At 40.1% G+C, this 144,179-nt stretch overlaps 4 protein-coding genes across 11 annotated transcripts in view; 1 reads left to right on the top strand and 3 right to left on the bottom strand.

Moving 5' to 3' along the window:
• Positions 1-20,026, bottom strand: part of znf408 (zinc finger protein 408) — a 22,129-nt gene extending 2,103 nt beyond the window's left edge. The window contains exons 1-8 of the mRNA XM_042418604.1: positions 19,799-20,026; positions 17,082-17,352; positions 13,880-13,938; positions 11,981-12,201; positions 7,835-8,547; positions 6,077-6,286; positions 5,547-5,670; positions 3,053-3,286 (exon numbers count right to left, since the gene is read on the bottom strand). Of these exons, the coding sequence (XP_042274538.1) occupies positions 3,053-3,286; positions 5,547-5,670; positions 6,077-6,286; positions 7,835-8,547; positions 11,981-12,201; positions 13,880-13,938; positions 17,082-17,348 (1,828 nt within the window). The 5' untranslated portion in view covers positions 17,349-17,352; positions 19,799-20,026. The remainder of the gene's footprint in view (positions 1-3,052; positions 3,287-5,546; positions 5,671-6,076; positions 6,287-7,834; positions 8,548-11,980; positions 12,202-13,879; positions 13,939-17,081; positions 17,353-19,798) is intronic.
• Positions 20,027-26,293: 6,267 nt separating this feature from the next.
• Positions 26,294-49,201, bottom strand: LOC121901781 (aggrecan core protein-like). Its single transcript, XM_042418745.1, has 20 exons — positions 49,149-49,201; positions 45,007-45,101; positions 44,736-44,827; positions 43,453-43,744; positions 42,571-42,745; positions 41,934-42,061; positions 41,532-41,825; positions 40,344-41,192; positions 40,031-40,205; positions 39,815-39,942; positions 38,056-38,349; positions 37,871-37,969; positions 35,921-37,768; positions 34,833-34,910; positions 33,751-33,864; positions 31,339-31,497; positions 31,158-31,240; positions 29,318-29,462; positions 27,563-27,745; positions 26,294-27,445 (listed from the first exon to the last, which is right to left on the bottom strand). Exons 2-20 carry the CDS (start codon positions 45,092-45,094, stop codon positions 27,363-27,365), a joined length of 5,307 nt encoding a protein of 1,768 aa, XP_042274679.1. The 5' UTR covers positions 45,095-45,101; positions 49,149-49,201; the 3' UTR covers positions 26,294-27,362.
• A 10,273-nt stretch (positions 49,202-59,474) lies between these two features.
• ppip5k1a (diphosphoinositol pentakisphosphate kinase 1a) lies at positions 59,475-95,350 on the top strand. 7 transcript variants are annotated; one of them, XM_042406153.1, is made up of 32 exons: positions 59,475-59,577; positions 65,866-66,411; positions 67,616-67,811; positions 68,389-68,479; positions 68,956-69,041; positions 69,604-69,758; positions 71,067-71,168; positions 72,244-72,405; positions 72,511-72,632; positions 72,732-72,833; positions 73,676-73,762; positions 73,857-73,932; positions 74,035-74,144; positions 75,080-75,165; positions 75,262-75,387; positions 76,730-76,851; positions 77,896-78,078; positions 78,967-79,108; positions 79,502-79,725; positions 80,360-80,487; positions 80,595-80,709; positions 80,841-80,948; positions 81,595-81,723; positions 81,818-81,958; positions 82,822-82,915; positions 84,517-84,642; positions 86,798-86,860; positions 89,829-89,888; positions 90,642-90,821; positions 93,678-93,815; positions 93,918-94,031; positions 94,338-95,350. In XM_042406153.1, the coding sequence occupies exons 2-32, from the start codon at positions 66,268-66,270 to the stop codon at positions 94,940-94,942; spliced, it is 4,317 nt and encodes a 1,438-aa protein (XP_042262087.1). In that variant the 5' UTR covers positions 59,475-59,577; positions 65,866-66,267; the 3' UTR covers positions 94,943-95,350. The 7 variants fall into 7 exon arrangements, with proteins under 7 accessions (XP_042262087.1, XP_042262040.1, XP_042262031.1 ...); XM_042406106.1 differs by lacking the exons at positions 89,829-89,888; positions 90,642-90,821 and having other exon boundaries at positions 81,595-81,711; XM_042406097.1 differs by lacking the exons at positions 89,829-89,888; positions 90,642-90,821.
• A 6,954-nt stretch (positions 95,351-102,304) lies between these two features.
• Positions 102,305-132,251, bottom strand: map1aa (microtubule-associated protein 1Aa). 2 transcript variants are annotated; one of them, XM_042406407.1, is made up of 6 exons: positions 132,141-132,251; positions 115,755-115,837; positions 114,378-114,518; positions 107,153-114,146; positions 106,814-107,040; positions 102,305-105,726 (listed from the first exon to the last, which is right to left on the bottom strand). In XM_042406407.1, the coding sequence occupies exons 4-6, from the start codon at positions 114,021-114,023 to the stop codon at positions 105,571-105,573; spliced, it is 7,254 nt and encodes a 2,417-aa protein (XP_042262341.1). In that variant the 5' UTR covers positions 114,024-114,146; positions 114,378-114,518; positions 115,755-115,837; positions 132,141-132,251; the 3' UTR covers positions 102,305-105,570. The 2 variants fall into 2 exon arrangements, with proteins under 2 accessions (XP_042262341.1, XP_042262351.1); XM_042406417.1 differs by lacking the exon at positions 132,141-132,251 and adding an exon at positions 122,291-122,324.
• Positions 132,252-144,179: the final 11,928 nt, after the last annotated feature.

Raw genomic sequence — 144,179 nt, 5'->3', positions numbered from 1 at the left:
CCTGTTTGCTTCATTAACAGTTTTTTTTTTAACCTCATGTTTGATTTTCACTTGGTTATAGTACAAACATTCACCAACCAAAACAGTTGGTTATCATAATCTTAGAACTTGTAAGAATTTTTTAACCCTCCTGTTGTCCTCGGGTCAAATTTGACCCGTTTTCAAATGTTTTTCATATCAGAAATATGGATTTCTTTCATCTAATTGCCTGAAAATCACATGGATGGTTCTATACCAAACGCTTTGCAAGTAAAAGTAATGATCACTACTTTGCATCTGTGGACTTTTGTCCTCCTGGGTCAAAATTGACCTGGTTCGACCCGGTTATGGTCAATGAACTTTCTGAATGGTTGATTTTTGAATTTTTGAATAAATAAAGGTCACCAGATTTCTAATGAGTATTTCCAGCAGCTATGTGGGATTAAGTCAAAATAAACGGTGCGACTCTCTGATGTGTTTTTTTTAAGTTTTTGGACGACAACAGTGCCCAGAGGAGTAAGACAGACAACTATCCCAAGGGGCAATTCCGTTTTGCAGTGTACCCAGACCATGCGTAAGAAGAAACAAAAAACAAACAAACAAAAAAAAACCAAACAGACCTTTATCAGAGACAGTCAGCAAAAATATGATGAGGGTTGCATAGCACCAATGGAGAGGCGAAAACAACTCCTTTAAAGGAGATGGTTTTCCGAAGTTCTGGTTATAATCTCTGGGAAAACAAAACTTTTACCCGATCGACTTGACCTACACCGGTCATTGATCCACCCAAAAAGCGTTAGGAGGAGACATCTGGAGATATTAGGAAAAGGGGGGGAGCAAAGTACACCACACATGCGCACACGCAGCAGAAATTAAGAAATGTCCAAGTGATCATTTGGCTCACAAAAGTGCCAAAAAACATAGGCAGGAAGTCACGTCCGCTTTTGGTATAAATAGGTTTGTGTGTGAAGTCGAAGGAGAGCTGCATTGATGGTTTTCTCAGTTTTGTATGTTCGTGTGTAATGGTCTCAGCGTTTGGTGTGAACATCTTGAAACCCCTATGTCGGCACACAGGTTCTCACAGACATGTAAATAAATGATATATCAGGCTTTGGAAACACACAATACATAGTAGCTCAATTGCTTATTTTGGTCTTTTCATGGGATTTGCCAACTGCAAGAGAAATACAGAATACTGGAAGAGGTTATCTATAAGGGAAATTGTATGTAAAGCACTTTAAAATTGCCTCAGTGCATTAATTGTACTGTATAAAAAAAAATGGCTGCAACTGTAAGTGATTCAAGTCCAGAAATAATCATATTCACTCCTTTAAATACATTTCACAAAGATGAAAACATGCCATGCAGTCACGAGGGATAAAATACCACTTATTATTGAGTTCATCAATAATGCAACCGCTGAACTCAGCACACACACGAGTTTTTTTTTGCTGTCTAACGCTTCATAAAAAGTATATGCGGACAACCTTGTAATCAGCATTTGTGTGTTTTCCACTCAAGTATGCAGGGCAGAACATCTGCAGCCTACTGAGTGAGATAAACAAGGCCGGTCGGAGGGGAATTGGCCAGCGTGTGTGTGCTTCATGCCCGACTGGGTTTTTCATTGTTTTGTTTCAGTTACAAGATGTGTTTTTCACTCTGAGCCAATTCTTTGATAAAATACCAAAAAACAGATTTCAGCTACTGTTTTAAACATTTCTTATTTTAATGAGAATTGTCTAGCATGTTAAAATATTTTACTTTATCACCAGTATTACATTACAATTTCTGTAAAAATAGAGAGAATCTACTCTATTTTCTGTCATTTTTAACAGGAGAATAAATGTGAGCACAATTAGAGCCGCAGCTAACGATTATTTTCATTCTCAATTAATCATTTAATCTATAAAATATCAGTGAAAAATGAATGAATGTTATAATTTTTCCAGAGTCAAAATGACAAACAAAAGCATGAAATCCTCACATTTGTGAGGCTGAAACCAGACAAATTTTGCTTGAAAAATGACTAAAACGACTAATCAATTAGCAAAACAGCTGCCGTAAAAATGTTCTGTTTGACTCGTCGATTGATGGACTAATCATTGCAGCTTTAAACACAATAATACTTTAAAAAGTCCTATTGGCATATAGAGCTGCAACGATTCGTCCGTTAGTAGAATAAAAGAACGTTTTGATGACCGATTAATCGCTTCAGTCGTTATTCAAGCAAAAATGCTAAAAAATGTGTTGCTTCCACTTACTTAAATGTGAGTTTAACATCATTGTACATTGAATAGTTGATCTCATTTTGTCTGACTGTGGCTCAGAATAAAACAAGACATTTGAAGAAGTTACATCGGACTAAGATGGGAGTTTTTTCTTTCCTGCTTTTTTACATTTCATAGACTGATCGATAATGAAAATAATCGTTAGTTGCACCCCTGCTGGCGCGAACGCGACTGACACATACTGTAAGTCTACTAGCCATGCTAACGGCTCAGGATGCTAACTAACATGTCATGACAATGTTTATATGCTGATATTTAGCAGATATAACGTTTGCCATGTTCACATCTTTCAGTCCAGCGTTTTAGCATGAAAACATTTGCTAATTGACACAAACTAGAGGCTGATGGGAATGTTGTGTCATGATAATCCAGCCAATAGTTGTTAAGTTGTTTTAAATAAAAAAACAAAAATGTCAACCTCATGATGGTGCTAGAGGGAAAGTCAGGGGGTCGACACATGCCGGACCACTTCTCTGTGAAGATGATAGTGTGTATGTTCAATGTGTGGTTTAGTTTTTGTAAATAACCTGCAAGGATGACTTTGATTGTTGCTTACTTAATCATTAATACTTAATGTTACAGAGAAATACCCTGAAACCAATTTTTAGGTGCTTTAAATTCACTGTATGTGAATTTGAAAATGTCTGGGCTTCCAAACTGGGAGAAAATTAGTGAAAAAGTCCTAAAATATATATAAAATAAAAACCTTTTCCAAAGACTTGTCCCCTGCCTGTTTCCTCCTTTGAATTTTAATTGACTTTTAAATTTCAGTATCACGTTCTAACCTTTTCCACAGATAAAGCAGCGATGGGGTCTTTCTCCAGTGTGCAGTCTCTCGTGGGACTTCAGGGTGTGCGGGTCCCTCAAAGATTTCCCACAGTAGCTACAGAGGAAACCGCCTCCGGTGTGGGAGAGCATGTGCCGGCGGAGTTCCTGTTTCTGGGAGAAATTCTGGTCACACTCGGCGCAGGGATACGGCTTCTCTCCGTTGTGGATTCTCAGATGACTATCGAGGTTCCCTGAGAGACGCAAGTAAAGACAGTCAGACAGGAAGACAGAACTAGAGATGCTCACGCTATACTCGCTGATGGGGGAGGTTGTGGTCGCGGTGTATTTGTAATGTGTCGTTTTGACAGATGAAAACTTAAATTGGAGGAATTGATCACAGCTGAAGACGTCCTCACAGTGGTGCAAAAAACAACCGTTAAACAGTTCTCATCAACTCATCAGTGTGAACACAACAAGGTAATGTTTTCCTGTCTTCCGATATTGGACGAATACTTTGACGGTGTGTGAAATCAATTTACTTTCTTACTGGAGGTCAGACGAGAGATCGATAGTTTCATCTCTGTGTTCGGTGAGAAGAAGTAGCTCCGGGACGTAATTAGCTGGTAGCGAGAGGAAACGACAAAGCTACCGTCCTGCTTTTTAACGAGTCCAAAGCTGAATTATGTACACGTTGTAATGCCCGTCGTGGCTTAATGGGCAGTTTGTTTACAAATTGAATATATTGGACATTTATGAGCAGCAACAGCTAACTCCTCTGAGAGGTCCGGCGTCTCAGAAGAGCCGTCGTCAGGGTGATGCTGCTGGCTTTTGTAACCAGCACGTTTAGAGGTGTATTGTTAGCTCTTGAGGTGTTGGAAGGTGTATTTTTTCCTCTCCTGCGTTTAGTCTTTGTGCTAAGTGGTGCTGAGTGTTGCTAACTATTTTCAAGTCTGCTACTGTAGATCACGTGTTCAAGCTGCTGTCAGCTCTATTTTTAAAAAACATTTTAAGTAGGTTGTTGTAGAGCATCTGGAACAGAGAGAGAGAATTCAGGATTATCTTATACTGGTCTTTTGTGCAGCCCCTCAGTTCAGCCTCTGTCTGTAAACAGGCCGTTTTTAGCTCCTGACACTTTAAGGCCCCGCCTCCTGATGAGCCCACATTTCAATTTAAGCAGACAAAAATACTGATGTGAGGTTTAATTGTGATGTTTTGACAGCTAAACAAAGGCAAAAAAAGGAGTTAACACTTAATGTTATTTGAGATTTCCAAGACTTCATTTCTAGTTCTTGCACATTCTTTGTAACTTAATAAGAACTTTTTAAAATCTGATTATATCTCTTTTTAATTTAACATTTGTTTTTATTTATGTAATCTTTTTTTAATCAGGCAGTCTCATAGAGATTAAAAAGGTCTCTTTTCCCACAGAGAACAAGAAACATTCATCATTCATCAGCAGACAGAAACAACGACACAATAAACAAGGAAATTCATGAAAACAGTTACAACAATCATAAAAAAAACATCAGATTATAAAGTTCTTAAGTCTCCGAGAGGAATGTAAGACTCAAGTTTGAGGGCGGTCATTTGTCATAAAGCGTAACGTACTGTGATACACAGGGTTTAACTGCTGAAGTGTTGATGGGGGCAGCACAACAATACAGAGTATAAAGGTGTACTATGCAGGATTTGTAAATGGGTGTTTGTAAACTCACAGCATTCAAAGTTGGCCCCTCCCCCCTGGTTCAGAGAGAGAGAGAGAGCAGCACTGGTGAGAACAAAGCCATCAATCAAGTGAATAAAACGTTATTTTCTGATTGTTTCATGGTGGTTATGTTCTAAAGCACAAATAAACACACCCACACACCCACACCCCCCCCCCCCCCCCCCCCCGTGCAACCCTGTAGGAAGGATGTGGCCTCTCTGCTCTGCGTGTGTGTAGCTCAGCCCCGCCCCCTCGGTCAACAGACACACAGACCTGCTGCTCTTTATACATCCATGACACAGAGACAGAGACGCTGTTATTGGTTGGGGGGGCTACACACCCACTGCTCAAAGGTTGACGCCCAGAAACAAACACAGCAAAATAATAAGAAAATACAGACAGAGGTTAGCATCTCTGCAGATAAATGCACCCCCAAACACTTCTAGTGGGTCATAAGTGATGACTGAGAAGGATTATTTAAGTCTATACATTGTTTTTTTTTTTTTTAAAGGAAAATCCTGCATAATATACCTTTAAATAATAATAACGTCAAGAAAGGGTAAGTGGTTTCTGGTGCAGGTACATTCAGATTTTTTTATTTGAAATGTATCAAAGCCAAATTTTGAGCATCTTTCCAGACCGATTAGTTTTCAGTTACATCACACAGATGCTGGTTTGCACCATTACTTTGTTTACTCATACCAGCAAGGCGTCTGCACAATCTGCCCAGCCTTTAACATGATCTGCTGTCAGAAAAAGAAAGACTGACCGCAGCTCCACGTTCAGACTCGGACCTCTGACATTACCTTTCTGACTAAAGCACTTCCCACAGTGCTGACAGATGTGAGGTCTCTCCCCCGTGTGGAGCTTCATGTGGTTCCTCAGAGAGCCGGAGTTAGCCAGCAGCTTGGGGCAGATTGTACACTGCAGCTGAGAGAGAAAAACAAAAATCAAATGCGCCTTTTTTCTCTCTTTTTAAATGCTAAAAGTTGAAACTGCTTGTCGAGGAGGAAGAAAAGGACCAGCATGACAATTTAAAGATGTTACATGAAAGATTTTTCAAATGTGGCTGAGCGGCGCTCGGACAGAAACGCAACTTTTTTTTAGAAACCGTGTTTAAAAGTCTAGAATAGCTGAAGGGGGAAGGTGAAGCAGCAGCAGCAGCAATTTAAAAATAATCCTCCTTGGTGATTGCTGGAGAAACATTGCACTTTGTGAGTGAAAAATGAATCAATTTAGCTGCCGGCCGCTCTTATTAAAACGACGACGATTTGAAAATGTCACCACAGACGAGCGACCGAGCGCTTGACTGTGCGGAACAAAAACACGTCCCTACCTTAGGAGACTGTGTGTAAATCAATCTGCTGCAGTGAAGGAGGCGGTGGATGCGTAGGGAGGGGCGGCGTGCGAATCCTTTGCCACAGTGCTCGCAGACGTAAGGTTTCTCTCCCGTGTGCAGGACCATGTGCTCCTTCAGGTCCCGCTTCAGGCCGTAGGTCTTCTCACAGTGAGGACACGAGTACGGACGCTCCCCGCGGTGACTCAGCTGGAAATAAAACCATTTTTATTTAAGGAGAAGTCCACTGATAATGGAAAACATATGTTGAAAAGGCCGGAAATAAAGCCGTATTCAGACTTATGCTTCTTTGTGTGTCTCACTCCATTCAGGATCATCAAATTTACCTACTTACACGTTTATTATTACTACTGCTATTGTTATTATTCACTTGGGCAGGTTAATTGCTACTCTACATGATGACTAAACTCGTGGCCGTCGACAGTCTGTAAAGGAAAACTGACCCCCCGTACCCACACGACAACTGACGTATCTTGTATCCTGAGCCCGTTTAGTTGTCAAGTGGTTTCTTTTTTTTTTTTTTTTATTCCTGCAAATAACTGAGCCAAGAGGGTAACAGCTCTGATAGCAGGAAATGTTTCAGCTAAAACATCAACGCTAAGTATGAGTGTTTGATGTCAGACGGTCCGTCAGAATAAAAGAGGAAGAGAGCTGCTATCGCTGAACATACAGGAAGAAAGAAATATTATATCACAACTTTAGCTTTTCCCAGATAAACTGGTGTAAATGTCAGCCGATAAATAACAAGACACATTAGTACAAACATATGTTGGAAGTAATTTAAAAACAGTGTCTACATTACATTGATTAGTGCGGACTGGTAAGTGTATTTTTTAATTGTAGTACCAAACCCAAAATTTGTTGATGTGTATAAAATAAGAGAAACATTGGCCAATATATTGATATACTTATTGATATATTGTCACATTTCTTTACCAATCAAAGAGTGATATCAACCTCAAAAATCCAGAATCAATCAGGCTTTAATCATAAATGCACATACAGTTTACAGTATGACAACCGTTGACTTTATAGAGAAAGAAAGCAGCGTTTAAACAGGTTAAAATCAAAACTGATATCATCTTTTGATAACTTACAGTTTATTCTGACTTTTTTATCAGGTGCATTTTTTTATATTTGAAACGTATTTACTTATTTAAACTTAAATATATTTTATTTACATTTGTGTCGTTTATTTTAGCTGTTATGGAACAATATTTACGCTACACAAATTCAATTTTCTGTGACATTTCCTTTCCTTTCATTTCCTTTTAATATTATGTTACTTAGGTTTATGCATCTTGTTCATAAATATTAAATAACCAAATTTAAGGGATCCTTATTGAAATTGTTTGATTATGTAACATGTTGTAAAAAAAATTAATTAATCGTGTAAAAAAAATATATCAGCATCTATATTTCTAGACTTTTTAAAACTCTCAAATATCAATATTATATCTGCCTCAAAAACCCTTTTATTAAAATCATAAAATAAAGGAGGTTTAAAGTCATTAAAGAAAGAAAGAAAGAAAGAAACTTTTATTAAAATCATAAAATAAAGGAGGTTTAAAGTCATTAAAGAAAGAAAGAAAGAAAGAAACTTTTATTAAAATCATAAAATAAAGGAGGTTTAAAGTCATTAAAGAAAGAAAGAAAGAAAGAAACTTTTATTAAAAACATAAAATAAAGGAGGTTTAAAGTCATTAATCAGCTCAGTCGTCCTGTCGCGTCTCTTACCTCGTGTGCTTTGAAGCTTTCTGCAGAGGTGTAGTTTTTCCCGCACTCTTTGCAGGTGAAGGGTTTCTCCTCCGTGTGACTGAACTGGTGTTTCTTCAAGTGACCGATCTGGAAGAACTTTTTACCACAGCTGGAACACCTGTACCGCCTCTCTCTGATCTCCGGATGCCACGTCAGAGTCGCCCCGGCAACGTACGCTGCTGCGAGCGTCTCGGCGTCGGGGTGTAACGATGTCTTTATGGAAACCACCTTCTCTGTGGATGTGCCCTCGGTGGGGCTTCCTCTCTGTCTGTCCGTCTGTCTGGGCGGGTGAGGGTCAGAGTGGGCAGCCGGTTGCTTCACCCGGCTGCTCAGACAGTGAACCCGTCGCGGTTTAGCGGCCAGGCGGGAGCTACAGCGGACAGGAGGAGGCGCAGGTGGGCCTCTGGAAACTGTAGAGTACGAGGACGGGACGCTCTCTGTACTCTCTGTGTGAGCGTCAGTTCTGCTGTCTGGCTGTTTGTCGCCGTCTGAGTTCGGCTCAGACAGGATTTTCTCGGCTCTCTTGTTCCTCCTGAGTGTGGTTGAGTGAGTCTTCTTGATGAATCTATGCTCCTCTTCCTCCTCCTCCTCCTCCTCCTCCCGTCTGTCATCCGTCTCCTCTTCCCTTTCCCGAATGATCGATGTGTCGGCAACAACGATCTCTGGGTGTTTTATGTGTTTCACCTCGTTATCTGTCGATTTAAACAGAATACAGTTAGCAGTGTGACATGGTTCGTTGATTGACAGGAAATGTATTAACACATTTTAATAATCAATTAATCATTTAGGCCTTTTATTATGCAAAAATACCAAATATTCTGTAGTTTCAGCCTCTAAAATATGAGCATTTGTTGCTTCTCTGTTTGACATCATTGTAAACTAAACATCTTTGGGTTTTAGACTGTTGACCAGACAAAAAACTGGAAGTTCTCACGTTGGACTTTAGGAACTTGTGATGTTTTTTTGCCATTTTATACATTAAAGAGTAAAATAATTAACCAAAAAATAATTGGTAGTTTCATCATTAGTTCCAGTCCTACAGAAAAAAACACAGTAACCTGAAAAAGTATCTTCCCTCTGTCAGTTACCGTTAACCTAACGAGACACTTCCTGCACACACGGCTGTTGTTACATGGATGTATAAAGAGAACTGGATACAGGAAGAGCGCCGGGCTTTGGATCAAATTTGACATATCACCCAAATCATGTAATTACAACGTCACGTGATGCTAGACTTACATTGTGAAAGAGACGTCTGTAAACAGCAGATACATTTTTTTGAGCGTCACAACCACCGTGAACCGACTCGTCTCACTATCAGAATTTGATCCATTTGGTCCGATCACATTTCGAAAGTCTAGAAGAGACGAACGATTGGATTGTTTTATCCTCATTCAAGTTAACCGGAGGGCTAAACAGGAAGTAGCTCACTTGGACGGTGAAAGTAACTGGTGCGTTTGCTTGATGGCCACACAGATGCAGAAGAAGTTTTTGGGCCACTGAGCAACTTTCATAGGAATGAACGGAGCCTCGCTTCCAACGCTGTACCCAGTTCTCTTTATACATCCATGTGTTGTTAGACTGGTGGGTAGAAGAGGTGTTCAGATCCTTTATTCTAATAAAAGCTACAATGTAAAGATACTCCATTTACAACTAAGTCCTGCATTCAAACTTTTAAGGAATTTTGAAGGAATACCAGGAGTAAGATGGAAGATTGACATCACTCTCATCTCTTCATCTAACTCTCAGCAAGAATAAGGAAATGTCCCAAAATGCAGAAGTATTTCTTTAAGTAACAGTAAAATGTTAGTAAAGTACTCATGTCAGTGTTTTATTATCATATAGTCTAAGATTATTGATACATATCAGCTTGTCAGTCATTTATAAAGCACTTTGAACTGCAGTAACCTGTATGAAAGGTGTTACACAGATACAGTTTGGTTGATTGATATAAACATTACTGGATTATTGTATTTTAATATTTTAGCTCTTGTAAGCATTTTATGTACAGTACTGTTGGCTAGTATGTAAAATAACACAATGAACTGTGTTTATATGCTCATATTATAAAATCTTAACAACTGTTAGATACATAAGGTCCAGATAAAAGTATCATTTTAATACTATTAATTATTTCCCTCTGAATGAAGGTATGAAGTAGCATAAAATGGAAATACTCAAATAAGATGCAAGTATTTAACTGTAACACGTTATCCTCCATGATTAACACCTTGTACCTGCTTATATTCATATGTATATATACAATATCTAAAACAAACTGGTTGCTGTGTTTTTCCACTGGAAGCTTTTTCACATGTTTACATATTATTTTATTTTCTCATTATTTCACCATTTGAAAAAGCTTCAACTATTTACTTCTTCTTGCCCATATTACAGCTCCCCCTCCTGTGAAAACTAATTAATATTAGCAACCACAACAATGTAATTTCCCCCAAAGGGATCGATCGCTTCTTATCTTATTATCTTTCATTTGAGTTTTCATAATTGTTTTGAAGATGCTTTCATGATTTATAGGCTCAATCTGTTTAAATCAGCACTCTACAGAGAGAGAGAGAGAGGTTAATAAGATATCCACAGTCAAGCTACAGCCCGACGCTGCTGGGTATTCTCTGCATGAAGAGCCTCCTTAATGTCCCATCAATCACGACCCATTAATGCTCCACAACCCAGGAATAATAAAGGAACAGAGAGAGCGTTGGAGAGCCTATTATTCCCATATAACAAATGCGCTTTAATGATTTTGTTTTTCTTGCTTCGTGTTTTTCTTTTTAATTGAGGTATTTTGTGTTTGTCAGACGTGATTCATCTTCTGATTATTAATGTCCAGCCTTATTTTTTGAGTGTATTTCAGCTGACTAAGCAGATCCCTCACAAAGCTGAACATTAAACGACGTGTGTGATTTTAAATAACGTCGACGTGGAAATTCTGCTTTTATCATCCGGCCGATCAGTCAAAGTCGGCGCTCGTTCATCTACCCGGACCTCCCCGTGTTTACATACAGGCCGTTTCATTTCACTCTAAGTGAGAGTGTAATTATAACGCGGGGTGGTAAATGAGGTTTTCTGGGGTCAATAATGTGGTTATTGTTGGAAAAAAAAGGGTCCCCCTGACTTCCAGAGGTAAACGTCCCTCTGGCTCCTCCAGGTGGAGAGTATGAATGGATAGCAGCAGTCTGTTGACATTAATCAGGGCCATGTTTGGTACCACTTTTATTGATTTATCTGTCAATTATTGGTCCGTAAAATGTCAGAAAATGGTGAAAAATGCTGATCACTGTTTCCTAAAATCCAATGTGATGTCCTTAAATGTCTTGTTTTGTCCTGATCAACAGTCCGCAATCCAAAAATATACAGTTTACTGTCATAAATGACCAAAGAAACCAGAAAATATTCACATCTGAGAAGCTGGAATCAGATAATTTTGGCATTTTTTTTCTTTAAAAATGACTCATCGATTATCAAAGTAGTTGGCGATTGACTTAAAGATTAATCGATCAACTGTTGAAGCTCAACAACACTACTTATATTTTTAGGTTTAGCTGCAATGATTAGTCCATTAATTAATTAGTCGGTTGAAAGAAAAGTAATCTGCATTTATTTTGATAATCAAATAATAAGTCGTTTATTTTCGAATGCCAAACATTTGATGGTTCCAAGTTCACAAATTTACTTCTTCTTTTCCCATCTTACAATAAACCATCAAACCTGCAGTAAAGTATTGATGATCAGCTGAGTGATAGATTATATATCGACAAGGAAAAACTCAAATATGGGCTCTCGTTCACTATTTAATAAAACTCCAAAATCAGTTTTGTGTTGTTTTAGTGCAACTTTCAACAGATACTAGAAAAAAAGCATCAGATATGGGATTTGTTTGTCTTATAAATACTGCATGACAGATTTTAATACCCAAAGGTGGCGAAATGAACCTAATCTCCAACCCTCCCAGGGAATAAACGTGGTAATTAATCTTTCCTTTGACTTCAGTGTGACTACAAACCTTACGGCATCATCATCATCATCATCATCATCATCATCATCTCTTTGGCTGATGTATCTATAAGCTTCATAACTAAACTCCTCCCCGTGTAAATAATCGGTTACCTCGGCGGTGTTGTCCGGTGGGGTTGTCCCGTGTGTCAGGAGGTTCGTCTGCTGTCTGACTTTTCACCACAGTGTCTCCGTACAACAGCAGCTCTGTTCCCGGCTGGATGTCCCGACACACACGCAGACACGCGTCAGCACACTCGCCCGCACACACCTCTCCGCACGCACACTGCGCCGTCACGTTCTGCTGGGCTCTGCTCCGCGCCTGGCAGGCAAAGCTGGGGGGAAAAAAACACAATGTACTGAATCAAAATGTGTAGAAAACTAATCTAATCTTGACAGGTTCCCAATTTTTCAAGTGTGTCTTAAAGCAACAGTCAGGTGTCCACATGATGATTGAAAGATGTTTTTCAAGAGGCCAGTTTGGAGTCCAGTAGAGATTTAGAGCATAAAAACCCCCGAAAGTCCAAATACTGCAAATATGAGAAGGCAATAAGTGCTAAATGAAAATTACACCAATTAACACTTTATTAATCCCGTCTGCTCCATCACAGGTGATCGGTGGAAGCATATGATAAGATTTTCATTCTCAAAGAGAAAAAATAGGCCAGTTTTTTTTTTTTAATCAGGACACCACACAGTACACAGCCTGCAGCAGGAGAAAATATTGGCAGCCAGCAGTAGCAGAAAGTACAGATGACACACAAACCACAGTGTTGATAAAACATAACACGCTAAATATGGTAAAAAAAACTCAAATATGGAGGCGGAGAAGGAAGAACTGGTCAGAGGAAGGAAAGGATGCTCTTCAGTAAGGTCAGAGGTGTGTTTCCAACGATGAGACAGAAGCATTTCTAATATTAAGATTTTAAATGACATATTTAGTTAATTTAAGCATCCTTAAATATTTATAGATACAACACTAAGATGGATAAAGATTGTTTTCTGTACGCTGGTGTCATCATATCAAACCAACTATGTTCAGGCTATAGTTAAACAGTTGCTGCTAGCTGTCATTCCTAAATGTACTGCTTTATGTTTGACCTTTTAATAAATTATTGGATAAAAACATGTATTGAATTTCTGCTTTTATGATTCAGTTTTCTAGTTTTTAACATCAAATTTGGTACAAACATTCATGTCCCGTCACCCTCAGCTGTACTTCGTGTTTAGTGCTAACTAGCAAATGTTAGCATGCTAACATGCTAAACTAAGATAGTGAATACGGTAAACATTATACTGGCTAAACATTAGCATGCTCACGTTAGCATTTTGCTCAAAGCACTGCTGTGCTGAATTACAGCCCCACAGAGCTACTAGCATGGATGTAAACTCTCCTGTTTCCATCTTGATAAATGTTTGTTTACTGTGAAAACAGCAGAGACATCGATGGAAATCAGTCCAGGACAAAGTCTGATATGTTGTATTTTATTGTTGATAAATCTAGAGCTGCAACAATTACTTGATTTATCGATAAGTCGATCAGCAGAAAATGAATCGCCGACTATTTTGATATACAATTCGTTTTGAGTAATTTTAAGAAGAAAATTTCCAAATTCTGTATTATTTAACTGTAGAATTTCTCTTCTCAAGGTTAACTAAACTTAAGGACATTTTTAGAGCTGCAACGATTAGCTGATTTATCGATTAGTTGCCAACTATTAAATTAATCGCCAACAATTTTGATAATCTATTAATCATTTTGAGTGATTTGAAGAAGAAAATATCGAAATTATCTTATTCTAGCCCTATTTTCTGGTTTCTTTAGTCCTCTGTGACAGTAAACTGAACATCTTTGGGTTGTGGACAAAACAAATCATTTGAAGACGTCATCTTGGGTTTTGGGAAAAAGTGATCGATATGTTTCAACCCTAAATAAATCAAACCAATCCAAGTGTTAATTTGCCCCCCAAAAAAACCTGAAATATCTCAGTATGAAGCAGCGAGTCGACGTACCTGATCCAGACAGATTTCTGCAGCAGAGCTTCTTTATCTGCTGTTAAGTCCGTCAGCGCCTACAAACAAAAACACAACACAGAAGTTACATCATCACGTTTTTCTTAAGCTGCCTAATTAATAAGATGTTTAGCACCTTTTATACTTTTATATTCATTTTCAAATGAATGATTACACTTCCTGTCTGACTCAGTATCACTTAGTGTCTCTTATCTTCCACTCAGTGCAAAACAATAACGAGCCGATAGGAGGGTTTTTGCTTTGAATGTGTTTTCTTGCAGTGCCCTTGTAAAATTATCGCCGGTACATATTTTATCCGTGAAGCTGCCCTGACTCTTTCTCCTTATGTTTTTTTTTTTTCGTCTGTAGAAAGCTTGGAGGAAATTACAAGGACTGGCTCATTATCTTCTCCACGGGGTCGGCACTTAATTAAGCAGAGAGGCTCGCGTTACTGCTAACGGTTTCAAACAGAAGACGTTGCTGCAGGTGAAGGTACAAACATTATGAAGGATCTCTGAGCCGATTCAACGACGTGATTGTTTCCTGAGTCAGACAGGATGGATTCACGTCTGGGACTGTTGGATTGATACTTGATTAATAATACATTGAACTGCATTAATTTGACATTTTGACGACCTGTTTTTATAACTTTGGATTTAATATTTTGATATTTGTATTCTGCTTTGCATTTATTTCTGTGAAATGTGTAACTGTGTGTGTGTGTGTGTGTGTGTGTGTGTGTGTGTGTGTGTGTGTGTGTGTGTGTGTATTCCTGCGTGGATGTCAATAGGTTGTTAGTCCATTTGTAGTGGAGGTAATAGGATTTTCTTTGTGTTTTATTGTTTCTGTTCTTCTGCCCAGAGACGACAGATGGAAATTAACTAGCAGCAAATCTGGTACAAAGTATCTTTTCTCTTTGTTTGAGACTTTGGTTGCAGATATAATTATATATAGATATAAATATATGGAGATAGATACTTTAAAAATCATTATTGCAATGCTTCTTTCTCGTCAAGGCCTCTGTTGAGAGATTAGGGTTAGAAGGTTAAATAAATGTTAAAAAAACTAATTTTACAGTTGGAATTTACATTTCTATTTTTGTAAGGATAACATCTTAGCTGCTGTGTGTTTTACTGATCTTGGATAACTGTGCTCAGGTGCAGTTATGATTCAGGCCCAAACATATGATAACTGCAGGTTTTTATACAGGCTAAATTTCCATTTATCTTTCTGTCTCGGTTTCCTAAAGTGTCCACAGGTTTAGATGGAGAAAATCTATATTTAAGTAATGCATAATGAGAAGAGAAAATCTACAGTTAAGTAATGCATAATGTTAACTCCATTATCATATACGATTATGATGACTGCACTAAAACCAAATGATCCTTTAAGTACATGTATAAGTACATGACTCCAGAGTGTCAGCTGCACCACAGAAGAAGAAAGCAGTGGTTGAATTATAAGCTTACAGGGGAAAAAAAAAATGTAAATGTTCAGACTTGCGAGCGAGCGCAGACCTCTGAATAACCTCTTATTAGAAATAAAGCTTTGATGTGAACACTGAGGCGATATGAAAGATTCTTCCGAGGAGGATAAATGGTTTTAATGTCATACAATCTGTCCTGACCTTCACTGATTTCTCGGTGTTGGAGTTTACTGTAAATGTGTGAAACGTGGATCAATGGGTAACATTGTGAAGGTGAGTAAAATCACTGGTGATCAGCAGCTGTGTGATATTATAGAAACTTTAGTTGACAGTAGAGTCCAGTATTTGTATCTGTATTTGTTGAGACAGCAAAATTATTTGTATTTGAATAAAAGTGGAAAGAACTAAACTAAAACTTTACTCATCGCCTCATTGCAGACAGACCTCTAACTAACAAATATTTTTAAAAATATTTGTATGAAACAAATATTCGTAAAAAACCCTGTTATTTGTGCTTTGCTATTTGTATTCGGGGCACAGCCCTAATAGACATTTGACATCCTACAAGTTTCCAAACATGAGCTGCAACAGATTCAATACCAGGAGCAATAAATACACAATAAACTGTTTATTCTTATAGCTGCAGTTATTGAAGTGTTACTAATAACATATTTCTATTCAAGCTTAATATTTGTTTGCTCCGAGCAAAGGGCTGAATATATATATGGACTAAACCAAAACTGTGTATATATTTAGGATGATAAAGAATGAATATGTTGTATATAATATGTCTAAAAGGCAAAGTTCTCTATGTTCCCAGCTGAGATCTGGTATTTTACCGCTTGCTGTTGAAACTAGACAGTATGCTAAAAGAGGAAAGGTATATTTGTTATCATAGTGTTATCAAAAAAAAAATAGAAAATGAGTTCCATTTGGTTTTCTGTCGTCCTTTTTATGGGGAACTACGTGATGCTTTGTTTAGTAAGATAAAATAGGTATTGATTTGGTAAATATGGATGATGAAGTTACTTGGAGAAAGTCTGAGAGAAGAGAAAGAAGCTCTGTACTGAAATAAGCTATATGTAATAGTTCACTTGGGATTTTTTGGGTTTTGTTTGTTTGTTTTGCTTCTGTATATGCTCTGTATATGTGTTACTGGAAGATGTGTGTTATGTAAAATAGCGGTGTCTTGTCCAGATGTTTGGCATGACACAGAAATAAAAATAAAAAGTAAAAAACTCTATTTAAATAGACCCAGTAAGCCATAACAGTGACAGCCAGCATGCACAACACCAGGGATCTGATAATAAAGCAGTTAAATGCATGTTGATAAAATCCTGCTATGACATGTCAAAATTACTAATGTGGAAAAGGCCTTTTGTATTTTTTTTTTGTGTGTACAGAACCACTTTTCATGTCTTCTACTGTCTTTTATCGGGTTTTGTTGAATGTTTTATATGTTGACTTGCTGCAAAAAAAAAATCTCCTCTTCCAGGACAATAAACTGAACTGAATATAAAAGCTGTCAAAACAACAAACTTAAAGGTACAAGATTACAAAACTAAGATTACAGGTGCAAAATGGTTTAATATTCCATATTAAGCAGACTAAATTCAAAACTGAGTTAATTTCTTAAGGAAAAAAATCAAATTTACAGTCAAAATGATCAAAAATGACAATTCAAAATGTGACAAAAAGACTCTACAGACACAAAGGACCTCGTCTGTAAGCTGCACATCTGTAATAATGTTTTTTACAACTTTGTATTAAATTTACCTCCTCCACTGTGCTGTTGGTCTGATCTGTTATGGACTGAGAAGTCTCTGTAAATTCATCCTCTCGGCAGTGAGTCGGGGGGTCAGTGCGATGCTTCGAGGCCCGTCCTGCGTCCCCCTCCCTCCCCAGCAGGCATCCGGCCTCCAGAGATCGGCCGACCCACCACAGCCCCAGCCTCCCCTCGCAGAACAGAGAAGGCCCCACGGCGAAGCCACGGGGAAGCGACGCGGAGAGAAAAGAGGCGAGAGCAGACGGGAGCCCGGCCATCACCCTGTACAGACAAATAAAAAGCTGGTTATAGGTAGAAATGTTCCTTTTACAGCTGCTGTGCTGCAGAAACTTCCAGGAGGTCTGAGACACTCATCATTTTTACATGAATAAAAGTTTTTGTCATCATTGTTTATGAATGAAGGTGTTTTTACATCTGCAATGTCAAGTTTAGTCTTTCATTTTCTATATTATGTTGCTCATTGACATTTTATTCCATTATGTTTTCTGTTACTTTAGGGCCATAAAATGATGAAAAATCCTGATATTTAGTTCAGTTAATATAAAAAATATAAGAGAAAAAACTACAGTGATGTCAGTACAAAAGAGTTTCTAGGTAGTTACAGGCCAACAGCCTGTAACAGGCCAATACATACAATAACCTTCCTTTATCATACATCTAACAGGTGCAAAGTGCAGGTAATAATAAGGAGCGTCACCTGTCTGGCTACAGAAAACCTCAATAATCAGATGCGTTTTTATTCTAGATGCACCTGCATGTATGAGGCAGCAGCTGCTGCATCACTGAGGAACACAGCAGTGTTTAAGCAGGCTTCACTTCTTTCACAATGAAATATGTAGCGCTGCAACTAAAGATTATTTTCACTATAAATTAATTTGCCAAATAATTTCTCCATTGCTTGGTCATTTTGCCTATAAAATGTCAGAAGTGAAAAATGCCTGTTATAATCCCCAATAACCCAAGTTGACATCTCCAAATGTCTTGTTTTGTCCCAAACAACAGTCCAAATCCCAGAGATTCAGTTAAATATCACATAAGACAAATGAAACTATAAAAACATCACATTTGAGAAGCTGGAACCAGCAAATACTTGGCTTTTTGCCTTAAAAAAGTACTAAAATTAGGCTATTATTCAATTATTATTCAATTTTAATTTTCTGTCGGTTGACTAATGGATTAATGTTGCAGCTCTAGAAGTATCTTTAAATTTGTCCATAAAATAATTGTACAATAACGGTCATAACGTCTGAGAGCATCTTTGAACTGTAGAGGGGTTGTTGTTTTTTTTATGGTGTATTCATACTGAACACATTAAATACACTATGAGGATGCACAATGATGGTCTTGTTAATGTTAAATACAATTATTGATATTGTTTATGTTCTTTAATTTTAATTTTTCAACTAATAATGCAATTTAATTTGGCTACATTACAATAATTTACCATAATATTTAAGTCAAGTAGTAGTACTGATAACTAAGTATTCTAACACTCTTTACACCTCATATTATATTCAGTGGTGGGAAGTAACTAAGTACATTTACTCAAGTACTGTACTTAAGTACAATTTTGAGGTACTTGTACTTCCCTTGAGTATTTCCATGTGACGCTACTTTATACTTCCACTCCACTACATTTCAGAGGGAAATATTGTACTTTCTACTCCACTACATTTATTTGACAGCTTTAGTTACTTTTCAGATGAAGATTTGACACAATGGATAATATAACAAACTTTTAAAATACAACACATTGTTAAAGATGAAACCAGTGGTTTCCAACCTTTTTGGCTTTTGACGTCTTACAAAAAGCAGTGTGTAGTCGGGGTCACATTTCACATGTCTATGAGTTGTTAACAGCTCCACCAAATAGTGATTTTTCCCTCTAAACTTCTCACATGCTTTCATTTCAATAAATGTTCAAATGATCCAATATTTCGGCAAAAATCAAAGATTAGAGAAAAAGTCCAAAAACTGAAAACAGATTTGTGTATCAGAACTTTGTTTTTTCTTCTTTCCTCTCCCATTAATCATCTCACCACCCCTCAGATTTATCTGCTGACCCTTTGGAGGGGCCCCGACCCCTAGGTTGGGAACCACTGGACTAAACCAGCTAACTGTATATAAAGTAGTTGAAACTAGCTGCACCTCCAGCAGCTACAACAGTAACATGCTGCTCTAACACTGATGCTTCACTATTAATAATCTAATGATGTCATATATAATAATATATCAGTCAGAGGAACCAAACCACTACTTTCACTGCAATACTTTAACTACATCAAGCTCATAATACTTATGTACTTTTACTTAAGTAAAGGCTTTGAATACTTCTTCCATCACTGATTATATTAATATATATATATATTATTTCCAGTCAGTTTGACTTCCAGCTAACGCAGGGAAAATGCATTTCTGGCCAACAACAAACAACACAGCCTCGCTAGTATGTTAGCTGAAAGCTGAATAGATTCATTTAAACTGAAGGACCTTCCCATTTACAAAACCTTGGATGATGTCCTTCGTGTTAATTAATAACAAAATGATGCTAACTGTCAGCTAAATGCACCAGAGCTAACGGTTTCCCAGCAACCAACTTTCACGGTGTGTTAGCACTGGTGAGCTAACTAGCTGTTTTTAACAAAGGTCCGTGTTACACAAACGATTTTATGAGTCAGTTTGATACTGAATGTAACCGTGTACATACTTGGGGTGTGCACGCTGTCTTGGGTTGATTATTTATTACAATACCAGTTATTTTATTCCGTAATAAACTCTGGGAAAGCCATCGTTATCCAGCGAGAAAACACAAGCGGAAGTCCTCGTCATTGATGGTCCGACTGGAAAATGGAGTTATAGTGTATTTAGTTCTGCAGTCACATATCTGAAAACACGCACAACAAATGACACAGTATCTTTAAATTGAGAATGCTGAAGTGATAGCACCCTTATACTTATACTTATGCACCTGATATGTGTGTCTATATCGAATAGCAGCCGTATTTCATCCTGTTATATATATTTAATTTCAAAATTGAGACGAGTCAACTCGTTTCTGTGGTGGTGCGACAGACAGACAATGACAATAAAAAGAATAAACCAACAATAACATAAAAGTACAAAAAAAGGAGCAAAATTTAAATAAAATATAAAGAAAAATACAACCAAAAGAAAAAACTGTTACAACTGTTACAACTGTTACAACTATTACAAAGTATTGAAGTCTGGAGACTTTTATCCAGGTTCAAAGCACCGTCATGAACACCATGCTTGTCCAGGTCATCCTATTTTTGCACATTTTTTGAGATGGACATGAGACCTGTTTGACAGTAAAATATCAAATGACAGTAACATAGATTTAAAATAATGTGCTAAATGTAAAAACAAACAAACAAACAAAACAAATATGGGCAAGATTTACACATTTAAGAATGACTTATTGGTCCATCCAGTCCCGACAAGAGTCCTGAATAGTTCCACTGTATCAGTGCTACAATGGAAATAAATGATCAACCTAACTCATGTAAAAATAAACAAATATCTCCAGTTAAGTGTGATACATTTACATTTTTGTAGTTGAAAGGGAAATAAGATTATCTTTACTTTACTAAAAATCGGTACAATAGACTACCAAAATGATATTAAAATCATGTAGATCAGTTTCAGCTATTCAGTATCACTACAAAATAAATGTAAATGTCTTGCAAAAAAATTTAAAAAGTAATGCCTGAAATTTTAAATCCTTCATGACAAGAAAAGAGGATATAAAAGAAGATATGATGCCACTATTTTCTAACGAAAAGAGTGATGACTGAATCTGGTTCATGGGAAATATTTTATCTGGTTGAATGACAGCCAACATATCCATTATACAACAGTTTTAAAATATAAATGGGACTCATGGTGTACATGTTCTGAAAGTAAGACTGTGCGCTTGTTTATTTAATGGTATCCAGCACTACAAGGACCTGCAGGGTAAACAGCATGTTCTGCACCGCTTCTCTGCGCTTGGAGATTTCTCTCTTATGAAAAACTCAGCAGTTAGTTGTTGTAGTTGTCACAGACAATAACTGATAAATATATAAAATAACTGAGGAAGGAAACAGGTCTTATTGTGCTCCGGTATGAAGAAGGGAAATGTTTACCATGATCAGCTCACTGCACGGAAACTCTTCAGCTCACTCAGAGGTGGACAGAACGTTTCTTCAGTCCATGTGTGGAGTTTGTTCATTTTTACGGTTTTATTTTATTTAAAACTTGTTCAACAGTCACAGCTCCTCCGTGTGGTTATGCATGAAGGATATATTTGTGATATTTAATGTTTGTCAATAAAATGTTTGTTTCCATTGAAAAATTGCTGTATGCTGGTCTGATTTACTGTAAGTGGCAGAATCCATGAGTGCAGTTTTGGGTGATCATGCAGCAGAACCTTTCAGATTCGTTTATCAGTAACAGTTTACTGAACATTAATACATTTAAGTGTTTGAGTGGAAACAAACAATACAGATGTAGAGATGACCTGTGATCAAACAGGCATGTCGCTGTGTCACTTAGCATCAGACTTAGCTGCTGTTATTATCAACTTCAGCTAAACCGGACGTTGCTGATTTATTCACTAGCAAGAACCACACCATCGACAAAATGCGTTTGAACGATTTATTAAGGAAAACCATTGATGTGCATAGTTCTTGTGGTTGCTGACTGCGTCGTGGGGAATCCGCCGCAGCACCCGGGCAACAGCAGGTGGGTTAGCGGAAAGGGTTAGGTGGTATTTATGGGAATGCCGGAAGTGGCGTAGTTGAGGTGTGGTCCTGCTCCTGAAACTTCGTTGAATAGCTTCAATTAAAACTCAGATGTTGAACCTGATTGTTTTGTCAAAAGAAGCAAAGGTTCAGCTGATAAACTGGTGTGAAAAGGTTGCTCCTCTCCCTCTTCACTGGTTCCCAACATTATCATTAGTGTTCTGTGTGTTAAATCACTCATTTCAGTCCAATGTTTCTGTTCATTTATCAGTCATGTTATACAAATAAAGGAGTACAGGTTTCAGTTGAGAAGTTTATGTTTGACAATGTTATATTTTGTTGACAGGCTTCAGTCCTGCTGTCAATCAGATCATCAGTGATAGTGACAACAGGTGTGCATCATTAGCTGCACTAAGCAGTGAGTCACTATCGTCAAGTTGAAGAAGGAAGGATAAAACATTCTGTAGGAAATTATGATTGTCAGCAGTAACGGTGAAATTCTACATCGATGTCGTTCTGTACGTTTTGAAAGCTTTGTATGAGTCACCCTGTGGTGGTCAGGTGGTCCGTCCCACTTAGGTGAGACAGAGAAGGTAAAAGATCAGTCACTGGTTGGTTGAGATGGAGCAGAGAAGAAACGAGGAGGCAGCAGATTTTATTTGTTTGTTCTTTGCTTCAGCTCAAATTATTTCTGTTAAATTTCCAGGGGTTCATTTTTTCCTCTGTTCCATTAATATTTTTGTTAATAAACGTCACTTTTTTTTTTTGCACATCCTCCTGCCTGACAAACTGCTTCAATAACATCCCTGAAAAAGTTTCCAGGTCCAAATAAAAATCTTCTGCCCTTTTTATATGAGGTGGCGGCACCACAGCTGGATGTTCCACACGTCCAGTCAGACGAACGCCACAGAATAGCGCTCTGTTTACTCCGAAAAGGTGAATTAAAGAAATTAGTTTCAGCTTTCAAACTTCCAATTTTCCACCTCAGCTGCCTCTGATCACTGACACTTTTTTTTTTAAATTTAATAACAGTTAAATTAATTATTTTCTACAGGGTGCAGCAGCAGCTGGGTTTAAACCACAGGTGCAGTTTTAAACCATAGCTCGAGGGCACAGACGTGTACTTTCAGAGACTACATGATTTTATTCCAAACAACAGAGATTTGAACCCATCTTAACCCTTAAATTGCAGCTAAACTAATGAAACAGCAGCAGCCTCACAAGTCTGTGATTCAAGTTACTTTTAGAGTAAAAACAGACAATAAATAGTTGCATATAAACAAGAACGATGAGTCTAAATTTATTCTTAAATTTGTTGAGGTTCCTTAAAATTCCACAGCTTTGACTTTATTTAAATAGTTTCTTATTCTGTTATTTGTTTGGTCTTTTTATAGATATTCTTTTTATATTTATGGTTCATGTTTAAGTTCAAACCTTAAACAGCAATAACACCAACTCTGACGCAGAGTTCGACAATGACGTTAGTGTTTCTGAAATGGTTACAGCTCGCTCGTGAAGTAATTAAGTGTATATTTTAAGTTATTGTGACATAAACATTGTAATTGTAATCTGTTTTCTACTAATTAACGAGTGCAAAATATCATCAGAGCAGAGAGAGACGATTCATCCAGAGGGCCCCCGGGAGGCAGAGAGGTGAGCCGCTGTGTGTGGAGGGTGGGGTGCAGAGGATCCTTAAAAGGACTCTATTCAGTCACAAGGCAGCGCTGACGCCATGTACAACCCACCCAGTTGGGCAAATACAAATTTACCGTAATTTTATTATTCCTGTGAGTCAGCACTGTATGCTATTTACCTCAGCTACTGCCAGAACAACACTGAGCTCACTGAGACTCAGACACCAAGGTGAAAGACGCGTTTGTTGTCTGTACCTGGAATATCTGGGTGTTGACCCTCCAGGAATGACTGATCTCTGCAGTTTGTTGATTATGTAACTTTCAAACATCTTTATGTAGCTTTTCTGTATGAGCAGCATGTGTCATAAGGGAAACCTGAACCCATTACATAAGGTAACAACCAAAGAGTTTTTTATTTGGCATTGATTGATTCGTTTTCAGAGTAGAAACATTCAGACATTCTGCAACATGAACAGTAAGGTTCACAGTTTTTCAAGTCTGTCTTAAAACATCAGTCAGGTGTCCGTATGAGCAGTGAAAGAGGTTTTCCTCCTGTTCATACTGGCTATTAAAAGATCCTTCAAATGTGCTTTCAATGAAAGTGATGGAGGCTAAAATCCACAGTGTGTCTGCACAGTCATTTAAAAGTTGATGTGAAGCTTATATGAGGCTTCAGCAGTCTGAGTTAGTCATATCAAGTGGATATCTGACACATTTACAGTCTTTTTAGCATCAAATTCCCTCTTTGTGTTTCCCTGTTGAGCTGCAGGTGGAAGTATAGTAACAAAAAGAGGGACTTTGACACTAAAAAGACTGTAACATTGAAAGATATCTACTTGATTTGACTCATTTGGACGCTGAAGCTTCATAATAGCTTCAGATAAACTTTTAAATAGATTTTTGCACAGAAGGAGGACTGTGGATTTTGTCCCCCATCACTTCCATTGTAAGTGCATTATGAAGGGATCTTCTAATGGTCAGTATGAACAGGAGGAATGATTACAGCAAGAAAAACATGTTTCAATGTTCATTTGAACACCTGACAGACTTGAAAAACCGAGAACCCGTCCTTTAAAGTAGAAATTGAAAGACATTCTTATGTGAGGATGATGAGGCAAAAATGTGTTTTTCCTTACATGATATTTTGTGTATCTTTTTTCTGTTTATCACTTCCTTGTTTTTAATCTGTCCCATCTCAAGAGCGTTTAGTGTTTTATTGATGAATTTATAAACCATAGCGTTGTCCTCACATTGACATGATGTTTGAATTTGCATTTGAACTGACACATTTAAGGATGAGGCTGGCTTTATACCACATTTTTCTTATCGTCTCATGAAAAGACCAAAACCAGAAATGTGTCAGTCCGTCTCTCAATACTTTCTACTTTGACTTCCTTGTCTGTGGTATTCAATCTACTGAAGATATATATATCTTTTAAAATGGGTCACAAATATATAGTTTTGTTTTGTTTTTAAAAAGGCTCAGAAGTTTCCTAAAGTAGCTGGGCACTGTAGTTTTTAGCAAACGTTACTAAAACAGGAGAAAATTGTGTATTTGTTGGGGACTATTTTCAGCGGCGGATTAATACACATTTGGCGGTCTAGAGAGCTAGTACAGCAGTATTTCTGGCAGCAGGATGGTGTATAAAATAAACTACAGTATGTGTGTTTATGATAATGAAGGAACATGTCACTCAGTGCAGCGGTGCGGCTCACTGGTGTGTTTTTAATATATTTTGGACGACAACGGAGGTCTACGACACAGAGGAAAAAAGATATATCAGACTTTGGATACACACATAATACTTGTAAGCAGATCAATTTATTGTAGGTTTTGGTCTTTTCATGGATTTGTTGACAATATGAAAAATATAGACTATTGCCAGACTTTAATGAGTGAATAAAATGTGGCTACAGCAGACACACACGTACAACTCGGAAATTGAATTCTCAGTCTTTGGTTTATCATGCAGCAGGTGACAGTATGTTGGAAGAAGGCACAGCCCCCCCCCAAAATACAGCAACAATGACACAAAACAAGTGCACAAATGAAAGCAAAGTTGGAAAAAAAGAAACAATAATAGTAACACACTGCAATGGTTACGGCGAGGTTATTTCCTCTGAAGCTACACACATGAAACTGATAACAGGTTCATTATACCGACACCTGCTCCACAGAAACGCCGTGCACTGCACAGCCTCGTGGAAGATGATAAGAGACTAAACACACAGAAAACGAAAGACTCAAACCAGCCGACATGACAAACTGTGAGGTCATGAACAGTACCACTTCATCCTCTACACATTAACTATGAAACATGGAGTTTATTCGCCCCGGCCGTGTGTTGCTGATGCTGCTGTAGTCTAATACAACAGTACTGAATCTCTCTCTTTTATATAACAATCACCGGCTCAGTCCAGCAGAGACTCTCTGTCACTGTGTGAAATCAATAAATAAAAGGTTGTATGTAGACAAAAGTTTCTGCTTAAACCAGACACTTGTGGTCAAAGCTTGATCGAGTTTGTTTGATTTCTTCCTACGACTTAGTTTTGCTTAAATATTAACTTTGCACTCATCTAGGAAGGTTCTTGTTTATTTTTTTAAGATATATTTTTAGGCATTTTTGCCTTTAACCGAGAGCTGATAATGGAGACGGGAAACATGGTGGCGAGAGATTTGGCTAGCACAGCGCTACCGTCAGAATCTATGTACACAATTGCCGGATGATGTCATATTGCGTTGCAGCAAAAGTTGCACCAACTTTTAATCCAGGTAAAAAGTTTTCTCCAGGTAAACCCAATTTATTTTACCCCCCCCCCCCCCCGCTTTCATTCTTTATGCTAAACTAAGCTAACGTTAACCACCTGCTTCATATTTAGCGTGCAGACATGATATGAGACGGTGGCATCAATCTTTCCCAAAGTTTCCCAAAATGTCAAAGTTTTCCTTTTGACAGTTAAATTTAGAGTTGCATCAGGTTTACTTCTACCTAACTTTTGCAATAAGTCTTCCACATTCAAAATCCAAACTTGTCAAACTGAAGTCGGAATGAATCAGCCGCTCCAGATGCTCAAAATGACTCGGCCACAGTTCCCGCTCCACATCGTATTTATATAAAGAGCGTTTGTTAAAATCAATTGAAATTGAACTCAACCATTAATACTGGGGTTTCCATCTTCATGTATTCATATACTAAACTTAAAACAGCGCTCTAATGTGCTTAATGACAACATTCACCTCCGGGTGACGTTAGACGGATTGTTTCCTGTGATGAGTCATCGTTTTTTTCCACGTCGTATAACAGGAACGAACAGCAGGAAACTGACACTGACACCTTCAACTTCACCGACTGTAATGATTGACGTGAAAACACTTTAACACACATTTTAAAGCAGAACCCCCCCCCCGCTGTGTTTTAACTCCTACAGAAATTATAGTGAGTTTAATGGGTACACAAATACATTTCTTCCTGGAACCTGACATCATCATCAGCTCATTCGACCAACATCTAAATGCCGATCAGGATATGTGGACTGTTTTCTGTGGTAAAGATCTACAGCAGACTACAGTGAACCAGACAGATGTTGCCGTCTATAAATGTAAAACTTGTATAGAACAAAGTATTTCATCAATAATTTCACCAAACAAAATTATATTACAATACACACAATGAAAATAAACTCAGAGCAATAAAATTATTACATATAATTAAAATATATTATGAAGGGGCAGGGAACACAACAGACAAAAAAATCACATTACCATGATGTAGCACCCTGCGGGATGTAGAAATTTCAATAATTCAACCTTTCAAATCATCTTCACTAAAATGGAAAATGGATTTTTGTGTGGAGCAAATGTTCTTTTAAATAATTAATTCCTCTTTGTTCTTTCTTAGTGAAGCTTGCTGCTGCTGCTGCTGGCTGGTTCTGCCGGACTCCTGCTGATCCTCTCCTGTATTCTTTTTCTGGATTTTACTGCAGCGAAGAAGAAGACACAACAAAAAGTGAGTTATTGTTAGAAATGAACACACCCGTCCTTCGTTATCAGTGAGGTTTCTCTACAAACTATATCCCGAGAAAGAGTGAACTCACCATCAGTACATTCCACCTGGGGTCTCTCCCACTGTCCCTCTGCCTTACAGCGAACTACCGGTGGGTGGCGCTGTGTAAACCCTGGGTTGCACTGATACCGGATGATGGAGTTGACAGGGTACTCCTCCCTCCTGTTACCGAACATGTGAGCGTTCTCCACCTCCGGCGGGGCGCCGCAGGACACTGAGGACAGAGGTCAACATATCAAACCATGTCTCCTAGAAATATGTTTATATACTATTAAACTGCAACAGGAAACGTAATTCCAGACGAATAATGTTTTCTGCCAACACAACAAGGTTGTTCAGTCAAGTGTTTGGCAAGTCACAAAAATATTAATACTGAACGTATGAGTAAAACGTTCAGTGGCAACGTATTTCCTGTTTTTCACGGCCAAAATATCTGAGTTTGCAGTACAATGTCTGGTAAAGTTTAGGTACTGGCAGCACTTAGTTAAGGTTAGACCATCTTTTATCTTGTTGTTTTGGTTTTAATCCCATTTCAAGCAACAGTAGACAGCTGTTTCCTGAAAACAAGCTCTGCTAAAACAGTATGCTACTTGCTAGAGGTATTCACTAGGGGATGTGCAGAGGGCCCAGTATTTGTATTTGTATTTGTTGAGGCAGCAAAATTATTTGTATTTGTATTCGAATGAAAGTGGGAAGAGGCCTAAAAAAATACTGTTTTTGTTTTTATTACGCTTTTAATTAGAAAATTAAAGTGTCAGTAGCTCCAGGAGTGATGTCCAAATTAGGAAATGTGCGTCATGTAGCAGGTGGATGTGACTCCCCTCGTTGAGACCTGCTGATAGACGTAACAGCGGAGCAGAGGAGAGACACTGAGATAGAGATGTAACCGACCTGCATGCTGGTATTTGACTTTTTTTTTCTTCCCGAAAACAAATAATTTTTAAAATATTTGTATGAAACAAATATTTGTAAGAAACCCCACTATTTGTGCTTTTTCGAATAACGTATTTGTATTCTGACACACCCCTAGTATTCACAGTTCCACTTGGTTCCTATAGTCACTGAGACCCGACCCAGGACTCGAGTCGGTCCTGATTATTCTCAGTCTGATCGGGTGGGTGGGGTACCGGTTTTGTTGGGTCTTGGGTTTGTGTGTCAGACTCTCTATTAGCTCTGCTCATGTGATGTGTCATTATCACCGCAGGGGAAAATGTGTGTTTACAGGCAAGACGGAGAGTGTGAGCTGTGGAGCGCAGGGAAAAAATGACATGTTTTGCTCTTTTCGACTGCTGCAGCTTGTTAATTGCTGGAGCATCAGACTGCTGCTGTTGCTGTTTTCTCTCATTTGGGTCTGTTTGTTGGTCTAATTACTGCATCCACTGCACTTTTCTTTCCTGATCTGAATGTTTGCAGGTTGGGTTCGGGCAGGTCTTCCATGGGTCCATTTCAGTTCAGCTCACCAAAATTTTAGACCCATGAGACCTGTAATACCTGCTCTGCAGCCAACGGCAGATATGCAATGTTAGCAACTATGTAGTGAACAAAGTGGAGCAGTTAGCTACAGTAAAAAAACATGTTTTTTCAGGAGCTGGTGACGGTCAGAATAGAGCTAAAAGGAGAGTCAATGTCAGACTGGATGTGCAAGCATTTAAACGTTTGCCAATACATTTACCATAGCAACCACATCAGGCAATAATATCTGCTCTCTAGTGACTGAATATCAATCGATGCAGCTTTAAAGGCTTTGCTACAGACCGGAGCAGATGTGAAGCCTGAGCCGGCGTACCTGGGCCTTTCTTGCAGGTGAATGGCAGGTGGTAGTTGCAGGGCACGTCGTTCCACTGGCCACTCTCTTGCCAGATCATCACCACACAGTCTTCTCCGGCTTTAAAGTAACTATCAGGCTGGTTCGGCCTCCAGTTTTCATATTGCTGAAGAAGAAAAAGGAAATAGAAACATTCTTTACTACAAAGCAAACCTCAGCACAGAGTAGAGGGACCTCACAGCTTTACCTTTGAATTTTGAATTTTACTGTTTTTATCATTTTGTATTAGCTAAATTATACTATATTATCTTATACCATGCAACACTACTGTTTTTGTTGTTTGTTTTTCCCTTCATGTTTGTCCACAGCAAGAAATATCAACATCTAACTGCCAGATTGCCATGAAATGTAGTTTTTGTATGTTGTAGAGCTGAATGGATTAGTAGATCAATCAATCAGTTGAGCAACAAAACATTACTTTGCTACTATTTTAATAAGCGGTTAATAGTTTCAGTCGTTTTTAAAGTAAGAATGCCAAACAGTTGTTGGTTCAAGCTCCTCAAATGTTTGGATTTGATGCTTTTCCTTGTTCTATATGATAATAGATTAAATGTCTTTGGATTTTGCACCGTTGGTTGGATAAACAAACTATTTCAACATGTTACCTTGGATGTAATAATGTGTCTAAAATAGGGATTTTTCACTATTTTCCAGCAGTTTATGTGCAAAATGATTAAGAGAAAATAACTGGAAGATTAATAAATGATGAGAATTAATGTTATTTGCAGCACCAGTGTGTTGAGCCCCTGAGCTTTCCTCTAGCATTACAATCAAAAATAAATGTCCTCTTACACACAGGAATATCAAATGTAATGCAATACATTATTTACTTTGGTAGCTCCACTGCTGGTAAAGCTCTGAGAGTAGAATAATCATCAGTACTGTGTGTGTGTTTTTGAGTGTGTAATGAACATTTCAGCGTCAAGCGTCCGCTAGCAGGGTGTGTTTAAACTTTTAGGTCTCTTGCTGCAAAGGTGGCAGAAGTACAGATGATATATGTCTTTCGTTCTTGCACCTGTGCGCTGAGGAAGGTGCAGCGATGCAGCTGAGGTCGTGTTTATGCAGATCAGGTGGTGCAGAGCTATTTTGGTGATTGAGTTTTCACCTGCTCAGAGAACCTCTTATCACAAGTGTAAACAGCAATTTTCACAGCTTTTCACACATCAAAACCTTTTTATCTTTTACTGGTCGAGAGTAGTGGAAAACATACACTGCAGGTAACAGCTTCTCATTTTTAGCTGACTGTCATTGTCTGTATAATAACAGATGTCACCTGTGGCAGATTAGATCAGCTGTAGCTAATTAACTTTAATTGTGTAACGGGTACAATGAAAAGTTCTCTGGTGAATGTGCTCTCAGCAGCAGGAGTTGGTATTCACACTTAGATTGTTTGTCAGTGAAGATGCATCACTCTGTAACAACACTGTGGACTGTGTGTTTTTGTAGTTTGATAGAGACATAATCAGCTGATCACCTCACCTCACTTCAAGAATCTTAAACTCTGGTTCACATCAAATCAATATTTTAGTCTGATTAATTTAATAGTTCTGAATCAGGACCTTCAGTACTTGTATTAAGTAGCTCCTGAAGTACAGAAGGCTGCAGCATATAATTTGAATGTGTCAGATAATTCAATTCACATTTCATATATTATGCTTTTCATCTCATTTTTAGGTTATGAACATTAATTTGGCTGCTACTGGAAACCGTTTCTGCCAACCTAGAAGATTCAGTAAGGGATTTGAAAAGGTTTGGATTCAATAAGTGGATAAAATGCTATGAAACACCGTCCTTCACCCACCAGTGGAGTGCCATCTGTCCAGCGGAAGTCATTCTCTACTGTCTTGTCGTTCAGTCCGATCCACTGGTAGTCCTTTCCGTTCACTGCGGGCGGAAAAACATGTCGACAGAACTTTACTTTTCATTTTCTCTATGTCTCTACAGACACAAACACGCACACATACACCACGTTAAGCACTCACAGTTGACAAAGTGTTGCTCCTCCGGTGTGATGATGCTGACCAGATGTGCGTTCAGGTCCCTGCAGCGCTGCTCCGCGTCCAGCCACTCCTCCCTCTCGAAGAAGTGCAGGTAGCAGTTCCCCTGAAACTTAGTCCAACCTTTTTCACACTGCTGCTCATCTGCAGCCACAACACCAAGGAGGAAACATTGTGAAATATGTCACTTCATTCAATGTATGAACTTTCACTTAAATATGTCCCCTTTTTCAATTTGATGCTCTGAGACAAAGATAATATCTACAACTACAGATGGGTTGAAATACTAAAGCACTGAATCTGATGATGAGAAGCCTCTCATCATCAGATGCAGCTGTCTGTTAGTGCTTCAGCAGCTGGAACAGTGCTTGATGTTCTTCACAACCCATGTAGTGTTTCTGTTTAACATGTTCAGTTGTTGTCTTGTAAGTCAGTGAGGAACATATTATGCCACTGCGATGCCCGCAGTCAGTCCTGCATCCAGTACAAACTTGATGATGGATGGTATTTCCTTCCTGACGTGCTAATGTCCCAATACAGAAGGGAAAATTACACATAATTTCACTCTCAACAGGAAGGGCCATGCCCAACAGTAACGTGATTGTAAATTTCCACTTTTTTTTTTTCTTTTACTCAAACATTGAAAGGCTTCATTCTCTCCCATGCTCCACTTTAATGAGTTGGTTCAGCCAAACATTTCCACTTAGCCTTAGTAGCATTTAGCCGTGCAGAAAGCATTGGTTTTTATTTGCCCCAGAGTTTGAGATGTCCACCTCTGAGATTTCTGTTACCATCCCAATTTTCTGTCTGGTCACATCAGCATTTAAAACAGAGAAATTTCATGGCAAATTCAGTTACTTTGAATTAGTTTTCTAACTAACCGTTAGCAAGCTCGTTAGCTGTGATTTCCCTCTTCAATAAGATGTTATTAAAGAAAATGGTTTGCTATGCTGAACAAAATGCCAGAGGGATATAAACAGATCAGTAGAGAGAACATAGAGAAACTGCGAGCGATATCATGACTGGCCGTATGTCACATGGACCAGCCAATGTACTTTGTGGTGTGACCGCCAGTTTGCTCAGGGTAATCCGCAGACCCCACTGTGAACACGAGCATGGAAGGTCATTGTTGACCTTTGGATCAGTATGTGTGACAACATGATCTCAACTCAAGATCCACTCACTAGCCTTTTTCTGAGCTTTCAAGTGCCTCTCACAGTCTTCATCCACTAATGGAACTGGTTCAGGTGTCATCATACAACATCAAAGATCAGTGGTGAGGACCCTCCAACACGGAGCAGAACATCTTGTCAGTAAAGAGGAGGATAGAGAGATTGTCGCTTTGGGCCAGCGTGGGTACAAAAAGTGAATGACGAGAATGCGGCCCCAAGCATAATGAAGCTGGTGTCAATCACATGATCTCCGAGTGTAACTGTGGTCATGTGATGACACCTGAGCCAGTTCCATTTTCTGATGAAGACTCTGATATGCGGTTTAAAGCCCTGAATAAGCTAATATCTTGGACCTTATTTTGTCTCACTATGAACAACGTTCTGCCAAAGAAACCTTTGTTTGTTTTCTAAGTCCCTCCTCCCTTAGTTACTGTTGCTACACCAGTCTGGCGTTTAATAGTAACATGGCACATATGCAGTTTTTATTGATAATGGTGGCAGATTTACCACTCAAAATTGGCAGTAATTATTGGAATATTGGGATGTGTCAACGTGGCATCCAATACCAGGTCCTGAACAGGGATATTCTGAATGGAACCTGAAATCCTGTAAATGAATGTAGTTATCTAATAATATGCTGCCCTTTAATCTTGGAAGTAATGCTAGGATACAACGTTAGCATCTTAGAGGAGCAAATACTTTATTTAATCCATTCCTTAAAATTGTTCTGTTGTGTTTTGGATTTTGGACAAAAGAAAAATCTCTTTCTTTAGATACTTACTACTAGTAGTACTCTATGCTCATCACTTCGGCAACTTGGGAGGTCTCCAAACAGACCTGCTGAGTCATTTAGGTTGTTTAACTATGACTGGACAATTGCTGTTCAATAAAGGGGTATAAAAAAGGGTTAATTGTTCAGTGTTTTGAGCTGTAAAAAACTGAACAATTACTGCATTACTAGACGCTGCTTGTGGTAAGTGAAATATTTTTTTCTGTGATTTGGATGAACTGACCCTTTAGCTACTTTTACAGCCTTTTGCAGACCAGGGACATCACAGTTACACGTTTTGCATCTTCAACTGTTGGGCCACCAGCTACTACACATGACTTTGTATTTTCACAGAGCCACAGTGAGTAATGATGGTGATGTTTAGCATCTCTCTTTCGCTTCAGTTGTTTTTGAGAGGCTTTTGTTAGTATTTATTAGCTGAAGCTGATCTCGTACCGATCTCACAGCGTTCCCCTCCGTAGCTGGGCAGGCATAAGCATTTGTAAGAGTCTGCACTCTCCACACAGGTGGCTCCATTGGCACAAGGGTTGGAATGGCACACATCTACCTCTGCAAAAAAGGGGGCGGGTGACACTACTGTTTGAGCGAGGGGTGGGGATGGGAGGTGGTTAGGTTGGCAAACAAGAAGGGATGGGGGGTGGGGGTGGGGCTGTGATAGCAGGACTATCACACCTCAGGACTGATGGAGTTAGTGAACAATACTATCACTGCTGGAACTTCTGATCCAGATTAGACTTACAGCAAACTATGTTTTGTTTTTGATACATCTTATGATTTGAGGTCTTCCAGGTTACCTAATATATATGATATATAATGAAATGCATATTTATTTCGTTTTGCAAAGGCAATAACTAAAAATCACAATATTTGCAGTAAGTTTATGTTTGAATCTGTGGTTAGTTTCAGCAGGAGATCAGTATTCAATTTCCAGCAGGATTAGAGCACCCATATAATGCCAGAAAGCACATATGTTGCCCATGTTTAGCATGCATGCAGTGGAGCGGAGGTGGCGAATTGGCACAGCAGACCAAAAACAACATGTAGGCTGACGACACTTATGATAAACGTGTGACACAGATGCTGTGTAACGTCAGAGCAGAGCCGATACGTATTTGACAAACACCATAACATTCAAATCTGCCACACAAACACAGAGACCCATAACCAGGCACAGACAAAATGAACGAAAAGGAACACACAAAACAAAGAGCAAAAATATGATGCAAAACAGGACAGAACAGCAGGGAGAGAAAAAGGATTTTTGTTATGTCTGGTAATGCTGATTCACAAACAGTAAATATAATCAAGTGTTTATCTGAAAATATAACTTTAGGTCACAAGCTGATTAATAAACAGAATGCAGTCCAAAAATATAAAACATGCAAACTGCTCAACAACAAAGACATACGGAGAAACGTTACTGACGAGGTTTGTTAAACCAAAACATCATCACACAATTTTTAATGCAGTAGTTTTCATAGAAAGAAAGGAGAAGGATGAACAGCGTTGGGACTTACCATGGCAGAGAGCGACCCCGTCCTCTACTGTACATGAAGCACTGCCGCAGGGGTTGGGTTCACATGGGTTAAGGCCACCTAGAAACATAGGTAAAATGATTAAAATGTGATGCTCTGAATCTACAAGTGTAAATTCAGCAGTGGAGCTGTGATGCCTTTTTTTCTTTTGTTAAAGTTACAGTATTGTTGTGTTGAAACGGAGTTACCGGGGGTTTTGATTTTGTTGGTTAGATGAGTCTTAAACTCTTCCAGCACAGGACCATGTTCTGTTTCTTCATTGCTTATAGACTTACAAAGTTGTGTCATCAGCAAACTTTATCAAAGATTTAGGGCTGCAACTAACGATTCATTTTATTATTAATTTCCTAGAGTCCAAAGTGACGTCTTCAAATGTCTTGTTTTGTCTGACCAACAGTCTAAAACCCAAAAATATTATAATAATATTTACTATAATTTAAGACAAGGCAGCAAAAGCAGCAAATTAAACAATTATCAAAATTGTTGTTGATTATTTTTTTGTCTGATTAATTAATCAACTAGTCATAGCAGCTCCGCAAACATTTGTTGCTAATGCTTACTGACACAGCTGTTATTTTCTCAGTTCACTGATTAATCCTTGAGTCCATAAAATGTCAGACAACAGTAAAGTGTCCACAACAACTTCACAAAGCACAAGTTGACTTCTTTAAATTGTTTGCTTGTTTTGTCCGATCAACAGTCCAAAACCCAGAGATGTGCAGTTTACTGACATAGACTAACTAGAAGTATTTTGCATTTGAGAGGTTTAAGTTTTGCATAAAAAATGACCCAAACCGTTAACTGATCCTTTTCTTTCCATTAAAGATTCAACTAATCATTTCAGCTCTTGACCAAAACATGTAAAACCCGCAGTAAACTCTGTTAAACATTATATCATGAGGGTGCAAAATCCCTATAAGTTTGAACAAACCCTGCTTTCCGTACCATCCACACACTCTATCCCTTGGTTTTACAGAATACAAGACAACAAATTGTAAAATATGTAATATTACCTAACAACCAAAGACACAAAGTACAAAATTGTCATGTGAAAGAATAGGTAGACTTACCCTCCACAGAATCAGTTTCTGCCACAATGCCTGGTGCCTGCACAGAGACTGGTGTAGCTGCAGTGGCAGGGGCAGCCAGTCCTGCAGGGGCGAATGCATGGCCGGGGGTCTGATAGACATTATTAGGAGTCTGTGCTAGTTCAACTCCACTCAGCATCTGCTCTGCTCCTGTGGTGCTCTCTGTCAGTACCCACTCACTGGACGGAGAGGGCAGCACCACTTGTGGCAGATCTCCAGAGGGAGCTCCTGAAGAAACGCCACTGGCTGTGGATGAGTGGGTATCTCCGCTGCCGGAGTAGATGCCACTGCCGCTGCTGCCGCTTCCTTCTCCACTGTACTCCGCTGACCCCTGTCCAAGCTCCATAGCCACTGTATTGCCTCCAGATACCTCTGTCATAAAATCCTCAGTCAAGAATGTAACACTGCCTTCTTCCCCGCTGGTAGAGGACTCCAATCCAGACATTCCTGATCCAGACCCAGAGTGGAAGCCTGAGCTTCCAGATCCTGACATATGTCCACCACTTCCCTGTCCGGAGCTGTAGAGTAAAAACCCAGAGGCCTCCTGCTCTACAGAAGATGACTCTGTAAGGTCAGTGAAGCCTGACCCCACAAAGGTAACACCTGAGAAGAGCCCAGAGCCACTTCCAGAGGCCGAGCCACTGAGATCACCACTGAGAACCCCAGATCCTGAGCCACTGAATGCCAGAGAGCCTCCACCAAGCTCATACTCCTTGTGGGTGATATGTGTGGATGCATCAACCAGTTCATCATCTACAAGTAGTATCTGAGCATCTCCTGGCTGTCCACTGGCACTTCCAGAGGCTCCTGATGGGAAACCACTGAACCCAGAAAAGTCCCGGCTAGTGATGAAACTGGACGACATGCCAGAGAATTGTCCACTTTGTCCACTTTCCATGGAAGAGCCACTCTCTGCAGAGCCAGATCCACTGCCAGATCCGGACAGGTCCCCACTACCACTGACCACTCCAGAGCCTGTTTCAGATAAAGGGAAGATAAGGATCCCCACGCTCCCCTCTTCGGCTTCTTGGAGTCTTCCTGAAACTGAACCTCCTTCAGCCAGAGTGCTGTCGATGCCTGAAAAAATGACAGTGATGTCGGATCTTTCTCCACTGAGACCTGATCCAGAAGCATCTGTACTGGTAAGACCCAATGTTCCGCTGGGCAGCTCTGCACTCACACTACCAACCAGGTCCCCTGAGCCAGACTGATCTCCTGAGCCAAACAAGTCTCCAGAACCATATAAGTCTCCAGAGATGACCTGATCTCCAGAACCAGACAAGTCTCCAGAGATGACACGGTCTCCAGAACCAGACAAGTCTCCAGAAATGACCCCATCTCTAGAACCAGACAAGTCTCCTGAGATGACCCGGTCTTCAGAACCAGACAGGTCTCCAGAGATGACACGGTCTCCAGAACCAGACAAGTCTCCAGAGATGGCCCCGTCTCTAGAACCAGACAAGTCTTCTGAGATAACCCGGTCTTCAGAACCAGACAAGTCTCCAGAGATGACACGGTCTCCAGAACCAGACAAGTCTCCAGAGATGGCCCCATCTCTAGTACCAGACAAGTCTCCTGAGATGACCCGGTCTTCAGTGCCAGACAAGTCTCCAGAGATGACCCCGTCTCCAGAACCAGACAAGTCTCCAGAGATGACCCGGTCTTCAGAACCAGACAAGTCTGAAGATCCAGACCCGTCTCCAGAGCCAGACAAGTCTCCAGAGTGACCCCCAGAGCCGCTATCAACCGCAGACCCTGAGCCAAAGTCTCCTGAGCCTGAACCAGAACCTGAAGACTCCACAGGGATGGGTTGGACGATGGAGGGAACAGCTAAAGAGACATATAAGAAGAGAGTGAGTTGCATGGGAAGTAAAAGAAATGTTTGGGCAGGTAAATAAAGCATTCAGTGTTCAGGACTGAAATATAGCTTACCAGGCCTCAATAAATCAGTAACTGTTGTTAGGTTCAGGAGAGCCTCCTGGATATCTGTGATGTTCAGTCCAGTTTCATTTGCAATAAGTAGAATATCAGCTGCAAGAATTAAACAGAGGAAAATTATATGCATTAATGAATGAATTCAGAACGAGCCCTTTAGATAGTTATAATTAAGTGTTTACCTCTAAAACAATATGCATCATATCTGGCGTGAAGGTCAGGGTAGCCTGCCCGGTTGGGGTCAGCGTACACAGTGTGTACTCCTCTCCTCCCCGCTCCACACCCAGCACGAGGGTTGGTGATGGGATAACGGACGCTACGATCCAAGAGCCAGCCAGCACGGCACTTGTCGAAACCCATTTTCCAGGCTGCATAGAGTTCTCCTGTGGAGGCCAGGATGGCATTCTGCGCTTGACAGCTAGAAACAGCCTCGTCATAGGTGAAACCCTCCGCAGAGCCCAAGTGGAATACCTCGCCTGTGGAGCAGATGACGAAGAGATGTAAAGATGGTGAAGAAGTGAAAAAAGTTGAAAATGGAGACATAAAGTCAGAGACAAACTGAAATTCTGATTAACCTGTCTTACATATGTTATACTCATATCATTCTAAGTCTGGTACATTTTGGTTAATTGTGATTCAAGTTTTTATGACTCCTATAGTTCATTTAAAAAGCTTACTGCTTGTTTACTGACAAGCATTTGGCTAACTAATTGATGTTAAATATAGCAAAAAAATTTTCATTACTTGTTAAAACTAAATTAAACGTGGATGCTAGCTTTTTAGCATAGACTTGTAAAAACCTTAAAGGAACAGTTTCAACATTTAGGACAATATGCTTACAGTATTTGCTTTCTTGTTAAGTCTTAGATGAGAGGATCAATACCATTTTTGTGTTTCTCCGTCAAGTATGGAGCTGGAGCCAGGAGGCAATTAGCATAAAGATTGGAAGCAGGGGGAAACAGCAAGCTTGTTTCTCCACCTCCCAACACCCCTAGAACTTGTATCTAGTCGGTTTAATCTGTACAGATTTAGAAAGAGTATCATTGTACTATTTCTTGACAAACAACCACACTTCTGTGTAGTGTCTCCTTGTTGCCTGGAAACCTCAAAGCAACGAAAAGGCTCTTGAAAGTCAGTGCTCTTGGATGCTGTTTGCCAAAAAATAGCTATAGCACATATCGTAACTCTCCTTAAAAACCACAAATTGTTGTATTTTTTACATTTCTGTTTGTGTACGAGTTAAACAAATGACATATATCACATTAACTGGTAAGCCAATGGCGGGTGGAGTTTTGAGCTTCAGCCAGAGCCAGGACAGCTGTTTCCCACTATTTCCAGTCTTTACGCTAAGCTATGCTAACTGCCTTCAGATTCAAGTTCAATTCTTCATGTACAGACAGTAGAGTGGCATCGATCTTCTTACAGCACGATGCATTAATTGGTTTTTTGGCCTTGTTTTCAGCAGAAACAAGAAGTGAACACAACACTGACATATTATCAGCTTTTAAGTTGATATGTTGATCTTGTTAGCAAACAGTTGCTTATTTCCACATCCAGCAGTTACAGAACAACATTATCATTCATTTGGAGTCATGTTTCTGTCCACCTGGTGAATGTAAGTCCAATATTCACTCTCTTTATTTTGTTTTTGCTCTCTACCAACTCCTGGGGGAAATATCTGTCTCTTTAGCTGCTAAATGTTCCACTATGTTCAGCAGCTAGTCGCTAACTGTTTGCCATTTGGTGCTGAGCAGGTAGTGTACAGTGAGTTTTTAGAGGTTTTTCTTTGAAAAGTGCTGCAGCCGAAAGCGACACTATGAGAGCACTGTGAGTGAAACAAAACAGTAAAGTTGCAGTTGGACAGCTAAACAATGAGCTGAAACTTGCTATAAAGCTAAGGGGAGCTGCAGAGTTTCTGATAATTCTCTGTAGGTTTCTCACCTTTGAGCCCATCAGCGTAGCAGTACACATCATATCTCTCATCTGCTGGCCTCAGACCATAGGACCGAACTCCAGGTTGATCTCCCAGATCTCCAGTACACTTATCTCGAGGGGAAACAATGGGATACCTAGAAAAGAGCAGATGTGAAGGCTTATTAAATGTCTTTTTAGAACAATAATCTCTCTGCCTCGTCTGAAAATACATGTCAGATTTACCTGACAGTCTGGTCCATCAGCCATCCTGCAGCACACTGGTGATATCCAGCCTCATATGCCGCCTGCAGCTGCTCTGGGGTGGCGATGGAGGCTCCAACACTCTGGCAGGCCAGCTGGGCCTCAATGAAGGTGAGGACATAGCGACCAGATCCTGGGCGGTAATGGAAGACCACACCTGCGTACAGAAAGAAGAAGAAAAGAAAGAATCTCATGTGGTGGAGCCTTTTTATTCAATATTAGGAGTTGGACCACACTAGACTGTCTTTGTGACGTTACAGTTACTATAACATGCACCAGCAGTTCCATCACTGACCAGTTGAAGGCATCACAAAGCTTTCACTGGGCTCCCTGGCCACCTCAGGCCTGGCAGTGACTGGCTGTATCCACTCGGTGATGACTTCAGTGACGCTGGGCGGCTGAGGCTCCCTGGACACGTCAGGCTCGGCGGTGGCTGGCTGTATCCACTCAGTGATGTGCTCAGTGGCGCTGGGCGGCTGAGGCTCCCTGGACACGTCAGGCTCGGCGGTGGCTGGCTGTATCCACTCAGTGATGTGCTCAGTGGCGCTGGGCGGCTGAGGCTCCCTGGACACGTCAGGCTCGGCGGTGGCTGGCTGTATCCACTCAGTGATGTGCTCAGTGGCGCTGGGCGGCTGAGGCTCCCTGGACACGTCAGGCTCGGCGGTGGCTGGCTGTATCCACTCAGTGATGTGCTCAGTGGCGCTGGGCGGCTGAGGCACCCTGTCCACATCAGGCTGGGCGGTGACTGGCTGTATCCACTCAGTGATGTGCTCAGTGGCGCTGGGCGGCTGAAGCTCCCTGTCCACATCAGGCTGGGCAGTGGCTGGCTGTATCCACTCAGTGATGTGCTCAGTGGCGCTGGGCGGCTGAGGCTCCCTGTCCACATCAGGCTTGGCGGTGGCTGGCTGTATCCACTCAGTGATGAGCTCAGTGACGCTGGGCGGCTGAGGCAGCGGCAGCTCGGTGGGGCTCTCTGTGAAGGTGAAGTCCACAACGGTGGGCTGCTGAGTCTCCACCTCTCCAACCGCTTCGCTCTCTGTAGTCGTCCTCCTGAAGAACACCTCCGGGCTCCGTGTCTCCGTGCTAACACTCAACACATCACTTCCTTCTCTTATGATACCTGAACCATCTTCATCAGTTAAGTCTGAAGGTGAGGGAGGAGAAGAACAACTATGTTAATTCACTGCAACAGGTTGTAAATGGTGCATAATTGGCATTAGCTGATTGGCTGCTTCATTCATGCTTCGCCATCGGCTGCTTAGCTACCAGCTGACTAGTTACATCCATCAATATAATACAGGTGTATAGGGTGTGCTTTATAACATGACACATTTCACTAATACTCTATTATATGTTACACACTATTATTTTTGTTTTTTTGATATGCTTCTGAATGAAATTGAATATTGGAGTATTGGTGAACATGATAATGGGCAGAATAGCACTCTCAGTATCTCCACTCTTTGAGTAAACGAGGACTTACCCGTGTAGCAGAAGGCGTCATAGCGAGACTCAGGAAGTGGGTATCCTGTCTGGTTTGTGTGGAGGTAAACAGTTCGCACCCCCAGCAGACCTCCTCCGCACTGCGGTCGTCGAATGTTGATGGGGTAGCGGACGCTCCTGTCTCCCAGCCAGCCAGCGTTACAGACATCCATCCCACCCTGCCAGGCCAGGTACAGCTGACCTGTAGTGGCCAGCTGAGCGCCATGCTTAGAGCATTCCACCACAGCCTCAGAGAAGGTGAACTTTTCTGCAGAGGCGGTGTAGAAAACTTTGCCTGTATCGTATAAGGGAGGTTATATTATTAAAATTAAAAAATGACCTTTAAATACACAAAGAACATCTAAAAATGTATGAAAATTCCCACAACAGATTCATTGTGTACCTGTCATCCTCTCGCTAAAGCAGTAGACATCATAAGTCTCATTGAGTTCTCTCACTCCATAAGTCCTGACCCCAGGAAGTTCCTCTTTGTCACCGTAGCAGTTCACACGAGGATCACGGATTGGGTACCTTCAGTCAAAGACAAATGAGCTTTGGTTTCTTAAGTATGAAATAGTTAACGTATTGCTGCTTTTCTGCAGACAACTATGAATTCTCTGATGTTGGAGCATTCATGAACGCACCACTAAGGAGTGTTTAAAAATCGTCCCTTCTAGAAACTGTGCAACACATCACAATTCTGACAGAAAATGAATTTAATAATTAAACAAAAGTGACAAACTGTTCAATGCAGGGAATGATTTAAAGCACATTTTTACTCATAATTAAGCTGTTATACAAACATATACATAACATAAACATATACAGCCTTAAACCTATACTAGTTATAGTATATATAATAATATAATATAAATATTTTAAATGTATGTAATGTTAGAAAGTACATAGACTGTGCATTTGTCAGTTGGATAGCTTGTATTTGTTAAGACACTTATATATAATATGTTTATAACTGTCATCAACACATGAATCTTCATTAATCGGCAGTCATTGTCCGTCATGTTACAGCACAGACTGACCTGACTGTCTGGTCAGAGAGCCAGCCAGCGTCACACTGGTGGAATCCATCATCATAAGCTGCTTGAAGCTGTTCAGGTGAAGCCAGGACGGCGCTGTTCTGGGTACACGCAGCCTTCGCCTTCTCGAAGGTCAAACTGTAGCGGCCCATGATGGCCCGGTAGTGGAAGACGATACCTACAGAGATAAAGAATAGTTTAAAGTGTAGCTTCACTGATACTGGAGTTCTTATCTGTATCTATTTACAAATCTGATATCAGCTGATAGTAATTTTTAAAAACATAAACACATAATATAACCAAACAATTTTTTGTTACTTATGGGTCGACATATAAACAGATACTGATATGTCTGCCATGAACTAATATCGGCCGATATATCAGTCCAGCTCTTGTTTAAAGGTGAATTCAGTAAAATGTTTTCAAGACCACAAAACTAAAAAAACACTCACAAAGTCTCTACAAAAGGTTAAGTAAAGAACAATTATCCAATTTTATTTTAATAATAAAACATGTTTAGAAATTTTTAAACCTAATCTGGATTTGCATCAAAGTATCACAGCGACAGATGATGATTTGGTGACGGTGGTAACTTGATTTTACTTAAAACCTGTCTGAGAATATTATGGCTTTGTAATGAAATCAATTTGTGCAAAACGTCAAGTCTGGTTCATGACCACTGAGTTATTTCTGTAATACCACGGCAACACATTTTGCAGCATGTTGCACTTCTAAATCTGGTCACAGCTTATGTCAAACAGGCCACACCCACGTGAATTTGGCAACCAATTAAAGGAACTTTTTCAGGGATATTCAGATCTGTTGTATCCACCGCATTTGTCTCTCTGACTTTATGAGACACTGATCTGACACTCCTTAGCGTACCTTGAACCTGCACATTGATATCGTCGTGGTTGTCCTCGATGTCGTGTTGAACCTCGCAGCGGTAGACTCCCGTGTCGCTGGACCGCAGTTCAGATATCTTGATGGTAGCGTCTGTCGGGGTTGTCGGGTAGCCCGTCAGTTGAACCCTGTCCAGGTAGCTCTCGCCGATACGCACCTGTCCTTCCAAGGCCACTAAGATGGTCGTGACTTTTTCCTTGGTGATGAGGCTCCATTTGATGCGGTGAGCGAAGGGGGCGATGGTGGGAGCTCCTGGGTCTGGGACAGTGTGGTCCTACATGGAAAACAACAACATTCACCAATTTACTTCATACTTCCTTACAGGGTGTGATGCAGCTCCTTTAAAATGTATCCTTATGAAATGGGTGACAGCGAGCTCTCTTCATTATCCCGAGTTATGTGGAAATAGTTTCTGAAAATACACATTACTGTTAATTTTTTAAATGTATTTTATTGATGCTATGAGCACCAAAAACTAATTTACATTTATATATTAGAGTGGAGGAAGAAGTTTTTATTTAGTTACCATTAAGCTGAAACTGCACGACTGCCAGAGGTTAGTAGGAAAATCTGCTTTTTTTGAAATTACAATAAAAAACAAATTGAATTTGGGAGCAACAGTGTTTTTTTCTCGTTTTATACCTCTGTGTTTTGCAAGATAAGTCTTCAATTATCTGTCTCTTGATTTTTTCTTTTTTTAAAAAAATCTGTACACCTTTAAAGCTGTATTCATTTTTGGCCACTAGGGGGCAGAGAAACTCTGAAACAATCTGGCAGACACACAGTCATGACATTGGTTTATTACATAGCTGTTAGCTAACAATTCCCAGATATGGAGCAGAAATAGTACTCATCTCTCTGTCAAATATTCCCTCTCCTTTTAGCTCTTTTTTTTACAATAACCCCTGAGAAAAATATCTGACTCTTTAGCTCCAAGATCTTCCACTTTCCTCTCCAGCTAGTTGCTTTTGTCTGCTGGGCAGGTAGCGATGGTGGATTTATTGGATTTTTTTTGTTGAAAACAAATGTGCTATAAAATCAAAATTAGGTCATGAGCTAAAAGAGGCTCAGAAAAGCTGCAGAGCGTTCTTACATTTAATGTGGCGATTTGAGTCATTATTATAAAATATATTAAAAAGAAATAATTTAAGAGCTTCAAGCTATGTGAACAGTCCGCCATTTAAGCGTATGATAAATTTTTGTTGTTTTGTCCAGAAAATGTTTTTTTCTGGACTGATATTTAGCAAAAGCTCGTATTCACACACCTCAAAGTAACACGGTAATGTTAACGTTCCTCCCAGTAGAGGGCGCTGTGGTTTCTCCAGAGGAATGCCCACACTCAGCACATCCTCTGGATCTGTGAGAGAAAAACACAGAAAATAGGAAGAAAGACGACAACATATAAACTCTATCTGACTAAAAATGACAGATGTTTGAGATCTGTATCGAGAGAGATATAAGCATATTTCATACAGCCTTGATTTACGGTCATGATGTTTTCAGGTGCACTTCATGAAGATCAGAATGCTTTCTTACCCAGAAGTGAACGCTCTTCATAAACGTAGTCAAATGTTGCAGAGATGACATTCAGACACACAGTCAGAAGCACAGTCCACCTGATCATATTTTATCTGAAATAAGGAAAGGAAGGAAAATTAGCAAAATGCAAGTAAAACAATTATGAGTCATAATAAGAATTTCATTAATCCCCAGAAAGTTTTCTTTTAGGAACCGTCATCATGTCACCTTATCTCACTAATGATGGGATATAAAAGCATCGCTCTCATTTTTGTCACTGCTACATATAAAACAGCATTTATTGCTGTTTCTGTTTTGAAAATTAAATTAATTAATTTAATGTAATTGATATTTTTTCATTCAAATAAGTGCAGTACTGCATGAGAAAATACTGAAAACGATCAGAAATTAATTTTTTGTTAGTTAAGTTATGAATAAAACCAGACTTTTCACTACATTTCAAAGACATCTGTTCACTGATTTTGGAGATATATTATATCTATACATATATATAGTTATATATTAACTATGACACAGATGAATGAGATGGAAAACGACCTTCTCGGTGGAGGTGAGAAACTGTGCCACTGAATTTAACAATTAGATATCAAATAGTGCAAACAAAAGTGAAAATGTCTCATATAATAGAACATTTTTTCAGTCAAAGAGGGATCGATACAAGCTCTCATTCCACAGTTATGTTGTTAGCAGACCCCATTTCTCTACAGATACACGCAAAATACAAAGAAATCCTGCAATAAAGTCACATGCATTCATTCAAAACACATGTAGTAGTCCTACAGTTTAAACACTGCTCTGTCTGTGAATACGCTGCCGGTCCAGCCGAGTCATATCCAAATTAAAACACAAGTCGCTGATGTTCAAAGTCAAGTTAACAAATGATCTCTGAAGTCCAAGTCATTTGATGTACACCTCCAGACTCCTAAAACCAAACTGACATGATTCCAATTGAATGAATCCACAAAAGTCACACAGCAGCTACATTTCCGGGAGGAATGACACACGACCGCACGACCGGTTCATGTGAGCAATTACTCACTCTTTAACAACCGCCTCTTATTTTCTACAAGGAGGAAAACAAGGAGCTGCAGTTATTTCAAAAAGTAAATGTTTGCTGTTATTACATCTGAGCAACACTTCCTGCTCCTCCCTCCTCCTCCCAGTGAGGGACTTGTGAAGAGTGAAGAGACTTTTCCTAAATTCGGTTCGTATGTTCCAGTCTCAACACAATAATAATACAAAATTAACTCCATTACTTAATATGTGAAGAATCTAAAAGAAGTGCATGAGGAATATTTGCTCATTAAACCACAAGTTATAAGTAGTTTTTGAGGTATTCGGACTTTGATTCTCATTTTATACAATTTCACTTTCACCATTTGATCCTTGAGTATGCTACATGCTAATACTTGTTTACTTAAGTACAATTTTAAATGCAGGACTTTTACTTGCAATTAAGTATTTTTCCACCATGACATTTCTACTCTTACAGAACTTAAATTCATCGACAACATGGTTTAAAACCCTTGATAATTCTCATGAAGATTGAACCTGCCATAACTGATTTTTTTAGCTATATCATGACCTTCTAAGTTGATTTGTTGGACTTGTTAGCAAACAGTTGCTTATTTCCACATCCAGCAGTTATGGAGCAACAACATCTGGTGAATATAAGTCCAATATTCACTCTCTTTAAGCTCTGTTTTTGCTCTCTACCAACACCTGAGAGAAATATCTGGCTCTTTAGCTGCTAAATGCTCCACAACGTTCACCAGCTAGTCTACAGCTAACTATGTCTGTTTGCCATTTGGTGCTGAGCAGCAGTACAGTGGCTTTTTAGAGCTTTTTCTCTGAAAACAGCTGCCTGCTGCGGCCCAAAATGACACTATGAGAGCGCTGAGAGTGAACTAAAACAGTAAAGTTGCAAAGTCGCAGCTAAAAAATGAGCTAAAACTCACTATAAAGCCGAGAGGAGCTGCAGAGTCGCTGATAATCTCTGTAGGTTCATCACTACGAGCCGCAACCAACACATTTGGCTACACATGGTGATTTCATACATTCATACGTCATTATAAATATTGATTATAGCCGCTTCAGAGATTCATGACTAAATAGACAGAAGAGTTTATCACTCAAAAACTGATGTACTTCATCTGGGCTGTGTAGGTGTGGCAACGGCCTGACACCATAAACGAACAAAACCTACAACTTTCATCCTGATTTTGACTCAAATATTACTAAACTCTGACTGGTGCACGGAAATATGTGACATCACCGTTTCCCAACTGAGACCTGCCCACTTCAAACCAGTGAGAAGAGCTCACACAGATATACAAATACAGAAGTCTCTCATGGGAAATAACCAAAACTTTTCCTTCAGGGTCTCTCAGTAAAAGGATTGGAATACAAATAATAAAATGTCACTCCTAGATTTTACAGTTGGTCAGCAGCACCGAAAGCACAGAGAGTTCACGTAAACAGCTCAGAAACCCTGGGACAAATTGTCACTGGGGCATCAGACCAGGTGTGGATGCAGCTCTGGCACTCAGCACAGATTCAACAAGCTCCTGCAAACTGCTCTGAGCTGCGGAAATCTAACACACTTTCTACAACCTGAACAAATTGCTCACTTATCGCCAGAGATGCAGTGAAGCAAAGGCGAACACTCCTGTCTGCTTTTATTTGCCAAATAGAGTTTATGTAACTCGTAAGGCTGATGTGAAACTTCATGTGGAGAAGTTTCTTTGGTTTCACGTCTATGTAGGACCCAAAACTCAACTCAGCTGCTCCCAGATGTACATCTGATCTGTTAAAAGTTGCCTTTCTTCAGAACCTGGAGGGAGTGTCTCCTCAGGACTGAGACGTGGTGTTTGGACTTAGTGACAGTTCATTAGCAGCTGAGTTGTGTGTGTGTGTGTGTGTGTGAGTCGTACCGGTGGCCGGCCCCCACACTGAGCTCATTGAGCTGCTGTGGTGAGCTCCACTCCCAGAGAGACCAAGGGCCCATAAGACCAGATCTGTTCCCCCACTTGAAGCCTGTATTATGGGAGCTCTGACGACACCGGGGCCTATGTAAACAGCACGGTGTATATATTCCAGAGTCTGCCCTTTTTCCATCACGTCTCAACACTGCAAACATTCAGGAAGGAGACTCGGAAAAATGTGAGACATGATGGGAGGAGCTGAGGCCATGACAGGACAACTCCTCACCTGTACATCTATTTTTTCTCCCTACATGAGGCACTTTTCTCATGTGAACAATCAGGTTTGAACAACCAGTTTGTCAAATACAATCAATAGATTCTCTACATTATATTAAACACACTTTTGAAACAGAAAAAAATCACTTTAATATTCCTCTACTACTATTTAAAGTTTATTTTATAGATATATTAACATTCTGCAGTACTTTCATCAACATAAGCTGTTTTTAAATCTGATTAAAAATATAATTAACTCAAATATAAGTGTGTGTGTGTGATACACAAGAGTGATTAAACTGACATTCTCATACTTTGAGGTACTTTATCACTTGTGGAAGACCAAACAAATAAAGTTTATAGTTTTGACATGTTTGTCTTCTATGTAGTAAAAGTAATGACAGATTTGGTTTTAGTTTGTTTCATTTATTTCATTTCATTTTTGTCAAATTTATTCTGATGTTTTTTATTTTATTTTATGTTATTTGTCAAGGCCGTTCAGATATTAAACCGATATGATGCTGACATATTAATTGTCTAATAGACAGACATGTTTTTCAAGTTTTAGGTGAAAAACACAAATCTAATCTGTTGATTTCCTACATATCTTCTTTTTGAAATAATTTTTTCCTTCTTCAGAAATAAAATTTCATATTGAATATTTGAAGACAAAAAGAAGACAAGACTGAATATGAATCCACGTGTCGATTCAGGAGGTACAGCAGAGTTTAAACTCATCTGAAATTCACTTTATCCGTCTTTTCAGACTTGAATATGTCTTCACAATGAATGATATTCTGTGTTAAGTTCAATCACAGGGATGTGAGTTAATGTAGATGAGAACAGAGTATCTTAAGGTAAAAGAGAGCATACATGTTCATGTTTCTTCATAAAAGGAAACTTTGTATAAAACTTTTTTATAAAAAGAATATTACCCACCTGTTGCAGAACTTCTTCTTCAGTGGTGTATTTTTTGGCTCAGTGGAGTTCCAGTTTGCCAGGTTGTGAGTTTAAAAGTTCCAGTGAGCAGAAGCAACAGCTCAGGATGCTTGGCTGTGTGCAGAGGAAAGAAACTGGGACCAGGTCTGGCTGTCAAACCTCAGAGGAAACACCGGCGTCAAGCTGTTCACAGTGAAACGTGAGGAAGCCACGTTACCGCTTTCAAAATAAAACCAGGCTGCTGGGTAAAACCCTTGCCGCTAAGGAGGTGAGTGAGTTCAACACTGTAACATTTTTTTCAGACAAAGTAACATGTTTCATTGTCATTTTCACTTTATTTGTATTTTTATTTAAGAAGGAAAAACAGTGGAGCAATGAAACATTACCAGCTGTGAGCCTGACTCAGTTTAGAAACAGATAAAAACAAAAGAAACAGAGAAACAATTGTCAAGATATGGCAAGAAAAATATATATGGCAAGTTTATTTGTACAGCACATTTCATACACAAGAGCAATTTAAAGTGCTTTACATAATGCATTAGAAAAACAATATAAGAACATTAAAATGCCAATTAAGAGAATAGAAACCTTTTTAAAAGGAAATTTGAAAAGTTAAGAACAGAGTCATAAATACTGGAAATACAGTTCAGAGTGCAGAAACAAATTGCAAGTTACCCCAAATGTAAAAAGGAAAAAGGAAACACAATTGCAGTAGAGAAACCAATCAATTAATCGATCAAAGATGCAGGAAAACAACAGTTTTTAAGTTAGATTTGAAAGTCGTTAGAGTGATGAATCATCAATAAAAGAATACAGGATGAGGCAGAAAATAGCAAGAAACACAACCGATGTTTCAAACCAGACCAAATATCTCATTAGACCAAGCTGATCCCCCAATTTAAGTTATGCTTTTATTTTGAAGGAAATGTATCTGGGGATATCTGGCATACTTGATTTATCTGAAGGTGGTGAGAGAGGGAGGGGGGTTGAGGAGGTGGAAGGTGTGTGCTCGTCCCACTGCAGCTTGTTAGAAATGAGGTAATGATCCTTATACAGTCAGGGAGTCAGCTAGTGTTGTCTCTTGTATTTTAAGGCTTTTCAATTCAAATCAGTGGCCCCCCAAGTAAAATATTCTTATGCATTGACTCTAATGACTTAACTGCTCTGCATAGTGTTTTTTTTATCCATCATCACCTCTTAAGGGAACCCAAACTACAAAAAAGTGACTGAATTCATCAAAAGATTAAATTTATGATAAAATAATTGAATCCAATTAGGTAATTAATGAATTCTTGGACCAGACTAAGACAGATTTCATATGATTCCCTGCTCTTTCGCTGTCATCTCTGGGCTCATTAAGCTGCTCCTAAAACATTTGAGAGTATCACACCTCGCCCCCTTTAACTTTCTCTCCGCCTGCTTGCTTTCACTCCTCAAAAAAGAAAAGAAAAAAACTGGAGACAAAGCCGCTCTTTCAAACAGGTACCAGTGAGCGCTTATTGGGCAGGAGACGGCAACAGTTCACACACCTAATAATGTTGTTGCCACGGATACAAATGAACCCCACTTAACTTATAAAGGGAGTCTAGGTCGAGTTTTAAGTGCTGTTCCACCAGCAGCACTCAAAGTTTTTATTCTATGATGCTACAACAAATTCCTCTTCAATCTTTTGTACTTTTTTTTTTATTATTAAAATGAGATTATTTTACTGCTCCCTGACTCCTCTGTGAACTCTCCTCTCGCTTCATCTCCATATGAACGCTGCGATGAGAGGCTGAAGAGACGCAGGAATGGAGAGAATGTTAGATCTGAGAACTTGAACTCTCTGCGTCGGCCTCGCTGGATTTAAATCTAAATAGAGTACAGAAATTGAACCGCCTGGACCGAACTTCAAAGAGGAGGAGGACGAGTGGGTGGGGGGTGGGTGGGGGGGGGGGGGGACTCTGTTCCTGTATGGTGTGATTGTGTCACCAGTTGTCCCGTTTTCTTCTAGTATGTTTAGATTTTTCCACTTTTAGAATATTTGTCCAGAGATTTTTAGGACAAGGTGTGTCTGCAGACGGGGGCTATTTATACTGGAGGCAGGGTCGGGTGAAATGACTAAATTGTTAGACTAACTGAAGAAATTTTCACTCAAGCCCCACCTCGGCAACCTGTCAAAAAAGCAAAGCTGTTTTTTTTTTTTTTGCGATGACATAAGAATAACGGTAAACTGGGCGTCATTCGTGCCCGTTGGAGCGGTGTCTGTCTGGTTCTAGCAGGTGGAACCGAAGTGACCCACGGTGATGTATCGATGACAGAGTTTCGGTTAAATCCTCGGGGGTTTAGCTTTATTCATAAGCTCCTTTCACAATAAAGGCCGCTTTCTCAATAGGACTGCTGTCTGAGAGCTGTAAGACAGAGAGTACACAAACGAATACTGCTGCCTCTCTCTCTCTCTCTCTCTCTGTGTGTGTGGCGGTTTGTTCTGTCGGTTGGTCCAGACTGAAATATCTTAACAACTGGGATGAATCCTACTGACTTTACTGAGCCTTTGACTTTTCATCTAGCTCCACCAGCAGGTCAAAGCTTTCACTTATCCAGTGAAATATCTACAATCTGTGCAAAGACTCCATATCGTACCCAAACTTAGAGCGTACCTCTTGCCGTTGCTGTACAAAAGCATAATTCAACCCATCCTGTTGTACTGTTCCCTGTGTTTCTTTACCTTGTCAACTATCTCTAACAGAAATAAACTCATCAGGATTACACATACTGCCTCCAGCTGCCTCCCTTAGAGCTCGTTTTCTTCCATCGCAGCCTTGTATGGATCCAGACTCATCTGTGTGTGTGTGTATCTGTGTACATGTGTTGGTATATGGGGCATGAATGTTATATGTTTATGTATTGTGTATATTGGTTTATTGTTGTGTGGATATCTGTATGTTTCTGTGTGGAATATGCACAGGCTGTGAAAATAAATCTCCCTCGTGACAATAAAGACTATATCCATCTATCTATTGGCACAACATTTTATAAAGACCTTCATGGTTCTTCAATGATTTAATGACTTTTCCTCTAGTGCCACCATGAGGGCCACAGACATTCATGCCCCCCTCAAAGAAATACCAATAACTTTTCTGTCATCATCAGGTCAAAATTTTAATTTGTCAAATACTAAGTTTGGATACACTTTCTCATTCATGGAAAGGTGAGTCCAGACTTTTAACCGGTACTGTATGACATTTATTTTTAATCAGCTAATCTGTGATATCAACATTTCTTTTGAGACTTGAGGACAGCAGAGAGAAAGAAAGCGAGCACAGCCAGGCAGAACAAATAAAATGTGATGTTTATGAGCAAAAACCTACAAAACAAATGACATTCTGTGTTTAGTGCTAATTAGACTAAATTAGGGACATCACCATGTTAGCATGCTGATGCTAGCATGGCTGTAAACTCTGTTCTGTCTGTTTCACTCTATATTTCTCTATATATTTCTTTATTTCTCCACCTCAGCCTGACTTTTATATATATCTCTTTTTCCTCAGCACCTGTTTGTCTGTTGACATTAAGCACAATTGAATATACTGTATATTTCCAAGGCCTTCAGCATTTTGTGTGTGACTGTGTTTTCTTTCCTCAGTCACAGAAATAAACTTGTATTCTGCAGTTTGAACTTTGGAAAAGTTCATTATCCGAACAGTTGGGCAAATTTCCTTCCACCTACTTCAAAATCAATATGGCCTCCCAGACTATTGTTTCTTAGTAAATGTACAGATTGCATCAATTATAAATAAAGACATATAGAATGGCAAGGTGCTTTTGCAGTAACCGGGGGAGTGTGCCCAATAGGGTTCATTGTCTTAGACCTTCCATAATCAATAGTCTGCTGTACAGCTTGCATAGAAGCATCATATTATTTATCCATATCTGAGTCTCAGGGGACATTAAGTGGAAGCTCATTTATATCTGTGAGAATGTAAACTAACCTGTTTTCAAGAGACTTGTGGTTAGAACAGTGTAGACATTTTAAACATGAAGAACATCTGGTTTTCCAGAAGGTCATCACAGGATGAAGATTTGCACTTAAAGGGGACATATTCTGCACATTTCCAGGTCTATATTTTTTTAATTCTAGGGCTCAAGTGGAATATCTTTGCATGATTAACAGTTCAAAAAACTCCTTATTTATCTTTTACTGACACTATATGCAGCCCCTCAGTTCAGCCTCTGTCTGAAACAGGCCGTTTTAGCTCCTGTCTCTTTAAGTGTCCATTCTGTTCTGATTGGTCAGCTTCGTCAAACTGCACTCCAAAGGCTACACAGACAAACATAGTTGGATTTCACTTTTTTTCTCATTCTTTAAGAAAAATATAAGCTTCTCAAATACATCCGTACATGTTCGAGCCCAAATCCGACTACTCGTGGAACAATCTTAGCAACAAATATTACAAACGGATGTTTGTGGGTAAACGTGAACAATCTGATGTCATCATGAGGAGGAAGTAGAGGTAACTTTGCAAACGAAGCGTTTAGAGCATGTTGAAGCCCTGGCTTTGTCTTTCAGGGAGCATTTTTACGTAGGTTCACCTCAAGTTTTGGAACTGCATCCATGTTTAACATCTGACATCATAAAAGTATATAAATGACAGAAAATCACAAAAAGCATGCCCCCTTTAATCACCGCACTTCTGTCAGTGTATTGAATGTAATTGCAACTAAAACAAAGAACTGCAAAGAAACTCACTCTCCTGAATCTGTTGGGGTGGTTTCACCAGGACACATAGGCTCAGTTGTTTGTCATTGTTCATTGTTCTGCCTGATGGACCAGCAGGGGTTTCCAATCTGATGGACTTGTAGCAAACTTCCATTTGAACTTTTTCAGACCCGAGAAGCTTCCCTGCAGTCAAGAAGTCTGCTCTCTACTGCTGAAAGGATTTTGTTAGGAACCTCTCAGGAGAACATTTGTTGAAAGCAGAGTGTGTTTATTTTTTCATGCCTTGTACGTATGAATGGCTGCTGTGTGCAGCTCTCTCTCTCTCTGTACCTACAGAGCAGAACTGAGTCTGCAGCTTCACCGTGTACTAGAGATCAGAAACAAGCAGCTGATTCCTGCTGCACAGGAGACTCACAGTAACTACACCATGTCTGTTGTCGGAGTCTAAATATTACAACAGGTCAAACTTGTTTCGTGGTGTTTGCGTTGGGAGGAAATTTTGTAGGATTTGAGGCGTCTTTGGATTTGAAAGAATTGGGTTTAAGAGAAAAAATAAATATTCAAGTTGATTTTAGTCCACAGGAATGCAAACTTTAAGCTGTAATCAAGAAATAAAAATGTTCCATCAGTGTGAGGCTGTTCAGTGAAAAACACAAGGTGCATGGTCACATCAAGAGACAGAGAAGTTTGAAATTACAGACTGTAAAATATTATTTCAGCAATTTGTTAAGTGTCCGAGAAAAGCAAAAATCTTTAGCCACACTAGCGCGGCTTTATGGATGGAAATGTTGGTTGCTTGGCTCAGAGTGAAATTTCTTGATGGCTACTGAATGAATTAATGAGTTGCAGATATTCAAAGTCTCCAGAAGATTAATTGTAATCAATTACTTTTTAAATGACAGTTTTAGTTTAGAGTGAAATGTCTCATCAACTAAGTAAAATCTGATAAAAATCTCCATTGAGCTCTCTGCTTGCACCATCCTGACACAAAGAATCTATTTTAAACTGCTGCACATTTATCTTAAAGCTGCTCTAAGTGATATTTTTACTGATCAAATGACTACATGTAGTGTGAAAGGTTTCGCTTGTAGTGATGAAACCACAGAGACTTATCACCCAAACTGCAGTTTCCCTGAACTTTATGGAGCATTTTAGTGTCTATTAACTTATTGTTTTGGTTTTACAGCCCACACCTTTAATATTTTGATTTACTCTTACCGCTTTGTTAACACGTTCACCATTATCAACTTTGTTAGGTAATAATCATAGACTGTATAAAAATATGGACGTTGTTACCGTGACGTCACCCGTTGGTTTCTGAGGAGCGGTTTTTGAAGTGCAAAGTGAACCGCTCCGGCCGTCGCCATCTTCGCAGTACGTGACTCTGCCTAACTCCCAGACAATCAAAAATGGGCAGAGAGGCGGGCCGAATGGCTGAAACAAGCCACCTAGCGGCTGGCGGACCTGTCACTCAAAGCAGCCATGTCCTTCATTATGCATAACTTTACGGCTTAATAAAATTTAAACGGGTGAGTTATAAAAAAATTCACCCCTGTACAGTTGTCATGAAAGAGGAAATTAGCTTTAGAGACCAGAACCGTTGTTTGTACCAGGCTGTAAACATGTTTATTTCTGCTGTAAAGTTGGGCATTTTAACATGGAAGTCTATGGGGATTGACTCGCTTTTGGAGCCTCAAGTGGCCATTCAAGGAACTGCGGTTTTTAGCACTTCTGCATTGGCTTCATGTTACAGCCCCAGAGGTTGCTGCTTGGTAATAATAAGTAAATATAGTGTATACAGTTTGTTGTACTGCTCCTAAGTACAACATAAGCTTTTTCTTCGTTCATACAGTTGGATGTTTGAGCTTTGCTGCAGAATGATGTCTGTGCAGTTTGCTGAAGGGTAAAAGTTTCTCTTTGCTCACCTTAAATCTGAGTTCAAGACGTACACCTACAGCCATGATTTGTGAATTTACAACTAGTTTGGAGCCAATTGTTGTCCAATATGCAACGTACACAAGTGTGATATGGAAACTTGAAGTCTCCAGTGTACTTTTATATGTCTTAAAACACGACTGGAGAGGAAAAATGGGAAAAATGCCCATGATGAGTTGACATAGTCTATTTTTCACATGCGTGTCCATTATAAATATTGAACATTCCTTTTTGTGCAATTAAGTAAGAGTTTACAGTCTTTGCTGTTGGTTCCATCGAATGTTTGCAAAAATGAAAAACCGTCTTGTTTCTAACTTCATGACCAAGCATTTTCAGTTTTTTCCAGCGGGTTTTCTAAGTGTTTTTATTATCCCGGTGGTCACTGGCTCCATGTCACGTCATCAATCAGTGAAAACATGAAAGTCCCTGAAATTACAGTTACAGTTTTTCCCAACCGCGATGAACTTGAACGCACATCTGCGCGTGTTCGTGCGTGTCTACTTTTCTCTGCGAAAATGAGAATGAATACTTAATCTGTGGACTTGTTCGGAGTGTTTCTGACAGAACACTGTTTCCTTCTGGCTGAGTACAGAACAGACTCTCTTCTCACTGAGCAGAGCTGGAAAACACAGCTGATAACCGGGAGCCAGACCGCAACCAGCCTGCGTTTACTCAACACCCTGAGTCATTAACCGCTGCGTTACTCGCATAACTGCACGGGTGTTGTGACACGTGCCTTCACTTTTCTGAAAGACGTCTTGTACGTGTTTTATATGGCTTTCTGACACCATAAGTACTGAGCCGGGTCAAACAGGACATGTTCAAATGTGTTAAAACAACTTAAAGCCACTGTAGCTCCTTGATAGGGTTTCTTAAGTGACTGTAATTAGAGGGACACTTAAAGAGGAGAAAAGAGTTTGTAGATTTATTATTATTATGGCTGACTTATTATTAATTCTTACAGGTTATTGTTATTTTATTTTAGTTTTTGGTAACTCAAAGACTGAAATAAAGAAATATGTGTTTAATATTGATACAGTATTCAGAGTCAGGGTGCAGGATGAATGATGTGCAGTTTTATTCCCGCATGAAATTGAGAAGATGTAAGATTTGTGATTGTATAAACAGGTTTCTGTTGCCTGTATTTCTGTCTCTGATTGTTTATTTAGTGTTTCAGTACATCCAGCCTCACAGGTATTGTCACTGACATTTCAGTCTCTTTCTGTTTTCACATGATTGCAAAACTATATAAAAAGTGACTCAGATGAGAAGAGAGGTGTATCCTGTTGTGACAAAAGTCCATTTATAATGTGTTCATTGTTCAAAAGCATTTCACAGTGATGATAACAATATAGATAAAGATAAATGTTCTTATTGTAACACAAGCAGGTTACTGTTGACCATTTAAACTCTTTAATCAAACATTAACATTTAATATGAACGTCTGATATGTTCAAATTGAGAAGCAGCTTCCTGATCAGAAGGTTGTTGGTTCAATCCCTGGACTGGCAGGAGAGATCTGGGTAAGGAAGTGAAAGAGCGGAGCAGAGCCCTTGAGCAAGGCACTTAACCCCCTAACTGCTCCAATGTATTATGGTAGTCAGCCTTTTCAAGACACCACAAACAACAATGAAGCTCTATGACACGGAGGAATAAGATATATCAGGTTTTGGATTCATTAAAAAGAGAAATATAGAACATCATCAGCTGTATCCTTTCATTTCAAAACCACCTCTGGGCTGGTCTACTCAAGCACACATGTTATAAAGAATGATGAAGTGCTTACTTAACCTTTGGTGGAAATTTCCACATGCCACACCTTAATCTAAGGGTTGCATCACCCACATGGCTTCCCTCTGCATCCACCTGTTGTGCAGTTTAAGGAACAACCCGGCGGTATGAACAGCCAGTTAAAGGTGGGATAAGCTGATAGGGTTCCTCCAGGGGCCCAGAGACCGAGGCAACCAGCAGCAGCAGCAGCATCAGCAGCCCAGAGGTACAGAGACTGAAACTGCATTCATAATGAGACTCCTTGTCCTGGTCTGACCTGTTGCTGTAAGTCGCCGGGAGTGAAACACCCCTGAATTTGGCAAATAGAAGCCATATGAGGGCACTGAGCAGCAGAGGGTCTGCTTTACAGAGGGTCTTTGTGAGAGGAGCCGGAGGCAGTGAAGGCAAGGATCATTTAGGTAAATCTGAGTGAAAATCTGAGAAAAGCTGCCTCTTGACCGCTACCTAAAGATACTCTGTTCCAACTATATACAGTGGGTGACGCAGCACAAACACCATATGTGAGTTTTAGTGTTAATTGTAGCTGATTATGAAAAAAAAAGAATCTTACGCCAGGAGGACAAACATATTTTTATGTTGCATACAGACAATATTTGTGCAAGTGGGTACACCCTCTCTTCTCCATGTTCAGTTTGATTTGAGAAGAGCCTTGTTTGCATGCCTGCTGTTTATAAAATGCTCTTTTCATAAGTAGTATAGCGGCCCACTGTGACTCAGAGAAGTTCACAGCAGCAGCAGCAGCAGCAGCAGCAGCAGCCCCAGCTGGCCTGCACACAGGTATGTAATCGACTGGGTGGTGCGTTGGTCAAACAGGCTCCGGTCTGCACAGGGAAGCTCAGAGACACACTTGCGTCAATGTTGGCAGCAGCTGCAGCAGGCAGGCGGTTCGCTCTGCTGACTCTATATTGAAAGAGGGCAGGGTCACCTTTAAAAATGCTGAGTTTGAGTCAGAGAAGCCTTCAGAACATTTCCTGTTGTTGGATTCATGTAATACAGTACAATCATTGAAGTGTAATGGCAGTAGTGGGACTAGTAATTTAGTGATAGTAAATTATAGTGGAACTAGTAGCAGAAACACATGTAGTATATTGGTTTGTGCATATTCTGTCATTTAAAAAAAAGAAAAATATAAAGATTACAGTGGCCCTGAGGTACAAAACACACATTTCACAAAACACAAGTCAATAAAGAGTTCAATGAAGATTGGTCAGTGATACTATTGGAAGTAAACTCCCACAGATGCACCAACTGGCCATGAATGTATAAAAAAGTACAAAATAATAATATTAATAATAAAACTATTGTAGGCTATAGTCAGCTATAAATAGCATTAGACACAAACATATGTAGTCAAAAAATTTAAGCATTACACCGGAAACAAACACCGGAAGTAACATGAATTATTTCCATAGCTGTCCAATGGTGGGACACAAGTATTCAGACCCATTACTCCACATTACTCCATTACAACGTAAAGTCCTGCATTGAAAATCTCAGTCTTATTCTTCAAAGTAACTAGTAAATATGTCAAATAAATGTATTGGAGTAGAGGACAATAAATAATAATACGTATTGTTTTTAAAATGATAAAAACAATATTTCCCTCTGAAACGTAGTGGAATAGACCTACAAAGTTGCATAAACGGAACTTATAATTCGAGGTAGGAAGACTACAAATAGTGAAATGTTAATTCTTTTGGGCTAAAGTTGCTCTTTTAAAATGAATTAAAAGGTAATTTAGGATATTTAGACGGATAGACGCCTCTCTAACACTAGAGGCCGCTGGCGCTCTTCTCCTCTCTATGCTCGGCAACAGACTGTGGTCGTTGCTTATTGGCTCGTGTGTTTTTTGCGTCACGCCTCCTCGAAGTCATTCTCCTTTCCCATTGGTCGGTTTATGCGTTGATCATCCGTGCGTCAAACTGAAAAACATAAGGTTAGTTTCACTGTCAAGAGTAAAAGGAAGCGGACTGATGGCAGCGACACAAACCCTCCTGCCACACTGTGAGTTCATTAATTTGTTACTCGCTGGTGACGGAAATATCATCGACATGCTCTCAGTCTTAAAGGCGTTAACATAAATAAACGCACAGACGTTTAATATTTGCTTCAAAATGCAGACAAAATGGCTCTGGAAGACTTGTTTACGTTACATTGCCGAACCAGCCGGGGGTGCTAAGCTAAGCTGAATGCTAACATTAGCTGAATGTGCTGCTAAATTTAACGGGAGCTCACCTTAATTTCGTCGCCAAATGACGTTTTGTAGAAGTAAGCCTACTGTATGTATGTATGGGCTGTCGAGAACGAGGTTCGTTTTACATGCTAATGCTACCCTTTAGTAGTGTTATTATCCAATGTACCAGCGCCTTGGTATTGCTAACATCTCTTTACAATAACGTACATTTGCACACAGCTTTAATGGACTTGATGCAGTAACGTAACGTTAGTTATTAACTAACGGTCGCAACATCCATCAGTCCCAGGTGGTTTAGTTACTTAACCTTCCTGCTAACGCTAGTTGCTGCAAGATTATTTTTTGGTTCAGGATGGGTTCACAATTTTTCAAGCCTTTCTTTAAACAACAGGTGCTCAAATGAAGTAAAAAGTAATTTTTATTTCTTGTAGATTTGTATGGGATTTTGCACCACAAGAGTCCAATAACAAGTGGGTGCTGCATATTGCATACTCTTGTGGAAGGTTCCTGTTTTAGAATCAATCAATCAATCAAATTGCGTCTGTATGCCACCTCTCCTACAGGTCAGTGCAGTTCACAGTGCTTTACAGATGACTGTCAAGACAAGACAAGACAGAACAAGTGTCGAAAGCAATTTGAGACTAATGCACATGTGATAAATCCATTAAAATAGATAAACAAAATAAAAATCCATCTATAACACCCTTATTATTCTGTCTTCACTGTGCTTGCACATTGCATTTTCCTAATTAAAGTTGTGTTTTATCAAATTACCACAAACACACGTTTAAGACATACTTAAAAATCTGTGACCCTACCCTTTAACATCCGGCCTTGTGTCTTAAGAATACATACAGTTAAACCTGGCAGGGCCTTTACAAAGGGAGACAGGAGCTATAACATTAGTGCTTTTTCTGCAGTACATAAACTATTTTTATTAACAGTCGCTGTGATAGGAAATGCACATACTGACTGCACTGAAATGCTGCCTTGGTTGCCAGGTCCAAAGCCAGGATTTTAGATTTACTGAGGTCATTAGTCCAAGCCTCCTTATTAAAAAAAAAAAACCCAACAAAAAACCCGTTCTCTGTCCTGCTTAACATCTTGAAGGGACACAGTTTAGCTATTGATTTAGATTCAAAAACAGCTGAAACAATTACACGATTAAATGATTAGATTGTCAGAAAATTAAACATGAAGTATTCATAAAATCCAAAAAGTCTTTTCCAAACAAAAAGTTCCAGCTTCTCAGTTGTGTGGATTTCTTGCTCATCTTTGTATTGTGTGACAGCAAACTGAATGTCTTTGCCTTTTGGACTGTTTTGGCAAAACAAGAAATCGATTTAAACATGAAACTAATCTGCAAATTAATTGATAATGTAAAAAAAAATTATTTATTTTATTTTCTATTTGAAGGGATTCATTTCTCCCAGAGTTCCCATAAGAATAAATAAAGGATCAGCATTTCCCCACCAGAACTTAACTTCTTGCAGTGTGCAAAAGGTTATTAGGAAGCACAGTTTGGACTCTCTATTAGTCCATACAGAGTAGAGTTCCGGTGGGGAAATGCTCGATCCTTTATGGGTCTAAAAATAGTCAAATGTGAAGACCCTTAGGCTAGAAATGATTGGTATCTGACTTTAGAAAGTAGAAAGGAGGCTATGCACATAACCACAGGCACGTGGCTTTTAGAAATCTAGATCTGGTAATAAATTAAACCCCCACACACCCTGTTCAGTCTGCAAGTTCATTCGGTCCTAACTGTCAGGTAAAAGATATTTAAAACTTTCTCCTGTCAATAAACGTCAAGTAAACGAGGCAGGGACAAAATAGTTTTAATGAAACAAGTTCTGGTGCAGACTCAGGCTCCACTGCTCACTAGATTAAAGGTTGGAACAGATCCTGGCAGACTCAAGCTCTGCAGGAGGCAGTTGAGCCTGCCCAAGCAAGAAGTCCTGAGTCATCCGGTTCAAGGTGAGGTAGAGGTGAAGGTTTGTGTGACAAGAAACACGGAAAATGAGGAATAGGGCAAGTTTAGGAATGGAAAGAGATCCAGAACCTCAGACATGTATGATATGAAGTTAGGAGGTCAAAGGGCAAGATTAATAAGAAGCTGGACTAGAGTTGAATGGTGCAAATGCAGCCTTGGCTCTGTCATATCATTGACCTTCAGTAAACTTTCACTTGCAAATTTGAGTTTGTGATCAGGCTTTACTACGAACACTTTACCAATACTTTGTCAAATCAGCCTTTAAAAACCCACCATGTTGTTACAGTCCATTGGGTTGAGAAAATTTCCAAGTTTCTAGCTTTATTAAAACCCTCTGAAAACCAACAGGATTCTGTTGAAAATGCATTTTTATCAAGGTTAAAACAAGACTGTTTTTCTATGCAGATACAGGAGTTTCATCCCAAAGCTCTCATTTGTAGCATGAAATTGTAGAATGTAAACTTTACCCCGGGTCACCTGAACCCCTAAAGTCCCATAAAACATAAAACACACATGACCTCAGTGTCCTTAGTGGTAGCTGTGGTAGCCTGAGTAAGCAGGTGTAATAGAAGAGATTAACTGTTATGCTCAAGCTCTGAAACACTAATCCACTTAGGCACGGAAGGAGTTTATTTTAAATTAACTGAGTGCCAAAATGGGAGTAAGAATGAATTTCTCTACTTGTGTACCAGGCAGGAGTAAAACATTTATAAAGTAGTAAAACTTTCCAGCCACACACTTGACCAGAATGAATCCCTGTTTGCGTATTTGCACTGCTCTAAATGTATATGCATGTATTCTACTGTATGTGTGAATCTGTTTAGTAGACTAGTAACAAAAGATGAATGAATCATCACCCTTGACCAACCAATCAACCAACATAAAAGCATTATACTTTAGTAATAATTATGTTTAAATGGAAAGATAATTTCCTCAAAAATACATCTACTCCATTTCTTTCCCCCTTTTTAAATTAGATTTTCTCAAGAACATTTAATTGGTGGAAGACAGCAGTAGGCTTTTCCTGCAGTCACACAAAGCTTTCCTTGATCTGCTATTTGCTAAATGTTTTAAACAATTTTATTATCAACTAATCTGTGGATTATTTTCTTGACTAACCATCTGTAAAATGTCCAGAAATGGTGAAAAGTGCCCATCACAATTTCCTGAAGTGTAAGTTGACATTCACATTGCTTGTTTTTTCTGGTCAAGAGTCCAAAAAACTAATTTACTATCATAGAAAACAAAGAAAACATCGAATGCTCTAATTTTAGAAGCTGGAGCCAGTGAATGTTTAGCCCTCTTTCCCCCCCCAAAAAAAGACTTTGCAGATTAATTTTCTCTAGATTGATTAATTGACTAATAAAGATTAAAAATGTTGCCTACATGGGTTACTGTTATCTGTGGATCTTAGGAAGATTAAAGAGCTTTTTTTTAGGTCACAGGACCTTTTAAATAAACAACCAAATTCTTTGGAGAGAACTTGTCCTTTTTTGCAGCTTTATTTGTGTTCCCTCAGTTTGAGATCCCCAAGGCTTTGGACAGTTCTGTGTTTTGTTTATTGTCTCATGTGGACCCCTTCTAGGCTGCTTATTGCTAATAACACTGTTTTCAACTACAAACAGTCAGTTTTGACCTTGTACCACACGCAAATGTCTGTCAAAAAAACTGCCGTAAAATATTATATATTAATATTTTCCACTTTCACGGAGTTAAATCTTTTAACCAACTTCAGTCCTGATCATCACTACAAAATATTTGTTCATTTTCAGAATTTTAACCCTTTAAATGCCAGCTTACATAATGCCACTGTTTTTTATGGAAACAACACAAAAAATTAATAATTTTGTATATTCTAAATGCTTGGGGGAATTTTTTTATTTTTATTTTTTCACAGTCTGGGATATGTCAATGATTAGCAACAACACTGACATAATAATACTATATATTAATATTATTTTCCGCTTTCATTGAGTTAAATTATTTAACCAACTTCAGTTCTGATTATCATTACAAAATATTCATTCAGTTTCAGAATTTTAACCCTTTAAATTCCAGTTTTTGAGGGAGAGAGACCTTCAGTACCATATAATTTCTCTTCCTCCAGCTGCACACACCACTCTCCAACATCCATATCAACACACACGCATCATTTTAGTTGCATACATTTGCTACATGTGCTCCATAATACAGCAGCGCTTCCCTTAATGGAAACCAGGAAAATAACATGTATTTGCCCCAAAGGACAAACATGAGAAAATGGCTCAGTCTGGTGGAAAATAGTAAAAACTACAATTTTGAAGTTGGGGCTCTAGATTGAAAGCCTTATATAATAGAATGCATGATTTTATGCTGTAATGGCCGTGGGATCAAAAATTACAGTTTAAATGGGTTCATTTATGTCCATAAAGATCTGAGTGTCTTTATTTTGGCTACACAGTTTATTATAGATTTATTATATGAATGGAGGTTGAATCCACACCCTTGTTGAAATTTATGCTGCATACTGTAGCAGCTGTAAAACACTAGATAAACTGTTTTGAGTGAAATGACTCCTTTCTACATCAGAATTTGGTCCATTTGGTCCGATAATATTTGGAAAGTCTAGAAGAGCCGCACGATTGAATTATTTAAGCCCCGTTCAAGTTAGCAGAGGGCTAACCGGAAATTAGCCACCCGGCTGGCAGATGTCTCTGGTGTGCAGGATGCTTTGTCCATAGAGCATGCGCAGTATGCATTAATCTGGCCAGCGCGGGAATGTCGCCACTGACATCAGATTTAAAAACTCTGTATACTGTGAAATACAGAGAGATTTACCTGGCGGTGATAGACTTAATCAGCACTGTGTGAACCTGTTTAGTGTTCATTTATATGTAAAAGTTCCGCACTGCAGGTTTAACACAGCCAAAATAATCAAAAATTTGCAATTTAAAAAGCCAAAAATGTCCCTAGTGAGACACAAGGGCTAGAGTGACTGTGCCTGATGGTGAAGTGGTTTGTTGTTCACATGGGTGTCTTATAGCGTGCCAGAGAGTCTCCATGACTGCCTTATGTTTAGTGGTGATGGAAATGCAGATCAGAGCTTGTGCTCCTGCTGTTTTGCAGCACCAGACTGCAGCGTCAGGGCTAAATGTTCAACAGTAGAGTAAGCACTGGAGGTAATTATTGCTCAAGCACTCAACCATTTCTTTTTGAAAGTGACAGTATATCAGCCATGATTTGCGGTGCCAGACACTGTGTTTTACTGTGCAGAGGCCAAAATTACCTATATAACCTGGCATAATGGGACTGTACTGGAAAAAACAAAAACATTGCATGCTTTTTAACAAGGATAAGCACTGAAAGGATTTTATTAATTTTATATTTAATTCTGTTTATAATGGTGTATGACACAGAAACGCTTTAAAACCTCACATTCAAGAAGCTGCAACCAGCTAATTTTTTTTAGCATTTTTTCTTTAAAAAAATTATTTGATTATAAAAATTGCTGCCAATTAATTTTGTGTCGATCAATTAATTGACTAATTTCCTTTTTGAGAAATTATTGAGTGGAATAAGAATACATACACATTTTTTATTTAATTATTTGTTGCTTAATATTTTACACACAACTCACACTAACAGAACAAACTGAACAGTATATACAGGAAATGTAACATTTTATTAAAATCACAAGAAAACCATAGAGTAACATTTGTTGAGTTGACAGTAATTCAGCGTATTTCTGGACCTTTGTTGCAGTTGACGAACATTATCCAAAATAGAAGCAGTTTTCTAGTTTACGTAAAATATCGTATAAGGTGTTTCAATTCACAGAAAATTTTCCTGCTTATGTGTGACTTTTACGTTAACATTAGATGCTAATGTTAGATATATTTGATGACCAGTTTGGTAAAATGCACAAACATGTGAGCACATTATTTTCTTTCCACGTGAAAACAAACATCCATGAGGGGTTTATGTTTTATAATATATCATTGAGCGGAGTGACTGAAGAGACTGTAACTGTGATTAGTTGGCACCCAGATGAATAATACTCAACACTATGAAGCACATTGCATATGAAACAATTGCAAAAATAATATCCGATGTTTTGTTTCTCTTGCAGGACTGTCAGTCTTATATACAAATGGAGGAAAGGACTGTCACCAGATAATTGGAGCTGTAGCCTCCAGGTTGCTGAAGACTCTGGAGAAACCAAAGCCAGACATATGAGATGGGAATTTACTAAATGAAGAATGAGAAACTTCAGCAAAGACGTCGTTACAGAGGACTGACCAACACCGTCGTTTCTCACATAACCTTTTACGTTTGAGTCCCGCTCGTTCAGTGTTGTTCTGCTCCTCTGCCTTCATCCACACCTTCGTCTTCAAGCTCTGCTGTCCAGCCCAGGCAGAGTGGACCCGTCCCTCTCCCCAGGCCTCGTGCCCTTCCATCGGCGGCCCGCTCCGGCGGTGTGTTGGTGTACGATGGCGCGGTGGGACGCTGAGGGCTGCCGCGGGGGACTGTGATGTCAGAGCCCAACAGCCCGGGCGAGAGCCGGCGTGGCGCTCCCAGATTCTTCGTGGGCTGCGAGGACGATGAGAGCGAGGTCCTGGAGGATAGCATGAGGACAGACATGGAGCTGTATGAGGACGACGAAGACACAGACTCGGTGGGAGACTTCTGTCAAACCACATAATCTTTTTTTACTATAATCTGTTCCTTTCCTGAGCTATCTGTGCTGGCTTCAAAAGCATCAGATTATCTGTGAAAATCACAGATGAGTCATCAGCAGATGGCTTTCAGGGTGCTTTCACACCGAATCTTAAGAGTTTTAAAATGATTTGTTTTGGCTGGAGTGAAGCCAGTCGACGCGGGCTGAACTACTGGAGTGGGTCTCGATCCACCACCAGGCCGACTCTGGTGCAGCGTAGTTGTAGCGTGAAAGCAAAACAGACAAACAGCAGGATTGTAATTAATTCCAAAGTTAAAATACTATTAAATCTGCTGCTCGTTACTGTGAAGTAAGCCAAGTCTCATAAACAAATGTAAACGCAACATATATATTGTAACGATGGTAACAGGTATGCACATAGTTACCTCCTCCCAGGGTAATATTATGGTAAAATACGTCTCTTTTTATCCATTATATTTATTAGTTTATTTGTCAGGGACGATGCAAAAAACATTGTCACAGGTTAAAATAACATGAAACAGATGTGTTGCATATAGGATTTCTAGCCAAGGCTAATCTGCGACCCCTGTTCCCCTTTTTCTACTTAAAAATAGTCCTAACATATCATTACCAGAAATACATTTAGTTAAATAGAGTTCATAATAAATAATGACATTCTCATTTGTCCAGTTCCTCCCTGGATGTCACTGTTCATAAAATAACGTCGGAGTTACAGTCTTGAGCGATGACGCTCATTAATTTCTTTGTGAGCTCTTGTGTCACAATGTTCAGTAAAAAGTCTGCATAACTTTTTCAATCAATTTGATTTCCCCACCAAAACTGACTCGGTCGTTTGTAAAATGTTGGTGTGTCCTCTAAGCAGACCAGAACTAAAAAGGAAGGAAATAACTTTATTATGACTGGTTCCAACCGAACCACAGGTGTGAAAGTGCCCTAAATTAACATTCAGCACCCTTGACAGCCATAGTGGAGTTCTTCATCTTTTCTATTTTCTGCTTTCATAAAGTAGCAGACACTACAGCCATCTCTCTCTGTTGTTGACATGTGTAGCTATTTCTATGCACAGTCAGTTCTTTGCTGTGAGATTTTTTGGGAGATTTGCGGGACAAAGCTGCCATTGTATTTCTCGTGCCCTTCAACGGTTCACTACAACATCGCTCTCTTTCTCCTCCTTACTCAGCCCCCGGAGCAACAGATCATGGTGGGGATCTGCTGCATGATGAAGAAGTCCAAGTCCAAGCCGATGACCCAGATCCTGGAGAGGCTGTGCAGGTTTGAGTACATCACCGTGGTCATCTTCCCAGAGGACGTCATCCTCAACGAGCCCGTGGACAAATGGCCTCTGTGTGACTGCCTCATCTCCTTCCACTCCAAGGGTACGACTGTCTTTGACACACACAAAGATAGACAGAGTAGTGATCACCTGCATTCAGAAGATAAACAGGTTTCCTCTATTCACCCTAAAGGGCCTATAGTCAACTAGACGACTCTATAGGATTTCTAAACATGCATTTTTTTGTGTTTTCATGCATTGAGTGATCACATGGGCTCCTTATCAGCTGTTCAACCATTTACACATTAAACAGAGTGTCTGTCTTGTAACACAATGTCAGCATTATGTTTTTAGTCCGACACACGGAGAATCCGCAGGTCCGGAAAATTCTTTTCAAAAGCGTTCAGTTTCCTCAACAAAAAAAAGCTTCATAGAAGATATTAAAAAGTCTTAAATTCAATTTACAAATAACGATGAGATTATGAAACAAGTATGTGTGTTTAAAAATATCTTAAAATGTCTTAAATTCAACTTGGTGAACCCTGAACAGAGTCATTCTGTGCCATGTGAGTCTGTTTTCTCCAACGATGTTTCAGTATTTTTTTGAATCTTGTAAAATCTGTAACTTTTAACAGGATGTTTTCTATAATTATTGAATAAATTCTTTGCATATCAACCAGGATTCCCGCTGGATAAGGCAGTGAGCTATGCCAAACTGAGAAACCCTCTGCTCCTCAATGACCTGAACATGCAGTACTACATACAGGACAGGTAAATCCACATAGCTCCAAGTCCCCTTCCTCCTCTTAAAAAATGTTTTTTTTGTCATTTTGGATGTTTGAGCTTCACTGTGCATAGTATATGTCCAGAGACTGACACTAGAAGGCCCTTTCTCACATTCATCCGCTGCTTTTGCGCTCAGCTCAAGTTGCAGTTTAACACGTGCGCCTACCTACGAGCATGATTTGTGACATCACAACTAGCTGGGAGCCATTGTGCAGTATGCAGCTCACACAAACGTGATGTGGAAACGTGACGCCTCCAGTGCACAAACACTGAGAATGGACTTTGAAGTGAAGCAGGAGACATATTGTGTCCAGCAGTTAAACCTTTGACATGAAAAACGTTTGCATATTCATAGATTAGGAATTTTTCAATGATTAAAACATGTCTATATATCTCCAGTATTGTTTGAAAGACAACAATGATAATAGTTTTTTAATTAACATTTGTTCATGTTTTTCCAGGAGGGAGGTGTACCGCATCCTGCAGGAGGAAGGGATAGATCTACCACGCTATGCTGTGCTGAACCGTGACCCAGATAAACCAGATGGTCAGTCTGCTATTGATAATCAATATATCTTTTTTTTTTTTTTTTACTTTACAGTTACAGCAAATGGGAGTAAAGACAATACAAAGTTAACTACATTCCCTCCACCTCTTGATTTAATTCTGGAAGATTTTTTTTTTTTTCCTCCTCAAGAAAAATCTGTCAGAAAAACAGCCCCCCCAGCCCCTGTTCATGCCGTTAATTTTAAGACTGCATTGGTTTTATTTCAGCTTGAGGATAAATATAGTATCAAATGTGAAGCAGTTGCAAGTGTCCCATACTTGAGTGCTGTGATATGTTGTGTCTGGCATTTAAATCCTGTTTTTACACAGTGACGTAGAGGCAGTCCCTGAACCGATGAGCGATCAGTTATGTCTGGTGCCTTTCCTTGAAAGTAACGACTGTTTTTAACAACAACCGATGAACGTCACATGGTTCAGAGCGCAGAGCTGCTCCACAGGGGGGCTCAGGAATAAAACACCGATGGGGCGAGCAACATCTGTGTGTATTATAAGGGTAGTGAAATGGGGACTTAACATCTGCTTTGTATGTGTGTGTCTCTCAGAGTGCAACCTGGTGGAAGGAGAGGACCACGTGGAGGTGAACGGAGAAATATTCCAGAAGCCTTTCGTTGAGAAGCCCGTCTGTGCCGAGGACCACAACGTCTACATCTACTACCCCACGTCTGCTGGTGGTGGCAGCCAGCGCCTCTTCAGAAAGGTCCTTCATTTCATGCTAAAGTCATAAATTATAACCTTTAATGCTACTAGTGGGATGAAACTGACAAGTAATTACAAAAAAAAATCACCAAATTTGTGACCATCCTGTAACCGTCCTGTCAACACTGGTGTTTATTTGCCGCAGTGAGCATCATACAGGGTATCTGCAGGTCTTGAAAAGTCTTAAAAAGCATTGAATTCACTTAACTAAAAAAAGTGCACGAGAAGGTTTTGTTTACAAAGGTCTTTTATATTGTTTTTCTTGTCTGCAGTAGACAGCAGTGTCATCACAGGCCATCAGAAGAAAACTACAAGTCAGACTTTTTGTTGAGTTTCAGTCATCCTGACTAGACCTGCAGCAAACTAAGCTAATGCTAGCTACAGTAGCTAGGAAGCTCATCCACTCATAATAGACAAGTGTCAGTTTTAACTAAAACTTAAATCAACTAATTAATTGTTGTGTAATTAGTTAATCCATCCATCATTTACTGCCACCTAGAGGGGTCCAGGTCACATTAATTGATTTTTTTTTACTAAGAATTATTGTTATATACAGCTGGAAAGTACTGCAAAAATGTGATATAATTGTCTAATATAAATAAATAATTGTAGGCCATATTCTCCCCTTTGGTTTTCTTTTCTTTGGCCAGTGTGTCTATAAAAAAAAATATTAAATTGCTTTCTTTGTGGTGTTGAAAAGGTCTTAATTTAATTATGTAAATGCTGCAGAAACCTTGGTTATCCTAACACTTGTACATGTAGCAGGAACAAACTGATGTGTTTCACAGACTGTGAGTTGGAGTTCCACACTACTGAAACTTTTCCCTGTAATTGTAGTGCTTTGGACTCGTCGTTTGGCTTCAGTCTGATTTGGCTTTTAGACTCTAGCCACCCCTCACCTCCATCCAAGTGCACTTGTGCGCCTGAAGTAACAGCACTCGTGTTATATTTGGAAAAGCGTTACAGGCCCCGGGGCTGGTCTTGACATTTTGAATGTACACCCCTGCTTTTATCTGTTAAGTAATAATGGCAACTGTTAATCAAGTGAACAGAGTAGAACACAACAGGTATTAATCTGCACCACTTAGTAGCCTCTCATAAAACACTTGAAACAGTACATGAGTCTTTTGCTCTGCCAGAGACGGATCATTATCATAAATCAGTTGCCAAACATGGAGCTGCAGCCCTTTTTGTTCTGATCGTGATGGATCTTAAAGAGACTGTGCACAGAGAACAGCTGAACTAATGGCTTTGTCATTTCACAATACTTTTTTTTTTACTCACTCAACTCACTCTGTGACTTGTGTAGATCGGGAGCCGGAGCAGCGTGTACTCACCGGAGAGCAGCGTGAGGAAGACTGGCTCTTACATCTATGAAGAGTTCATGCCAACAGATGGCACTGACGTGAAGGTAGAGTATCCGGTGATTACTGGCAGCAACGAACCGTGAACCGTCCACCAGCAAGCAGCTGGTTAATAAATCCAAACGTCTCCCTGAAGTATTTATTGTAAAAAAACTACCCTTTAAAACACAGACATGATCTGTGGGCTGATAGAATCCTTAAAAAAATGTGTTAAAGGGATAGTTCGCATTTTTCAGAGTGGGGTTATATGGATGGTATAGATGGCAGTCCGCATCCCCCCAGGTAGGAGAAGCAGGCAGAAGCTAAACAATGTACTGCTGTGGATGGGGCCAGCAGCAAAACATATTTTAACCACTTAAAAAAATCAATATCAGAATATTTTCACTGCTTTACCTTTACCTTTCCTTTAGCACTACATTTTCTCAACCGTAGCACCTTCATATCCCTACGCATGCAGCAGCACACTTTATGTCGCAACAGCACTTTCTGACCCAAAGAGCTGCTGTGTAATACAGTGTGCAGCATGAAATTATTCTAAAAATATAGCGTACACTTAAACTGTTTTGTTTTGTTTTTTCTTTTTTCTTTTTTTTGACATTATGCTGCCGGCCTTGTCCACAGCAGTACATTACTTAGCTTCTGTGTCTGCTTCTCCAAACTGGCGTAGTGCAGACCGCCATCTACTGCGAGTGATACACTGACTATGGATAAGTACCTCATACAACCCCGCTTCTTCAAGTTCAGTCATGAAAACAGTGTTAGCAACAAGCTAGCATTAGCAACACTAACCAATCACACTGCACTCTTAAAAGTGCAGTGTGATTGGTTAGTCTTAATGTCACTCCAGATTGTGGTTTCCTTGTTTTTATATTGGCAAGACTGTCCAATCACAGAGCTCCCTGACATATTGTTTTTTTACCCAGTAACTGATTATTCCAATAAAGATTAATTGTAGAGTTAATTTTAATCTTAGGCCCAAAATTAATTCGTGTTTTTTTTAGTGTCATATTACTTTTTTGTGCTGTGGAACAATAATAATTTCAGTCAGTGCATTACTTTAAAATTTAAAAATAATGACTGAGAGGATGTCTGTTGGTTGTGGGTGTTTCCTGTCCCCTTCAGGTTTACACTGTGGGGCCGGACTACGCTCACGCTGAGGCCCGAAAGTCTCCCGCTTTGGACGGGAAGGTGGAGAGAGACAGCGAAGGCAAGGAGGTCCGTTACCCGGTCATGCTCTCAGCCATGGAGAAACTGGTGGCGCGTAAAGTCTGTCTAGCGTTCAAGGTAAGCAAAAAGAGAATGATATTGATACAGTCTGGTTTGTTGTACTTAAACTTCCTTCTTACATCGCTGATTTTCCGCTTTTCGCATCTCAAAACATTTTTGCAGCAAACGGTGTGCGGCTTCGACCTTCTCCGAGCCAACGGACACTCCTACGTGTGTGACGTCAACGGTTTCAGTTTTGTGAAGAACTCGATGAAGTACTACGACGACTGTGCCAAGATCCTCGGGTACCTTTTTTTTAAATTTATCTGTCGTTCGTGCTTGACGTTGGTTGTTTCTCATTCAGATCTGTGGATTGAATTTGTGTCTCTTCGTGACTCTTTTAGGAACATCGTGATGCGAGAGCTGGCTCCTCAGTTTCAGATTCCCTGGTCCATCCCTACTGAGGCAGAAGATATCCCCATCGTTCCCACCACGTCAGGGACCATGTGAGTCATAACACCAGAAAAACCAGTTTAGCAATATGTTTGCAGCGGAGATGTGTTCAGTGTACTTCAAATTAATTTGGATAGAAGTTATCATCATGTGTATTATTATAATTTACCTACCTACATATTATATATATGTTTTCCTTTTGTACAGCACTTTGGTCAGCTGAGGCTGTGTTTAAATGTGCACTAGAAATAAACTTTACTTACTTTGAGTTCATCAGCTACACCTGGATTGAAAACTGAGACAACACTATGACTGTATGTACTTTAAATAAGGATGAACAGTATCAATAAGCAGACTTGAAGTTACCTGATAGAAACACTGCAGACATAAATATTAAGTTGTGTTCTTAAATGGTTTTCTAATTGTTTTATAAAATTGCTGTTGGTCAAACAGACACAATCAAACATTTCTCAAGTTATGAAATGTATCTTTAATGTTTAAACCCATTCACATCTGCTAAAGCTGGGTGGTTGTCACGGTAACTGATCTACACATTTGAGACTTCAAGTGCTTGAGTTTTAAATTAGAACCCACCTCTCAAAGTTTGAGCTGCTGTTTAACTTCAAACCTTACACAAAGAGTCTGACCTGTGTGTGTGTGAGCTTAATATTGTTGTTACAGTCTTGCATCTTATATGTGTTGTTCTAATTAATTAGAATGGTTTAAAGTATTTTTTATCGTCCTCTTACAAGAGTTTAGAAAGGAACAACGTAACAACATGACTATTAGTAAATGTTTGTAGTTGTAAGATTTTATCAACACAAGTTAAACAACATAGTGTTCATTTTCGAGTCCCATTGATGAGATTGATGAGATTTACATGTGCACTTTTCAGGATGGAGCTACGCTGTGTCATCGCCGTCATCCGACATGGAGACAGAACGCCCAAACAAAAGATGAAGATGGAGGTTCGCAACCCCATGTAGGTTATCTCCTCTTTACAACTTTACTTCTGTGACTGATTTTTAAATATTAAAACTTTTGATTAATTTGAAGTTTGTTTTTCATTCATCCAGGTTCTTTGATCTATTTGAAAAATACGGAGGATACAAAACTGGGAAATTAAAGCTGAAGAAACCAAAACAACTGCAGGTAACAAAGCATGACTTTATACGTTTTAAACTTGTAATATTTAACGCTCATATGTCCCAGCCTGTGTGTGGTGAACATCTGTATCGTCTCTAACGGCAACAGGAGGTGCTGGACATCACAAGGCAGTTGTTAGCAGAACTAGGACAGCACAACGACTGCGAAATAGAGGAGAAGAAATCCAAACTGGAGCAGCTGAAGACTGTCCTGGAAATGTAAGCGATAAGTGAACCGGGCCACTTCTGTAACCACCAGTCCCCCCCCCCCCCCCGAATCTCATATCCATCATTTTCTGGGTCATTTCAGCAAATTGTTTCGAACCACGACAGGCAGCGGAAAAAAGAAAATACAGATTTCTGACGTAGACCGGTTGTTAAGAAAAGCTTGAAACCTTGCATTAACCCAAAGTTCACCTAAATATACCGTCAGAACCAGGAAGTGATTTTGGTATTTTTGTGTTAAATGATATGAACAACCTCACTAAGTAAACTTTTAGAAGGTCAGTTTCCCAGACGCGGTCGGGACAGAGTTTCCCAACTTTGCTTTTGGCTTCCTCTCTCTCTCTCTCTCTGTGCTCTCTGTGCTTATGACACATGAGTCACTATCTGCCATACGGAGCTGAATAAACAGTCTGTACACAGAGAGAAGAAGGCCATTGTCTCTCAGACCTTTTTACATGTCTGCAAATTGTAACAGCAAATAGTTTTCTGACCTTCACACATATCGGCATGATAACTTAGAGACACTAATGCTGTTTCAGAGAATATAAAAAATGAACCGGACAATTCTTACCTGTTTCTACTGGAGCAACTAATGATTATTTTCATCATCAATTAATCTATTATTTACTCGATTGATCATTTGGTCTTTAAAATGTCAGAAAATGGTAAAAAAAAATGGCTGTTATAACTTGCCAGAGTCCAACACCCAAATATATTCAGTTTGTTATCATGTATGACAAGGAAAAGAAGCAAATCTGCAAATTTGAGAGCAAATTTTTGCTTGTATAATGACAATGATTCATTTTTCAATTGATTAATCAGCTAATTAACTAGCTCTAGTTTCTACAGTAGTAACAACACATCATTAGTAGTCTGTTAGCTTTGGCTTTTAATGATTCCAGATGTGTTATGTTTCCTACTGATTAAAGGTACGGCCACTTCTCGGGGATCAACAGAAAAGTGCAACTAACCTACCTGCCCCATGGGCAGCCCAAAACCTCGAGTGAGGAAGAAGGTAAGAAGGAATCAGTCTCTCAACGTACATATACTGGTGTTGGTATATAAACACTGGAGCGACTGTTAACTGACTTCCTCTGGATTGTGTTTGCAGACACGCGTAAGGAAGGTCCGTCTCTGCTTCTGGTGCTGAAGTGGGGAGGAGAGCTGACTCCTGCTGGCAGAGTGCAGGCTGAGGAGCTTGGAAGGGCCTTTCGCTGTATGTACCCCGGAGGACAAGGTGAGACACACACACACACACAGCAGGGTTTCTAGACTCAAAAGTCAGAAATTGTCAGAAATTTGTAATCGGTGTTTGTTGGGGAGATGTTATAACAGTTCAGTTAAAGCATCAGATATATGGAAACAAATCAGAGTTCTTAAGTGTATATATATACAAACCACCATCACTTATGTTGTTTGACTGTAAATTAATCTGCAACTAATTTGATAACTAATAAATCGTTTTGAGTCTTTATTTTTAAGAAAGAATGTCTGAATTCTGTGGCGTCGGCTTCTCTAATATGAGGATTTACTGCTGTTTTATATCACTGTAAATTTGAACTGTCGGTCAGACAAAACAAGACGTCTGACAACATCATTGTGGACTCTTGGAAACTGGAATGGACATTTTTAAAATCGGCTAAATGATTAATCAATAATGAAAATAATCGTTAATCGCTGCCCTACTAAGAGGCTGAGTCGGAGTTGCTCATGTGCCACCACACTGAGCAGCCTCTGATCCATATAAGGTCAGAACAAGAGGCGGGAAGAGGTGCATGAAAAGTGGGTCAAAAGACCATTATCCTTCTGTTTTGTATCTATAAGACACAGTGGAAGACCCTCAGAAAGAGAATATTGTATAAATAGTTTATTATAATCCATAAACAATGATGCTTAAGCAACAATCTACTATGTAGATCCTGTTATTAGTTTTATTCATATAATTAAACTGTTTCTGTTATGTCAAATCCCAAAAAATAGTTTGTATTTTAAAGCTGTTCTGCCTGCAAATAATCTCTCTTCTTTTTCCTCTGCTGTTCTCATTACTTCCTTACATAACTCTGCTGTAAACAAGATAATCTGGGTTAACGCAGCGAGGTGCTTCCAGGACAGTGTTTGTGCTCGTATCACAGATCAAAGACATGACTCTAACCAAAGGAAATGAGATACAGCGGTGACAAAGAAGCAAAGAAAGGTGGAACACATAAAGGTTGTTTAGGATCTTTAGAATATGAGATGTTAGGACATGACAAAAGAAAAACTGGACGAGGAAAGCGACACTCTTCAATAAGGAAGAGAAAACAAATCACAAGATATTTTAGCCCAGTTGCAGATGGACATGTGGGGCACAGTTAGTGTGTCTTAAGTCACACATGAGCTTGTTTTTAAGTTGGTATGAATTCCTCTGCCCGTCCCAAAAAAACACCTTCCTGCTGGCGTTTCATTGTCACTCAGTTAAAGTCAGAATTCATCCTGGCAGAGATCCAGAGTGTCTTTTAAACCAGCATGGGCAGTATATATATATATATATATATGTGTGTGATCACAAATGCTGTTGTTTTGTCTCTGTGTCCTTGTAGGAGACTATGCTGGATTTCCAGGCTGTGGGTTGCTACGGTTACACAGCACCTACAGACATGACCTGAAGATATACGCGTCTGATGAAGGCAGGGTGCAGATGACGGCCGCAGCTTTCGCAAAGGTAATAATTATTGTTATTGTATTTATGTACAGTTTTAAACATATAAATGTTAACATTTGATGTTCTGTACCAGAGTTAGCTTTGAAGCTAATTTTCATCTACAGTCCGTTACAAATAAAAACAAAGCTACACACAATAACACATTATTCATTTCTAGTTGACATTGTGCGTATATGTGATGTAAGTAGCGTCCAGAGAATAGTAATATTTTTATTTTCTTGTTATTTATGCAATTAAAACATATAACAGCACAATAACAAACATTACAAAGCAAAAAACACACAGGACACATTATGCAAAATACAAAGCTACACCCCCAATGTCAACGAGAAATGAATAATGTAAGCAGCGTCCAGAGAGTAGGGTCTTATATTTTTGTTTTTTTGTTTTCTTGTTATTTATTTGCTTTGTATCACAATTAAAACATTTGATTCAACCTACAGCCAGTTAATTAAAGTGTTTTACTTTATTATAAAGCAGTTAACTCTTTCTGGATAAAATACAGAAGGTGATGGATTTTATGTTTACAGAAATGTCTACACCTGTTGGTTTTGATTTAATAGAAAAACTGTAGTTAAAACAAGCAGGAATCTACATTTTGTTTGAACAGAAAGAAAAGAGCGCCACCTGTAGTCGTAAATGACACTAAAAGACACATTTTCAGGAGAAAGCAAAGGGTTGTGAAAGGAAAGCAGCCTTCTCTGAGCCAAAACTAATCTTTTAGCCTTTTAGAGATAAACAGCAGCTTTACATGTAAGGGAGTCCTGACTGATATGTAATAACTGTAACTGTGAAAATAATCTTTTACTGTATTATTTTATAAAAGTTGTTTGATATATTTACATTGTGTAGATCACTGTCATGTCAGGAACATATTGTCATATCAAAATACTTTCCACACTGCTGATAAATGATCTCTGCACTGTTGTAAAAACACAGGAATGCATCACTATCACTTTACATCAAATATGTTGCCAAAACAAATCACAGACTACACTTCATTTGGTTTGTTTTGTGTGTCCGTGTGTGTGTGTGTGTGAGCAGGGCTTGCTGGCTCTGGAGGGTGAGCTGACCCCCATCCTGGTGCAGATGGTGAAGAGCGCCAACATGAACGGCCTGCTGGACAACGACAGCGACTCGCTGAGCAGCTGCCAGCACCGCGTCAAGGCCCGACTCCACGAGATTCTGCAGAAGGACAGGGACTTCACCGACGAAGACTACGACAGGGTGATTAGCTTATTCATCTGTTCTGAGAGGGAAGGAGGAGAGAAATGACATTGAGAAACAAAGCTGTAAATCAGTAGACGGTGGTTTTGACACAGGAAGCACATGTGATGTCATGCATCATGTGTCGTGACTTGTTTTTGTTTTTAAAGTCTGGTTGCAGCATCTGGATCAGCTGCAGTAAAAGTATAATAATTTACAGATTAACTGCAACTCAGAGATCAGTCTGTAGTTCATGGGGAGGGATTGAGATTTAGTTTGTGGTTAAAGATGTTAAATCTTTGCAAGGAACAAGTTCTTGGGACAGACAATACTGAACCAGAACATAGAGGATTAAAAACATATTCCTCATGATTTACGTTTGTGGTTTAAATGAGAAATTCACTCATCCCTAAATGCATAAGTTGAGCTGCTTACAGGCCAACAAGTTCTGTTTTGTGGTTATCATTAGCCGTGTGCACGTCTGTATGCGTGTTCAAAATCTAAAACCACTACAGCCACTCCTCCCAAACTGTAGAAGTAAGTTTTTTTTTTTTTGACAAATGTTTCCCACAGTAGATGTTAGACCGGGAGGATGATATGTAGAGACATATTAACCTGTCTGTCTACTTGATCGCCCGACGATATCTCCTTTGATCATGCACAGGATTACTAACTGCTTGTAATGAAAGCAGAAAGGATTACATTTCATGTGCTGTTTGCAGATTAATTATTAAATCAAATTACAAAGTGGCACACACACGTAGCGGCCTTTTGAAGTCTTTGTGCTGTGAAAATAGTCAGAATTAATTTGTTCTGTGTTATTTTTAATTGGCTTTTTAATGAAAGTGCTGTGGGGTTTTTCTCTTGTGTGTGTGTGTGTGTGTGTGTGTGTGTGTGTGTGTGTGACAGCTGGCCCCAACCTGTAGCGCCTCTTTGGTGAATTCAATGAAGATAGTCCAGAACCCAGTGGCCACATGCGACCAGGTCTACGCCCTCATTCAGAGCCTCACCTCCCAGATCCGCAAAAGAATGGAGGACCCCAAGTCAGCTGGTGAGCCGAATCCCTCCATCAGTCGTCAGATGATTTCAACGTTTCCTTTTTATTATCCAAAGTCTTTTTATTATCACTGGTGGTATATCGCTATGAGAATAGTTTTGGTTTAATTTGGCAAAGTGTAGAGATAATCCGGCTCAGACATTTCTGTTTCCAGCCAATACGATGGAGATGAACAGAATTTGTAGCGCTCAAAATATTGAAAAATGACATTTGAGAAAGTCAGCAACATGTCTTTCCATAAATAATGTTGTTAATTTAATCACATTTCTATCAAAATCCATATCAAATATATCTTTGATTTATCAGTAATGGGGTGGAAAACCTCGATATAGTGTCTTTAGATATTCTCACAGTCTTCCTCGTCTCGTCTTCGTCTGTCCTCCTCAGACCTGCAGCTGTACCACAGCGAGACGCTGGAGCTGATGCTGCAGCGCTGGTCCAAACTGGAGAGAGACTTCCGCATGAAGAACGGCCGCTACGACATCAGTAAAATACCCGACATTTACGACTGCGTGAAGTACGATGTCATCCACAACGCCACTCTGGGTCTGGAGGACACGCTGGAGCTGTTCAGACTGTCTCACGCTTTGGCCGACATCGTCATCCCACAGGTGAGAGACAGAGAGACAGAGAGAGGAGGAAAGGACACATGTTGCATCTGGACTCCTGCAAAGAACTATAGTCTTGACCTGTTTGAGTTTAAAGATATGTTTAGAGAACAAGAAGGAGAACAAGAAGGAATGCACAGTTGCTAAATTTGGCAGATAATTAAGAAATGTTGTGATTTACTCACTTTTAATTCTGCACGAAAGCTAGTTTGGTCTGAATGTTTCATATTTAAAGGAAAAAATCAGAAACAGATTAAAATGTAATAACAATGCTGAAGCAAGAATGTGTTTTTGTGTTTTCATCATTCACAGTTAAAGGCCTGGAAATAAAATATATATATATATATTTTTTAAATGTTTTGTCAACAATTTAACTTCATTTTCCATGATTAATTAATGCATGTCTTTGTTGTGTTTTTAACATTAGAAAATCTAAACATTTACTTTAGCGTCACCGTGTAATTAAGACTCATTTGAGAGCAGTGAGCTGCTGTTATTGGTATTACCAGTTCAGCAGTTAAATAGCTGTTTGAGCAAAATTTTATTTGTTTTTCATGTGTTGTGCAACAAAGAAATAACACCCAAAAGTTGTCAGAGGTATTACCAGTTCAGCAGTTAATTTTATTTGTTTTTACAGGAATACGGAATAAATAAAGTTGAAAAATTGGACATCGCCTACGCCTACTGCCTCCCGTTGGTCAGAAAGATCCAGCTCGACCTGCAGAGGACGCACGAGGACGAGTCTGTCAACAAACTTCACCCTCTGTGAGTCTGAGATGAAATATATACAAGGCTGCTTATATAGAGAGACATGAAAAGTTTTGGACTGACAGAATATTTTGAAGCATCTAACACAGTTTTTTTATTTGCAGGTATTCTCGTGGAGTGATGTCTCCCGGCCGCCACGTCAGGACACGTTTATATTTCACCAGCGAGAGTCACGTCCACTCTCTGCTCAGCATTTTCCGTTACGGAGGTTTGCTTGATGTAAGCAGTCAAACCTTAATCTAACCATTCATAGTTCAGCGGGACTATTAATGCTTTTATTATATTTCTAATGATGAATGCTTCTCATAGAGGGAGGTTAACATTGAAACTGCTGTGTTTGTGTGCAACAGGAAGAGAAAGACCAGCAGTGGAAGCGAGCCATGGATTACCTCAGTGCTGTCTCTGAACTCAACTACATGACTCAGATTGTCATCATGCTGTATGAGGACAACAATAAGGTAACATTTTGTTTTTTGTGTGTTTAAATTTCTGTTAGTATGTGAAGCTTCTGTGGCTTCTATGGTGTCTGGGACATTGTATCATGTAGGTTGTGTGTAAAGTGTAACATAAGTGGGGGTTTTGTTCCTCAGTGTGTTAATAAAGCTGTGATTGAAGTGTTGAATGAATTAAACTTAAAGAGAACATAAAAGTTTCATCTTTGCTTGTAGGTAATTGAGATTTTGAAGCACTTTGACAATTAATGAATGTATAAAAACAGTATATTTGTGATAAGTTTTAACAGATTAAATCTTGTCTATTAAATTTTATATAGTGCCTTGTTAAGCTGTATCTCTTTTTATCAATAATGTATATTTTACAACAAACAATTTAACAGTTTTTAAGATGTCTTTAGGCTATATTTTGCAGGAGCCGTGACTGTTTTATGTGATTCTTTCAGGTACTTTTAAATGTATGTGATTTTGATTATTTATCAGGTCCGATAATGATATTTTGGGAGCTAAAACCCAGTGTGCAGATAATCTACTTTTTCCTCCAGGTTGTATCATGATGTCAAGGGACAGCGGCTCAGGTGGCTCTTGTGTTTGTGATGTTGCAGTTACTTTGCAAGTGTGATGACAAGTATCTGCTTTGTTCCCCATAAAGGATCTCACCTCGGAGGAACGGTTCCACGTAGAGCTTCACTTCAGCCCAGGGGTCAAAGGCGTTGAGGAGGAGGAGAACGCACCGACCGGTTTTGGCTTCAGGCCGGCTTCTGCAGAGGTAGCACGACAGGTAGAATCACATTCAAACGTTTTCACAGTGTGTTATTGTTCTGCAGATGGCAGCATGCGTCCTCTATTTTTTTTCTCTCTCTCTGCTCATTCAGAACGGGCAGAAACAAACCGACCCCGGCAGCCTGGAGGACCTCTCACGGGATGAAACGGACCGCGCTGTGCCACTGTCTGAGCCAATCACCATTCAGAGGAGGTCCCCACTCATACGCAATCATAAGACTGGATCCATGGAGGTGAGACGCAAAGACTGATGCACCTAATCAAGGAAAACAGCAGACACTTTACAAATATCTCAGTTTCAAAGCCCCTTTAATTGTGGACCTTAAAACACTATCAAACATCAAATCGTTAGGCTGCATTCACACCAAATCAGGCGGTACAGCGAAAACGCCATTCATTTCAATGGGGGTAGTGCGGCCGGAGAGTTGAGCCAGAGTCAACATTTGGAGAAACACAACCCGACATCACTGTGGCTAAAGGCTGCAGCGGCCAAACACAACAGGAGATCCGACTGATAAGAGTTGTAAAGTCTGCCATGAGGGAGGACAAAGACGTTGCTAGGACGAGGGGAGGACATTCCTCTTCACTTGATAATGTTAGTAAAGTTAAACTTTGCTGTTGGCTTCCCGACTCATCTTAAAAAAGACGAGAGAAAAAGAGAGAGAGAGCAGCTGTGGTCGAGCGAGCTAGAGAGTGAATGAAGAGAGGGAGCGCTGGTAGCGAGAAAGCTGGTTAATCAGATCAATAAAACATTATTTTCTGATTGTTTCACAGCGGTTACATTGTAAAGCACAAATAAACACACCCACACCCCCCAGCACACCTCCGCTCCACCCTGCAGCTGATTCAGTGTGAATGCAGCCGAATCTGTTGAGTCATTAACCTCCACAGACACGGTGTATTTTTTCAGTCACTTATATAATCAGTGTGATTTATAGACCAGGAGTTTCTCCTCTGTGGTTTTGGCCTCTCCTCTCGTCCAAGGTCATATTTCACACTGCAAACCGGCAGCCAACAGTGCAGACCGGCGTATGATATCGAATATGCTCGAGCTACCGTGTTACCACCGTCTGACGGTCGTCTTGTTTTCCACCAGGTTCTGTCGGAGACATCGTCCTCCAAAGTGGGCAGTTATCGCCTCTTCTCGCTCTGCTCGCGTCAGTCCCCTGAGATGAAACAAAGTGGATTAGGTAGGTGTCATAATGCTCTGTTGTCGTGGCAACTGTGTGTATTCATTACAGTGTGAAATGGCTGTGGGAGTGGGAGGGATGATCAGGTTTCATAGATGACTTTTGATCTGGGAGGACATCATCATAAATGGAAATAATATATTTTGAGTGCTGTTTTCACTGTGTGTGGGGGAAATGCATGCAGTCAGATGGTCTTTTATGTCATTTCTACAGATTTTATAAATGTGTTTGTTGATACATTTGCTTGTTTTGTAAGAAAACTAGCCTCCAATTACAGTAGTTTAATGACAATCATTAGTCTTTAAGAACATTTTACTTGTGAGAATATTCCAGTCTTGATGTGCACTTACATGGAATAGTGAGAGGTAACTTAACACTGTTGAAGTTAACGTTTTTGTCACTTCATTCTTGCAATAGATGTCTGATAAACATGTGGAGTTTAAATACTTGCCTTTAGAGAACAGTGTCAGTAACTGATATTCAGTTTGAGATTGTTGATGTAAAGTGATGATGAGAACTTTAGCTTCACCATACGTGCTTTTATAACTCAACTCAGTTTACAAAGAGATTATCCTGGTCCTGAAAAATCTCTTTTTGCATGAAGAATCTCCAAATGTAGTTAAATCCAACAATGTGTTTAATCTTTATCTGGGAAACCAGCCCAGTTTTTACATCAATTAGTTATTTGAGATCAATTGTTGGTGCCAGTAGCGTCTTCAGACATGCTACTGAGGTGTTAAATTCTGTTCACATCCAAAGTGTTAACCGTCATGCAGGTCCATACATACTGCCTCCTCTCTCCATCGCAGTAAGACTCAGATCTTTTCCCTCCTTCATTTTAAGCCTGATAGACCGACTCTGCAGCTTTTAAGCTCTGATGTAGTGCTCTTTAAAAAAAAAAAAAAAAAAAGATACGCCCCAATTTGGATTTCTAGGTCAGTTTTGTTTGGTAGCAAGTTCGTGGTGGTGATGAAAGTGTCTAAAACATCAGAGATAAACATCACGTCCCTCAGAATTAAAGTGTGAAGCCTCATTTTACACTGATGTTCCTTCAGGAAGAGGCTCATCAGATCAGAGAAAAGTCACCACCATTGATCTCATTTTGTCTCTTTTTATCTCTGTTTTCTCTTACTGTTGTGCTCTATTGAGCTCTCTATTTGCACTAATGTTGAAAGGCTTCCTGGGAAACGTAGGAAATCTATAACTGCAGATGAAAGCATAATAATAATTACAAAATTACACTTAATGCATTGTAGGTGTCACAAATCAATAAGAAACACTGTGAAATGATTTCAGGGTGGATATTTTCTTTTTTTTTAGCTCCATAACCTGACTTATTGGCTAAAACTTTAAATCTGTCTCCAGCCTATCGTGAGGAGTGCAGAGATGTTGGAGTTGCATGGTCTCCTCTGGGTCTTTGTGTCTGCCTGTCTCTCTTTTTTTTTTCTGTTTCTTTCTGTCTTTCCTTCTCTTTCTTTCTCTGTCTCTCTCTTTGGACAGATGTTTGAGTAACAGCATGTTATGTAGTGGTGACTAACCCCCCAACCCCCCCCCCCCCCCCCCCCCCCCCTCGACCCCCCAACCCTCCCCCCCCCTCGCAGGCTCTCAGTGCGCCGGGCTCTTCAGCACCACTGTCCTAGGTGGGTCCTCTAGCGCCCCTAACCTGCAGGACTACGCACGCGCACACCGCAAAAAATTCTCCACCGGCAGTCTGTCCTACAAAGACGGTACGTGTTTGAGACCGCGCTCCTTCACTTACCTCACACAGGGCAACAGCAGATCAGTGTCTGACACATTTCACTCAGTCCTCAAATGTAAAATACTGTAAGTTTGACATCCTGAGCGATGCCCTGTGGGGGAAACCGGGCACTTAAACATATAGAGCAGTTCTGTAAGTTTAGTGTGGTAAAAAGTATTTTATCACAGTAGTTGGATGATGTGAAAAATAACAGCAGTTATTGGGACAGGAAATATATGTGCCCATACATGTATATTACAGTATTTTATAGTCATGTTTTTTGTAGTTTCTGTATTTATTAGATTCCATATTCATTCTAGTCTCCAAAACCACTGTGGTTCCATCTTTTTTTTTTTTTTTTCACACCACTTTGAGTAAAATTGCTGTATTTCTTTTTTAGCGGTTCATATATGCTGCCTCAGGCCCAATTAAACCCTCCAATCAGAATATAGACTATATATAACAGCTTCACAGAGAATAGCGAATGTAACAACAACTTCTAGATGTATTTTTTTTTATAGTGTATTAGATAATTATACATTAGTTAGTGGAGTCTATTAGTTGAATTATATAAGATATTGTTTCATATGTTTTTAAACTGCAACATTAAGCGTGCAGCGGCTATTTCTGCTTCCAATCAGTCCACATTTGTCATTTTTAGACAAGTTTGGGGTTCAGTCAACAATGAGTGTTTTTTATTTTTCATTCTGATCAGCACACAATATTTTTTTTTTATTTTAGGGCCAGTGCATGTATGAAGCAACAGTTCATCAGTACATATCTCTTAACTTCCCCTCGCTCTCAAAATCATTATCCTCCCATGTTTATTTATTGATTTATTGATTTATTGCATGATCCATAGCTGCAATGACTTCCTATTACAGTTGATATTAGCACTGAACCCAAAATCTAAAACACTATTTAGTAAAAAAAAAAAAACTACTAGTAGCCAATGTCATTTAAGAAATAAAACAATCTGATGACATTTAAATTGGATAATAAATTATGATTCAATAGCAGAAGTCATTCAGCAGTTTTACATCATCCACTCTTAATATTTTTTATTTTTTTTTGCACATTATTCTGATTTTCTCGGCCCTCTGCTGATTGAGTGTGGAAGCCAGGGCTGTAACTGTGCAAATATTATTCAAACCTTTTTTTTTTTTTTTCTTTTTATTTGAAAATAATCTGTCAAACATATTAAAATTCAGGGCTTTAATAAAGATGCATCAAAAAACATGGCCACCATGCCCCACCCCCTCCCCCTCCCCCGGCCATGGTTGTGTGTGTTTAGCTGACATCGATGTCTGTCGTCATGTCGTCCAGTAGATGTCACTGTGGTATCATACAGACTCTCGTCTCGTCTCAGCTGCCATCCTCCTGGTCGTCTCTCTCTCACATGTGTACACAGCCTCTGCTGTCGGTCTTTGTCATCCATCTTGTTACACCTCATTTTCAAGAACCAAAGGAAGCGTTCTGGTCTGGACGCAGTCAGTACGCCCCCCCCAAATTATTGTGACGTTTCAGTGCATGCTCCTCTGTGAGTGTAGTGTGTCATATATATATATATCTTCATTTGTTTTCATGCTGAAGCATCTTAGCGTAGAAGAGGTCCAGCTTTAATCCGGTCCAGGCGAACTCAGTGGACATTTTTTCATTGTTGTCTCAGTGTACGACAGAGAGGCTGAACGGCTTTAAACTGTTCACCGGGATTGTTGCTCATCGCCACGATTAGAGGAAAAGGAAAGAGGAAATAAGACGTGAATATTGGGCTTGCTTTTCCGCTGTCTTTTTTTTTAAATTTTATTTTATTTTTTTGTATCTTACCTGTCGTGTCTTCACCTCCTAAGTTGAATTTCATTTCATCTTCACCTCGACATCAGAAGATGCTCCACCCATGTGTTGCCCTGCAAACATCTTCAAACATCTATGTTTTACCAGTAAACCTCAGTTTAGAGCTTCCTCATCAACTGGAAACCAGAGATCAGATTCTAAAAAAAACATTTGTTTAGAAGCTGTTGGTTGATCTTTCCACTTTTGCGTTTTGACATTAGAAAAGAACAGGGCATGATACAACATGATATATATATATAAAAGTTACTGTGGCTCATGGTAACACTAGTGAATTTTTTTTTTTTCCTCAGAGTTGTTGTCTATGCCGGCAGTAAAACGATTTTCTGTGTCGTTTGCAAAGCATCCGACTAATGGTACGTCTGCTTCTTTCAAGTATATTTCCACTTCACCTCCCTTTGTCTTGCATGTCTTCAAACTTTTGTTTTTTGACCTTGGGTTTTTTGTTGTTTTTTTTTCCACATGGCCCTCCAGCATTCCAGGTTTCCGTTATTTTTTTTCTAATTAATTTTTTTTTTGTTTATCCATATAAACGCTTTGGACTCTTACTTTTCTAACACTACCTGACATTCTCTTTCTAACCAGGGTTCCCACTGGTCATTGAATTTGTGAAATATAAAAAGAAATTTGGAGACAGGGAATGTCAGCGACTTTTACGAAGGCTTCATAGTAGCGTAGCAGAAAAAAAAATAGCCATCTTCACACTGCTTATACATTTAAAACACACACTGGATATCAGCAGGGATAAAGGCAGCTAACCACAGTCAACATCTCAGACATTCACTGCAAAATCTACATCCACAGTTTCCATTTTAATAATGTAGTTCAGCGTCTGTCGGTTTCTTAATTCCTACATGAGTCCGTTTTAAATCGGAGACTCAGCATCGGTCGACTTCCCCTTGTTATGGCTGTAGTTGGTAGGTTGATTTTTACAGATGTCAATGAGTGGTTGACGTGCATTTAAGTAATCTGTTTACAGGTTTCTATCTGCAGTGATCTGATTTCTGCAGGGGAGGGGATTAAACAAGCCCCGGTTCAGATTTAGCTAGTTTAGCTTTTATATGTAGAATCATACAAGTGTTCAACAGTAGCTGTTTGTTGGATCTCCTGCAGTCACTACTTGACATATAATACATATAATAGTGAGCAGCAAACGGAGATTTCGGACATTTACTAATCCTTGTCATTTTGTGTCATCGCACAACGTCACACAACGGAAATTTTTGCATCTAAAAAGTGTGGAGCATTGCATTGTGGGATGGTAAGCAGAAAGTAGTGCACATGCCATGCACATAACTTTTTTTTGTTTTGTTTTGAGGGCCTTTTATATAGCCGAGAAATTTACACTCAGAATTCAGACCCTCAAATTAAATTGTAGAGGGTCATTATAGTGCACTATATAGTAAACCAGCAACGGATTACAAAGCAATTTATTTGGACATAAAATGGAACATGGTGCATAGTGGTTGCCATGGTTACCATGGCATCGCCCCCTCCATTTGTCTGTCCTGTTCTGGTTCTGCTGCTAGAGGAGACGTGGGTCAGAACCAAGCAGCTGAAACCTCCGGCGGCTGAAACCTCGGCCTTTTAATGTCAGTGTTTTTCTGTTTGAAGTCATCACAGATGTCGACTAACAGTTTTGTCGTTTTTATTATTGTCGTTCATTTTTAAATGGCTCCATACGAACCGACACTGAATCAGGATGATCAGGATCAGCGAGAGTCAACGAGGGCCGGTTGAAAAAATCTCTGAAGGTCAAAGATTTTTAAAATATCAGCTCTGATTTATTAAAGGGCTACTTTAATTAAAGTTTGAAGACTTGCAAGAGACAAATTTATAAAAAAGGTTAAAAGAATGGATGCAGCAGAGTCTGAGATATCTTTTTGTCCCTGGTTTGACTACAAAAACACAGGATCCTACATTTCCCATAATGCAGCTCCCTGACTAGTAATTGTTTTTTCAAGCTCAGCACCGTTAGTTTGTTCTGCAGTCTCTCTAGTGAACAATAGTCTGTAAACTGAGATAACTCTGGTCCTCCTGAGCCACAGAAGACAAATAAAACTGTAAACGACTTTAACTTTCCCTTTAACTTAAAACTAAAAACACGGTAACAAGTGAATCCCGGCTGTCTCTCTTTTTTTTGGGACCTTAACAATTCCATTTTAAAATGTATAAATCTTCATCCCTCCCTCACTGTCTTCATGTTTAAATAGCAGCTTAACAGCGTAAAGAGCCTCATGAGGACAGGTGGTACTGAGCCGAGGGTGGGAACCCTGTTTAACATCCTGCATACAATTTGCAAATTGGTCACCATTATCCAATAATTCAGTATTTTTTTTTTTTTTTGTTTCCAATGGATAGATGTGAGTGTGTGTGTGTGTGTGTGTGTGTGTGTGTGTGGGTGTATATACACACACTCGTATGCATGTGTACACAGTAATGACATAAACTACATACCTGTTATCATCATGTAGAAGATGTGAATTGAGCCCATTTGTTAAAAACGCCACCAACAGCACCTCAATGTTTAACCCTTCTCCTGTTTCCTCTGACCTGAGCTTCAGGACTCTCCTTCAGTCACGTTAACCTCTGATTTATTTATCTTTCTTTTTTTTAAATCAAGGCTGCTCGTTATCATGTGGATTAAAGGATGAATACGGTTCAATAACAGCTGACTGAACCAGGATCAGCTCTTATTGAGAAACCGGGGGTAGGGTTAAAGCATTGTTCATCACATCTCAACTGTGTCTGTCGTGACAAGAATCTTCAGTCAGTTTTTGTTTTTTTAATCCATAAGCATACACATGCGTTTCAGTGTTGCATAGATGTAGTCGTCCTGTGTGTGCAAGACTTGAAAAAAGGCAAATATTCAATTATTATTGAAGAAGTGTTGTATTTTTATTGATTTTTTTTTTTTTGGATCATTTCATGGGTATGGGCTTTGTTCAGAGAGAAGGGGAGCGTCGACAGTTAGAGTTGTTTTGTTGTGAGCCAGTTTCTTTAAAATATGGACTGTTTTTAACTGGATTAAAGAGGCAAGTAATGGTCAGACTGGGTTTTGTAAATGTGCTCTTCTGTTGGGATGAATAAGGCGGATTACTTTATTTGCATATGGAGAGTTTTTGGTTGTGAAACTGGTGCGATCGTCATTCGCCAAGAGTTTGGGTTGCAAGTATCTTGAGAGTGGAGCTATCGGGCAGAGTGGTGTGTCAGAAAACCAACACTAAATAAACACTTCCTGTAAAGATAAACACAAACTTTCATTCAGTACAACTTCCACACGCTATATCCGTCTATTTCTCTTACATATATCATTCGCCGCAGGAACACAGGATGACTCATCCACCATAGCAGTGGATCCACCTCCATGGTGTTCTGCGACAGGTACGACGACCACACCCCCCCGCCCCCCTCGCCCGCCCCCCCCCACACACAGCGATGCAGTTTATGTGTTGTTGTCACCAAATGTCAAGCTGCAGCTTTTGTAGAAACACTGTGAGACGAGAAGAAATTCTCTGTAAATGTGGACACGAGACGTATCTGCACATTTACCAGCTGCTGTGGTGTCTCCGCGGAGACGTGGCTGCCAGACCGCTCTTAATTTTGGGCTCTACTGCTTCCTGTAAGTGTGTTTCACCCCTTGCTCCTCTGCGTGTTCTCGTTATTAATTGGGTTTTGTTTTTTTTTTAACAGTATACCGAATTTTAAACTTCAAGACGCCGCAGAGGAGCAACGTGACGTCTTTTTATTTTTCAGCGTCTTTGCTTGAAGCTTTGCTTGTGCCGTTACTGAAAGCAACGGCGTTCTGCAGACGTGTGCTGGATGACTTTTAGTGAGATGATTTGCTGCTCTTTCTGTTGTTTTGGTGGCCAGGATCAGCTGTTGTTGGCTGCCTCTTTTTGTTTTTTTTTTCAGCTCTACCTTCATACACACACACTCCCACTTCTCCTCCCTCCTCCTCTCCTCCTCTCCTGTATCCCTCCTCTCATCTGTATCGTACTTCGGTCCTTATCTTCTATCCTTTCCTCCCTAGCTTACATCCTATCATTTCATGTCTTTTGTACTGCTCCTCCTCCTCCTCCTCCTCCTCTTCCCTCCACTGCTCTGTCCTTCCTCGCTCTCCCTCTTCTTCCTCAGAGCCCTTGGAGGAGCACCATGTGGCCCAGTTGTTGAGGCGTTTCTCCACCGACCTCAGCCTGGGCCGCTACCTCTCTCTGGACAGGGCTCTCGCCCACCACCTCCACCAGTGCTCCTACCACCTCCGCCTCTTCCGAAACTGGCTCATCTCCGGCCAGGACCCCCTAGAGTACTTCTACGGTCAGCCACTGACCCCGCCCTCCATACCCCAGCCTCACGCACTGTCCAACCACTGCTCACGGTTTAGTAGGGACTGTGCTTGTTCTGTGGTTGACTTCTCATGCTGTGTCTCTTGATGTTTCTGCATGCTTGCCTGTTTCTGTGGTTATGCAGATTGCAAGCTGGAGTGGTGTGAGCTGTTTCTTCTTCTTCTCGTTGTTATTCTGGGATTTCTGGGCCATTTGTTGTAGTAACTTTCTCTCCTTCCCCTCTGCGGTGGTAGTAGCTCCCCTCTGGAAACCCTCAGAGTTCGTAATTCTTTATTTGTTTTTAAGATCAGACAGTTTATGAAATAAGATCGAAGTCACATCTTTCAGAATTTAACTGTAACAAGATATCAAAGGTATTATCAATTAGATTATTGTCTTGATTAATCGATACATCAGTAATTAAGGAAAAATACCCACCGTACCTACAGCACAAGTTGACATCTTCAAATGTCTGGTTTTTGTCCAACCAACAGTCTAAAGATATTGTGTTTACTGTTACAGAATACGGAGAAAATCAGTAAATACAACGATTAGAGCTGTAAGAACCTGTAAATCTTTGGCATTTTTATTTAAAAATGGCTTTAATTGTTATTATTATTATCAAAATACAGTAGTTACTGATTTATTTTCTGTTGATCGACTCCATTAATCATCATCATTAAGTACAATTAAACATTTTTAAAAGACATTTTGAAGCTTTGGTTTAAAGTTTGAGAACTACAACACCAACAGCTGTAATGTGAACAGGCAGAGTGACTGTTACTGCCTGCAAAACACACATTTTACCAGAATTTTACAGCTTCTGATTCCAGACATTGTGGTGTTTTACCGCTTTTTTTTCTCCTTTCAGTCACTGAAAGGAGCCAAACAACCATATATATACATATACGTCTATAACAATAGCTTGTGCATTCACTAAACACAGTTCTCTCTAATATACCAGTACAAGAAAACTCTCATTTTGGTAGCACACATTATGCACACAGTGAAACGAGCCACACGAGATATTTTATCTTCCGTGAATAAAGGCGGCTGCTTTGAGATTGACGCCACATAGATAGAAAAATGAACACTTTATTTATCCCCGCAGGAAATTTAATCATCGCAGCAGCAACAAACACGGGACGCAATAATTAGTTTAAGAAAATGACAAACGGGCAACAATCACCCACCGATGTGTCGACACACTGCGGTGATCACGAGGCACATCGGCACAGAGAGAGAGGGCCGAACACCAAACACTGATAGTGTTTTTAGTGCAGACTGACATTTAGTCTGTTGCAGTAAATATCAAACTGTCATCGTCAAATACTCGGTCAGATTCTGAGTCTTGTTCACATATTGTTTGATTGGATGTAAATCAGGAAACGACAAGTTTTATACTGTAAGTTCAAAATTATTGTACAGCTGCTCGTGTTGATGGATTTATTTATTTATTTATTTATTTATTTATTTATTGAATGGGACAGTATGCAGCTTGAAACATTAAAGGTGTACTGCACCAGAGTTAGCTTGAAGCTAATTAGCATCTGTAGTCCCAGACAAAAAAACATACAACAATTCATAAAAAGAAAAAAAAAAAACAAACAAAAAAAAATACAAAGCCACACACAGCACATCACATCCACCAATAATGTCAATTAGAAATAAAACTAAATTAAAAGTACAGTGATTGTTGAGACATTAAACACTGATGCAAGAACATTTTCTTTACATTCCTCAAACTATTGATATTACATCAGTATCAAACCTCTCAGGTCTTCCAAACCCTGCAGTATATACAGCGTATTATACATTATATAATATATTATCTCCACAAACTGTATACAAATCAACATATTGCACATATCTGGTTTTTCACAACATGATATATGAATATTTACATGTTGAGACACCAGTCTGACATCACGCTGTCTCAGTTGAGGATTACATTTTTTTTTTTATATACTTCCATCTTTAAGCAGACATCTTCGTATCATCGTGTGTCATAAAGACATCTGGTATCTCTATGAATCCACATGACGTTCAGCTCATTTGGAATCAGCTGCTCTTGTTTGAGTCCAGTTTGAATGCCAGTGGCTCCTCCTACCTGAACCTTTAACCAGCATGTGATTCCTGCTTGTTTGCTGTACACGTGGCGTACTCACACCTGTGCAGATGAACACACAGTAGAAAAAAAAAACAACAAAATCCTCTTCTGAGGTTTTTTTTAAGGCGATCGAAGCAAGCTGTGGTTTGACGCTTTGTGATTGTGAACGGCTCTGGTGAAATGCGGCTTGGTTGTGAACTAACAGCGGATGATTTGATAACATTTGTTTGGACCTGAGCTACAGTCTGGGACGACTCCAACCGCTGCGTGCCGCTGGTTAGAGCTGCAGCAGCGTGTGCGTGCGTGCGTGTGTGTGTGCGTGCGTGTGTGTGTGTGTCGGGACCGACTTAAAACGGCAGACGTCACGGTTGTAGATCTGCTTGCTTCTTCAAATAGAGCGAGACGTGTTAGTCGACTCGTTAGTGTCTGATATGGTGTCATGTTGTCTTGATGTCCAGCATGGTTTTTTTGCAACTTGCCTGCGTGGAAATGAAACCGTAGAGGCTGGCAGGAGTTAAGGCGCGTTGGGTTTGGGGGGGGGGGAAACAAGACCAGGATTTTTAGAGCACCGTGTTGAGGTGTAGTATGGGTGGCGTTGTGGGGATGGGGGGTGGGAGGGGGGGGGGCGGTGGTATCGGGTGGTCAGCTGAAGTGGTTCTGCCTGCTCCTCTTCCGACTGCCCCCGTCTAACTGAAGCCTTGATGTGCCCGCGGGCTTCATGTCTCTCCTCTGCCACAGGCTTCGAAGGCTGCTCCATGGTGCCCTCCATCTATCCTCTGGAAACGCTGCACAACTCGCTGTCGCTCAAACAGGTCAACGAATTCCTCACCGGCGTGTGCGAGAGCGCCGGGGACCCGCACACCAGGACAACCAGAGGTCAGAAACACACACAAATCTCATGCAACTAACAATTGTTTTCATCTCTGTATTTGTGGTCATCATCACAACTTCACCTGTGGTCTTTTATCCCCGCTGCAGCGCTGTCGGCCATGTTTGACACACACAACCAGCCGTCGGTGGACTCGTACATCCCCCAGAGAGTCCTCTCTTCCTCCATCTCTCTCAGATCTCGCTCTGACAGACCTCCTTGGTGTGAGTATCACAGCGTTTCCTGTGTTCGCACCGGGGTTTGACATTTCTAGGTTGGCCTCCCCCCCGGCTGTTTCAGCTTCAGACGTCTGTGGATTATTTATGGAACACAAGTCGTCCGTTACACAGTTTAGTCTCCGTTACCGCCGCCTGTCAGCTTTTCAGACTCACTAAACCCAACGAACACACACACAAACACTTTTACATCTTTGCACAGTTTTTTTTTTTTGTCAGGTGTCGACATGTTGAGCAAATGAATCATAATAATTCGGTTCTGTCTGTGTCGTCTTCCTCTTCTCGTCTTCGCAGACAGCAGCGGTCCATCCAGCACAGTATCCAGCGCCGGGCCGTCTTCTCCCACCACAGCCGACACTTCCCCGCGCTTCAGCTTCAGCGACAAGATCTCCCTCACTCCTCAGAGCAGCGAGGAAACCCACTCCTCTCAAAACATTTCCACTCAGCCGGCGCCGGCAGTCGGGTCACAAGTCCTCGACCCGACCTGCCCCGCTGTTTCAAACCCCTCCGAGGTCCCTCTGACTCCAAATAACTCTCCAGAGGACGACGCCGAGCACCAAGCTGATCATCCCGATCAGGAGGGGTCGGAGGCGGCCGTGGATCCCTCCGGCGATGAAATTCTAGATCCTAGTTTGAGGCCGCCGTGCGCCGCGCTGGGTGAGCTCACTCTGGGTCGGATGGAGGGTTACTGCCTCCCGGGTTCTCTGCCCGTGCTGTTGGAGCTCAGAGAGAGCAGCAGCGAGGCGGGCTCCAGCTCCCAGACGCCACAGTCTCCCGAGGGGCCCGACGAGTTCTTCGACACCCAGGAGTCGATGGAGTTGTGGATGGACAGTCCGGAAAACCCGCCTCCTCCTGAGACGCCTCTGGAGGTCGGAGCCACTCACACAGCAGAGCCGTAGACGCCGAGACACTCAATGCTACAGATCTGTCAGAAACTACTGGTGACGCCTGTAACTTTAAGAGCATCGTCTTCGTCGTCCAATCACGAGCGGCGGGGCATTGTACTGCAGCCCGCTGGGCCTCCCCCCCCCCCTCCCCCTTTCTCCAGCTACATGACTGTATGTCGAGTAATTACGAAAGGGCAGCTGATCCTCACGCTCGGCTCTGTGCTGGAGAATCATATGACAATGCCATACATGCTGTTCAACGCCTTTTTTTTTGAAAAGCACACTGGTTACACACCAGTGACACCACTGAGCCTCCTCTGACAGTCGACTGGTTCTGTCCATCAGTCTGTAAAGATGTGGGAAGCCACTTGTTGTAAGGTGAAGCTTAAATTAAACAGCTCTCTGCTACTGTCGCTTATATGCTGTTGCACAAGCCCTTTCCTCAAAGCTGCATTAATCCATTTCTGACATATAACTAAAATATAAGATTGTCTGTGTGTTAGAAATCAGACGCCGAGTTACATATGTGTCCAGCAGACTCAGAGCAACGTTATCATCCTGTTTGAGTGGCGTTTGCGTCCATCTGGTGAACGTTAGTCCGACGTCGATTCTCCTTTTAACAACTCTAAAATATCTGAACCTTTTTAGATGTCCCGCTTTCTTCACCAGTTAAGTCTCTTAACTTTGTATGTCGGCCATTTTTTGCTGAGCAGGCGGCGTACGGTGGGTTCGTCAATGGTTGATGGAAGCGGTGAGACTGAACTTTCAGAGTAAATGTGCTGCAAAACAAAAAAGCTAAAAGAGGCTAAAAAAATGGTGATTTATTTCCTGGTGGTTCATCACTGAGAGCAAAACCTTCGGTTAATTAATTTTTTACCATAAAGATATTGATTAATGAAGCTTTAAATCGTGTTATATCTGCGCTGACGCTTTATTTTATAGGTCTCTTAATTTTATACAAATTTCCTGGGTAAATTGCAGGTATTTAGATTTTTCTGACATTTTACAGAGAGAGTTGGTGCAGTCTGTTACAAATTATAAGAAAAGACTTAATAAAGTGTCACGTTATTCATTATATTTGGGTTCATACATAGTTTATTTGACTCTTTACAATTCTTTAACTGACAGAAAATACTTCAGTGTGTAGTTTTGTGTGTCAAACAATATATTAGCATATTAGGCTTTTTCAGTAATTTCCTGAAAGTCGCTGCTGTGTAAATGTTAAATCTTTAGACTTTTTATTTGAACGAGTTCTGTAATATGGTCGTAAACGAGAAATGTGCTCATCAACCTGATCTGCTAATATCTTAGTTTGACACCAAACTACACTGAAAAATAAGAGTCTAATTTATTAAGACTTTTTACAAATTAACAATATAATGAATCAGCACTTACCAACTAAACCAATTTAACACTTTTTCTGTTTTTTTCTTATAATTTGTACCACATTGCATCAACCTTTCTGTAAAACGTCTCTAAAAATGAACTGTTACACATCTGCAGATTACTCAGAAAATCAGTATAAATTTGAAGCACCTGTAAAATAAAACGTTACCGGATCTGCTTCACGTCTTTCTCACCATCATCACTTTCTTCTCACATCATCCATCCATCACGATCAGGTGACAGGTATCAGGTGTTGCCGGGGCAACCGTGCTCAATCATCGCTGTAAGAGCACAAGCTTTTTTTTGTTGTTGTTGTTGTTGTTTTCTTCGTTTGTTACAGGATTCAGCGACTTATCGACTCACAGCTTTTTTTTTTAAGGAGAATCACAGGAAACGACTGAAAAGAGACGAAAATACAATCAGCAGCTCTTCTTCTTCTGTTCTTTATTACACGCCAGCGTCCGTCCTGTGCTGAGATTCTGCGGCGCTGCATGTTCACAAACTGCGTCGGTGATTTTTTTTTTTAAAAGCTGAACTGTTTGCAGCTGAATCTTCATCACTGCCAGCGAAATAGAAACGATTGATCTCCAGGAGAAACCGTGTGTGTGCACTGCTTACTGCCAAAGTCCTTAAGCCTCATTGAAGATTTAATATAATCAGTAGGAAAATGATAGAAAGAGAAAATATTTATTTTGAAATTGCATCTTGAAAGAAGAAAAAAAAAAAGTCAGGTATTTTGAATACCCACACATCAGATATTTAATTGTACCATAGTTATTGTATATTTTTTTGTAAAATCACCTCATTATGTGGGAGAAATCTAAAAGCTAAATCTCATTTTATCACTGAACAAACAAAGAGGGGCATTTTACATTCAATGTGCTTTTATTGTGGCTAGCGGTTATGTAGCAGGTGTGTATGTGTGTGTGTGTGTGGGAGGGGGGGGATGATGTACGCTGACGTGCAACTGTGTGTTTAATCGGTGGGATTTCATGTGACACTGCGATGTACTGTAGAGGTGAAACTCTGAACCGTCATCCTGTCTGTCTGTGTGTGTGTACAGATTAAAAAAAAAAAACAAACGGCACCGATATGATTGTGTGTGTGTCGTCTTCTTGAGCTCGTTGTGATTATCGCTTAAAGGGTCAATTCACCTAAAATAACCCTCATTCACCTCTAGTGGTTTTCAGCCACGCAGATAGTTTTGTTGGTTTTATTTGTCCAGGTGTGTTTGAGGTTTCTTTTAAATCAGTTTTGTTTATTAGTATTTGAGCATCATTATATCGACGGCCGAAGAGCAAAACCTCCCATCTGAAAAATGCACTTTTTTGAGAAAACTAAAAAAAACTTGTTTTCTTGCAGAATGCTATTTGTTAAGGACACCGAATACATAAAACACTGTTTTTAGACTATATTATTATATTATGTGTTAACAATATCGACCAGATATTAATGCCTCACAAAGTGCAGATGGGAGCTTTTGCACTTGGCGCAAGTTGGAAGAGGTTCTACAAAACGATGCTCTAAATTAAGTTAATAATTAAAATTAAATTAAAAATAAAATTAAGTTTGTTCTCAGGTAAAAAGATGTAGTGAATGTAATAGTTACTACATTGTAGTATACTCGGGTCAGAACTCCTTAAATTCAGTGTATTTGCTTCCTCCTCCGCTGGAAATGAATGTTCAGTGATTCGTGCTGCAGCCTCTCTACACATCCAGGGACTCTGCGTTGTGTTTTTGTTTTGTTGTGTGACTTTTCTGTCACAACGAAGGGCGGGATTATCTCACAGACAGACTGAATATGAGCAAAACCTTCCTTGTTCTCATCATCCAAAGTGAAATCTGACAATGAGAAAATTCTGCAGATAGGAGGTTTTGCACTTTGGCCATCGATATAAAGCTGCAGTTATAAGTTGATAGACTATAAAGAAAGTAAATGAATGTAATCAGAAATGTCCAAGCATTAACCAAAACAAGATGATGAAGAAGATGAAAAACTAGAAATAAGAGCACCTGTTCTGTAACTCCCTCTCTGGAAACCTTCACCTCCTGGACTCTCTGGGACAAAGATGAGCTCAACACAAATGAATGACCCACTAAATAACTAATAAGATATTGTTCTGCCAGATGAGGCTCTGATTTGTGTTGGTCTTAAAGATTTCTGTCTGTAACTGTGACTTTTAAAAAAAATCAACAGCAGCTTGTCTTTCCAGAACTCATCAATCTGTTAAAAAAAGATTAAATTCTTAAGTAGTGGCTGCAGCCTTTAGAGAGAACCAGGCCTTAATTGGGTCATTATACATAGTTCCAATTGGGAAATTATAACTCAAAACTTCCTCCATCATTAACTCCATCAGTGCAGCAAGAATCATGTTTACTTTAAAATAAAAATCTTTGAAGTGAGATAAAGGCTTCTGGAGGAAAATACAGCAAAAGATGTGAAATATTTCAGGCTTGATTATCTTGAATATGACAGATTGAAGCTAAATATAACAGCAGAGGAGGATATGAGGCCTTCCTGTTCATTCAGAGGTGATGGATGAGGTTGAGGTCAGAGCTCTCGGGGAAATCTTTATGCAGCTGGTGTCATGTACTCAACGGAGCCCTCGCTGAACTGTTGTTGGAAGCTCACGATCATTTAAAACTTTATTGTACGCTGTAGCATGAAGATTTCCCTTCACTGGAACTAGAGCTGCAAAGATTAGTTGATTGACAGAAAAATATTTTTTAAAAGCAATTAATCGTTTGAATTATTTTTCAGGCTAAATGCAGAATATTCTCTCTCTGATAAACTGAATATATTTGGGTTTTGTCAGAGATTATGAAGTGTTTATTAATTGAGAGAATAATCTGCAGATTAATCAATAATGAAAGTTGCAACCCTAACTGGAATTAAGACACCCAGACTAGGGATGTGCAGAGAGTCTAGTATTTGTATTTGTATCTGTATTTGTTGAGGCAGCAAAATTATTTGTATTTGTATCCGAATAAAAGTGTAAAGAGGCTTAAAAATCCTATTTTTGCTTTTATTACGCTTTTAATTCTAGAAAATTCAAGTGTTACAATAAGTGTTCATGAATAAACTACCTTACGAAGAATACAAATATTTTTGAATGAAACAAATATTCGTAAACCTATTATTTGTGCTTTGCTGAATAATGTATTTGTATTTGTACTAACCCAGACTATCAGTACACTAGACGATGTGCGACAGGCGTGTATTTCTTGCTGCTGATGATATGACTCAGACCTCAGCAGGTAAATTTACCTCTGAAGTCAGACAGTGTGACTCTGTTGAGTAAATCTGTCAGAGGTAAGTGTGTCCGGATGTCTGGAGTCAGCAGCATCGCAGTGTGTGCTGTCAAAGTGAAGGTCAGTGTGCAGTGAGAGCGATGTTGAGAAGGAGAGAACATTAAGAAGATATAACAGATATTTTTCTAGTAGTGGTTCTCAACCTTTTCGGTGTCAAGGACCCTCAAATTAATACACATCAGGCCGCAGACTCATATTTTTAAGATGGGAGTCTCAGGGATCCCCATCTGATAAGATTTAATTATTCCATAACTGTCTATACTGTAGATTAGCAGATTAATGTTCTCTCATTGGGTTAATTTCTAGTCAATGACATAATAGTGAAATTAAAATATACCCTATTTTTCTGGGGACCCCCTCTAGGATCCCTAGAGTCCCCGAACCCCAGGTTGAGAACCACTGCCCACACAGTGTGTTAAATGTAAAATCTGTCTGCAAAGTAAGTAGTAACTGGATTAAGTGTCAGATGATTGCAGTCAAGTAAAAAGTAGAATGTTTACTTCTGAAAAGTAGAAAATACCACCTCACAACAGTACAGTAGTTAATTAAATGTACTTTAGTAGTTATTCTCCTCTGAAGAAAAGGGAAACTGTCTTGTGTTCACATCTGTTGTTCCTGCTGTACTCCATCCTGATCATGTGACTTTGGAGGTGATGTCATTGCTGCATCTATTCAGCAGCTTCTCACAGCGGGGATTGTTCTCCGGACGGCTCCTTCCTCCGACACACTATCAGCTTTACAAAGACCGAACAGTGTCCGGGCTTCTCCACCTGACAACAAAAAACGGGGATTTGACGCTCCGTGAATCACTGCCGTCTCTGTCTGGTTTTGCATGACAAACAGCTCATATCAGCCCCGCGGGGCCTCGACGCTCCCATCCTGCAGATCTCTGGACTCTCAGACTGTTGAAAAAGGGTTTAACACAGCCAGAACAAAGACCACACTGTTCGTCTGTCTGGACCCCTCTATGGGCTTCAGCCCCCACTGGATTACATCATCCTTACACCCCAAAGCAGTGAGGAAGAAAACTGCTGTGTACAAGGCTGAGATCAGTGGTTCCCAACCTGTGGCTCTGGGCCCTCTAATGGTAGGATGATTCATCTGAGGGAACGTGAGACGATTAACAAGATAGGAAAGAAGAAGAGAAATAGTTTCTGACACACAAAATGAAGTTCTTCTCATTCTTCTCTTTTTATTTTAGTCACACTAACAGTGTTGGAGGCAATGTGAGTCTGTCAGACGTTCATGGTTCCAAGAGGATGAAGCTTACAGACTTATAATCTCCTGACTTTAACTGGCACTAAGCCAGCAGAAGGTTGGCATTTTGGGTTTTTAGTGAAGCAGATATTCATGGTGCCCAGAAGATGAATCCTAATGACTTAATTGATTCTCTGAGTTTTCCTCTAGCAAGTCAAAGTTTTCATTTTGTGAAATATTTCAACACATGGATAGGAAGTAATTTTATACAGGCAGATATCTGTTGTCCCCAGAGGATATACTGACATTAATGATCCCCTGACTTTTCCTTTAAAAGACATGCCTGGTGATTTTCTCTGTTTTTACCTTTGCTAGCTTGTTGCGCTACATATCAATACCTCTTGACTTTGTACTGAAGTTCTTTGAAAAATTTACAATGTAGTACAAAATCGAGAGGTTGTGATAGGTAGCACAACAAGCTAATGAAGCTGTAAACAGAACCGTGTTCCCGCACATGCTCAGTAGCGTCTTACACAGAACTACTCTCCAGAGACTGAAAACGTGATCGCTGTTATTAGTCTTTGGAGCCGTTTCTAAACAAACTAATGTGACCAAACTCTTCATAATGAAGGAACATGTGACAGAGTACAGCGTAATAGTTTTTGGACAACAACGGAGGTCTACGGAACAGAGGAATAAGATATCAGGCTTTGGATACACACACAATACTTGTTAGTAGATCAATTCATTGTAGGTTTGGCTCTGCACATGAGATTTGTTGACAAGAAAAATATAGAAAATCGCCAGCTTTATCCTTTAAACCCAACATAAGTCACATCTGAATGAAATGTCTCAACTATTAAACGCATGAACATTGGTACACACATTCATGTTCCCCCGTGGATGAATTTTAGTAACTTTAAAGATACCTCAACAATTTCTCTGGCACCATCAGGTTAGTTTACCTTATAAACTAATGACATTCTCATCAAACTCAGCTGTACTTTTGTGTTTGGTGCCAATTAGCAATGTTAGCATGCTAACCTGAGACAGTCAACATGATAAACATTATAACTGCTAAACTCAGTACATTAATATTGTGTGCATGTTAGCATGCTAACGTTAGCGTGTAGCTCAAAGCTCACAGATTTGCTAGCAGGGCTGTAGACTCTTAGTTTCTTTTGAAATGCTGGAGAGTTTTACCTCTTTAGTTTTCTTAAACCTATTAAAATAACTCATCATCAAAGTGCAGAGACATAATATGAACTGTAAGTAGGCATTGCTTAGCTACAAAAGGTCACAAGCTAAAGAGGTTGGGAACCAACAGTCTATACATCACCTGATCAGTTTGATAAATAAGCTAAAACTCATAATTTCCATCACTTTTCAGAAGGAAAATATTTACCTGATGTAATATAAAAAGACAAGAAGATGGAGACATTTTTCTTCAGTAAATGATGTTTTATTGGTCTTCACCACACTTTTTTCCCTTTTTAACAATAAATCTGTTTTCTATTTTGACCTTTTTAAGCATTTAAAGAGAGATAAAGAGAATATTGCACTTAAAACAAGAGATGAAAGTAGAACCATGAAGCAGAAAGGAGGAAAAAACGATCACAAGGCTTTCTTTACAGCACAACACGGCCAGGTTACATGTGCCTCCTCGGTACCGGACAGCCTAGCTATTTAAATATACATCTTTTAAAATAGCACTTCTATGTTAAGTCAGTTTTTCTTCAGCTATTACAATACAAGGGAACTCAAAAGGTACACATGCACGTACAAGCAGGGCTCACTGGAAACCAACAGTCTTTATGATGATTTGTTTCACGGCAGGATTCAGACGAGTCTGAACACCAGATTTTTTTTTTTTTTTTTTTTTGCACAATACGAAAATGTAGCAGTTATGTGTGAGTGTGTGTGTGTGTGTGTTTATTACGCTTTACCTGGAAAAAGTGTGAATAATAGGAAATCTTCTATAGATAAAAATGTACTGACACGAGTGAACCGAGTCTCTCATGTCTGGCAGTCTGGGTTTTGAGTGATCTGCTCATATGTGAGTAGTGTTGCTATTTTAATTATTAGCCTTTATAGTGATGCAGTATGTAATAGTAATGCAGATTACATTGTCATTAACTTGTTAACGAGCCCACACGGGCAGCACAGTAGGTTAACAGCGAAAAAACACCGGCATAAAGGTTAACCCTGTTTCATCGAAGAAGCCATTAATGGATCTTTTTTTTTTTAATTAGGCAGGAATTAGGAACTTCAACTCAACATCAATATCGCCTCAATGTGGCAGACAACGTTACTTGTTTATCATTTTTGACAACATCTGCAGACAGAAATGTTTAAAACTGTATCCTGTCGTCCAAAGAAAGAGAGGAATGGTCGTGTTTTTTATAACCCGCACATTTAAGTTTAGTTAAAACTGCCCTGCACTGAGTTGTGGTGTATCGCAGGCAAACAGTGAGGACAGCGTGACCGATGAGTCAGATGTACCATATGATGCACGGTAACCAAGGCAACCAGGAGATCAGAGTCCTCCATGGAGAAGGTAAAGGTAATCTGCATCTTCACATTCAAATCATCTGGAGCCGCTGGGCTCCGCTCCCTGCAGCCCTACGCCTTTTTCTTTTCTTTTTTATTTTAAAGAGCCATCGCCTTTATGTGCATGCATCTGTCGTACATGCATCATTAGATGAGTCGAGGAAATAAAATAATATACAGAGAAATATCTGGATCTTTTTTTTTTATTGTAGATCATAAAATAGCAACCCTGGTGAGGCTTGTTGGTCCGCTAATTTTGTTAAGATAGTTGGTTTTGTTCCTGGTTAAAATCTATCAAATTACTTAAAACTTATCAAAATATAAAATCATCAATATCAAATTAAAACACATCTACACATAATATTAAGTTAATAAAGTGTTACTTAAACACATCCACTTAAATATCAGAAAGAAAACTGATACTGGAAATAACCAGTTAAATGAAGCGATTTAAAAATGCAAGAAGTTGAGGTGATTGTGGCTTTAAACTATTTTGCAAACTAAAGACCATGATGAAAAAAAAAAATAGCACGAGATTCAAGTGCAAATAGTGAATTGCTAAATTTGAAAAACAGCAAAAACCACAGTTTTGCACACTGGTTGCTGTTTGTGCTTCTTCGAGTGGCAGCTCCAGGAAAAAAAATAAAAAGACTGAAATACTGAATTGGTGCTTTGAAAAGTGCCGTTTTATGCTCAAATATGTACAACTCCAACCTTTGCTTTTTTTTTTTTTTGTGCGCTGACCTCACCGACAGAAAAACTCACAACCACAGAGGAGACCAGCTCGCCGAAAAAGCCTCCGCCACAGAGCCGTGGATGCACCGCACGCCGGCATACCTCAAAAACCTCTAAGGACGAATTTTCACAATTTCACTTCCCTTCCAGCACAGCGGGACAGAAAGGCACATGTGGGTGACAGTCTAACCTCTAACCACCAGTCGAACCAGCCCCACATCTTTTGTTCACCAAGCAAACACAATCTCTCCTCGCGCAGCCACATGTTCCTATATTATTTGTTGTAGCGGAATACATTCTTCGTTCTTTAACACAGCTTTTTTTTTGTATAAAGATCATATTGACACAGCAACTGATGCAAGGTTTGTCCTTCTAACGAGCTCTGAACACAAAGTGCTGTTCCGTATGTAAAGATATAAACAGGTAGAATCCAAAGATCGGATGACGATTCCCTTTTTTTTTGTTGTTTTGTTTTGTTTTTTTTTAAGCGGCATCATCGCCTCTGCCTGCAGTTCTCCTCATGATTCTCTGCAACGATATGTTAACCGGAAACACTGAAAAATACATCAAAGACTACAGAAAACAATTATAGTAGAACTTAACCGTCAAATTCACTGTAGGAAATAACAGCCACTGAGAAATTCTTACTGTAAAGAAGTTGAGTTTCACTTTGAGATAACCGTAGAAATATCATAATTCACTACAATACAGAGTTTTGAATATGGTCTTCCCTATGCTACGGTAAATATATTCTCAAAAGACATCTTGAAAAGGACCGCTGGGATCCGCTTGAACGTTTTTCTATCTCACTATGTCAGTAGGAGGCACAAAGTTCAACACCGGGTCATTGTCGTAGAAGAGAGACGGAAAGGGAAAGTAAAGTAAAACTGATCAGGACTAATGATTTTCTATCAGTAATGTGTTGTGAGAGGCTTGATGTTTGGGATCCGGTGGAGAGAAACAATGTTGTAGTTTGTTGCTGGCTTTAAGGTGCGTGAACTTGTGCTTTGATTTAAGCCAATTAGAAGACGAGCGACCAAGCATCAGCATTTAAATTTTTTTTTTTTTACAATACAACGGGCATGTTGTCTCAGCCAATCAATAGAGAAGTTAATGTCTCACAAGGTTTGGAAAAAAAAAAGTTAAAAAACAGAAAGAAAACTGTCCCTTTCACAGGACTGAGTATTAATAATGTAGTGGAGGACATAGCTGTCAGAAACTTGCAATATAAATGGTGATAGCCACGACAAGCTTATAAATGAATAAAAATCTAGAAAAGAAAAATAGACAGTTATCCAGATCTGTCTCTGCTGCTTTTCATACGACTTCAACACAAGCGCCCAAAGCTGAGACAGATTTGCATAATCAGGCTATCGAGAAGAGCAATTAAAAACAGGTCTACACCGGGGGGAGGCCAGAGGAGGAGAGAGAGAGAGAGAGAGAAAGGAGGAAAGGAGGTCTTAAAACTCGATCTTGCAGGCGGGGAAAGACTCGTCCTGCATGACGACGGTGCTGCTTGAGGCCAGGACCATGATGTTGAGCTCCTGCTGCTTCTCGTGCGTCTGCTGGTACCACTCACGGGTCACCTCCGTGTCGTGGGTGGGGATCAGCGTCACCTGATGGGGGGGGGAGAGACAAGAGATCTGGATGTGTCACAGCTGATGAGGGTGACAACAAAATAGACTAGGGAACCTAAATTTCCTGTGAGCGTCAGATTCTCTTAAAATGAACATTAACACTCTTTTGTAGTGCAAGTAAACCAGATCTAATCTAAAGCATTTTTTAATTTTAAGCCTTCATATGAAAGTAAAATCGCTCACTCATTCACGCCCACCTCCATCCTCTGGGAAATAACAAATATCAGACTTCGCCCACATAGTTTTTTGCTTTGCTGTCGAGGGGAGGATTTCAGATTCGGTATTCGAGTCCTTTCTCTCTCTCATGGAAGTACAGCAAAGCTCAGGTTCATATCCAGCTGTTGATGTCATTATAACGCACAGATATCTCTTTAGTTTAGTGAAATCTAACAAAGTGTGGATTAGGGGTTAGGATTATTTTAAAGATTACACTGCACATAGAGCCGAAATGAAACTAGAACTTCCAGTTTCTGCTGCAGAAGTAAGAAAACCTCATTTATAATAAGGCAAATAACAAAAATACACTCTTTCTCAACAGTACGTCATGTTGTTCGTACCATATATTTAGATTAGGGTCGTCTTATTTTGTAACACAATCCAATACTGTTGTTTATGCAATATTTCTGTTGATGGTCTGCAGCTATGTCTGTTATAACAGCAGGACAGAGAGGACTGAATGGAGGAGACATTTCTAAACAGCAGAGATTGCAGTTAAAAAGTTGGAAAAACCATTTTGAAGAGTGAGTGTCAGCAAATTTTATGAATATGAAGGAAACCAAATTATGTTGGGAGCTGTATTTTTTCAATTTCTAATTGCAAGTGCTAGAAAATAAAAGCCACGAACATGTTTAATTTCACTACCTTTGTGTGAGAGTTTATGTTGACCTACATGACCAAACACTACAATCAAAGTTGTAAATGTCAGTCAGTGTGATTTACATACCACAGACAACATTTTTGCCAAATTAGGCAAGGCAATTTAAAATCCTGAGACTCATCATGAATAAGAAAGATCATTTTAGAATACAGGTTAGCCTTTGTGCAAAACTAAGTAGAGAAATGTTACCTGAAGGTTTGATCCCCACTGAGCTTTGCCATCCAACAGCGCGTCAAGGACTCCTCGGCTCGGTTCACCGCTCGCTCCGTCGTTCCCGCTCACCACGTAGTACGCAGAGCGAACGCGTTTGAAAAACTCTTGGTCCACGTTCTTGGCACTGCAGTGGTTGGGAATGTAGGCCAAGTCCACATAAATGGGAAGACCAGGAGCAGCCGCAGAGCCGGACTTCTGAGAACCTGAGCGGGAGAACGAAAGCAAACTGTCACTATCGTATGCAAAAAGATTTATCTTACAAAACATCCCGTGTTAAAAGCTTTCATGATTATTTTTTAAATTAATTCTGCTCACTTGAACTGCTCTTGACACCGTTGGTCAGCCCCTTGCCAGGGTTGTAGCTCGACCTGGAGAGGTCATCGTCTTTGGAGCCTTGTCCATCTGACAGACGAGACATACGTGAGCTCTTGTCCGCCTCCTTCTTCTTCATCGAGGCGCTGCGAGGAGACGGCGTCTGTTTGACGGGCATGGGAGACCTCTTGCGCCTGGCTGGGGAAGATGATTTGGTTTTCCCGGAGGTCTTCTTCAGGCCTTTGGTTTTTGTCTCTTTCTTAACCGAGCTGTTATCCAAAGAATCAGGATCCACCATGCAAACATCTGGGCGTGGAGGGTGAGGGTAGGGGTCCATGAGGGGTGCGGGAGGAGGGTCGTGGCTCCTCCTAGTAGTAGAGTGATGGCTGCCTCCTCCTGTGGCAGATAATTTATCAACAGGCATGTAGTCTGCATCCTCATCTGAGTCCATGTTGCCTTCACCAGTGACAGAGGGGTATTCCTCGGTTCCTGGAGGCACATCAGAGTCTGACTGAGAGGCGAGAGACTCGCTGACGGAGGTGGGCGGTGTGTCCTCCGTGGCCAGACCCAGCCCTGCCGATATGCCGCCGGCTTGGTGCAGAGAGCTGCTGTGAGACTGGTGATGGTGAGGCTGTTTGTGAGCCCTTCTCTTCACTGACAAGTCGTGCTCATCTCCCTCCTGCGATTGGTCGCTTCTTTGTCCGTCCTCTTCGTCGTCGTCGTCGCTGCATAGCTGCCGCATGCTGGGGTTGATGAAGGAAGGTGAGAGGTCTTCTTTGCGCTGTTTGAACTCAGAGGAGGAATATCCCGGAGAGGTGCGGCTGGCGTAAGAGGAGGTGGCTCCCATGGGTACGTCACCGACGAGATCCTGATCGCTGTCATCATCGTCGTCGTCGTCATGCCCTCCTCGGCTGCACTCTTCAGCATAGAATGGCGAGCGGAAAGGCTTATCGGTTGAAGAGAGTGAAAGAGGGCGGGCCGGGTGCTCTGGCTCCATCTCACACTCCTCTTCAAACTCATCATCGTGACGATAATGGGGAGGAGAGTCTCCGGGCATCATTCCTATCTGTGGCTTTGGTATCTCCCACTCGTAAGTGCTCCTGTATCCTCCTGCTGCCTCTTTGGGCTCCACCTTGGCGAGGCCTGAAGCTGCACCGCTGGCTGCTGCTCCAGCGAGGAGGGCGGAGCTTGTGCTGACCTCCGTGGGGCCGTTGGCTGTGTCTGGCTTGCTGGCCTGGAGAGGTGAGGACATGTAGGAGCCAAGAACATCAGGGAGTGCACCGCCTGTCTTTTCACTGGCAGCTGGAGCAGCAGGTTTGTCAGAAAATGAAAGGCTTCCAGCCAGACCACTAGAGGGCGACCGCCGAGTCATCTCACGCATGTAAACCTCCTCATCCTCTTCTTCGCTGCTGTCAGTCTCCTCAAAGTAATGTTTGCCTTCTATGTCTGGACGTGGTGAAGAAGTGACACCAAACAGAGCGGCGCTGGCTGCCTCTTTATCCTTGGAGAGTTTAGCGGGTTGAGAGAACAGTCCTGCTGAGGCCCCAAACCCACCAGCTGAGTCCAGCTTGGACCCTTCAGACCACTCAGGCTTATAGAAGCAATCTGATTGAGGGCCTTTGTCCATAAGTCCACCTAATGAAGTGGTATGCTCCTTCTTCTCCTCAGCAAAGGCAGCGGATGATAGTGAAGGGAAGGATTTAACCTCCTCGAACGGGCTGAGGGGTGAGAAGCGGGCTAAACTGGAGGTAGACTCAGCCGTGGTTGTCGTGGTGATTTGTTTCTCAGACACTTCCAGATAGTCGTCTTTGGCACCAGCTGAGCTGGAGAATGGAGAATCCATAACCAGTGAGTGTTCCTCTTTAAATGAGGAGTATTCAAAGGGAGGCTCGGCAGAGGCAGGCGTCTCCAGCTCCTCTCCGAACTGACGGCTGGTGGAGAGGGAGCCCGAGGTGGAGGAAGAGTAGCTGTAGGCCGAAGAGGAGGAGTATCCGGGGGCAGCCGTGGTCGTATACTGGAAGCTTGTGTCCAGTGACTTCTTGCTCAGAAGGTCTGGTGTCTTCTGTTTCTCAAAATCAGGATCAGCTCTGTCAGTCTGGTAGAAACTGTCCTCTGTTGATTTCAAAGTGAAATCCCCTTTAGCTTTGTCTGCGGTCTGACTGGATAAAAACGAGTCTTTCTCTCCACCTCCATACGAGTATTCAAACCCGGACGAGTAGCCGGAGAAACCCGTAGCTCCTAAATCCATTGGCTTTCCACTGAGGGATGAGGAGTCAATCTTAGCATCTTTGTCGTCAGCTTTTGTGAGAGAGCTAGAGATGCTTTCTTTCACGCTCGGCTTCCCCTGACTGTTATAACCGTATCCAGCCATGGAAATCATAAACTCAGGTCTGTTTGAGCCGAACATTTCACTGATTGGACTTTTTACTTCCTTCTCAGACTTCTCTTTGGCACCTTTCTCCATACCGGAATCAACAGTGCTTTCATCCTCCTCCTCCTCCTCCTCCTCCTCCTCCTCTTCGTATTCCTCCTCATCATCCTCATCAACGACTTCGTCATCATCATAATCTTCCTCATCCCTCGCTGTTAGTTTTCGCATATCAACCTCCAAACAGGCTCCTTTCTCGCTGTAGCCTGCGGCAGCGGCTTTGTCGACATCAAATGCTGTCATTGAGGAGTATGTCGGGGGCTTAGCGCTGTCAGTCTGGCTTTTAAAGGAGAAGGAGTCTTTTTCTGCAGATAAGGAAGTGGATGAGGCTTCAGGTCTATCAGCCACTGACGGGAATCGGCTACCTGCGCTGTATTCAAACGTCTCCTTTTCTTTGACCTCTTTTTCAAATGGAGGAATAGCAGGAGTGCTCTTAGAGTCCAACCATGATGGGATGGAGGACTCTTTTCCATAAGAGGTGGTAAATCCATCCTTCTCTGACATCTTGTCCGCGTCTTGAACCGGTGATGGGGACTTGTGTTTCTGCGAATCCACTTCACCCTTTGCTACGTCCTTCTCCGTCTTATCTAAGGACTCGTGACGATATAAATCAGAGTCCACTGAGCTTGTTTTGCTGTCATAAAAGTCACCGTATGAGAATGTTTTGCCGTGCACATAAGGCGTGTCTTGTCTTATGTATAAGGCCTTTTCTTTGCTCTCCTTCTCTGGGAAATTATAGAGATCAAAATGAACGCTTTTCTCAGACTCTTTAGAAGCGACATCTGTTTTCTCCGCGCTGTCCTTTTCTAAGTCTGCTTTGCTTTGATCTGTTGATAACGATTTAGACCCTACCTCACCCGGGAAATAATCTTTAACATCGTCAACCTCGTCTTCATCTTCATCTTCGTCTTCATCTGAGTACATCACTTGAACCTTTGGTTTCTCATCTGTGCTGAAGGACACCTGTGTCTTGTCTGAGGTCTTGACTTCTGTTTCTATCTTTGCAGATTTGGCCACAAAGGTGGAGTCGTCATCCAGGAAACAACCTTCTTTTGCCTCCATAAGCTTAGCCTTAACGGTAGGCTGTAGATCCTTTTTGGCGAAAAAATCAGCTTCGTCCTCATCCTCATTTTCTTCATCGGATTCTTCAGAAGCTTCAAACGCTGTCTTATCGCCTGGCTGACCAATGAAAGAGGTATTGTCAGACACAGTGACTGATTTTTCTGTTTTCTGGGTGTCGGCTTTCACTGCCTCGTCTTTATCTTCTGACTTAAAGGGTTTGTCTTCTGTTGGAGAGTAGCCGCTGCTGGTAGGCACAGACTGTGTGGGCGAGGCCAGTCTCATTGTGCTATCATCTGGACTTAGACATCTTTCCTCACTCTCCTGCCTGGAGTGGGACTCTAACCCGGGGGAGAAAGATGGAGGGGGTGAAACAGTCTTTATCTCAGCACCAGTCTTAAATCCCTCTGTGCTAAAGAGAGCCTGGTTGTCTTTGACAGCCTGCGTGGGAGAAAACTGCGTGGTAGAGAAGGGAGAAGGAGAAATAGCGGCAGAGGGGGATTTCTCTTTCTCCTGGAGCATCATGGAGGTTGCATGTTCGTAGCCCTCTTGAAGTTTCCCCAGAGGGATGTCAACATTTGGAGTCTGGTCCTCGTCCTCGTCTTCCTCGTCGTCTTCTTCTTCGTGGACCGCTGTGATCTTTGCGTCGCCCTCCATCTCAGGAATGTGGGGCTGGTACTCATCAGAGGACGGAGACTTAAAGCATTTGTCGTCCTCCAGAGAGGAGGTGGGTGAGATGGTTCCTGCTGAGTGGAGATAGTCCTTCCCATGGGCGGCCTCTGCACGCAAGGGGATACTGTTGATGGTGTCGAGCATGAGAGAGTTCCTCCCGACTTCCTCGGTCTGAGGTGCCGTCACCGAGGTTATGGACTGGTCCTCGGCTACAGATGTGGCGAAGGAGGACAGTTTGTCATATTCTGTGATGGATGTTGCTGAGGAGATGTGCTCCTCCTCCGCAAGAGGAGCAGCGATGATGGCAGGGTACGGTGCAAGTTCGGGCTCCTGAGCTCCCATGAAGGCTTTTGGTTTGACATCCGCGACATCAGCCACGACGGAGCTCTTCATCTCTTTTATACCCTGCATGGAGTCAAAGGTACCGGGGACATCGGGGACGGAGACGTCATAGGAGCCCACATCATATCGGAGCTGTGGGATCCTATCTTCTGTTTCCTCGTGGATCTCCTCATCAGAGAGGGTCTGTTCAGTCTCGGAGTAACCGGGGATGGTCTCATCTTGGATGAAGGAGAACTGCTCAGAGGCCGAAGCTGCGGCTTGTCCAGACAGGGCTGCGGTTGGTTTTTGCTCAGTTGGCTTGGTGTCCCACTCCTTTCCAGTTTTGTCTTTCTTTGTCTCGTCTGTTTTGTACTTCAGAACCTCGTCGTCTTCTGTTCCTTCGAACTCGGCTTTTTCAATCACATCCCCCTCCTCCTCTGAGCTGTCACTCTTCTTTGATCTGTCTTTTATGTCGTCCTTTACAGGATATTTGTCATATTTCTCCATTTTCTCCTCTTCATATTTCTTGTCAAAGCCATCACTTGAATCCTTCTTTTCAGTGGCTGCACCTTTGCCATCGTTATCTTCTTGTTTGACAGGAGATATGGGTGAAGCGGGTTTTATCTCAGTGGTTGGGGGTATAATTTTTTCATCAGGGAAAATTATGGAAGAAACTTTAGTATCTGTGTACATTGAACGCCCAGATATCACATCATTCTGTATTGGCTCACTAATAAGTTTGGACAGTTCTTCTTGCTTCAGAGCCTCGAAGTCCTCGGTGAGGTCCTCGGGGGAGGACACGATGGACCTGTCTGCCAGAGCCGCTGCCGCGACCTCTTCAGGGATGTTCTTCGGGACTGGCTTTTTCTCATTTGCTTCTTCTTTAACTGCTTTATTTTTGTCTGTCTTGGGCTTTGCCTGAGTCTTGGCCTTGTGCAGAGTTTTTCTCACTTCAGGGGTCAGCGGCTTCAGGTCAGGTTTAGTGATTTTTCTCAGCTCCGGTTTACTCGGGTCCTTCTTTTTATCCTCCTTGGCTTTACTCTCTTTTTTCTCTTCCTTTCTTATGTTTTCATCTTTCTTTACTTCACGTTTCTCTTTCTTGATTTCTTTCTTTTCTTTGTCTTTCTTTTCATCCATCTTGGAGGCTTTCTCCTGCTTGGCGGTTTTGTCCTTGGATATTTTCTTTTTCTCTGTCTTCACTCCCACAGGGGCCACCTCGCTGTTTTTCTGTTGTTTGGTCGCTTTTAGACTTTCGCTTTTGACTTTCTTCTCTTCTTTCTTTTCTACTTTGTTCTCTTTAACGATCTCAGCCTTGGACTCTTCCTCCTGCCCGCTGGCTTCCTTCTTGGTTGTTTTAGAGTGTGGTTTGGGTGAAGATTTGAGACTCTCTTTGCTGTCAGTTCTTGATCTCATTTTGGTCTGTTTGATGATGGGAGGCGGTGCACCGGAGGATATGTCTTTTTGGGTAGCCACTGGGTATCGCAGGAAGTCCAGGTGTTTCAGTTTCTCAAGACCCTCGAAGATTTTATTCTGTGGTGCGTTTCCTGGGAAGAGCACCCTGACTATCTTTTCTGTGGGACGGTGAGGAATCCAGACAATGAGAGCAGTAACTGATGTCAAATAGGGGACAGATATTTCTCCTTCTTTTCCATTTGGCATCATAATCCCGGTCTTGGCTTTGCTGTTTCCAGCCCATTTTTGCATTAGAAACTGCATCTCCTTGCTCTCTTTTACAGGGTTTAACACATACATCTCTAACTTTCCGACACCGAGTTTGTGGAACAGTGTGATGGGTTCAATGGTGTTGCTGACGACCCTGTGAAGAGGCTCTGGTGTGATACCGAGCTTGTTGAGGTACTGCAATGTAAGAGATGCTTCTTCAATGCTTCGCTTTACTTTCAGAGTTGACTCCGGCATCCGAAGCTTCTCTGGGACGTTGAAAAACACGATCCCGAGCTCAGGAGAGATCAGGTTCTTCATCCAGTCACCGTTGCTGCTGGAGCCAGATCCTTGGTTACGCTCCTCCTCCTGCTCTGCAATCTTTCTCTGGAACAACCCGTTGATGCCAGGAAGGTTGTCTGCCCCGATATGGGTGAGCAGAACAGAGTCAATCCTGTCCAGGTGGCGAACCAGCTTCCAGAAGCAAGACTTGTGATCAGACCCTCCATCCACCAGGATGTTAAATCCATTAACGGCGAACAGAGCAGAGTCTCCTCTGCCTCCAGGGAAGATGTAGCAGCAGGGTTTGGACAGCTTCAGAAAACCTCCGGAGGTCGGTGGCTCCAAGAGGTCAAAGGGCGATGGCACATCCACTGTCTCTGAGACATACTCGGTGAACTCTGTGACTCCGTCCATGTCGGGCAGGTGGGGTTCAGGGTTCAGGCGGTATTCCATAAGATTTTGGAGTGGCTGCTGCTCCTGGCTTTGGCCCAGGGAGCTCCAGCCCCCGTCTCCCTGACAGGAAACAGTAAGTCTGGACGGCTGCTCTGAAGAGGCCCTGGACAGGAGTTCAATCACCTGTGAATACAGACGCAGGGAAACAAGAAGAGTCAAACTAAAATAGATGTGCTTATGTTATCTTTCATAAATGTACACTGTTAAGTATTTGGAGAGAAGTGCACCTTGTTAAGGGTTTTTCCTTATCTGAATCAAGGATCTAAGGATAAAAGATGTTGTATTGCTGTATAGATTGTAAAACTCCCTGAGCCTGTACAAATAAAACTTGACTTGACTTGACACTTGGCTTACTTGAGGGTCGGAGACGATGTTGGAGAAGTGTTGCCAGGTGAAGGCTCCACCTTGCAGCAGGATGTCACCTCCCTGCTCAGAGTTCTGGCCGCTGAGTATCAGCAACTTATGTCCAGCAAGGTCAGTGATCAGAGAGTGGATCTGGGTAGAGAGTAGTACAGAATAACCACTATAAACACTGCTGATATCAATGCTTCATAATAATAAAAAAATCTTCCATTAATCATTAAAACAAAAAGTACAACTGAGCTGAACTGATGACAGTCTTTTTGGAGAAAAATACAAGCAATTGAATTGAGATCAGGGTTATTTTGACTTTTACTCAACAGTAAAACTATCTATCTATATCTACAACTATGACAGTAACCACATGTCTGTTCTGTAAAGTTTGAGTTTTCTAGGATCTTCAAAGAACAAAACTAACTAACTAATTTTTATTTTTGGTTTGAGAGCTGCTTTATTTGTCCCCTAATATATGTCATCCAGGCAACAGTGAGCCACTGAGTGATAATAATAAGAGTAATGGCACTTCAAAGAGACATACTCAAAGAAAGAAGACATTTTTAAAGATTTCATATCAAAGTAGATATTGCAACACAATGAGTATGAGATGAAAGGTTGAGCATTCATTTTGAAGAACAGTCTAAAATTACTTGTAATAGTTGAACAGTTTCTGTCCCTGCCACTCACAAATGAATTATTTAGACATGTCAATCTCAGCAAAAGGAGCAAAAATAGATATTTTAGACAAAATTTGATTGTAAAATCTCTGTTCAGCGTCAATTCATTGAGTCTTTAAAGTAGCTGAAGTTGCTGAAGCATTAAGAATAAAGGTTAAATGTAGAATAAATGAATGGTACACTGTATTTCCCAACAAACACACCTTTCCATTCACTTGGATGAGAAAGTGTGTCCAAACTTTTGACTAGTACCTCAGGTTTAATCATTAATTGACTTTCCATTATACTACATTAGACAAAAACAATAGCAAAAACTAAAAGGTTAGCTTATTATTTTAAGCGTTCGAAAGCCAAACACCTGACAAATATTCACACTGAGGCAGTGGGTTTATTTATAGGCAGAATATTAAAGAGTGTCTCACACTGTGGGGCTTCAGCTGAGAGTGAAAAAGTGTTTCCTGTTAATCAAACGAGTAATGATCACTAGCAGGAAAGACATCAACCTCCCATTGGGGATAAATGATGAACAGCAGATGCTGCTGTGTTCTTCACACTTGAAACCGAGCTCAACCCAGACTGAACACTTTGGTCTGAAACTCCTCATTGTGATTTTGATAAATAATAACCACTAATACCAGAGCATCTGGTCATCGTCACCCAGTGGTTGTTTAGTCAGTGTCGTCCGGTTGTGACTCACCTCTGAACAAGTGGTCTCCTCTGACGGGTTCACCAACACCACTGTCTCGAGGACATCACTCTGATACTGGAGAATCCGCTGGCCTACATGAAACAGAGACAAAAAACCTTATGACTACAATACTAAACTTTAAAGAGCGACGACCAAACCAGCATCTAATGGGTCCGAAGTGACATTTGCAGGTATGTTTAGATGCTACTTAGCTAATTAGCTGTCTGGCTGCTAACTGACATTAGCGGTGAATGTTTGTTTGGTGGCTCGTTCAACAAGCTAAGGCGCAGGACAAGACGTGTGTTCATGTGTGTAAGTTAGATTAGAAGGAGACTTTAGCAGCAAAGCTCATGTGGGTTGTTGTTCAGAGTCTGTGGCTATTGTGTTGTGTAGCAGGATGCAATCAGGCTCAGTGTGACCATCTGCTCTACTCTACGTTCTATGATAGTACGACACATTATCACTTTATGTAAATGTAATTTTTTATGTAATTTGACTGGCTGTATCATAATAAGACCTCCAGATACATGATGGAACAGTATTTAATCGAAATAATCTGAAACTAGGGGGCTCCATAATGAAATAAGAGAATTTAAAACATAAAATTCTCCCTTTTGGTTTCTGATTTTTTTTTCTTAAAGGTGAATACAGGATGAGTTACAGAGCAGATATGTTGCTGTAGTAGACAAAAAAATTTCAGTTGGACTTTAAAACTGTTTTGGGGGGAAATTTGGCCTCCTTTATAAAGTGACTGCATGCTAATACTGTATTTACGCTGCTTAGGATGTGTGCTTTAATGAACAGTGTATAGGATTTGTGATAGAACTCTAAAGAAAAACAGTTTTGTCTGCTGATTGGTTAAATAAGAAGAGAAACACCAATGTTGCTCAGAATGAAAAATATGATCAGGATCAATCACTGACAACACAACACCCTGTCTTACAGTATTTTCTCACTGTAATTACCCTCCACATATGGCTGTGCACAAACATCCTCAACCCCGCCCCGTCTCCTCTCTTGCTCACTTGCCATCTTATTTCTCCAGTGGTGTTAACTAAACCCCTCCCTCCCCCCCCCCCTCCCCACCACAGATGAGCTTAATCCTGCAAATATGCTCTTTTCATATACAATCACAACAATAATGCAAAAAAAAAAAAAAAAAATCCCTCAGCCACAAGCCTCATTGGCTGTTGCTATGGGGACGCTTCTCTCTGGCTGTTGCTGCTAGCCGAGTTACACTGACCCAGTCCTGGCTGAGGGAGACGCATTGCAGCATTTCTGTCTGTGAGAGGGGAGGGGAGGCTCGTACTGCATGAGAGTATGCACGCAGCATCGCATGGTACAGGAGGTGAAGGCAAGTGCCAAAGCAGCAGCAGCAGCATTATAGGCATGCAAGCGCTTCATCAGGGTTGATCTATATTTAGCATGAAAGATGTTGTTTAGCTGTTCCTCCACCTTGAAAATCTGAAGGAGCTGTCACACGGTGTTTATCTCACCTTTCCCTACTGAAAAAGAGAGAGGCAAGGGCGATGACAGGTGAAATACATAAATTAAGTGCTCAGGAAGGAAATGACATGCCTTAATATAATAGGGGTTGCGTGTTAGGTCAGAGAACTTTACATTCATTAAACAAGTCACAGATAACACGAGGCACTGGAAGAGCTGCCCCTTTATAACAGTTTCACAAGCATCTGGGGGGGAACGACGGAGCCAATTTATGCAAGCGAACGGCCAACGTCGGATCAGCCGGCTGTTTAGTGAGTAAACACGCAGTGGCCCAGTTTAGAGTTGCTGTTGTTTTTACTGCCACATTCTCTGAAAATACACCAACAATCTGAATTTGCTCAGCTGCTGATCAAACAAGCAAGTAGAGTGGAAATGGTGGTTCAGTTTCCTTTTTGAAACCCAGGAGACGGTTTGAATGTGAGAGTAACAACACCAGAGCGAAGGCATGTATGTATGTATGTATGTATGCAGCATGGAGGTTGTATTTTTAATGAATTAATGAGTGCTGCTGAAAAGACTGGAAGCTCATTGATTACTATGAGATCCTGGAGTATGCATGTTTTATTGATGTGGATGAAACGACCACCGAACTATAAAACATTTAGTGTCAGTTTCAGCACTTTCTCGGCCACTTTTACATGTATTTATTCCAATCGGCAGAGATGTTCTTAAACCCAAAGATGCAGCTTATTGGCTCTCACAGGCAGCTGCTTTCACTCAACATCAGTACACAGAGTGACAGAAACTGTTTAAACTGTGGCTGTGTTTTTCTAATATTGCTGCCAACAGTGGATCGAGCAATAATTGGAGTAAACAGCTGTCGAGTATGTCAACAATTCAAACACCCATCCCACTTTTGAGGACGGTCCCAAAGGAAAAAATCGTTGGACTCCTGCAATGAATTTCGACATGATGTTTTCGAGGATGGATTGTGAGATGATTGACAGGATAGAAAAGAAGATAATTATTCTTTTTAAATTTTCACCATTCACAGGTGTACACACCTTGTAGCAAGAGGTCCCAACAACTTTATTTTAAGGTGTCACAAGCCATAAAGGATGGGATCCACCATTTAAAGGAGGTTTCAATAGTTATAAAAATGTCTCCTGTGTCATAGATTTGATTTTCTCGATACTGTAAAATCATCAGTACTACTTTAATCATAAAGGTTGTTTAAGCTGTTAAAGAGAAACAACCAAAGTGTGTTTCCAGGTGTTGGGCAGTAAAAAAAAGAAGTTAAAAAAGAAGTATAAATCATTTTGTGTCTCCAGAGGGGAAATCTGATAAAGAGCATCAAGTGATGTCACTTGAGTCAGCGTCAGTTGGGGTTGAAGACTACAAATTTGAAAATGAAAGAAATCTGAGGGTTTGGAGTTAGAAAGAAGTGAGGTTATCAGACCTCTCTACTGGAGGCTAGCAGCTCCATGCTACATTAGCCGCTACTAGTGTAACACACCTGAACCTCTGGCTGAACTGTCAGCGGCCGAGTTGCATAGTGGGTGATGTAGGCACCGGATTTTGACAAGGTAGAAGAATATGTGGAATAAAAAAGACGATATCTCTGGTTTTGCTGCATTGATTTTGATTTTTTTTTTTGTTTAAACTGTACATCGTGAGTCCGACAATGTTACAGAAGTGCAATAGTAAATTGGTGGGGTGCTCCTTTAAAGAAATATATATAGCATTATTATGTTAAATCTTATTATCTGATCTTTTAATGGCAAAAAATGTGAATGGCAACAATTATTTTGATTTATAATAACATTTGGATATTAAAAGTATATCTTGGTATCAGATTCAGAGCTCTAGCCTCCTCAGTACAGTATCTGATATGATAACTATGATAACTTTATTCCAGGGAGGGCTGAATGACCACAGAGATGTTCTTTATATTAGCAGTGTAACATTATCTCATCTCTTTTAGTGCCTTTAACTGTTACGACATCACATTAATCTGAGCGCCGTCCTGACACCAGAGGAGATATCTGAAAGACAAAATGTGCTTTACCGGAATCAAGATAAAACGACCTCGACATCGTCTCATAAAACGGAGAGCTGATAGGAACGTTTTCTCTCCGCTGCTAATGATGAGAACAAACCCTCATTTGTCCACTGGAGTCATAACAGAATATATCACGTATATGTCATGACAGAAATGTCTCAGCAGGAGGAACATGGCTGTGAGCTGAGAGACGGCTCCTAAACATCTGGACTAAAACACTTTTTTATAATATTCAAGTTTAAGGTTTGCTTAAAAACTGCAAACGAAGCTTTCTCACATAAGACAACAGCTGCTGCTATGTCCACCTCAACCAAACATACAAACTTCTTTTTGCAACATTTTGGTGTTTTTTTTAGAATTTTTCAACATTTCAATTTTTTATGCACAAACTGAAAATGCAAATAAAAGCAGGTGGATGTACAGTAATGTTAGTGAGGCAATAAAATGACCAACAGAAGGGGGGGGGGGGGGGGGGGGGGATAGGCTCTCTAATCCATATCCTCTCTGTTGTGCCAAAACACGACCACTCGAACCATCCGATATAAACGCTTTGCATGTCTGAGAAGCTTATTAACCGCCTCGCTCCTCTCGTTCCTATTTCTAGTTATTAACATGTCCAAGGACAATCTCCTGCGAAACCACTTCAGTGCCCACAAATCATTCAGACTGTTATCATGGAAACAAATGTTCGACAAAATGCAGTCTGGGCCTCTGTGGCTCGAGCCTCTCATCTGGCTGAATACCAAGGACTAATAATGGGAGGATAAGCGGGGCAGCGTGGATGCTGGTAGAACTGTGACCCTCTGTTTGTCTTGTTGGCTCTGAGGGGATAAAGTGGCAGCGGCAAAACACAGAAAAACACACACACACACATTATGGTTGGTGTGTAAGACTGTCTCCTTAACAACTGGATGATGAATGAATGGTCAGTGTTGCCTGTAGCTAAGAAATGATATATGTACGCTGTAAAAGATGCAGTGTAATACATCCTGAACATTATATACTAGGAAATAATAAACCTCAAAGAATTACATGAGTCACAAAACAGGATGAGATGATTCACACACAAGATGTTCTCTGTACACCAGTATAGATGAGGATTTTATAGGATATAATGTAGTTTTCCTTTGTAGCAAAATCTCACACAGTATAGACAATAAAGTTATAATTCTTTGGAAACTGTTAGTCATTTGTTTTTACAAAAACATTCTTTCTTGTTTGCTTTCTTTGTGTTCATTGTCTTTTTTGTCTGTGATAAAGACCTCAGATCATTTATTTTTCCATTTTGAGTTGAGATATTTTGATACTGGGAGCTGAAATAAGCTTAATTGATTAGTCGTTCAACAGAATATTAATGGGCATAAATTCTGAGAACAGATTAAATTGTTGTTGATCATTTTTATGTAAAAATACCCAACATTCACTGGTTCCATCATCTGTTCTTTGCCAGTTTTCTTTGTCTTCTATGATAATAAATTTAATATCTTTGCGTTTGGGACTGTTGGTCTGACAAAACAGGATGTTGCTTCAGGCTCTGGGAAGATGTGATGGATATTTTCCACAATTTTCTCCCATTTTATGCATAGATTAACTTCAACAGCAACATTAAACAGACTTCTTACTGCATTCTGTCAATTCTGTCTAAGATTAACAATATTTTTATTAGTATTAGTAGAAACACATATAAACACAAACCTCTTGCACATGTATTCTGTCTTGTTTCCCTGAGCTTTAAGGAGCGAGAAGCTTCTCTCTACACTTGAATATGGAAGTGAGATGTCTAATAGTGAGGGGGTGTTTGCAGCATTAAGGAATAAATCCAAAGCAGAGCGAGAGCCTACACACTTGTACCTCCGGTGCATGATGGGAGGCGAATTGCAGCCGCTATCATCCTTAACTGGCAGCGACACATTTTTTTTTTCTGCCCACTCACAGTCAAGCGGAGGCCACGGCTTCACGTGCCGAGATGCCACCTGAGGCCGAGGCGGATGTCAACTGCGAGTGTGTGTTTATTTGTGAACCTCACCACAGTAAAAGTAGACCATGTTCCATATATGTCACTTCACAATGGCACCATCCTCCTACTGCTCAACCACCGCAGTTAAAAATAAAACAGGGAAAATGTTGCCTGCGGTGTTTCAGTGCTACATTAGAGAGAAGATACATACGGACCATATTCTACTGTGAAAATATTCAAATATAACTCAGTTTAAAGGTATAATATGTAATTATTCCACATTAAAATGTCTAAAAACAACTAGACCTATGTTATATATGTTGTTGAGTTGTGTACTTACATTATCCCAAATGTTTCCAACAATTTTCAAACCCAGAGAAATCTGTAATTTAATCAAAGTAACGGACCGTTTCATTTGGTTGCACGTCAATGGCGTCATACCTCCTCTACCAAAGAGTAAACACGCACAAGATGCATACGGCGGCGCTGTGTTTGTCCGCTACAATGGCGTCTACCAAAGAGTAACTTACACACATGCAAGATAATACATCGGCGTTGTGGTTGTTCCACACAAACTGTTATTAATGGACTTTTATTCAGTTTTAAGCCACATTTTCATGATAAATTTAGGTCGTTTTTAACTATATCTTTTAGCCGGAAGAAGGATTTTAGAGAGAAGAATCCAGACGTCACTGGACGTCTGGATCTTAAGTTATCAGAGAAATAAACTGGACAAACGTTAGCAGCAGCTCAGCTAACAGCCCCTCCAGGAAGTCTGGTGGTCGCCGAACATCATCGGAGAAATATAGATTTTTTTTAGGTGAAACAGCTTTAATTAGTATTTTTAACGATTTTAATCTGTGTGTACGTTTGTTTCTGGTGAGTAGGAGACCTCTGCGGATAATTCGGCTCCCGGTAGAAACCAGCCGAACGTCTGGATCTAAAGTTATAAGAGAAATAAACCGAACAAGTGTTAGCAGCAGCTCAGCTAACAGCCCGTATCAGACGTCCGGTGGTCGCCGTACATCGTCAGAGAAACACTGATTTTTTAGGTGAAACAGCTTTATTCAGTGTTTTTACCTGTAATCTCCAGGTCCGTTTGTTCTGGAGAGGAGGAGACCTCTGCGGGTAATTCGGCTCCCAGTAAAAACATCCTGAACGATTAACACTGGAGTAATCCTATCCCGGTGAACGAAGACAACAACTCCCATGATCCCTTGCTACTACACACCGTCATCACACTCCATCTTTTGTTATTGTTTTGATTGAGACCCCTAGCGGCTGAAATTACATATATTTTGACTCTTAGTTTCATTACAAACACTTCAACTTCAACATATTTTTCAGTTTATCCAGCAAGGATTCGGGAGGATTTCATAAGCGAAAGTGTTGTAAACTATAAGTTTTAACTAAGATGAACAAATGCAAATGGGGCTGAGTCTATAAAAGCATAATTGGCCACAGAAGCTTTGAAGAACAAACTAATTAATGTTGTCTGGCAGGTTGCTGCTCATTCACTGTCCAGCTGGCAGCGGGTTTTGTTTATAACCTGTAAGCTGGTTCATTTTGGCAGCATGATAACCGATTCTGTTCCTTTATTATAAAAGCAATAAGCTGCCCTCGTTACGACAGGTCAGAGTCATTCAGAAGGCCATTAAGCTCAGTGGGGAAAGCTGAATGTGAATATAATGAGTGGAGGTTATTAACGGTGTTTGCTCACGCTGGAGTGTACAACGTATAAAGAGTGGTGATAATTACTGTCTGTTCAGGCACCAGCAGCAGGTTTCAGCTGGTTTCAGTTTAACATTCGGTTGCTATAGCAACCCCTACTGGCACAGATCTACAGCAGTTTAACTGACATTGTTACGTCCACCATTTTGTCAGATCTGTGACTCAGCAAATATTTACAGACGACTGCTGGAGCATTAAAGTATCTGTAGGTGTTCTTTTTATTACAGCTGATTTATGATGGTTGATTTATGATTAAAGGACGTGTTCACAGTTTTTCAAGTCTGTCTCAAAGGAGCCCAAATGAACAGTGAAACATGTTTTTCTTGCTGTATCCCTTCATAATGCACTTACAATGGAAGTTATGGGGGACAAAATCCACAGTCCTCCTTCTGTGCAAAAATGTATTTAAAAGTTTATCTGAAGCTAATATGAAGTTGTTCAAATGAGTCAAATCAAGTAGATATCTTTCAACGTTACAGTCTTTTTAGTGCCAAAGTCCCTCTTTTTGTTACTATACTTCCACCGCAGCTCAACAGGGAAACACTGTCCGAGGAAACACAAAGATGCTAAAAAGACTGTAAATGTGTCAGATATCCACTTGATATGACTAACACAGACTGCTGAAGCTGAATATAAGCTTCACATCAACTTTTAAATGACTGAGGACACACTGTGGATTTTAGCCTCCATCACTTACATTGAAGGATCTTTTAATATCCAGTATGAACCGGAGGAATGATTACAGCGAGGAAAACCTCTTTCACTGTTCATATGGACACCTGACTGTTGTTTTAAGACAGATTTGAAAAATTGTGAAACTGTCCTTTAAGTAGAATTTAGTTTTTCTTTGACTAGCTTGCTGCTAATTAAGCTAGCTACTTCACTATGTATCTGGAGCTAATGTTTGGCTAATGCTACATTCTAAGTAATTGTTGAACTACTGTTGGGCTACTGTTCAGTATTTTACTCTATTTAATTTTACTCTTGTGGACTCTGTGTTTACTAGAGTAATTACAAGAGCTAGTCGATCAAACATTTTTTAAGATAAAATGCTAAAATGCTCTGTTTCCAGGTTCTCAAATGTGAATAGTTTCTGGCTTCTTAAATCCTTTGTGATGCTAAACTGAATATCTTTGGTTTTTCGGACTGTTTGTCGGGAACAAAACGAGACATTTTAGGTTGCATCTTGGGAAACAGTGATCAACATTTTATACCAGATACCTTTTTCTGCTCTGCCATCGCTACTCTCGTTTCTTTAGATAGTTATTACAACCTGTTTCACATCAACTAATACAGTATTATTTAGTTACTAATACATCACAATTTAATTCCCATACATGATGAACATTGTTGTTAATTTGCAATACCACACACACTTTATCTTTATGAATATTGTTTGTCTTTTATATAATCTGTAGATTGTTTATATATTGTGTATTGTCTGTTAATAATATGTATATTGTCTGTATTGCTTGAGAGACTCTAACGTACCAAATTCCTTGTGTGTGTGTTAACATATTTGGCCAATGAATCTGATATTTTATATCTTATTTCTTCTTTTGGTTGAAAGGTTATATTTTTTAAGCAGCATTTTTTATGTAACTAGTTACTATTTTGTACAGGAAGTAAAGGACGATGTCAGTTTGGAAAATAACCAACAAAAATCCAACAATGATAACAGAATGGTTACGTCATCCCTGTGTAACTGAGGCAGAGGTGATGTTTCTTCTTTAGGAAGAGCGTGATTGATAAGTACTTTAGTAAATCACTGTTCCGCCCTGATTGATCAGTTAACTCCTCTTCCATCAGCCTGTACAGAACATATAAACCAGTGTCGCACACAGACCCAACACTGTAACTGCATGATATTAAACATAAAAGTGAATCATGACTTCGAGCAACAGGGACATACAGAGAGATAAAAATGTACATTTCCTCGGAGGAACATAACGGTGACATGCAGGTGATTTGTACCTGCTGCTTTCGCTGTCAGAGGTTTTAACAGTGACGCAGTGTTCAGGTGAACCTTCAGGGAAATAATCAAAGGGCTGAATTAAAGTCTGTAGAGCAGCAGGAGTCTTCATGACATTAAGTGCTTCCTGACATAAAAGTTCTTTATTACAGGAAGTCATTTTTATATTTATAAAGATACTGTATATAAGCAAAGAGGTTTAATGAATTGTTCAATTATATTTTGTTAGGCTGAATAAGCTGGTGCTCAGACCCAAAACAGTATTATGTGTTTAAAAAGTAGCTGCATTAGCTTGTTGCTTCTGTTGAAACAATGAAATATGATCCAGGAATTTCAGTTTTAGTACTTTGTACATTTAATTTATATAACTCACATGAGTTTGAAGTCTTATAAGACCGTTTATCATAACATGAGACAGGATTTCTGTCCCTAGAAGAGACTGTCCTCCCATAAAAACAACAGAATATGTCAAGTCATTTGCCCAAAACAACTTGTACTGATGTCCAAGTGACAGATACCATCTATCAGCCGTTTAATTACGACCAGAGCAAAGAAGGAAATCAGATGATGTCAATTTATAGCCACAAATTATGTGAGGAGGTCACCGGACTTTGCCACAGGAGACTGTTGTTCATTTCCTGTTTCCAACCCTGAGTTAAGACCATGACTATGATTGTCCCCTAACCTTAACCTCACGGTTATTATTATTGTAGCCATGACGATGAGGGCCGCCTACCTTTAAGGAAGTAATAACTTTAACCCCCGCCATGTGTCTCTAACCTTAACAAAGTGATCTTTTTAACCCAAACTATGATCTCTCCCAAAACCAAACCAAGTGGTTTTTGTGCCTAAACATAATCAGACATAAACCACAGAGTTGTCACATCATAAAACATCATTATTTTTTAACAGTGATGTGTAACAGTTTTGGAAAACAGACAAATGATGTTGTCCTGCCAATTACAGCTGAAAGGGGCTCCAGATTAGAAAATGTGTTGTTCTGGATTATGTGGACAAAAGACATGTTTGGTTATTTAATTTGGAGGATTTGTTGCTCTTGTTAGACAGACTTGTTGTTTATCTCAATGATCATGAGGTTAAGATGAATTGCCAGAAGGACTTTGGATTGTGTTGCAGCAAAAGTCAGTTTGAACACGTTTGCAGGAGAAACCTGCATTTTTCATCAGAGTCGTCTGCATCTCCATCCTCTCACTGACATGGATTAGGAGGCTGTGTTGTTTGATTAGTTCTAGTGTTGGTCTGAACGTGACCCCCTTCAGGAAAGACTTCAAACTGGACTCGGTCCTGACTCAGACTAATCCTTTTCCCCATGATGTTAGCTGTCCGTTAGAGAATTTAGCTTGAAAAAGTTCTGAAAACAGTTTAAAGGCAACAATTTCTCATACCTACACATCAAAATATGTCCTGTCGATCCATTTTGGATGAATCCAGCAACTGTTTTTTAATGGTTTTGGTTGGTTTTATTTTAAACTGATGTATAATAAAACTCCAGTTTCATGCAGCAGACACTGAGGTCCATATTTGCTGTAGTTTTTCATGACATTTGACACAAAAAACTGAAAATAGTTTGTCAGGATGAAACATTGAAACATAAAAACCTTCTGATTAAAGTGTGAATTGGATCAAAAGTTAATGTTTCTTTAATGAGTAACACTGAGTTTATCTTTAAAAGTAATATTTCAATACTTGTAGAATCACTTATTTGTCCATTTTAATTAAATTCAACTCTTAATAAGTATCTATATTAACTTATCATTACAAAAACCTTGTCTTCTCTTAAGCCGTAGACGATGTTAAGTGTATAAACGTGTGACGTCATTAATTAGTCTGAATGCTTTGGGAACTTGACAGCAAACAGGCTTAATTAAATGAGCACTCGGGGTGGAGAGGTGCACTCGGGACAATTTGAAGGTGATCCATCAACCGGTGGTCTGTGTGAGATGGGAACATGCAAAGCTCCGGTGTGAACAGATACAGATCAGAGTGTAATTGCATCTCGCAGCATGAGCGAGCGCAAAACTGAGCTGGACTCTCCGAGAGCTGCTTTCACCCCCGATTATAGACTCGCAACACTGAACACGAGGCTGGAAGACGGAACTTCAATAAATGCGTTTATTTATTTATTTATTTCCACCTGTTTTTAGTGCACATTTTCAATTTAGCCACAAAAAAATCTGAGTGGAAGTATGTTCCCAAAAAAATTGGTGGATTGATAAAGTGCAATAGAAACAGATTTAGTGAATAAATAAACATCAGATCTGTGTGGAGCGACGAGGAGACTGTAACGTTCCTCAAATTCATACATAAAGCTAACAGAAATGTCATATTTCTATCACATTTTCCACAATTTTCCATCATTTGAGCTTTGACTGTCGTGCTTTTAATATGGTTGTCTTCTTCTTCTGCAATGATTTAATGGCACCAACTGGAGAAGTCGCGCCACCTACTGTTTATCTTGATGAACTCCTAATATTCACATGCATTAATTACCATTTTCTTTTGCGGATTTTCTGGCAATTTGGATAAAAATTTGTGCTACATTTGGATGGAAACATGGCCAGTAAATGTCACCTAACCTGCATGTATATGGACTGTGGGAGGAAACCCAGTCGGCCTGCAGATTCAAACCAGTGCAAACCTCTACACCGCTGTGTTGCTTACTTCATTTTGTTATATCTGAAAATGTCACACAACGGAGCTATAAGACGAGTATATTTCATTTCTTCCATTTACCACCTGCTGCAAAAAAAGGTCTTGCCTCACGTAACCAGGAAGCAGAGCTTGTTAGCAGCAACAGAAACCAATTTGCACTGTAGAACCTTCTCCTGTAGAGATAAACAGCCTGTGGATTTATATAACAGTAACATGTTTAAAATAGTCCTCCGTTTCATCCCAACGACCTATTACTCACCACACCATGTGTTGTACATACTGTATTTACTTACAGTGCTGTAAGAGCATCTTAAAGAATAAGACTGGTGATGGTTTGTGTTTTTCTTATTGTCAACTAATTCAATGAAAAAACCAACAATGTGTCGATACTTTCTGACTGACTCTCAACCTAAAGCCCATCGGTTCCACTGAAGAGATAAATCTTTAAAAATGGGTCACAAATATATAGTTCCTCAAGACTCATCAAAGAGCTGGACGCTGTAGTTTTTAGTTATTCAATAGTGCATTCATTGGGGACTATTTTCAGGTGCGGATTAATACACATTTGGTGCAATTTTTGCTGTTAATCAATTTTCTTGCGACTAATCATTTCATTACTACTTTATAGTCCCAGCTTTCCCTCAGCTGGTCTCATCTACCTATAATATTGTTAAAGGATAAGGCTGTTGATGTTTTTATATTTTACTTATTATCAACAAATCTCTTGTTTGGAGCCAAACAAAGTATTTTGTGTGTATCAAAGCCTGATATATCTCATTCCTCTGTGCTGTAGACCTCCATCGTTGTCCAAAAAGCTATTAAAAACACATCAATGAGTCACACTGCCACACTGGGAGACATGTTCCTTCATCCCTGAAGATTATGGTCACATTAGTTTGGTTAGAAATGGCTCCAAAGACTAATAACAGTGATCAGATTTTCAGTCTCCAGAGAGTAGTTCTGTGTAAAGCAGATGCCGCTGCACATGTGTGGGAACGCGGTTCTGTTTACAGAGTTTCACTTGCTTGTTGTGCTACATATCACAACCTCTTGACTTTGTACTGAAGTTCTTTAACCCTCCTGTTGTCCACAGATGCTATGAATTTTAATAAAACACCTAAAATTCAATGAAAGTAGTGATCATTACTTTTACTTGCAAAGTGTGTGGTATGGAACCATCCATGTGATTTTCAGGCAATTAGATGAAAGAAATCCATATTTCTGATATAAAAACATTTGAAAATGGGTCAAATTTGACCCGAGGACAACAGGAGGGTTAAAAAATCTAAAAAGTACAATGTACAAACATGTCCAAGAACATGTTCTTTCCTTCGTGGTGAAGGAACAAGTCTCATTGATGAGCTTTTAACATTATTTGGACGACAACGGAGGTTTACAGCACAGGAATAAGATGAATCAGGCTTTGGATACACATACAATACTTGTTAGATTGTTAGTTTGGCTCTGCACATGAGATTTATTGTAAGAAAAATATAGAAAATTGCAGCCTTATCCTTTAATAATTCCCTGCATTTCCCATAATTCCTCAGATCCTAGAGAACAGACCTTGTGCTGTCGGTTACATGAAGGCAGCAGCAGTTAGTACAAGTGAGAAAGCAGGTTTTTGTACTTCTCTTCCTCAAAGCACTTGTCTTTTGAGGCGATACTGCGGGTGTAGAAATCAATCTCTGTGCTTCTAGTTCGATGGATTTCTGCGGTATAGTTGTTGGATATAAAGGCAGCTCTGGAAGGACGTCCTTGCTTTTTGATTATCAAACGCCGAAGGTACACGACGAGCACAAAGCGGAGTATTTCAGGGTGGATTTTTTTGCTTTAAGAATTAGAAAGCCTGTGCTGATTTCGAGTATCAGCACACACAACTGTCTCTGTTGCAGGGAAGCCAGTGTAACCACGCTCCACCCTGCCTGATCCCGCTGAGCTAAGCACTCTGCCTCACCCGCCCTGAGGCATTGTGGGAGTTCACCGAGCGCACTATGTGGGGGTTACTGAGGAGGAGCAGGTGGATGGGTTTGTCTACGGGAGATTCTGATAATAGAAAGAAAACAATCTGATCTCATTCGGTCGACGTCATGAAACGAGTTCCGTCACAGAATCTGGAAACATTATTACAAGATGGCCGACGACCTGAGCCGCTCCTCTCTGTCCTCCTGCCCCGACCTGCACGTCCAAATCCTTCAGTCTGTGTGAAAGATGAAGCCTGTTCAAGGACGTTTCAATGACAGCCTCCAGTTAGGGGCAGTAATAATAAACCGCCTGCTTAGAGCTGCAACGATTAGTCGATTAATTGATCGGTCGCTTGAAAGAAAATGAATCGGCAACCGTTTAGATAACCAAATAATCAATCAAGTCACTTTTAAAACAACAGTTCTAAACGTTTGATGGATCCAGGTCCTTAAATGTGAGTATTTGCTCATTTATATTATAGTTAATTAATAGTTTTGGGACTGAATGTCAGACAAAACAAGACATTTAAAGATGCGTCACCTTGTGCTCCAGGATGTTTTCATCGACATTTTTCAGTTCTACAGACCAAATGATTAATCAATTAATTGAGAAAATAACCTGCAGATTAATCAATAATGTCAACAATCATTAGTTGCAGCTCTAGTTACAACGTAGGTGGAGCTACAACTAACTATTATTGATGTTCTGTCCATTAGTCGATTAATATTTTTAGTCTTGTCAAAATTATTTCTCGGACCCTAATCTGATAAACCTGAAACGATGAATCAATTAGTTGATTGACAGAAAATTAATCAGCAGTAATTTTTCAAGTAAAAATGACAAACATTCTCCTGTTAAAGCTCCTCAAATTTGAGCGATTTCTGTTTTTCTTTCTTATGTGATAGTTAAATAAATATCATTGGATTAGGGACAAAACAAACAATCTGAAGATGTCACCTCCGGTTTCTGAAATATTTTAATATTTTTCACAGTTTTCTGACATTTTATAGATAAAAATAATCAGAATAAGCAGGTTAAAGGAAATAATTGTTGTCCAAAACCCGATGATATTGAATTAAAATGATATAAAACAGGAAAAAGCTAGTTTGAAGAACGGTTTGATAAATAAATGTAACACTAAGTCAATTATCAAAACTGTCGTCCCTTATTTGAATCGACTTATCAATTAATCGACTAATTCTTTCAGCACTGAATATCAGCTAAATATAACATTTCCATCATGTCAATAAAACTCAAAATTTTTATTTTTTTTTCGCCTGATTTGATAACAGCTGTCAGTCAAGTTTCTATTTTTAGACGTTTTTTTTGTCTAGTCAGTTGCATAAGTTTGGGGTTATTTGGGGAGTGCAATCTAATCCACATCCCTGAACAGTTTACACTCGAGTGAATCCGCTGCTGTAAACCAGAAACTCAGCTTCACTGTCACTGAGTCTCAGCTGTTGCCTTCAGGTCAGAAGATGCACTGTGTTGTGTTGTGTTGTGTTGTGTTTTTTTTTCCACCACCTTATAAATCAGGTCACCTAAATTTACTGAAGTGAATTGAGAGCAGCTCGTGCCCTGACAAATGAACATTAACTGCGGGTTAAAATGTGAACATGAGTCAGACAGGCTGTTTACACTGGTAGCTGATAAGAAGAGAGGCTTCAGGCCTTCACACCACAACTGCATCATCATCCTCTGCTATAATATAAAATATAATTAACCTTTAGCCGTAGGAAGCTGTAGCTACAGTAAAGGACAACGAGGTCATGTCTTAAGTCTTGTTTTTAAGTATTTTGCATGTTTTAACAACCTAAAAGGCGGAGAAATATTCAACAAATGCACATAAATTATACATGATGAGTTTATTTTAAGGCAGATCTTCTATTTTCAGGGGTTTTATTCGTAGATTTGACTGTTTTTAAGCCAGAAATACATACAAAATAAAGAGATTCCACTCTAATTACATTCCTAGCATTTGAAACCATTGTGTAGGGTGATGACATGTGCAAAAAATACACATTTAAATGTAATTTTATGTGTTTGTGCTGAGGGGGAGTTAGGACTGATGACCTCAGTAGGATAGCTCTGATACAGGAAAGTACATAATCATGTAAAATGCGTCATAAATCCATGTTTCCTATCTGAAAATTGTTGTAATAAATGAGAGAGAACAGGCTTCTCATATCAAAGTAACAGCATATGTAAACAAGTGCAGCATCCAGTGAAAAGATTTAGCCATAATTTTACTCACATCATATGTAGTCCACGGCCTCAGAAAAAAAAGTCTACAACGAATATGGTTTTTGAATCCTCACATTTACTGTCAATACAGATTCATAGAGGCAGATTCCTCCAGTGATTTCGACCATCTGCCTGCAGTGAGACGCTCCAGATTAACGATGTATAAAAAAAAAACAAGCAGCGGAGCCTGATCACACCACCAGTCCAGCAGTCATCCTCCGAGTCACTCTCCGCCTGCCTTTTTTTTTTTTTTTTTTTAACGCGTCTTTAACCAGAAAAAAGAAGCAGGTTTTCCGCCGTTTTGTGAAGCTGTTTTAACGGAGAATAAACGGAGAGGTGTCTTACCGTCCGTCAGAGGTGCGGATGGAGCTGAGGGAGGGGCGGTGCTGATGCTGCTGCTGCTGCTGCTGCTCTTCCTGCTGCTGCTGCGGGGCTGCGGATGAGGATGAAGATGAAGGAAGGATCGGCCTTACAGCTCAACACCTACACTCATCTGGTGGCTCATGCTGCATTCAGGAACCCGTCGGACAATCCGGTGTCCGATGTTGCAAAAGTCGTAAATGAACGAATCTCAGTAGCGTTCGAATGATTTTCTCGATTAATCGATTTGTCGGCTTTAAAATGTCAGAAAGTACCGAGATACAACCTCAAATGTCTTGTTTAGTTCATTACCCAGTTTACCCACAGGAAATGTTGACATTTAAGAAGCTGGAGCAACAGAATGTATCACTTTTTCTTTAAAAAATGACTAAAACGATGAATCAATTAACAAAACTTGTGTCAGTCGACTAATCATTTAATTTATTAATGGCTGCAGCTCTTATTGAAATAATTATTAGTCTATATTATGATATACAGCTAGAAATAGAAAGAACTGGGCATGAAATATAACCCATTTATCAATCTCAGATCTCAAATTTTGACTAGAAAGCAAAAAGAAAGTCTTTAAATTTGTCTTTTAATTAGCTGCATTGTTCATGTTTTTATTATTAAGTCTTCAGTTAGGACACAGTTTGTATTAATTGTATTTTCCAACGTGAAAGTCTAAATAATGTTTCAAAGACCTGTCCAGAAATGCTGATGTGTTTATTTTTTACCATTTTGCTGGTCTAAAGGTAATCCGATCTATATATTGAGTCTAAAAATAGCCTAAATAATAAAACTATGTACGTTTTTAATTGTAAAAGGAACTCCTGTCATGGTTCCTAATTCGTCTTCGTCTCCTCGAAACTCTCTTGGATAGTTTTGATTTAAAACAGTCTGAGATAAGTAGACATATACAAGGTCTCAGAGGTGAATGACGGGCTATAAATGTAGTTTAGCGAGACAAAAACAGCAAGATATTCTTATTTAGAGGGAAGCGAGTGGATTGTTCTGGGAAGGGACTTTTCAAACAGCTGTGACTCAAACAGCTGCTGCTAAGTGGGACAGAAACAAACTAAAATAGACTCTAAGCTCTGCCAAGCCGGACCGTCTATAAACCATGAATCACAACATTTGACTCACAGAGAAACGCTATTGCTAATGCAGAGAGGTGGATGTCAACGTTTCAGTTAAAATGTCTAGACAAAAGTTTTTCTATCGCTTTTGTCCCTTAAATAACATCTCTACCTTTTTTGGATCACACATTAAATTATTTTTCTTTTGATACAGAAATAGCTCATAAAGGTTGGTAGAGAAATATGCACAAAGTTAAACATGATAAGACTGTCAGTTATTGGAAATCTTCACCCTCCAGGTCTCCTGCTGATTATAAAAAGGTTGTTTGAAGTTTGACTTTTTTCAGTCAGAAGCAGGTAAAACTTTGCCTCTGAAAGCTGAACAGTATGATCAATTCTAATAATCATAATCAGTATCACTTGTAGTTTTCATCATGTTTATTTCATTGTGTGAAAGACAAACAGGTTTAATCGTGTTTTGCAACGTGGCAGAAAACTTTAAATTTGATGTAATTAATGTGGTTTTACAATTAAACCAGATATGACAAAGTTTAAAAACCGGATGATGGTTTTCAGTCGTCTTTGGTGTTTTAATTGATAAGTGGTTTGAGCATGATTGGATTGGGAAAATACTGACTTTTGGAGGAGGAGACACACTTTAAAGTCTTTGCCCTCAACTTATCCATTATGTTGCTACACGCAAGAATCGATCGATGTTACTTAAAAAACTTTTTGCAGCAATTACTGTCAACCTTCCAAGCTTGCAGCCAAAGCCCCCCCCCCCCCTCCCCCCCCACACTGTTCAGCAGAGAAAACTAATCCAACTGATCCTGAAACTACAACAAAGGTGTCAGTTTCTTGCAGACATTTGTGTGGATTGTTGATTTGAACCATCACTGTGATACAACTTGTGCACACACGCTCTGTGGATTTTGTTTGTTTGTTTTGAACAGATTTTATTGGCCTTGTCAACCAGGAAAAGACAGATTCTCTAGAGACTTCAACCAAACTAATTGACTGTTCACTAAACTCCTTCCTCGGACCGGAAACGTCCAATTATAGCTAAAGCATGCCGGTCTTTTTATGGACTTTATAAATCCAAAAAATACAAGAGCCAGTGTGTAAGGAATAGACTGAGCAGCGTGTTTATCTGTTCTAATGTACAGTGAGCTGCAATCGTTATCATGTCTGGCATAGTAGCTACAGTAATAATCTAGTGTGCATAACAGTTAAATTAGTTTGGAGGTTAGAGGTTATGTAAACAAAAACAACTAAAACATTCACAACTAGCTGTACACTATGAATTTATGGATAGTCCCACTGTGTTTAAGCTAGTTTAGGGTAACGTTAACAGCCTTTTCTCCTGTAATATTAAAAGTGCAAACACTGAAAATACAAGCTAACATAACAGGACTAGCTGGCGCTACACTGCAATACTTTCCATGTCCTCTGCATGCTCAGATAATCAGCTGGCGAGGATGCTAACGTTTTGACTGGAACTGCACTTTTTTGCCATCGAGTGCAAAGTTAAGGCTCCTTTTAGAAGGAATAGACTGAGCAGCGTGTTTATCTGTTCTAATGTACAGTGAGCTGCAATCATTATCATGTCCGACTTAGTAGCTACAGTAATTATCTAATGTTACTTTCATAGCATAGCAGTTAGTTTGGAGGTTACAGGTTACGTATATACTATGAATTTATGGATTGTCCCACTGTGTGGAAGCTAGTTTAGGCTAACGTTAACAGCCTTTTCTCCTGTAATATTAAAAGTGCAAACACTGAAAATACAAGCTAAGTATCTGAGCTAAGCAGCCAGACAGGATGAGAATGAAATAACAGACTAATCTTACATTTTGCCCCATCATAGTACGGCTAACTAGCGCTGTCCTCTGCATGCTTGGATAATCAGCTGGTGAGGATGCTAACGTTTTGACTGGAACTGCATTTTTTTGCCATAACGTGCAAAGTTAAGGCTCCTTTTAGAAGATTCTCAGGTCAGCTGGAAACATTAGAAAGTCAGCTCTAGACAGCAGTTTTCAAGTTAGCCATAGCTGATGAAATTTGTCAGCAGCATTTATCTTTCCAGTTGGCAAAATCGATGGTTGGAGGCTAGAAATGAATCTTTTGTCTTCCTCAGTCTGAAATCAAAGACCCGTTGGTTCAACGGTGGCAAACAGTCAACGGTGCCTGTTTTTAGGTTTCATGGTTCTCCAGAGATGAGGATAACAACTTGTTATTTTTAAGAAGTGTGAAATGTAAATTTGCAAGTCATCTAATAAAGTGAGGTCTTCATGTGTTTTGACCCGCGGGGCCTCTTTAATTACAACATGCAGGTCTCCACTAACTCTTCAAACTGGGCGTTGCCACCAGTGGTTTTTAAGGTATTTTTAATGCCTCTGCAAAAAGCCTGTTAGTGAAACTCAAGTGCATCACAGGCACTCAGCAGCACTGATGCAGCATCATCTCAGATGACCGGCGGTCTCCTCTAAATGTCAGACAGCTGTTAGCCGTGCGACTCGGATGCCCGGCCTGCCGCGCCCTTCTCTCTCCGAACGCGCTGCTTTTCTCTCCCCCTGAATGTCTCAGCTATTCCAGCCCTCCTCCTCCTCCTCCTCTAGTCCTTACATCACTTACAGTTCTCTCACACATGGGAGAACACACAAACACACACACACACACACAGCTGCGGGTCAAGGTCACATGGTTTACCAGTGTTTGTAGACTAATGTGTGTCTGAGCGGGTTGTTAAGTGTTACTGTACCACCATGACTGGCTGCTTTTAAACTTGAGCAGCTCTATTCTTTGAGTCCTGTGTGGAGCAGTTCATCTAAAAGGGAGCAGCTGTGTTAAAAAAATAAAAACACATTAATAAGCATGTGTGGTATTTATGGTCCAGCATAAGAGTAAACAAGTAAATTCTGTGTGTCACATTTATGGTAAAGAGTGACGTACGTGCTCCCTTGTGAGTTTCATAAATTAAGTGGGGTTGATGTAAACACCACTCAAAACTACACCAGCAGATGCTCGACCTCTAAAACAACCCTTAAAGGATAAAGCTGCTGATTTTCTCTGTTTTTTTTACTGTTAAAAAATCCCATAAACCAACAATGAATTGATCCAACAAGTATGTAAGTAAATAACAAGTATTATATGTGAATCTAAAGCCTGATATATCTTTATTCCTCTCTGCCATAGAGCTCTGCTGTTGTCCTAAAACTATTAAAAACACATCAACGAGCCACACAGCTGCACATTATGAAGAATATGGGCATTGTAGTTTATTTAGTTCCAAAGACTAATTACAGTGATCACATTTCCAGTCTCCGGAGAGTTGTTCCGTTTTAGGCAGATGATGCTGTTATTAGTGTTAAAACAAGCAGAGTTATGTTTAGATTCAGTGTTAATCATGCTGTGAATCCGTGAGGTCTCAAATGCTTTATTCCTAATGTTCACATGTGATTTTTTTGAATATTTTAAATCGTGTTTCTTTGCAATATGTCGAATTGTTGAATGAAACCAACGACAGAAACGTGTGTTGTGTTGATGAAACGGGAGCATAAACATTACATACAAAAACTCTGCTGGGTTCCTGTAATCAGATTTCCTCTGTTCAGCCAAACAGGTTTACAATTACTTTCTCCAAAAATACATCATAGCATTACATCAAATTTGATTTGCTTAGTCACTAGATGATGTTTTGATGTAATATGCAGAAACTTTCTCTTTCCCTTCGCATGTAATTGACACCACGTTGCTAAGCAACAAATCCTCCGCTCTGGCTTCCGACATGTCCTACTAAAATACATGTGAAAAGGTCCGTTGTTTCCTAAAAGCTGGTGCCAGTCTGACATCATCCCTCAGCAGCTCCCCTTCAGACAGCCGGACAAAACTCAACCCTGGAAACTGTGTCATCAACTACAAGACGTTATCAAAACATATGAAACAATCAGTCAGTTTATCATCAGAACATTTTCATAATCAGTTTATGAAGCAAAAATGTTAAATATTCTCTCATTCCAGCTTTTTAAATGTGAAGATTTGCTGTTTTTCTCTGTTTTGTATCCTTGTAAATCAAATAATTTGGTGTTTTTTATAATTTATTCAGACAAAATGAGCAATTTGAGGCATCACCTTGAATTCTGGGACGCTGATGAAAAGCTTTTTTCTTTTCCTGTTTATTGACATTTTATAGACCAAAATAAAAGTATTTTTAATTAATAACTCATGAAAATGAACGTTACAGCACAAATAAGATAACAAGCAGGATATTTATAGTAATGATTATTTATCCTCTCGTCATTATGTACTGTAGATGGGGTCGAACAAGATACTTTTAACTATTTTTCTACAGTAACTACAACCTTAAAAACAAACATCATAAGCTTTTAAAGCAATAAAGACTTTATTCCAGAGACGTTAATGAACTGGTAACTCATTCGCCCTCCGTCTGAAGGACATTATAAACATCCCTACAGACTCTCTTCTTTCACAATGCAGTTCACATTACAGTCATTCTGTCTTTCACATCTTTAAGTGCATGCATGTGTGTGTGCTCATGTACATGTGTGTCGGTATGTGTGTTGTCAGGTCCAGATGAAAGGCGCAGGAGCCGGGGACACTCCTTCATGATGTACAGCCCTGACTGCAGAGAGAGGGGCTGAGGGACGGATCAATAAGAGCTGCTGAATTATTAATCAGCACACGTCCTCCAAACCGCGCCCAGGACCAGAGCTGTTTACCGTGCCTGGAAAATTTTTAAGGCGTGTCATTAAAATTTTAACTACTCATTAGATAAATGACAACGACACAGATTGCATGTTGTGCCTGCGGGTTATTATCTAAACCATATCAATCACCTCCCCCTTCATAGGAATTGCTTTTTCAAAGCACGTCTCTGTGATTTTCGGTATATATTTGAGCCTTTTTCAGACAGAAATCAATAGAGAAACAGATTTCTGAGAGCCGAGCATGTGGAGGAGAAACTCATAACCGGCCCCGACTGTTGGCTCAGCATCGTTACTAGAAAACCCCCGAGAGAGGGAAAAACTTTTAAAGACGTAAAACATAAAAGACAGAACAAAAAAAAACAGAAGAGTTGTGAGTGCAGGTAATAACGTAATAATGCAGTTGTCACACACAGGAACTACGCCTGCTGACGCTGCAACATTACTGCCCACTCATGATGCATCTGCCTCCATCACTCTGTGAATATTGTTTGCTCTGCCCTTTTTTCCCTTTTGCCTCCCCGCCAGCATATGTTGTGTGTACGTGAGGGGAATATAGCGGAGGATGATATTATACCTGTGTGTCTGATGCATGTGTATGTGTGTGTGTGGAAGGTCTTTAATAATGCTGCTCAGCTCTCCTGACAGCTTCCTCTTCTCTAGCAGGCATCACTCACTCATCTCCGGCTGTCAGGTTCATCCTGCTGTTACGCTCTGTGAACATCCACTCAGCCTGTGGGTGCAGGTTTGTAGGGAACTCAGGTAGCATGTCATATATGATGTGAACACCCATCTCATTCGTACGCTACTGTTATGCACAAGAAAATCCTCCATAAAAAATTCACACAAATACCATTCAGTGCTGAGTGACAGTTGAAAATGCTGCACCTTTATTCAAGTCTGGATTATTATGCAGAGACGTAACTGCACGAGCTGCCTCGATACTGCAGGTTTATCACGCTTCAGCTGCCTTGTGATAATTTGATTTGATGCCAATTCGTATGTGAACGTGTCACTCAAAGTGGTATTTTTTAATTTTTGGTCACTTGAGGGCAGCAGAACACGTCATAAACACAACATTGACATATTATTACTGTAGACATATTGTATGGTGAATGTGTTCACACCTCCAGCAGACACAGAGCGACACAAGCAATCAATCGTTGTCTTGTTTCAGGGCGCACAACAAAAGCAAGTCCAACATTCATCTTATTCATCATCTTCTCTCTTTTAGCTCTGTTTTTGTTCTCCACCGACTCCTGAGGGAAATATCTGGCTCTTTAGCTGCTAAATGCTCCACTATGTTCACCAGCTAGCCGACAGCTAACTGTGTCTGTTTGCCGTTCGGTGCTGAGCAGGTAGTGTACAGTGACTTTTTAGAGCTTTTTCTCTGAAAACAGCTGCCTGGTGCTGCCAAATACGATGCTATGAGAGCGCTGAGAGTGAACTAAAACAGTAAAGTTGCAGCTGGACAGCTAACTAATGAACTGAAACTCATTATAAAGCTCTGTAAAGCCAAGAGGAGCTGCAGACTCACTGATAATTCTCTGTAGCTTCATCACTACGAGCTCTATAGAGCTCAGAGGGACTGCAGAATTGCAGGTTTTAATTCTCTGTGGGCTCTTTACTATAAGTGAACCCTTTCAGGCAACATATCTTAAGGTCTAACAAACATGTTGAATGCAACTTTTTTCTCATAAAACATTTGCCCAACCAATATTTGTAATATATTGGAACCTGCATGTTTTACATTCATATTTGCTAGCTAGCAATGCTTCCCTGCTTTTTGCCGCCACCAACTGTTCATCAGTGGCATAACGTGGTATCAGACTGCATCACCAGCGTGCTCGTTCATGTACGTGCGCGTCCTCGTTCGTCTGCTAGTAGAGCACAAGATATAAAGAAAATGGGAGCCCACTCATCAAAACGTTGCTCTAAAGCGCCTCTTGTGGTCTAAAACTCCACATGGTGCCTTTAAACAAGGTGATGTAATGTAGTGGAGGCCAAGTGGATAAATGTGGCCTTATTGTTTTACTTTTTCATAATTTACATGAACAAAAATGGGAATAAAATGAAAAGAATATTAGAATTTAAAGAATAGTGTGTTAACCTTTTAGTTACAGAAATGTCTCTGTGCTCAGTTTACTTACAAACACATTGACTTCTATAACTAAGACTCGGCGTTATGGTTAAAATCAATATCACAATATTAATTAGAATATTTTTGCAAGAGTATATATATATATATCATAATATTTATTGCATGTAAAATAATCAAACTGGTGTTCAATGCAGAAACTGTGTCATGCATCATACCAGACAACTCATTTTATTAGTTATTAGTCATTTCATATTAAAGAATTTGAAATGATTCAACATACAAACACCTTATCAATAACAGTGACCATAAAGGTAGATGTATTGACACGAGGATGGTTGTGTGTCAGTATATATGTGCACAGACCTGTATGATAACATCTGATGAGCTTTACTGTCCGTTATTGATCGTTTCCCCCTGAGGGATCTCTGATGCCACCGGGTTTGTTTAGCAGCTATCAGTCTGCAGCGAAGGTCCACTGAGTCTTTATTAATTGCGCGCCGTGTGGGCGACAGCTGCATTCATGGAAGCCATTACAGCCACCTTCCTCCTCCTCTTCCTCCTCTCCTGGGATGGAACGTGATCTTTCATGTTGCCAGACTGTCCCAGTGCCTCATCAGTCAATCAGGAAACAGGCCGGTGTTGAGAAGAGGAGAAGCTGAGACGCTAATGGTCACACGGTGATGGATGCACTGATTACCTGTGTGTCATACTGTATGTATCCATTTCATCATGACGTAACAGCGCGTCAATACTGCACGGCTCCGCGGGGAATCTGAGAGCGTCTTCAGGGAACTTAAAAGAGGCCACGAAGGATTTTTTAGTCGACACTCAGTGGAGGAGGAGCAGCTGTTTATCACAGGAGTCATATTCTTATTGATTTGTTTATTTTTAGAGACCATAAATCTATTTTGACTGAATGTTTTAAATGACACAGTTAAAGTCAAACCATAAAACCACAATTATGAACAGACACTACATAAACAAACAGGGACGTTAGCAAAACGTTAGCTATAGCAGGCATTAGTGATTTAAAGGACATATATTATGCTTTTAGATTTGATGCTTTTAGATGTGATTTTCTGTTATTTTTATTCTGTTATAATGTTGGATGTTTATGTTAAACATGGTTCATCAAAGCCATCATGCTATTAAGTCTGTATTCTAATTAGAGTGGAAGCTAATTAGCACAGCCTGCTACCGTTAGCGCTGATTCCTACAAGGTGTCACTTTTTGTTGATGTTATTTCAACACCCGCTGAGTCTCTGCTGGTGTAGTTTGAGCTGTTTCTCTTTCATGTCACGGATCCAGATGTGATGACAACAAACAGCCAGACTGTCAAATCTCCAGGCAACAGATACACCTGTGACCTCTAACGTCACCCCATGATGGGGTCGTTACTCAAAAAATGTAATGTATTACACATTACCCGTTACTTTTTTTAAAGTAATGCATTACTTTACTTTATTACTCCCTGTGAAATTAATTAATTACACTACTCGTTACATTACTTTTGCATTACTCTGCAACAACACCTGAGATGTATTGTCGTGTAATTGCCAGTTACCAATATAACGTTAAACCTTACATATGCCCACATATCAGAGCAAAGCCTTATCTTAATAAGGAGGACATACAAAAGAAAAAGTTTGATGATGGTTGCCGTCCGTTTCCTGTTATCGGTATTTTGCTGATTATGTTTCTGAAAGACGGAGATTCCACTGTAGAAACAGGCAGCATTTCCTCTGTTATGTACGATACTACAAGCCTGTTCATGTCTGCTTTTGTTAATGTTACCTGTTGAAAATCAGGCTTTGGCTGCTTGGTTGGGGTCGGTGTACACTCAGCTGGGTCTCTTTGGCTACTAGCTTTGTGTTAGCATGTTGCCTTTGCAGGTGCTGCTGTGTGATGTTGTGTTCACAGCACAGTTTGCACTTTACCGTCACATTCTTGTCCTTTCACGTAACAAATTCGAAGCAGTGTGCATCCCTCCACCACTCAAACGATGTAGACCGCTCTGCCATTTTTGTCTTTTCTCCCACACGTGTGTGCACGTGTGTGTCAAGCCAAAGTCACGTCATGAGAGGTCAGGCGATTGTTGTGCAAGCGTGCATGAAAGGAACCTTTGATTATTTTATAATGCAGATAATTGAAGAACCTGTGAAACGCAAGTAACGACAGAATTTTTTGATTAGTAACTCTAATGTGATTACTGAATGTAGGAACAGTAACGCGTTACATTACTGTGTTACAGACAAATGTAGTGTGATTACAGTGATGCCTTACTTTGTAACAGTTCAAACCTATACAGTCATTTGCTTAAAACTGTCACTTCACTTAAAACAACACTTACAACAGTGTAATTGAGGCTGAACGAGTCTTTGTCATAGCAGACATTTTGACTTGTGATAGTAAGGGTAACACAGGTGTTACTAATAACACTGACGATGGTTCTGTTGTATTAATTATTTATTCTGGTTTATTTCTTCTTCCTGTAGTTTTAGAAAGTTGAAGCTGTTTTGCCTCCAGTGCTCCTCTCATGTATCATCGTTATGTTCGAGTCAGAGGACTTAAATAAATACTTGATGATCTTTGAAAAAGTTTTGAATGTGTTTCCAGAATCCTCAAAGACTCTTCAAACATCTGGATTAAACAACATCTGGTCTGCTGCACAAGAAATAGTTTAAACCAAGTTATGACCAAAAAAAAATATAACAAATGTGTTATAGTAGTGTATGATGATGTGAAATAATGGGTATCGTAAATATAATTGATAATAAACGTTAGTTTTTGGTTGAGAAAGGACGTGTGTCATTTTTTGGAAATAGATTTGCAACTTTGGAAATTGGATTTTTTTGTGTGTGCTGTGGATTGAATAGAAAACCGAAAAGTTTAACGACCTTCTGGGTTTTCTGATTGTCTGGGATTTATCTTTCAGAAAAAAAACAATGTAACGCCAAAACATTAGAGGCACGAACTGGATACTGATGTTTACTGACCCAACAAAGCTTTTCCCACAATCATTATAAAATAAATGGCTGAATGCAATGAACTTTTCAGTGAATTTTCTTTTCACAAACACTCTAAAATGACTTTCTGTTATCATTGTTTGAGGCATTATGTCAAATAAAAATAAATTTAAATAGTTGAAACACTTCCTGTAATCATATTCCACTGCTACAGTAGTCCTAGTTTTCCTTTAAATGCCTCACAGCTCTTCACGCTTCCCCTCACGCCTCGATCAGACAACATGAGCCAACCCTGTCTCAACTCTTAAACCCCCCCCGTCCCTGTGCTGTGTCTCTCTCTGTCTATCCTTTGTGTGTGTGTGTGTGTGTGTATGTGTTAAGGCAGAGGAGTGTGTGTGTGTATGTATTCAAACTAGCCCCGGGGAAACAGAGCGAGGCCTTCAGGAAAGCCTGAGTGACTCGAGGGCACTGGCTGTCCTTCAGCACATATGCCATCCGTCAGGGAGGTCACTGCCATCTTGGCTGCTTGAGCTCATCAGAGGGTTCAGTTGGATGATGTTATTTTCCTGCAACACACATTTTTACTCTAATGAGATGTTAATGAAAAACGCCCCCATGGCTTAAAAGCTAATTCTAACTGAAAGCAGTGCTGAGAAAGAAAGCTTTGTTAGTGGAACTGATGACATAAGGACCATTTTCCTGGATCTAAATCAGTCTTTCTCTGCTGATGAGCTGTTTTAAAGGTGATACATACAGCTTTTTCTGATTTTCTGTTATTTTTATACTATTATAATGTTGGACGTCTATGTTAAACATGGTTAAAGTTCTGAAATTTGAGTTGAATGTGTGTAAAAATGCTCCCTGCATGTTTTGTTCACGTCGTCCGCTCACATATTTCAGATCAGATTTGGGTTCGAACCATAGACTGTATAAAAATATGGACGTAGTTACCGTGACGTCACCCGTTGGTTTCTGAAGAGAGATTTTGAGGCTCAAAGTGAACCGCCCCGGCCGTCGCTATCTTGGCAGCACGTGACTCTGCCTAACTCCCAGCCAATCAAAAATGGGCAAAGAGGCGAGTCGAATGGCTGAAACAAGCCACCTAGCGGCTGGCGGACCTGTCACTCAAAGCAGCCATGTCCTCCATTACACAT

The sequence above is a fragment of the Thunnus maccoyii genome, chromosome 1, assembly GCF_910596095.1.
Source record: "Thunnus maccoyii chromosome 1, fThuMac1.1, whole genome shotgun sequence".
Lineage (NCBI taxonomy): Eukaryota > Metazoa > Chordata > Actinopteri > Scombriformes > Scombridae > Thunnus > Thunnus maccoyii.
The sequence above is the reverse complement of the archived record's forward strand: the minus strand, read 5'-3'. Positions and strand labels throughout refer to the sequence as shown.

What these genes read in the sequence shown, in the direction of transcription:
- LOC121901781 (XM_042418745.1), bottom strand. Translation starts at nt 45,094, where the DNA reads ATGATCAGGTGGACTGTGCTTCTGACTGTGTGTCTGAATGTCATCTCT. An exon ending in CATTACCGTGTTACTTTGAG is followed by an intron (nt 43,745 to 44,735) that starts GTGTGTGAATAC and finishes TTTTCCATGTAG; the next exon opens with GACCACACTGTCCCAGACCC. An exon ending in CTACGCTGATGGGCTCAAAG is followed by an intron (nt 38,350 to 39,814) that starts GTGAGAAACCTA and finishes TCTGCTCCACAG; the next exon opens with GCGAGGTATTCCACTTGGGC.
- ppip5k1a (XM_042406153.1), top strand. Translation starts at nt 66,268, where the DNA reads ATGTCAGAGCCCAACAGCCCGGGCGAGAGCCGGCGTGGCGCTCCCAGA. An exon ending in GACTGTGCCAAGATCCTCGG is followed by an intron (nt 72,633 to 72,731) that starts GTACCTTTTTTT and finishes TGACTCTTTTAG; the next exon opens with GAACATCGTGATGCGAGAGC. An exon ending in GTCAACAAACTTCACCCTCT is followed by an intron (nt 80,488 to 80,594) that starts GTGAGTCTGAGA and finishes TTTTATTTGCAG; the next exon opens with GTATTCTCGTGGAGTGATGT.
- map1aa (XM_042406407.1), bottom strand. Translation starts at nt 114,023, where the DNA reads ATGGAATACCGCCTGAACCCTGAACCCCACCTGCCCGACATGGACGGA. An exon ending in CGGTGTCAAGAGCAGTTCAA is followed by an intron (nt 107,041 to 107,152) that starts GTGAGCAGAATT and finishes TCTCCCGCTCAG; the next exon opens with GTTCTCAGAAGTCCGGCTCT. An exon ending in AGTGGGGATCAAACCTTCAG is followed by an intron (nt 105,727 to 106,813) that starts GTAACATTTCTC and finishes CCCCCCCATCAG; the next exon opens with GTGACGCTGATCCCCACCCA.